This window comes from Mustela erminea, chromosome 14 (assembly GCF_009829155.1).
Source record: "Mustela erminea isolate mMusErm1 chromosome 14, mMusErm1.Pri, whole genome shotgun sequence".
In the NCBI taxonomy this organism is placed as follows: domain Eukaryota; kingdom Metazoa; phylum Chordata; class Mammalia; order Carnivora; family Mustelidae; genus Mustela; species Mustela erminea.
The window spans coordinates 13,533,236-13,668,092 of NC_045627.1; the positions used below are offsets into that span (position 1 = coordinate 13,533,236).

The 134,857-nt window shown below is 40.9% G+C and overlaps 2 protein-coding genes and 1 long non-coding RNA gene across 10 annotated transcripts; 1 reads left to right on the forward strand and 2 right to left on the reverse strand.

Annotated features, from left to right (window-relative positions):
• Positions 1 to 9,391: 9,391 nt before the first annotated feature.
• Positions 9,392 to 59,755, forward strand: HEATR1 (HEAT repeat containing 1). Of its 2 annotated transcripts, XM_032313612.1 has the most exons (46): positions 9,392 to 9,504; positions 9,899 to 10,027; positions 10,312 to 10,485; positions 11,029 to 11,245; positions 13,560 to 13,701; positions 14,740 to 14,841; positions 15,260 to 15,400; positions 16,188 to 16,399; positions 16,552 to 16,685; positions 17,899 to 18,001; positions 18,907 to 19,017; positions 19,435 to 19,552; positions 20,571 to 20,675; positions 23,301 to 23,396; positions 23,832 to 23,920; positions 24,789 to 25,000; positions 26,081 to 26,202; positions 26,667 to 26,858; positions 29,098 to 29,281; positions 29,426 to 29,562; positions 30,258 to 30,450; positions 34,674 to 34,843; positions 35,215 to 35,373; positions 36,650 to 36,892; positions 37,162 to 37,293; positions 38,099 to 38,202; positions 38,366 to 38,509; positions 39,145 to 39,263; positions 39,368 to 39,489; positions 41,053 to 41,181; positions 42,754 to 42,984; positions 44,364 to 44,490; positions 46,254 to 46,414; positions 49,468 to 49,514; positions 49,611 to 49,734; positions 50,344 to 50,484; positions 50,998 to 51,287; positions 51,952 to 52,102; positions 53,219 to 53,377; positions 53,536 to 53,670; positions 53,825 to 53,929; positions 54,019 to 54,187; positions 54,667 to 54,821; positions 55,368 to 55,526; positions 57,377 to 57,485; positions 58,449 to 59,755. In XM_032313612.1, exons 3-46 carry the CDS (start codon positions 10,344 to 10,346, stop codon positions 58,535 to 58,537), a joined length of 6,426 nt encoding a protein of 2,141 aa, XP_032169503.1. In that variant the 5' UTR covers positions 9,392 to 9,504; positions 9,899 to 10,027; positions 10,312 to 10,343; the 3' UTR covers positions 58,538 to 59,755. The 2 variants fall into 2 exon arrangements, with proteins under 2 accessions (XP_032169503.1, XP_032169504.1); XM_032313613.1 differs by lacking the exons at positions 9,392 to 9,504; positions 9,899 to 10,027 and adding an exon at positions 10,060 to 10,189.
• LOC116573459 lies at positions 40,801 to 47,658 on the reverse strand. The gene is made up of 2 exons (XR_004278798.1): positions 46,579 to 47,658; positions 40,801 to 42,971 (listed from the first exon to the last, which is right to left on the reverse strand). It is a non-coding gene; the product is annotated as an uncharacterized LOC116573459 (long non-coding RNA).
• LGALS8 (galectin 8) lies at positions 59,685 to 107,354 on the reverse strand. Of its 7 annotated transcripts, none has more exons than XM_032313617.1 (11): positions 107,331 to 107,354; positions 79,090 to 79,239; positions 70,102 to 70,190; positions 68,954 to 69,164; positions 67,140 to 67,259; positions 66,408 to 66,464; positions 65,641 to 65,667; positions 65,392 to 65,514; positions 64,824 to 64,912; positions 63,907 to 64,072; positions 60,475 to 61,364 (listed from the first exon to the last, which is right to left on the reverse strand). In XM_032313617.1, the coding sequence occupies exons 2-11, from the start codon at positions 79,129 to 79,131 to the stop codon at positions 61,215 to 61,217; spliced, it is 1,074 nt and encodes a 357-aa protein (XP_032169508.1). In that variant the 5' UTR covers positions 79,132 to 79,239; positions 107,331 to 107,354; the 3' UTR covers positions 60,475 to 61,214. The 7 variants fall into 7 exon arrangements, with proteins under 7 accessions (XP_032169511.1, XP_032169512.1, XP_032169508.1 ...); XM_032313615.1 differs by lacking the exon at positions 107,331 to 107,354 and adding an exon at positions 104,206 to 104,287; XM_032313616.1 differs by lacking the exon at positions 107,331 to 107,354 and adding an exon at positions 104,089 to 104,206.
• Positions 107,355 to 134,857: the final 27,503 nt, after the last annotated feature.

Sequence of the window (134,857 nt, forward strand, 5' to 3'; positions counted from 1 at the left end):
GATCTCAGAGTCCTGGGATGGAGCCCTTCGATGTCTGGCTCTCTGCTCAGCAGGGAGCCTCCTGCTTCCCCTTTTCTCTCTCTCTGCCTGCCTCTTGGCCTACTTGTGATTTCTCGCTCTGTCAAATATATAAAAGCTTAAAAAAAAAACCTACGGACATCACTTGCATGTAGTGTATGTCTGTGTGCTTATACTCATGCCTATTTAGTTTCCTATATTCCATACTATATCCATGTATCTCTAGAACTGAGTCCTTGGCTTCTGTATGTATTTAATCATATTACTGGGAAATAATGGTATTTTCACTTCTTTATTTGCAATACTTAAATAACCCACATTAAACTAAACTGGTTTATGGAGTCTTGAAACTAGATACAGCATAGTTATACTACAAAAAAGTAATAGTCCAGCTCCCATATAGAACTGAAAATAAGCTTAAATCTTCAGAGAAGTCTTTTTAGAATACCAAAGGGAGGAGGGGCGCCTGGGTGGCTCAGTGGGTTAAAGCCTCTGCCTTCGGCTCAGGTCATGATCTTGGGGTCCTGGGATCGAGCCCTGCATCAGGTTCTCTGCTCAGCAGGGAGCCTGCTTCCTCTTCTCTCTCTGCCTGCCTCTCTACTTGTGATCTCTTTCTCTCTCTGTCCAATAAATAAATAAAGTCTTAAAAAAAAAAAAAGAATACCAAAGGGAGGCTCTCTGCCCCTCTCCATTGAACAAATAAGGGCATCTTCTGGTGCAGTGCCAGCCACCTCCCCGAGACACGATGGTGAGGGTTGGAGTAAACGGATTTGGCTGTGTTGAACACCATGTCGTCAGGGCTGCTTTTTATTCAGGCAAAAGTGGATATTGTCACCACCAATGACCCCTTCATCGACCTCAACATATTCCAGTATGATTCCACCCATGGCAAGTTCAATGGCACAGTCAAGGCTGCGAACGGGGAAACTTGTCCTCAACAGAAACTCCAACTCCAACTTCTAGGAGTGAGATCTTGCCGACATCAAATGGAGTGATGCTGGTGCTCAGAGTTTTGTGGAGTCCACTGTGGTCTTCACCACCATGGAGAAGGCTGGGCCTCACTTGAAGGGTGGGGCCAACAGGGTCATCATCTCTGCCCCTTCTGCTGATGCCCGCATGTTTGTGATGGGTGTGAACCATGAGAAGTATGACAACTCCCTCAAGGTTTTGTTAGCAATGTCTCCTACACCACCAACTCCTTGGCCCCTCTGGCCAAGGTCATCCATGACAATTTTGGCATCATGGAAGGACTCATAACCATAGTCCATGCCATCACTGACACTCAGATGACACTCAGATGAACTTCCCTCTGGGAAGTTCAAGGGGCTGTCCAGAGCATCGTCCCTGCTTCTGCTGACACCAAGTAGGTAGATGAGGTCATCTGTAAGCTGAATGGGAAGCTCACTGGCATGGTCCTTGTATCCCCACCCCTGACCTGTCAGTGGTGGATCTGACCTGCCTCCTGGATAAAGCTGCCATGTACGATGACATCAAGAAGGTGGTGAAGCAGGCATCAGAGAGTACCCTTGAGGGCATGCTGAGCTCCACTGAGGACCAGGCTTGTCTCCTGTGACTTCAAGAGGGGCCCCCTAGTCTTCCACCTTCAGTGCTGGGGCTGGCATTGCTCTCAGTGACCACTGTGTCAAGCTTGTTTCCTGGTATGACAATTACTTTGGCTACAGCAACAGGGTGGTAGACCTTCTGTTTCACGTGGCCTCCAAGGAGTAATAGCCTCCTGGACCACCAGCCCCAGTGAGAGCAAGAGGAAGAGAGGGGCCCTCAGCTGCTGGAGAGTTCTCACCCCAACTCATCCCCAACATGCTGAGAATCTCCTGACCTCTACTACAGTTTTCTTCCCAGACCCCTGAAGAAGGTGGGGGGAGGTCTCAGAGAGTCCTGCCTTGTCATGTACCATCAATAAAGTATACTTTACCCAGCCAAAAAAAAAAAAAAGAATAATACCAAAAGGAGAATACAAATGTAACACAAAGAAAACGTCTAAAAATTTTTTTCTCTGGTTACTTCCTATCCAATACCATCTCACACATGGAGCTACTCTGTTCTTCAATTTATCGCCCAACCTCTTCTCTACCCCCTAATTCTCCAAAGCCAACTCACAGAGAGCTGAATCCTTCCCCTTCATACCAATCTTCTAAACTTTCCTGGATTTTCCCGTAACTCTTTGTCATTATGTTTCTATTAATTTCTCCTTGCTGGTTTTCCTAGGTCTCTACTTCACCGCCCAGTTCTCTACTTCTCTGGGACCCTATTCAACACAAAAATCTCCCCCTAACAAACATTCAGTGGAAATTAACTTAGAATGTGGTAAGGTGGGAGAAAGGGATTCAAGACACCCATACTTACAGTTTCGTGTGTTTGTTAAACAGATGACTGCATAATTCTCATGTACTACGAAAATCTAAATGTTTTCAAATCCTGTGGGTCTCTATATGTTTAAAGGCCTTCCTTTTATTGCCTTTAATAATATATCAAAAATTACATGAACCAATGTTTATATAATTTTATACAATTTTCAAATTTAAAAAGTTCGAAAGCTGCTGCTTCACGGTTCCTAGGGATACTGTTTAATGCCTTCTGGGGTCAGGAAAATGCTTCAGTGCCATCTGCTGGTTCCTAGAGCTATATCAGGTAGTTATTCTAATTGCTTGCCAAATCCTTTTTTTTTTTTTCCCCTTTAACTTCCCGGTTCTCCTTGACTGCATTTCAAAATAACCAGAAAAATAATTGCCATTTCCAGTGACAGGACCATGAGTATTCAAATTAATAATAATGTAATAACCTTGTTTGGGACAAAATATGAAGAACAAATATTTAACTTCTCGGTTTATTGAACTAATCATGTATTTGTTGCCACTAGACTAAAGTGTAAATTTCACATGCTGAATTGACATTGCTCATTACATGCATCTTATTTCATTTGTCACCAATGGATATATTTTCAGGTAGATAGTGTCCCATGTGTTGTGATATATGATGCAAATAATGTACAAACAAAAAAAAATTGAAAGCTTCTGAATAACCTTTTATTACTTTTAGAATATTTTTAAGTCATTCCTATAACAATACTACTTTCATTTACTTACATTTGATATACATTTCTTGAACAGGAAGGAGATACAAACAGAGACAGTTTACACATATTTGTTCAGCCAGTAAATATTTACTGTCAACCACGCCCCAGGCATGTTACTTCACAGGAGTGATTTAGAAGTAAGCATGAGAAAGCCCTGATTTCAAGACCACCCTTGGGCCAGGGTAAGATCTGCACCCTACATATCACAAACACATTTTTAAAATTTGCTTAAAAATGTGGGAGGTGGGGCGCCTGGTGGCTCAGGGGGTTAAACCTCTGCCTTCTGCTCAGGTCATGATCTTAGGGTCCTGGGATCAAGCCCCTCAGTGGGCTCTCTGCTCAGCAGGGAGCCTGCTTCCCCCTCTCTCTCTGTCTGCCTTTCTGCCTACTTGTGATCTCTCTTCCTCTGTGTCAAATAAATAAATAAATTTTTTTTTTAAATGTGGGAGGCTGGGATGCCTGGGTGGCTCAGTCATTAAACGGCTGCCTTCCGATCAGGTCATGATCCTAGGGTCCTAGAATTGAGGCCTGCATTGGGCTCCCTGCTCAGTGGGCAGACTGTTTGCCCCTCTCCCACTCCCCCTGCTTGTATTCCCTTTCTCATTGTCTCTCTCTCTCTGTCAAATAAGTAAATACAAATCTTTTTTAAAAAAATGTGGGAGGCTGTCTCTCAAAATCTGCTTTTTAGCCCTGCTGTGGCATAACCTGTGAGCCTAAAAATCCAATCTCTGATTTGTGTGTTTAAGTGTCAGGGAAACAGGTCTTTTGTCCTATGTCCCCAACTAAAAGAAAACCCTGTTTGAATGCAGGGAAGACTTATGAGTTGTACTGCTTCTGGACCCTGTGTCAGAGTGTAAGGAAGATTTGTATGTAAAAGGGCTTAGGCAAGAAAGAAAAGACAAAGTAATTAACTTGTCACGTTCTTCCTCTCAGACTGCATGAACATAACAGACTTTGCATAATGAAGTGTTATTTCTAAGTAGTTCCAAAGGTACCTTGTTGTTTCCTTTTGTTTTCTACTTCATAGGTCTGGATGTACTCATGAACCAGCAAAATGTTCTCAACAATTGGATATGATAGCTCAAGACTGTTTACAGTATTAAATAATTCATATGACACATAAATTTGAAAAAAGGTAGAAATAAATGTAACATGAATGAAGGGTAATACAGATTCTATACATTGGCAACTAGAGGGACATTGAATGACAAGCTTCTGAATATTCAACTCACAATTTTTTGTGCAAAAAGTTTTTCTATTTAATTATTTATTTATTTGACAGAGAGAGAGAGAGAAAGAGAGAAGATGAGCAGGGGAGGGGGAAGAGGGAGAGAGAGGCACAAGTAGACTGCCCACTGAGCAGGGAGCACAAGAGGGGGCTCCATCCTAGGACCCTGAGATCAGGACCTGAGCTGAAGTCAGGCACTTAATTTACTGACTGAGCTACCCAGGTGTCCCTTGGGAAAATCTTTAATAAGGTAATAATATTTACAAAAAATTTAAAACTTCAACTTTATTTAATCTTATTTAAAAATTTGTCGTTAATTATAATATATTTTGCCTTCTTAAAAGAAAGATAACTGTTGAGGTGCCTGGGTGGCTCAGTTGGTTAAGCATCTGCCTTTGGCTTGGGTCATGTCCTGGGACTGAGCCCCACATGGGGCTCCCTGGTTAGCCAGGAGCCTGCTTCTCCCTCTCCCTCTGCCACTCCCTTTGCTTGTGCTCTCTCTCACATGTGCTCTCTCTCTCTCTCTCAAATAAATAAATAAAATCTTAAAAAATAAAGAAAAAAATAACTGTTGAAAACAAATGAAAAATAAAATGCATTGGCTTTTTACTTAATTAATATTTTTATGAAAATATATTCAATTTTTGTATACTTGGAATAGAATAAAATTTTATTTTTTAATCTTTTTGATCATTTTTGTCAATAGAACACAATTTATGAAAATTTGGGTGAAATAACGAGATTGGTAATTTTGCTGAAATGAAGGCAAAATTTTATGGAAAAAATATATATGGAATGCATTAACTCTACAAGTCTTTTTTTCTTCTTTTTAGCTCTATACGTCCTTATTACTCATTCACAATCATCAGCCAATCAACATTATACCCAGATAGATACAATAATTAAGTACTGTCATCTTTTATATTTTGTCACCTTTCATTTATATACAAACATTTTTATTTTGTCATTATAAATGTTTACTTGTCAAAAATAGTGGTTGTAACAGTTAACAGTGGAGGAGGAGTTAACAGTGTATTAGGCTGACTTATAACTTTTTAAAAAAGATTTTACTTATTTATTTATTTGACAGACAGAGATCACAAGTAGGCAGAGAGGCCGGCAGAGAGAGAGGAGGAAGCAGGCTCCCTGCTGAGCAGAGACCTGATGCGGGACTCAATACCAGGACCCTGGGATCATGACCTGAGCCGAAGGCAGGGGCTTTAATCCACTGAGCCACCCAGGTGCCCTTAACTTTTAAATAATTAGGGGCACCTGGATGGCTCAGTCAGCTGAGAGTCTCCCTTTGACTCGGGTCATGATCCCAGGGTCCTGGATCAAGCCCCACATGGGGCTTCTTGTTCATCAGGGTAGTCTGCTTCACCCTCTTTGTCTGCCTGCCACTCCCCCTGCTGGTGTGCTCTCTCTCTCTCTCTGTCAAATAAATAAATAAATAAAATCTTTTAAAAAATAAATATTTAGACTAATGGTAGGTGGGTCTCTATTTGCACACTTGTCCAGCTTCCACCATCTGAGGAGCAGATTTCATGTCAGCCTGTATGAAGACAGTATTCAAGAGAGGGGACACAAGAAATAAATAGGCAAGCAAATCAGATTGTTCTAGGTAGTCATAAATGCCATGGAGAAAATACAAGCTTGGTCTGTTTGATGGATAGAAAGATGATCTGTTGTGACCAGAGTGGAGTGAAGGTCAAGATCAGTCCTATCTGAGGTGATCTCCATTTTGTCAAGACTTCTCATTCAGGTCTCTGCTTAAATGTCGCCTCCTCAGAGGGTCCTTCTCTAACCACTCAAACTAATGATGCCTTTTCTCGGTCCCCCCTAACATTCGGCTTTGTAGTAGTGTCATTACAGTACTTACCACAATATTGATGCTTTTCCGGTTTATCAATTTGCTTACTGCTTGTCTCTTCCTGGTGGAATGTAAGTTCCATGTTCACCCCTATATGCCTAGCCTGGCATAAAGTACACATGGAATGAATCAAAGTATTAATACTGGGGATTAAAAGGGGTGGGGTGGAGGAGGGAGGATAGCCTTTAAAAAATAACTTACCCAGGGCGCCTGGGTGCCTCAGTGGGTTAAGCCTTTGCCTTCGCTTGGGTCATAATCTCAGGGTCCTGGGATAGAGCCCGAATAGGGCTCTGTGCTCAGGGGGGATCCTGCTTCCCCTTCTCTCTCTGCCTGCCTCTCTGCCTACCTGTGATCTCTCTCTCTGTCAAATAAATAAATAAAATCTTTAAAAAAACTAAACAAGCAAAAAAAAACAACTTATTCATTCAAATCACTCTTAGAAACTGTGGGGTGGAATAGAGTCCTTGCCTCAAACAGTGATTGAATTGAGGAACAGAATTCATCACTCTACTGTAATGACATCCCTCATCAGATGAAAGAGCATATGGTGAAAATACCGACTCTGAAAACCATGTTTATCCTTGCATCAAGAAATATTTATCAGCTACAGCTGAAGTAGAGGATTTAATGAATGTAAAGTAGCAAAAGCCATGAAAAGGATTCGTAGACAACTGATATTTTAAATTCGAATAACAACTGAGAAAGTAAGTTTGCTCTGCTCTTCAACTGAATAATCAAACCAGGAGATAGGCATATAATCACAAAAACCAAGGAGGAGATAATCAAAACACAATCAGGAATATATCTAAAAATTCTTCTAAAATGGAGGAAAAGATGTAATTCAAGATCATGGTATTTGAAAAAATAAACCCATATTTTATATATATTTTATATTATATATATTTAAATAAACCCATATTTTATATATATTACATATATAAAATACCTATACAAACACATAAATGTATGTATATATAAAATGAGTCTCTGACTTGTTTTCTTTCCTAGTTTACTTTCAAAATAAAATTCAACATGGCACAATTGGGGGCACCTGGGTGGCTCAGTGGGTTAAGCCGCTGCCTTCGGCTGGGGTCATGATCTCGGGGTCCTGGGATCGAGCCCCGCATCGGGCTCTCTGCTCGGCGGGGAGCCTGCTTCCTCCTCTCTCTCTCTCTGCCTGCCTCTCTGCCTACTTGTGATCTCTGTCAAATAAATAAATAAAATCTTTAAAAAAAAAAAAACATGGCACAATTGGAGCTGACATAGAAAGGCATACAATATTTCAAAATGGAGCAAGCAGGACTAGCTAAGCCTAGTTCTTCTTCTTTTTTTTTTTTTTTTAAGATTTTATTTATTTATTTGACAGACAGAGACCACAAGTAGGCAGAGAGGCAGGCAGAGAGAGAAGAAGGGAAGCAGGCTCCCCGCTGAACAGAGAGCCCGAAGAGGAGCTCGATCCAGGACCCTGGGATCATGACCTGAGCTGAAGGCAGAGGCCTAACCCACTGAGCCACCCAGGTTCCCTAAGCCTAGTTCTTTTAAACAGGGTGGAAAGACCATGAAGGAAGTGACGTTTATGCGGCGGGGGCGGGGGGTGGGGGGGGAGCAGGCTCCCTGCTGAGCAGAGATCTCGATGCGGGACTCGATCCCAGGAACCTGAGATCATGACCTGAGCCAAAGGCAGAGGCTTAACCCACTGAGCCACCCAGGTGCCCAGGAACCACAAACTTTTTGCCAGCTGCAAGCTCTCAGCCTGGACTTAATTCCCTCATCATCAAGACACCTGAATCTTTCAGATTCTTCACTTTGAAAGGAGGCAACTTGATTTGACAAATTTCAACCCTTCATTTATCTATTACTCCAATCAAGCCCAATTAACATACTTTCAATTCCTATTTTGCATAGAGGACCTACAGGATAACAGCACTCATGACCTTTCAACTTTACAGCTCTCTCCCCTCCTTGTCTTCCTCAGAGCATGTTCAAGTTCCTGCCTGAATTTGTCTCCCAAATTGCAATTCTCATTGCCCAAATAAATGCCTGTTTGCTCGAATTCTCAGTGAATTATTTCTTGGTTGACAAAGAGTTGAACCAAACCCCTGTAGCACTTTTCTTTTTATTTTCGTTTTTATAAAGCTTTAAAATATATATTCAGGGGGCGCCTGGGTGGCTCAGTGGGTTAAAGCCTCTGCCTTTGGCTCAGGTCATGATCCCAGGGTCCTGGGATCAAGCCCTGCATTAGGCTCTCTGCTCAGCAGGGAGCCTGCTTCCCTTCTCTCTCTGCCTGCTTCTCTGCCTACTTGCAATCTCCGTCTGTCAAATAAATAAATAAAATCCTTATATATATATATTTTTTTTCAGGATTTTTAAGTGAAAAAGCAGATTTATCTTGCTGATAAAATGGTACTGATTTTTCATTTCTTACTACTCTTTAATTTCTCTCTAAGCTGATTGTTCTTATAGAGGTAAAATTCCCTTAACACATAAGGACAAAACAATCTGAGAGATGTGTTTGTGTGGGTAAAGTAGATACCGGCAGAATTTTTAAAAATCCTGTTATCCTCTTAAGGCAATTAACACCACATGAAAAAGGAGATTATTAACTATCTGTGGGAATGACTGAAGAGATTTTTAGGTTTTTCCGAATGTTGCTGAAGTAAAACAAGAACAAAAGACTGTGTTAAAAGCAGAGAATATGCATTGAGTATAGAAGCAGAGAGCCCCCAAATCTGAAACTGTTTCCAACAAGCTGCAGGGAAGAGGGTTATTGAAAGACTAACACCCTGGCACCTAAAAGTCCATTTTCTGAGAGAAATGAATGCATCCGGAACAGGTATAGGATATGCAACCCTCCTGCGCCCTGGGTAGCTTCTTGGAGAGAAGCCCCCATCTGTAGCACTTACCACACTGCTTTGGAAATAGACGGTGGTATACCCATATGGGACACTCTTCAGCAACATTAATCTTTAATGATGCCAAGACCCAGCGGTTGCATGGGGCTTGGAGTGAGAATGGGCATCACAGCAAAGGGGCAAGAGGGAACTTTCAGGGGCCATGGAAACTCTCTTCTTGACTGGGGAGATAGTTACATCTTCATTTGTTAAAACTCGTATAACTGTTGAACTGAGGTGGTTAGTTCGATTGGTAAATTTTATCTCAACAGGGTCAACTTTAAAAGAAAGAAAAAAACAATTCAGTATGCGCTCTCCAGGAACGCAAAGTGGTGACAAGCAGGCGCGCACTGCGCGAGCTCATCTCCTGAAATCCTCCGCCTTTCCCCAGTTTATTAAGAAGGTAACAAACTCAGAAAGATGAAGTAATTCGGTGGAGCGCACACAGCACCGGGACGCCAGCGCCGGGACTTGAGCCCAGCCAACGTGACTTCGCAGCTCACATTTTTAACCCCGGGCGAATCTGGTGGTGCACAGTAAAGGCTGGATAAATGTATGTCTAATAAATGCTACCAGTTACAGATCCTTAATGCTTACAAAAGGTTCGCCCTGAGACTGAACCCTTCAAGCGCAAACCGCTCAGTGCGGACGAGTAACCCACAGCTGGCGAGCTCAACGCGCATCAAAACCGCCGACTGAGCCTGAGCCTGTACGGCGAAGGGGTGGGGCTTCGACGCAGGGAGGTGGAGTCATCTTATCGCCTTTCTCGTAAGCTTGTACTTCTTCTCTTGCCGTAGTGCCTGAAACCGGAAGCTCTCCTTAAGCGTGCTCTGGATTTCCGGGCGAGAGCCGGCCGCTTGGGTACCATGTGCGGGCTGATGTGAAGACAGGTTACTCTGTACGCGCCTCCCGCAGTGAAGTTCCCGGTGAACAGGAGCTGTAGGGCAGTAGACGATATACCAGCGGAGGGGGAGGTGACCGCGGGTTTTCGAGTGTCGCGGAATCAGGGCTGAAAAAGCCGTAGCGCGGCCCCAAGAGCTTTAACTGTGGTGTCTGCACCTTGGAGTCCGAGAGTCACGGGGCAGGCGGTGAGTGTCCGGGACAGCGCTGAGTGCGAGGGAAGTTGCTTGTATGTGAGCCATTAGGGGCTTGTAGTTAAGCCATTCTGTAGTTTTTCCTGGAGACTTCTCACGGTGGCTTTGTTTCCTAGCCTGTGTTTTTAGGAATCCGCCGGCGTGAGAGATGACGTCCCTAGCTCAGCAACTCCAGCGACTCGCCCTCCCTCAGAGTGACCGCAGTCTGTTATCGAGAGATGAAGTTGCTTCTTTGTTGTTTGACCCCAAGGAAGCGGCCACCGTCGACAGGGACACCGCCTTCGCGATCGGTGAGTTACCCGTTTACTAAGAAAAGCTTTGAAGCATTTGTTTTGTAGATGTTGGTGTATCGTTTTTTCTTCGGACTCTCCCTCTTTCTTAGCAGTTTCTGACTTGTTGTTTAGGGGTAGAGAATAACAAATAGCTATGTGCTAGGTGCTTGAAATGTATGTAGGTAGCAGCTACCTGAATTTCACAGGTTGAAGAAACAAGGAGGTTGACTAATGGGTAAAGCGAAGAACCGCTGAAAAAAGTCTGGAGGCAGTGACTAGGTTCCAGGAGGAATCTCCTAAACCCTAGGAGGACTGGCCTAGTTACTGAGAAGTGTATGCTTGTTTTTAAAGGAGTGGCTTCTGCCCTGCAGAACTTTCCTGTTTTTAGGGAGGGAGATAGGATTTATTTTTTATGTTGAAAATTAGAAATCTATGTTTGGGACTGTATTACAATTATACCTGCTAAAAGGATACAGAGATTTTGGGGGTAAGTTAAATTGTAGAGGGAGCTAAGATGAGTTTGCTTGCAAATAATTGTTAAATCAGCTGGCCTTTTCCTAGGATGCACTGGTCTGGAAGAGCTGCTGGGGATCGACCCTTCCTTTGAGCAGTTTGAGGCACCGTTGTTCAGCCAGCTAGCAAAAACATTGGAGCGCAGCGTTCAGACCAAAGCAGTGAACAAGCAGCTGGATGAAAACATTTCATTATTCCTTATTCACTTGTCTCCTTACTTCCTACTGAAGCCAGCACAGAAGTGCCTGGAGTGGTTGATTCACAGGTAACAAATAAAATTACAGAAATAATTATGAGCAAACAGCTTGATCTTTTAAAAAAAAAAAGTATTGAGAGCACTTAAACAATTTAAAGCTGAGAAATTAGATATATTAAGAGATTATGTCTGTTGGGTAAGATAAGCATGTCGCCGTTAAACTCACTTCTTTTGATAGAACTAGAACTCCTAGAGATCTTGAGTTAATAGGCCAACTTCAGGGGCACCTGCATGGCTCAGTTGTTGATTGTCTGCCTTCAGCTGGGGTCATGATCCCCGGATCCTGAGATTGAACCCCACATTAGGCTCCCTGCTCCACAGGGAGCCTGCTTCTCCCTCTCCCTTTGCTTGCTGCTCAGTCTGTTTGTGCTCTTTCTCACTAATAAAAAAAAAAGAAAATAGGCCAACTTCATTTGTTCTGAGGAGCTCATGTTACTTTGCTGTTACAAATTATTACTGCATATTTGGAGCAAAGGTGTTCTTGACTACTTTGTTGCTAAAATAACAAAACCAATGCTTGGAGAAGAGGAAACTAGTATCCTCTAAAATACTAGTATCCTCTAAAATAATAGAAAAACAATAATAGATAGTGTGTATTGAACATTTTTGTACTAGGTGCTGTGGTAAGCACTTTGTATGCATTCAGTGCTTAGAGCATTCCTATGAAAGATAGTTGTACTGTCCCCATTTTACCATATACAGAATGTCACGTAACTAGTACGCTGAGACACAAAATTGTTTCCAGGGTTTAATCTTTTATACTCTCTGGAAATTGTCTTGGTAAGTATACTCAGTTTATATTCCCACTTAATTTCCATCACATCACAGCTTAGACAGTTTTGTTTATTCTGCCATGTGTTATATGTTTTATTTGTGTGTTTGTTTATTGAATTCTGTTTATTTGACAGAGAGACAGCAAGAGAGGGAACACAAGTAGGGGGAAGCAGGCTTCCTGTTGAGCAGGGAGTCAGGGCATGATCCCAGAAACCTGGGATCACAACCTGAGCCAAAGGCAGATGCTTAACAACTGAGCCACCCAGGTGCCCCGTGTAGTATGTTTTAAAAGTAGAAAGACCTGGGCGCCTGGGTGGCTCAGTGGGTTAAGCCGCTGCCTTCGGCTCAGGTCATGATCTCAGGGTCCTGGGATCGAAGCCCGCATCGGGCTCTCTGCTCAGCAGGGAGCCTGCTTCTCTCTCTCTCTCTCTGTCTGCCTCTCCATCTACTTGTGATTTCTCTGTCAAATAAATAAATAAAATCTTTAAAAAAAAAAATAAAAATAAAAGTAGAAAGACCTGCTATGTCATTAATTGGAGACATGGGGATAAAGTTATTTCCCTTCTGGAAGCAGTTGAGTCATTGGGAAAACATAAATTTAACTTGGGTCTTCTGATTATCAGAACATTAGAGTCATCAGGCGAAAAACGAGTCTGTAATATTTCCCTTTTTCTTCTAGTATTTAATCTCCCCTCTCCAATAGATCATTAGTGTAAAGAATACTTGTATTTGTGTAACTTATTTACTAAGCAAACATTAAGTTTGAAACAAGATGAGTAGGCCGCTTTGGTTATTGTTTTAAAATAAAGGTGTATGCAAAGATTGGGGCATGTTGTGCTACCTGAGGTAGAGAGAAGCTTCATGGAGAAAGTAGCTTCTTGGCTAGTAAGTTTAGAGTTTAGTTAGACATGAGGGATCACTTCACTGGGAGAATTAGGAAAAGCATTCTGAAAAAGGAGATATTTGAGCTAGGTCTTCAAGGCTAGAAAGGTTTTAATGTATCTGATGTAATTAATGAATCACTTACTATAGTAGAGGAGTCAGTACAAAGTTCTGTGAAGTTCAGGGACAAATTATGTATGGTTGTGCTTTAACAAGGTTTTTTTTTTTTAATTCAAGGAAATTAATGTGATTTTCATCAGTCTTCTGGTTTTAGAATTCTGATAATTAGGGAAGCTGAGGAAGCTGCGGAAGGTGAACTTATTAGAGCATGGAAAGGAGCCAAGCTTTACTGTCTAGTTGACCAGTTGCTTTTCTGTTGGTTTGACTACAGTGATCACACGGTTTTATTAATTTAATAATAGGTTTAAAAAAAAGTGAATGGCATGTAAATTTTGGTATTGAATCTTAAAAATACTACTGCATAAGAGTTGACCAAATCCTGCAAAATAGTTATCATTTAATGCCCTTTATCTTATAGTTATGTGTTTGTTTTCACTGATATTTATTCTTAGTAGTTTTAATTCATTGATAAACAATTTGGACATGTAAGGAAATACATGCTTGTAGGTTTTGTATCAGTGTGACTTGTTTGTTTTTCTCCCCCCAGGTTCCATATCCATCTTTATAATCAGGATAGCCTCATTGCTTGTGTTCTACCATACCATGAGACAAGAATATTTGTACGGGTTATACAGCTCCTAAAAATTAATAATCCAAAACACAAGTGGTTTTGGTTGTCACCAGTTAAGGTATGATTATTGAATGACACATGTTTTACTGAATATTGAGTGTGGCAGTTCAGGCTAGGAGGAGGACAAATGGGGACAAAAGTAGACTAACTGTAGGACCATGGAAAAAGTTAACCTTAGGCATAATGTGAGGTCAGTGATCAGAAATACAGTTTAAGAGTTTGAATGTAAAGCACTTGAACTAAAGGGTATTTAAGAAGAGAAAGCCAAGCATGATAAAGCTTTTATCACATTACTTCCTCTAATAACATGAAGACCATTTTTGCCCCTACTCTACACACAGAAAGTGAGGCTCTCTAAACACAGTTGTTTCAGGTATGCAAACCCCACTCACTATTAAAGTTCATTTTAGATTCTCCTTTCTTTGATTTATTCAATATTTATTAAGCACCCAGTACATGCCATGCATGATGCTAATAAGCAGTGGGAATAACAGTATAAGTTTTCTGTGTTCGTCGTCTTTTTCTGTTACTAGTGTTATTGTAAAGCGGAGAGAGCCTGTCAACATTGGCTGAAAAAAACGAATCTAACTAGGGGAGGTATTAAGAATCTGGAGAGTACAGGGGCGCCAGGGTGGCTCAGTGGGTAAAGCCTCTGCCTTTGGCTCAGGTCGTGATCCCAGAGTCCTGGGATCGAGCCCTGCATTGGGCTCTCTGCTCAGCGGAGAGCCTGCTTCTACCTCTCTCTCTGCCTGCCTCTCTGTCTACTTGTGATCTGTCTGTCAAATAAATAAAATCTTAAAAAAAAAAAAAAGAATCTGGAGAATACAGACTTAGGTAAGTACATAATCAAAATGCAAAACATAAGTAGGTAGTATTCGCTGAGGGTCTGCACCCTTGCTGCTCACCTCCTGGATTTCTAAACTTTGTGTAGTTTTATATGTTAATCTCCTATCTACCACATGCTGTATGGAGAGACTGTATATTTTGTATTTATGAACTGAACCAGTAGGAAGTTGTTACTATGGTAGGTACTTTAAAAAATAATAATTGTTGATAGATGTCCTTAACGATAGTTGGTTCTTTCTGTCTATAACAGCAACATGGAGTGCCCTTAGCTAGGGGAACTTTGATTACCCACTGCTACAAAGATCTTGGATTCATGGATTTCATTTGTAGTCTGGTGACAAAATCTGTGAAGGTGAGTAGTATCTTGTTTCATGACTGTATAGTTCCATTAAAAGATTGCTTACTTGGAATGGGGAAAGCCTGCTAAGGCATTTCCTAATTACTGTACTTTGAAGAAGTTCCTTTGAAGTGAAAAAGCATGAGCAGTTTGATCAGTCTTGCATCACTAAAGGTGTTTTCCTACAAAAATTATTCTGTTTCCTGCCAAATTCTCTTTATAATGACCGTTTAAATAAAAAGATGGTCTAAAAATCTCAGGATTGTTCATTCTTGTCATATTTAATTAAACTATTGCATTTGTGTATTTAATATTGTATGTGGTAAAAAGAAACATGTCAGCCTGAAGTAGTTGAGGAGAGTTGTAAATATTCTTACACTTTTATCTAATTGGGCTTCCACTTTTATATGTACTCTGTGTTTTTTTGTTCTAGGTGTTTGCTGAGTATCCTGGGAGTTCAGCTCAGTTGAGGGTGCTCTTAACTTTTTATGCTTCTACCATAGTGTCTGCATTAGTGACTGCTGAGGACAAATTGGATAATATAGTTGCCAAGCTGTTTCCATACATCCAAAAGGTTGGCCTTGCTCATAAGTAAAGTAGATTATTTTGTACTTGAAGGAATTTCCTGGCTTTTAAAAATTTCACTCGATGATAAATATTTTAAAATTGGTCATTGGTAAGATTTAATTTTTTGGTAAAAAAAAAAAAAAAAAAAAAAAAAAATGACTTGTCTTAAAAACGTGACCAAAGTGGGATCTTAATAAGGGTTCCTTAAGAATTAATGTTGGCTATTTGGCCCTGCCGCTGTCTTCCAGATCTGGTTTTTTTTTAGCAGTCATGTTAATTCACTGGAAAAGGAATGGATTTAAAAATCTCATCAAGGCATAGACTCTTTTATTCTTTTTGAAGTGACTGACTTGACTTATACTTTGCAGTGTTTCTTCATCTCAAGTGCCTTGTTGCCTATCACCCTTCTAGATCCCTCATGAATTTACTGCTTTCACTTCCTACTGGTGTCCCAAAATTATTATCTTTAATCAGACACTGTTTTGTTTCTGAAGTCTCCTTTACAGTGATGGGTGTTTGCCTTTAGAAGAGGCTATTGGCTGGCCCCTGTTATCATAAATAGCGGATGTTTGAGTTGGGAGACCTTCTGAGATCCCTCCTTTCATCCAGGAGACTTATCTCTATGTGCTCAGGAAATGAGGTTGACTTCTGAAGTGTGGTTGACTCTCACTTTGTGTTAGATATTATTAATCTCTAATTTATGGCATTTTCAATTTGTCAAGGTAAAGTGACATTTTAAGTAGAATTCAGTGCTATAGTTTATAATTTTTCCTTATATCTTAACAAATATTTAGGGATTGAAATCATCTTTACCAGATTACAGAGCTGCCACGTATATGATAATATGTCAGATTTCTGTGAAAGTGACAATGGAAGACACCTTCGTTAATTCATTGGCCTCACAGATCATCAAAACACTGACCAAAATTCCCTCTTTGATCAAGGATGGATTAGGTTGCTTGATAGTGCTCATGCAGAGACAGAAGCCAGAGAGCCTTGGAAAGAAGTATGTACAATTGAATTGAAAAATGATAGTAATTAAAGGAGAAAGAAGTTATTTTGAATAATTCTTTCAAAGATAAATTTTATACTGGGTTGTTTTTCTTTAAATTGCCGTGTATTTGACTTCTGAAGTTAACATGTACTTATTTCTCAAAGGCCATTTCCTCACTTGTGCAATGTTCCTGATCTCATTACAATACTTCATGGGATTTCTGAAATATATGACATCAGTCCTCTTCTGCGTTACATGCTTCCCCATCTGGTTGTCTCCATTGTTAATCATGTTACAGGTATGTGGTTTTACATTTTGTGTTGAGAAACTAAGATCTGATTCTAAGATTTGTGTCTAAGATCTGATTCTCTTAAAATAGGAATCACATTCATGTTATTATCTTTAAGCTATTTAAAGGTTCTAATTAATTGTTCGGTGTCATTTATTCTGTGTAATTTATTCTTATGTGAAAAACATTTGAGGTGGGGAGTAGGTTTGTTGAAGGGAGATCCTTCCTTATTCATTGAAGGATATACTCAGAATTCTGTTTTGTTTTGTTTTTTAATGTGTGTTTTGTTTTTTACCTATCTGTATATGAAGACGACTATGGAATTATTTTAAAATGATTAATGTATGTTGCCAAGTAAAACTTCCCTTTCTCATTTAGATATTTAATGAACTTCAGTGACTCATTTATACTCAGTTGCCAAAAAAGTTTTTCTCCTTTGAGTCTTTGACCATAGACCAAGAAAATCTCATACATAAAAATCCAAATTTTAAAAAAGTCTTTAAAGTAATTAAAAGTGATTATTTCCATTATTTGCTTTTTATCCTTCAATAAATACAGAAAGACAAGAAGAAATGCTTGGTCCTATTACCACTTAGGCTAAGAAAGACATACTAAGGAAGACATCTCTAAATTATGTCATCTGTTGAAAATTAAGTTTGCTTACCCAGATCTTGGTTTACATATGTTTTTCAGAAACATGACTAACATTGTATAAAAGCACATTTTTCCTATTTTGGTGGTGATAAGTAATGTCCCAATCTTTGAAGGCAGGGCCAGCATCTGACTCAAAATGCATCTATGGTCAGTCTGGAATATTAGATGACAGCTCTTGGTTCAGTAAGGTGTATCGAGATGATGATTGAGCTTGTTTTCAGAGCTAGTTTATTAAGACCTAGGCTTGGGTCCCTACTTCAGCCCCTTCTAATATGACCTGGAATGACTGTTTTTTAGACTTTTGTTTTAATAAGATAGGCATGAAAAACTTGTTAAAAATAAAGAGAATTTCGGGTAAAGCATAAGTGAGGGTAAAGTATACAAAAATATAAAAATATATAAATGGCTAAATAGGTAAAATACACTTGTATAAACAGGTAAAAAGCTGGTTTCAGATGAATACGGTTTAAAGTTATTCCTATAGGAGGGTTTTCTGCTGTAAATAAATTTAATAATGTAAGTGCAAAAAACTTTCCCAATCAATTTTAATTTATGTTGTATACTAAAGGAGAAGAAACTGAAGGGATGGATGGTCAAATCTACAGGAGACATTTAGAAGCTATACTTACAAATATATCACTGGAGAACAACTTAGACCATTTGTTGGCTAGGTAAGAAGGTATTATTTCTGACATGCTTTTGATTTGTATTTTTGTGGTTTTGTATACTTTTTAGAATTGGCTAGCCATTTTCCAGTATGTCTTTATGATGTGCTTCTAGATTTGTCAGTATCATTTCACTAATTAGAAGTACTTAGTGCAATAATTGTGGCACTAGAAGGAAAAAATAATTTCTCTCTAGTGCTCATGTGTGATCATGGAAAGTTAATAGTTAAGCTAAATTTGGGTTATAGCTACATGTAACTAGTGGCTGTTCAGAGTTTCCTATTAATAAATGATCAAAGTGCCTGAAGCAATACCTCACAGTTGGCATTTAGTAAATATCAATTAGAAACTTGATACTGAGGGTTGGTGTGAAGTGAGGGTTATTTCTTATTTTTTTGTAAAGATAGTTGCTTCCCATTTTCTTTTTTTACTTAAAGGGCAACTTGATATAAATGCAAAGAATGTAGGCATTGCATTCAGACATGGGCTTGAATCCTGCCTCCCTCATTTCCAGGAGAGTAGAGTAGTAAGTTCTGAAGGTCAGACTGCCTGGATCTGGTTTTGCTGTTGTGTAACATTGGCCTGTCTGCTGGTGTGTGTCCTTCGTGCTACTTGCTGACAGAGTTGTCTTGTGAATTTCATGATAGTATATATGGGAAGTACTGTGGAGAGTGTGGGCCCCTGGATCAAACTGGAGTTGAAAACACACAGTAGGACTCACTAAGTGTTGGCCATGGTGCTTCTTCTCCTTTGATCTCAGGAAAATTACAAGAATTCTAAGCCCTGGTTTTTGTCTAAAGTAAGAATGACTTCTGCCTTGTGGAAGTGTGGCAGATAATATTTCTAAGGCATCTAGAACATAATGAGTACTCAGTAAATAGCTCTCATGTCTGCTGGTACTTGTTTTGCAGCCTTCTTTTTGAAGAGTATATTTCATATAGTTCACAGGAAGAAATGGATCCTGATAAAGTATCTTTGCTTAACAAACAGTTTCTTCCACTTATCAGACTGCTAGAAAGCAAGTAAGTTGTGTGTTTGTGCCGTTCTCTAATGTGTGCCTCTTGATTTATAAAAAGATTCACAGGTCACATTGAAATAAAGTAAATGAATTCTAAAGAGGCTGTCCTTTTTGTTCCCCCTTGAGGAAAACAGGTGAGGGATTTAGGTATATTTGAAATTTGACTTTCATATAGGGAATAGGGGCTATGTGGAGACTATAGAGAGTCTAATTTTTTTTTACAGAGAGACTTTGTTGCAGTAGTCATAGTTACAGACTTGATTAACATCACCAGGTTTTACGTATACCGTTTTACGTATACATTTGTTAAAATTTTAAGTCTCAGTAATTTTTGAAGTTTTATTTATGTTTTTTTATATGTATAAGGTGCATGTGGTCAGTGACTTTACCAAGAATAATTAACTCATTAATTTCTTCCCAGATATCCCAGAACATTAGATGTTGTACTAGAGGAACGCCTAAAAGAAATTACAGATCTAAAAAAACAAGAACTTTTTCATCAGTTTATCTCTCTTTCCACAAGTGGAGGAAAGTATCAGGTAAGTTTTTCTTCAGAGAAATTACTACAAATATGGATATATTTGTGTGGTTCTTTGAAGAGCTCTGGAAGGAAGTTTGCTCCTTCATACCTTTCTTTGGAAAACTTTATGGACAGGTGAGATTTAATACAGTTTACCTAGTTCCCTGAAGTAAGGCCGTGAGGCAGGGGTTGAATCATTGGAAAAGGCACAGTAATTTAAATAACTGAAGGGATATGTGTTTCAGGGAGAGTATTGTTTGAAAATGTTACAGATGATCATCAGCAATCACTAAAAGGTGGCTTCACGTAGTTTCCAGCATTTTCTTATTTTTGTTCCATACCTGTACTTTCCAGTGCAGTACCCACTAGCTGTATATGGCTATTTAAGTCATTTATTCAGAAAAAGGGAGGTAGATTTTAATTTCATGAGCATGTTAGAAATTTCCTGGTGAGTAACCCTGAATCTTTCTACTAGAAGTTAGGCAGTTCTTAAAATTAGCCTTGAAAATAAATATGAAGAAAAACTTGATTGTTTTGGTTTTTCTTTTCTAATAATTAGACTTTCATTTTTAATGGCATTTCATTCCCAAGTCTTAGTGAAGTAAGTTGTCATAAATCTGTCACTGTTGTATCATTTAGATAAATTGCTTTCTGTCTTCAGTGACCAATTTTTTAAATTTTTATTTTCATTTAGGTGCTACTACAATGATTTATTTTAGGTACTTCTCAGTCTGGAGTCAGATCTACATAAAGTATGCAAAGTTACTTCATAGAATTGCTTCACTAAATAAACCTACCCATAGACATGAGGGTACTCAAAGTCACAACATTAACAGTATACATTTTGTTCATCTGTTGTAACTCATACCCTGTTCTAGAGACAAAGATTTTACTTTATTTCGTGGTGTCTGAAGTTAGATGGTTGTTATCAAATGTGTTGGGCATTTTGGGATGGTTTTTTCTAGTTTTTATTCTTGATTAGATGCTGTTCAGATTTAATGGCGAAAATAATTTGGTGATTGTGATGAATCCTATAGTTTCTAGCAGATTCTGATACTTCCCTGATGCTCAGTCTGAATCATCCGCTTGCTCCTGTGAGACTTCTGGCCATTAATCATCTGAAAAGTATGAAAACATCAGAGGTTTGTATCAGACAGCTTCATTTGTGGTATTTTTATCCTTATGGTGAACAGTGTCATTCTAGAATAAGAAATTGAAGTTACCAACTATAATTAATATTGTGTAATTACAGATATAAGATTAATAAAGCAGAGGAGAGTGTACAGGACAAAGATTTAGGACCATACATACCAGCAGGCAGCACTTTTAACTTGTGTATGCTCTAGTAACAATTGTCTTCACATGTTTCCACATTGCAGATTATTATTTAGCTTAGTGTTTTTCAGACTAGAATTTCTAGATTATTTACAGAGGCTCACAAATTATCTGAGAATGTTTTAGTTTTGAAATTTGACTTTGATAGTCTCAAGTTCAACATGAGTATATTTGGGGACATGGGAATGAGACTTTTGGGATACCGTTCATGATCTCAGTACCTGCAGTTGTATTTGTGTTTCACATTTTGGTGGCTGCGAGAAGTAAGTACAAAGGCTGACTTAATTTGTAAATAATGTCTTTATACCAAAATGGTATTTTAGAAGACTTTGTAATGATTCAAATGAAGCAGTATTTTTCATTCTTAAGCCATTCAAACAGTACCTTCACGATTTTTGGTTTGTTTGCTTACTGTTAATACTATGTTTTTAAAATTTTTCTCCCACTTTTAAATGGACTCATTTTTACATAGCCATCAAATCATGGGTTTGAAGAGCTAATTGGTATAGATATTTTGCTGTAGTTACTATAATTGAAATGGGAGTGTTCATTGCTGTGATATCTGAAATCCTCTTGTATATGTACTACTATTAGCATATTTGGAAAATTTCTGGAATAAAAAAAGTGGTTCTAGAGTTGTTTCCCCATGGCATGTAGTACTACAAACATGCTGAACTCAAACTTGTGTCATGGTTGGTAGATCCAGATTCATGTCACAAGTAGAATTTAATTTCAGCTAATCATAATTACCCTAATAAATACATTTCAGTTTGAGTTTTATTGGCTTTATAGGGTTTTTAAATATTGGACTTCAAATTTTTTGTTTTATATTTTTGATATATTTATATTTTTGAGTTATTTAATTTTAAAATGATCTGTAAATAATAAAGTGTTAGGATCTGTCAGAATGTTTCTTTAAAAATGTTTGATGTAGTATTCAGATTTATAATCTATTGATTTTGATTCATTTCTGATCTGGCATAAGATTATGTTTCACAAACTGCTGATAAGTATGTGCTATTGATTTTTTGTTTTTTTTAATTAAACTACTGAATTCTGGTCTTTTTTTTTTTTTTCTGGTCTTTGTTTTGATGAGAAGATTCCAGTGTCTAGAATGAAAAAGGGATTCCTGGAAGCTCCTAATACTCCTACAGCTGTTCTCAGCCTTCTTTTACTCTTAATCCCTACCTCCCCTGTCCTTTTCTGGATCTGGTTAGATTTTCAGTAAAAGGCACTGTATACATCTGCCTTTTAGGTTCAATATTGTCATTACAGTTACTGTCTTTCTCTGCATACTTTGATTTCACTTTTCCTTCTCCATCAGTGACAGAACATAGATCCTATTATAGAATTTCAGATTGGGATATTTGGCTACTTATTAGCTCTAGAGAAAATTTTGGTGACATTTGGTACATGAGATTTGAGCTTCAGTTTTGTGAGTTCTAGGGATTTGGGTTTTATCTCCCAACAGAGAGCCCTGTTACTTTTTTATAGCATTATAAAAAATGCCACCTACAGGTAGGGATATATTTAGGTTGGCTTGTAGTCTTAGTTTCCCATTACTTTGAATGATTATATGCTTTATTTTCTTTTGTTAAGAAAAATAAAATCTCTTTTGACAGACTGGCAACTGGCTTTTCAGCAGATGTCCTTATCCTTGTAAAAATCTTGATAATAATAGCTAACTTTTAACAGTACTTACATTGTGTAAGGCCTTGTTCTATGCACTGACAGGTATTATTTCATTTTGTGGCAGTTCTTTGAGATAGGTGCTATTATTAGCTGTCTTTGATAGACAAGAACAGTGAGACCTCAAAAGGTTAAGTAACTTGCTACAGGTCACACAATTGGTAAGTGGTCGAGCTAAGATTTAAACCAGATGTTCTGGTTCTTTAGTCTATGTACTCTCAATATCCGGGCTCTTGTGTAGCAAGATGAACTTCTTTTTTTTTTTTTTTTTTTAAAGATTTTATTTATTTGACAGATAGAGATCACAAGTAGGCAGACAGGCAGGCAGAGAGAGACGAGGAAGCAGGGTCCCGCTGAGCAGAGAGCCCGATGTGGGGCTCGATCCCAGAACCCTGAGATCACGACCCGAGCCGAAGGCAGAGGCCCAAACCACTGAGCCACCCATGTGCCCCATAGCAAGATGAACTTCTTAATGCAAAACTTATGTTTGGATTATACATATTCTATGGTATTTTCAGTAGAAACTGGGAAAAGTTTGTACCAAATAATTACTCATCTAAAAAGACCCTTTAGAGATTATCGAGTTCAGTGCAAGTATGCTGAGTGTTTGAGTTTGTCTAGGGTAGAGCCTGTATTTCTTGACTGATAATGAGTGCTTTTCATAAAACTAAGCTTTCTTTTTAGTGTAAACTCTTAGGAGGTTTTAGCAATAACCAAATTTAAATATTTTTTCTCTTGCTTAGGAGAGTGTTGATGAGTCTTTCATAAAAGAAGCTGTTTTAACCCGATTAGGTGATGATAGCATAGATGTTGTTTTGTCAGCTATAAATGCATTTAAGGTGAGTGAATTTGTTTGTTGAAATACACAGTTTGTAAATATTTTTTCGTTCCCAGGTGATTCTCTGCTCTAGGCAGGAACGTATTTGGAAATTATTCCTTCATTGGGAATTTGTTCTCCTGAGAACACAGACTTAAGCCTGATTAACGAAAGCTCATGGGAAAAACTAGACTGCAGAGTTTTATGTATATGGAAGTTCTTCAAGAAGGAAATGTGCTTTGTGAATTTTTATCAGTAGTAAATACCTTGGGATCATGGAAGATTCTCTCATAAATGCCACTTTTGAGAAACTGTTCTCATAAAGCTTTGAAATTATATGACGACTGTTGGGAGATAAATTCTTTATAATTCATTATTTTTTTAAAGTTCATTTAACAAGTACCATGTGTATCTGAAGCAAGTGAAAATTTACTTATGTATGTTTCTTCCCCTTTAGATTTTCAAACAATATTTTAGTTCAGAAGTGACAGTTTCAAATCTTCTCAGCCTCTTTCGAAGAGCAGAACTTTCAAAAAATAGGGAATGGTATGTATTCATTTCTTCTCATACTGTTTTGAAGTGACAGAATTCTGTGTCCATTTCAGTTCTGTTTTCTTTCTTTACATTTTTGCATCTGATAATTTAGTTACATGGCCCTTTGGTCATGGTAGTGGAATGGATAATAATGTAACTTGTGCATCATAAAAAGAAAGAGGGTTTGTGGGGGTTGTCTATGTTTGAAATTTTCCTTAATAAATTTTCTTAATAAAAATTTTCCTAATAAAATGGAAAGATTACATAATGAATGACATAAATGGTGAAATCTGAGAAGTAGGGTAGGAAGTAGTTTAATTTTCTGCTTTATATAATTCTATTTGATTGTTTTTATAAGGATAGTATATTACTTTATAATTAAAAGTAAACATATTAAAATAAGCTCAGAGGCACATGGTCACCTGTAGTGTTTGATGTACTCTAGTTACTTCATTTTTCGCATCTAAGCTTTTTGCATCGAAAAAAATGACCTAAGCTCCTGGGGGGAGGAGAGCATGTCTTACAGATTTTTGTATCTTTCATATTTAGTTCTTAACACATAGTATGTGTTTTTATTTTTTTTTAACTTAGGAGTGAATCCTTCATGTCTAGTGGAGTTGAGATATGTTGTGAGATACATGTTTTATGTTATAGTCAACCTAGTGATTTCTCAAAAAAAAAAAAAACAAAAAAACAGTTAACAATTACTGTCCCAAATAGCTCCCTGTTAGCATGGATTTTGAGTGATTGTCTGGGGTCTCTCCGAATAACGTATTTGGTGAGATCAGGATAGTGTCAGTTGAGCAGAACAATATAATAACTTTTTTTGCTGAATTTAAGTTTCTAATGGGTCCCTTAGCCAAATGTGTTTGTGTTTCAGGTACAAAGTACTTGAGGTAGCAGCAGACATACTAATTAAGGAAGAGATACTGAGTGAAAACGATCAGTTGTCAAATCAAGTGATGGTGCATCTGCTGCCATTTATGATTATTGTCAATGATGATATGGAATCTGCTGATACGAAGATTGCCATATATTTATCGAAATCCGGAATTTGCTCTCTGCACCCTGTATTAAGAGGCTGGAAAGAAGGTAAAAAATTTGGTTGCCTTTGGGTGTGGGGGCGGAACCAACAACACTTTAAATACTTTAAAAAGAGGGGCGTCTGAGTGGATCAGTGGGTTAAGCCTCTGCCTTCAGTTCAGGTCATGATCTCAGGGTACTGGGATCGAATTCCACATCGGGTTTTCTGCTCAGCAGGGAGCCAACTTTCCTTCTCTCTCTATCTGCTGCTCTGCCTCCTTGTGATCGCTGTCTCTGTCAAATAAATAAAATCTTTAAAAAAATAAATACTTTAAAAAGAAAAATACAATTAAAAGTTGGCTCTAATCATTATTTGAAATCATGTTTGCTATGGTCTGTGTCAGCAAGATTTTTAAAAATTTTTGCCAAGGTCAGAAACCTACAGTTGACTCTTGAACAGCATAGGGTTGAACGGCATGTGGATTCACTTAAATGCAGGTATTTTTTGATAAATACAATACTCTAGGGGCACCAGGGTGGCTCAGTGGGTTAAAGCCTCTGCCTTTAGCTCAGGTCATGGTCCCAGGATCCTCGGATCGAGCCCCACGTCAGGCTCTCTGCTCGGCAGGGAGCCTGCTTCCTCCTCTCTCTCTGCCTGCCTCTCTGCCTACTTGTGATCTCTGTCTGTCAAATGAATAAATAAAATCTTTATAAAAAAAAAATACAATACTCTAAATACATTTTCTTTTCTTTATGATTATTTAAACACTACTTTTTTTTCTCTAGATTACAATATTGTAAGAATACAGTATAGCACACTTACAACATTAAAGGTGTGTTAACTGTTATTTGAAGGCTTCTAGTCTGTAGTAGGCTATTAGTAGTTAAGTTTTTGAGGCTATATGCAGATTTTCTCTTGTGTTAGGGAGGGGCATTGGCAACCCCATTCCCCATGTTTTTCAGTAGTCAACAACAATAAAAATGAAGCTGACCCAGAGATAGATTTAGAATTGGATAAAAGGAAAAATACAGAGCAAACCTTCATAGGAAAATTGAAACTTTTGCCTAAATTTCTTACTCTACAGAATTCATGAGGTGAGTATTGGTGATAACAAGTGTCCTCTGTGTTCATTTTTTTTTTTTTAACAGCTCTTGAAAATGTGATTAAAAGCACAGAGTCAGGAAAACTAATTGGTGTAACAAATCAGAAGATGATTGCATTATTGGCTGACAATATAAGTTCAGGGGATCCTTCTTCAATGTTAAAGATGGTACGTATGCTGTCAAAAACCACCCCTGGACTTCCTAAAATTTTATTAGATTCTCAGTGTTTGGTTTACTAGATTTTTTAAAATAAGTTTTACATTTTTGACTACTTTGTTATGCTTTAAACATGTATAGTTTTACATAGTATGTTCTGCAGAGTGTTTGAAATCTTCTACATTTTATATAATTTTTTTGTGGTTTTACATTGGACTATAAGAATAGTGCGTCTTTTTTGCTTTCTTGTTTCCTGTCATTTAAAATATAAAGTCATATATTTTTTAAAAGGATTTTTTTTCTCTTTTGCTTTAGTAAATAAACCTATGTCAAGGTTTTAGGAGTATAATTTTAAAGCATTTATCCAGTTGCCAGATGCAATTATGTTCATTATAATTCTGAGATTATTTAATTTTATTATTACTTTAGAAATCAGTGAAGAGCTATGAGTAATGGAGTATGTTTATTTTTCAAGGTGGAAGATTTAATAAGCATTGGAGAAAAGGAGTACTTTAGCCTGAAGCAAAAAGTGACTTTTCACGTGATCATGGCTGTGCTTGTTTCTTGCTGTTCATCTTTAAAAGAAACTCACTTCCCCTTTGCGATCAGAGTCTTCAGTTTATTGCAGAAAAAAATAAAGAAGCTTGAGAGTGTGATTACTGCGGTGGTAAGGAGTGCACAGTTTTTGGAACATTGAGTAAAGTGGCAGCCTGGCTTACTAAATCACAGCAGCACTGAAAATTGGGGGCTGAAATGCTAAATCTTTGGATACGAGGGGTGAATGTGAAGCAGCCTTGGGCAGCAATAGGTAGAAAGTTAGAGAATTTAATTGAATTATAGAATTTCAGGGTTGTGATGTTCTGTACCTGATAGTTGTTTCTTCCCTGTATTATCTTTATTAATTACCGGAGTTATACTTAAATACACTTTGTGATGAAGAATTCACTAGGCATGTTATTGCTTGAACAAAATATTTACTTTTTTCTGTTATTTACTAAGAATTGATTTTTTTTTTTAAAAGATTTTATTTATTTATATGACAGACACAGATCACAAGTAGGCAGAGAGAGAGGGAGAAGCAGGCTCCCCGCTGAGCAGAGAACCTGATGCGGGGCTCGATCCCAGGACCCCGGGATCATGACCTGAGCCGAAGGCAGAGGCTTTAACCCACTGAGCCACCCAGGCGCCCCAAGAATTGATTTTTTTTTTTTAAGATTTTATTTATTTATTTGATGGACAGAGATCACAAGTAGGCACACAGGCAGGCAGAGAGAGAGAGGGAGAAGCAGGCTCCCTGCTGAGCAAAGAGCCCGACGCGGGGCTCGATCCCAGGACCCTGAGATCATGACCTGAGCTGAAGGCTGAGGCTTAACCCACTGAGCCACCCAGGCGCCCCACGAATTCAAATTATTAAAACAATTTGAGAGATACACTTGAGAGGGGTGTGAAGGGAGAGGGAGAGGGAAAGAATCTCAAGCAGACTCCCCAGAGAGCACAGAGCCCTACATACCATGGTCATACAATCCTGAAGTCATGACCTGAGCCGAAACCAAGAGTCAGATGTTTAACTGAGCCACCCAGGTGCCCCAGGAGTTGATCTTTTGTATTATTTTAATATTACATCAGATTTGGATCTCACCAGCTTACTATTATCTTTGACAGTATTGGCTAAAGAGCATGTTTCAGTTGTTTGTATATTTACCTAGTATCACATCTTGAGGTAGTAAGATGATTTCTTTTAATATTTTTAATAGTATTTTGTTTTTATTTGTCTTCCAACAATCAGAGGGCTTTTCATATTAGGGTTCGCTGAAACGAATCACATCTTTCTTACATTTACACATACCCTGAGGGTTTTACAAGTTCTAGTCATAGTCATTGTTACCTAAAATTATGTAAACTTGAAAAGCACGAATTTTTCAGAGTTCCTGGGTGGCTCATTCAGTCAAGCATCTTGCTCTTGGTTTTGTCTCAGGTCACGATCTCAGGTCATGGGATTGAGCCCCACCTCAGCTTCTATTCTCAGTGTGGAGTCTGCTTAGATTCTGTCAGCCTCCCTCTTGTTCACGTGTGCTCTCTTTCTCTCTCACTCTCAAATACATAAATAAAAATCGTAGAAAAAAATATAGAAGAGTGGTGGATTTTTATATTATAAAAAGTAGCCCAGATAAGCCCTTCTTAATTTCTTTCTTTTGTAGAATGTAATAACCTGAATGGTATTTGCCCTTGGTATTAAAAGTATGGACAAATGGATTGTTTTTTTATATGTGCAGATAACATGCTGTTTTATATTTAGTACTCTTTATAGGAGTCCTGAGTCTTTCTGGCTGCAACATCACACTGAGCCAATGAAATCCTTCATTAGAGACATTTTCTCAAAAGTCTGGCTTTGGGTTATTTTCCTTCTAAGTTACTACTTTGCAGTCTTCTGTACAGGGCCTTGTTTATCATTTTTCTTCATGTTTTCTCATGCTGCTTTTTAGTATCTGCTGTATAATTTTTAAGCACCCTCACATTTTGCTACTTGTGTAGATCTCTTTGCACCCCATTAGAAGTATGTGACATGAGAAAGCTCCCTTTAAGGGTCTCCTGGAAATCCAACTCCTTTCTCTATAGAAATGTGCCATTTAATAAACACAATTTCTATGGATAAAATTTATTTTTAGATATGTGTTTCAAGGAAATATAGATAAAATGAAACTGTGGATAACTTAATCTTTTTGTTGTGAATAGTGGTAGTTAAACCTCCTTACAAATTTGGATAAAGCTGTTAATCCTGTCCTCAAATGCTCATAGAGACGAAATTTTGCATATTACTCAATCATATATCATTGCAGTTCCCCTGTGTATAACCCATGTTCAAAACTCCTTCATATTTATGCTCTTTGTTTCCTTTACTATTTCAGGAAATCCCTTCCGAATGGCATTTTGAGCTGATGATGGACAGAGAGATACCAGTGGAACTGTGGGCCCATTACATAAAGCAGCTCAATTTGGCCCAGCGTGTTGCCCTGGAGGACTCTGTTTTACTCATATTTGCACTGAAAAATTTTATTCATGCACTGAAGGGTCCTAAATCTTTTCCTAAAGGTAGGACAAAGTGTGACTTTTGAATGTGATACTCAAGAAAACAATTATTTTCTCCACAACTATTCTTTGTTTTGAGTGAAAAGTTCCCAGCACGTGTTCACATAAGTTTATTCATCGTTTCTCTCTCTCTTCATGTCCATGTAGATGATATATGGTGGAATCCCGAGCAGCTGAAAGAAGATAGCAGAGCCTATCTGCGCTTGCTTATTGGGCTCTTTGAGATGATACTCAGTGGTACTGATGCCACTCATTTTAGGGTTCTGATGAAACTTTTCATAAAGGTACTAGGCTCATCTTTTTCAGGCATACTCTTCCCTTTCAGAAGATATAGCAGAGCATTTATGACAGTTTTTTAGTGAAAATGAAAGTAGATTTTTGAACAGTGCAGAGTATGGGGTAATATACACGGGCCCTGTGAGGTAGTGGTATCATTATGACACCAGTCCATAGGCCAGAGACTAACATGGCTGCATGCCTAGTAGTGTGTTAGGCCTGTCATGTACTTACTAATCACAATTCTTTACCAGTGAGAAACTGCTGTTCAGTGGGGTAAGTTAGCTTGTGCAACTCAGTTAAGAAATTTCATGGACCTCCATGTTGCTAGGTTGAGCAGTTAAGTCTCTGTTCTTGTCTTACCCCTTTCAGCAGCATTTGGCACCACTGGTGACACTTACTCCATCTTGGAATTCTTTCTTAACAAGGCTTCCCCCTCATCACGAGTCTTGGTTTTCTGCTTATTTTCACATGTTGTTACTATTGTCCAGTGTGTTCAGAGGCAAAGTTATAGCAAGTCCTTTGGATTCATTTCCATACTTCTCGTTGGTTAAAATAAGTATGGAAATTTTTAAGTCATGGGACAGGGCTTTGTTGTCATTACAACAAAGTGTTTTCTGTAATTGTACACTAGTGTAAAGAGGATTTGGAACCAACTAAATGTGAGTAAAAATTAAACTTCACTGTCGTTTATTTAATTTAGGTGCATCTAGAAGATATTTTTCAGTTATTCAAGTTCTTCTCTGTTTTATGGACATACGGGTCTAGCCTTTCAAATCCACTTAATTGCAGCGTGAAAGCAGCATTGCAGACTCAAGCTCTTTATATAGGTTGTGAGATGCTCTCTGCTCAGAAGGCACAGGATAAACATCAGCTGGCATCTGTATCTTCTCCAGGTATCATGAGTAGCGTGTTGTGTTCTGTCATGATCAACTTTAATGCTTTATGTGGGTTATAGTTGGGAGAATTTCTTTTTAACTTTTTTTTCTGAAGAGTACTCACAGTGTGTGCACTCTCTCTGCTCTTTACGTGTATGTATAAGTTAGGTGTATACATATAAATTCTTGTGTATAAACTGTATATACATATATATAAATTATTATTTTTTTTTAGATTTTACTTATTTGAGAAAGAGGGCATGCACACCAGCAGGTGGGGAGGAGCAGAGGAAAGGGAGCCCGACATGGGGATCGATCCCTGAGATCATGACCTGAGCTGAAGGCAGACACTTAACTGGGGCACCTAGGAGCCCATATATAAACTACTTTTAATCACCAAAATGGGTTGTTAATATCCAGCTATTCATGTTCTGCGTTTCATCAGTGAAGGGTTACATGGAGAAGCCATGCCATTTAATACAGTTCTGTATTCATCTGACTACTTAGAAAATGGGTCTCCAATCAGACAACCTTTCTGAATTTGTCTCTTTTATCATGTGTAACTCATTTTCAGGTTGGGCACTCACTAATAAAACACCCCCAAGTTTAAGTTTATTAAGTTTATTTTTTGATAAAGTGAAATTTGCAAATTTCATGAAGTTGATGAACGTGATACTGGAAAATAGGTACTTTAAAGCTACTGACCAAAAAAATTTTTTAAAGAGCTACTGACAAATGAGAGGATCTGGCAGAATTAGACCCTGTAGCGATTAAAGATGAGAGAATTGGTAAGGATGATGCATATGATTGATACTTCAGACTGGAATGATTTTAATGTCAAAGGAATAATAAGAGTGGCCTTTGGGAAATTTGAGGGTATTCTAGATTTTTTTTTTGTTAATTCTAAAATTGCTTTTTTTTTTTTTTAAAGATCTATTTATTTGACAGAGAAAGAGACAGTGAGAGAGGGAACACAAGCTGGGGGAGTGGGAGAGGGAGAAGCAGACTTCCCACAGAACAGGGAGCCCAATGTTGGGCTTGATCCCAGAACCCCAGGGTCACAACCCAAGCAGAAGGCAGATGCTTAACGACTAAGCCACCCAGGCACCCCCTAAAAGTGCTTTTTATAAATGTTTTGTGAAAGTAAAGTGAATGATCATATGTTTTTCCCAAAATCATTTCTGTTTATCTTTCGTTAGCTCTGTGAAAGAGCACATAATTACAATTGTAACCAAGATTTTGTTAAATACAAGGTAATTTACATACATAGATTTTGAGTTTTACTTATAAAATAAAATCCCATGAATATAATTTCTTTACCATTCACTGTAAAATTGCCTTCCCTTTTTTAAGGTAGACTTACTTTAAGGTTTTTTTTTCCAGTTTTTTTTTTCTGCCTTAGATGAGAAGACCCTCCTGTACATTTTTTAAACTCTTTATTAAATTTATTTTAAACTTTTTATTAAATTCTTTAATAAAGTATTAAGTATTATATTACAAGTATTCTATAGTAGTACTTTATATAAGAATTTATTTTAAAATGTCTGCAAGTTATTCCATTGTATGGAAGTAGCATGATTTATTAAAATGGATATTTTTGTTAAATTTGGGAGTTTTCATAAAGGTATGTGTATTTTATTTAGAGGTCATAACTACTTGGATTTCCTAATTATGAAATGTCTGTTATCTTTTGGTATCAAAGGCAGTAGTTTCTGAGGAATGGATATCTCCAGGACCCAAAGACTTAACTTGTCCCCAGTTTTGCTGCAAGATGGGCTCCCTGTCTACCCCTGACTTGTCATCTGTCATTTTCCTTCTTCCTAAAGTACTTTTGCATTTATGCTGCTAGAAATGTCACAGTACTCCACTGAAAACAGGAGAGATGCACCTTGTTCTACTGGGAAGCTCAAGGACTGCATATTATAGAGTCCCAGGGGGCCTAAAGTGGAAGGTCATTTAGCCATTGCACCTGTCCTCCGTGCTCTCCTCTTTGAGTACACAGTGAGCTTCTATGCGTACCTTGTCTGTGAGGAGTCCAGGAAGTGTTGGCTGATACTTCTTTTAATCTGTTTACAAAAAACTTTGTCTTTCAAAAGAAAAAGTTATTGGCATAATATAGTATGCTGTTATTTGAATTAAGTCTTTGTCAGTGGCTTGGGAATCTAACCACCATTTATTGCTTTCTGTCCAGATACTCAGTTCAAAATTTGCTTACATACAGCAAATTTTGTTAGAGGAATAAATATTTAATCTCATTTGTAATAAGATGTAGACTGCCTTTGTTTTTTTAATACCTGATCGATGTAGTACATTCATTTATATATTTAAAACCAAAGCTCAGTATTTTTTTTCAACTTCTGTGTAAAATAACTATTTTAAATCTAAGTAAAATGATTTGGGAGAATGAAGTCACAGAGATTTTAAATGGAAGAACATTCCTAAAACCTGATTGTTTAAGGTACTTTTTGCCTACCTTGAGTTCCAGTAAATGTTACTGGAACATGGTAACTGTAGTATTTTCTTCTTTGAATTCGTTTTTGAATGATACAGGGAATTTTAGCAAATAGTATCTTGACCTGATGCTGCCCCTTGCATGAATTCAGCTTTTGAGCTGTTTGTTTCTGACTTTATGAGTTAACATTACAGAGACCAGGAAAGATTTCCAGCTTTCAGTTTACCTTCTCAGGTTCAAAAGTTTGTTGAGCTGTTTCTTAGCATTCCAGAAATGGAATATATGGAATGGATCGTTACTACCAAAATAAAAGTTGGCACAACTCGCCTCAGTAGATAGCACAGAATAAAGCTTAAATAACTAATTACCATAAAAGGATTTTAGGTATCCTTTTCTCCCAAAGACATTTTTTCAAAAAAACCTCAATCCACTTGAGCTTACAGATACTCTACCAGATTTTTGAAGCAGGTTTTCCAGTGCTGTTGAACTGAGCAGGGCATAGAATGAAGAAAAGCTTCCAGATGCTTTGTCTAAAACAAGTGTAACATTGAAAATTGACAGTTTTTCCAAACAAAAAGAAAACAATAGGCATGTTTCTTTGAATAATAATGCAGATTTCTAAAGTATTTGCAAATTGAGTCCAGTATATTTTTAAAAAGCACGTATTTACCCAAATAGAGTTAATTCCAATAATACGAAATTGGTTCAAAATTATGAACTCTTAATATAATTAGCCATATCAATTTGAAAGGAGAAAACCCATATCATTTTCCAAAAAAACTGAAAAGGCATTAGATAAAAATCAGTAATTCTAATTAAGTGGCAGCAAAATAAGAGTGAGTAATAAATATACTTCTCAAATCAAAAGCTAGCATTCTTAACTGCAGAGTTAAAAGCATTCCTTCTAAATACATTACTGGGCTTGGTTCTAGAAGTAGTAGTTGGCAGCAGTAGCTCTTTCAGATACTGACGGAATGTATGAATAATAAAGCTCTAGAATTTTTAGGTGGATTATTAAATGGGACATCTGGCTAGCCATTTGGAGACATTAAAAGTTTGACTCCAATCTTATTCCTTAGACAGAAATTTCATGTGAACTAAAGATTTCACATTAAAAAAACAACACACAACTTAGCTCTAGTGGTAGAAGAGAACATGTGGTACATGTGGCCTCTCTCAGAATATGAAGATAGACACTTGAACAACTGACTCAGTGTGGGGAGGGCCTCTCTAAGCAATGTATAAAACTAGAAGAAAAATTAGACTAATTTCTGCTTTAGAAACTCATATGTCCACTAAGGACAAAATATTTGCAAAGCCTGATACACAATGGGTAGTTTATCTGCGTACTTGCAAGGATGTATGTAAAGAGATATTTGTGTTAGCAGTTACAGTGCTGAGAGATAAGGAACAGCTGAGTCACCAGCAAGGTACTGGTTTAAAAAATATAGAAAATACAATGGAGAACCATACAGTTTTAAAGAATGATTTAATTTAGATACACACACTTAGGTAGAAAGCACTTCAAAATAAATTGAGATGTAATCATTCTGTGTGTGTGTGTGTGTGTGTGTGTGTGTACACATCGTTTGCTCTGCTCTCATTTGTATGTTTTCAAAAGGATGTAGTAGCATATAGCTAATAACATTTTGCTAGAATAGTAAACAGTGAATGGTCTTGAGAGAGAATTTCAGTGAGGAGGAAAACTTCGACATACCCTCTGGTACTACTTAAGTTTTATACTGTTTAAATTTTTTAAGTTGCTAAATATTTTCCCCTTTGGTTTTAGTGGTGATATCTCTACTCATTAATCTGGGAAGCCCCATAAAAGAAGTACGAAGGGCCTCCATTCTTTGTCTCCAAGCCCTCAGTGGAGTGGTGTCTCAGTTCCACCTGGTAATAGATCATTTGGTTCCTAAAGTAGAGGAGATCACCTCAGATGCCACCTATGTTGCTCAGGTAAACTCATTATCAAAGAAGATTGATCGTGTGCGCATGCCTGTGTATACCTGTGAACAGTTTTGTCCTCTTTTGACATTTTGCTTTGTAGGGATTTTGATCGAGTCAAGTCACTGAAATTACGAAATTGATGTCAATATCTGCACAACTTTCTCTTACCGTTTTTAAAAAAGATAGCATACGGTGTTTCAGTATGTGACTCTTGATAGTACTAACTTAGAGGTATTGTACCATTTCCTGTTAAGGTTTCAACAGGAAATGAAAAATGATTCACTATCACGTGATTTGGAAAAGACTCTTCTATGATTAGTACATTTAGCTTTTATAGTTTCTCAGCCTTTTTTTATCTGATTTTCTTTTTGGTGTGCTAGGATTTAGCTACTTTGTTTGAGGAACTACAGAGAGAAAAGAAACCGAAATCTCATCAGAAGTTATCTGAAACTTTGAAAAACTTACTCAATTGTGTATATAGTTGCCCATCTTACATTGCAAAAGATTTGGTGAAAGTACTTCAGAAAGTCAACAATGAGGTATGTGCAATTCAGGTGGCTTACACATTCCATGTAATGTTACTAAACACTATTGTATCGGCTAATGAGTGAGGAAAACATTTGCAGGAGTTATACTCACTCAGAAGTGAAAATTTTCTTTATAATTTGGGAGAGGGAAGTGAGATGTAGAAACAGATAGAGGACACAAAAAGCAAGTACTGGTAGATTTTTTTTTTTTCTATTTTAAAATTGTATGTTATTCCTACATAATGATTTACTTGAAGTGAATTTAAAAAAGTAAAAACATGGGGAAAAACACTGAAAATGCACTGCTGAGAAAACTGTTGGTTTGTGTCTTCTGGTGGAAATCCTACACAAGATAATATATTTGGACATAAGCATGAATATTCCAGAATCCTTTGTTCATTCATAAAATGTGTGTGTTTGAACATTATTTCTGGGGGAAATCCATAGCTTTCATTATGTCGTCAGGGAGGCCTTGGCACAAAGGAGGTTGTGAATCACTGGTTTTTGTGATGGCACATGTGATCAGACTGTTCCAAGGTGCATGGATGCTTCACCAGTCTCAGACTGACTGCAACGTGGAGAACTCAGGCAGGTGTCAGTGGAGTGAAAACCACATGATCAGATTTTCCTGGTGGCAGCCAACAGATGGCATTGAGCGGCTTTGTGTCATCCCTTGTAGTTTAAACTAGGAATTGACTGTCTGTTCTGTGAAAGACCAAATAGTAAACATTTGTTCTGTGGGCTCCGACAGTCTTTTCTTCTTGCAGGTGCTTGGCTCTGCCATTGTATTGTGAAAGCTGGAGCCAGTTATGTAAACATGAGCTTGGCTGTATTTCAGTAAATAAAATTGACCAAAACAGGTGGACCTCTGGATTTGGCCCACGAATCATAATGTGCTGGCATTTGGTTTAGTTGTTAAAGACCTCACATACATAATTTGGAAGTTCTGTTTGAGGAAATATACAGTGTTTGCTAAAATTTATTTTTGTGGTCGAAAACTTTAGTTTGTGTTTCTTGTTATCAGAAAATCTTGGGATACCTACAAATTACTCCTCATTTCTGAAGGGTTTAGAGCTTTTGACTGTTATAAACTGAGCCATCAGAGAAAGCCTGAGTGCTTAATTGGATTAAATAGCCTTGCTCCTGTCCAAGGGATCATTTTAATTGGGTTTTTTTCCAGGCTAAGCTCCCAGGCTTGTAACATCATATCTTGGGATGTCTTTGTAAAGCAAGCAAAAATAGGTGTCAGTAGAGATAACTGTTTGCTAATAAATTTCTCCAACTTTAGATGGTGCTTTCTCAGCTGTTGCCTATGGCTGAACAACTGTTAGAAAAAATCCAGAAGGAGCCGACAGCTGTCCTAAAAGATGAGGCCTTTATTTTACATCTCACTCTGGGAAAATATAATGAATATTCAGCTTCCCTTTTACATAAGGACCCAAAGAGTCTAGATATATTTATAAAAGCTGTACATACAACAGAGGAACTTTGCACAAGAATGCCAACCATTCAGATAACAGCTCTTGAAAAGGTCAGTGACTTTTTTAAAGACTAAAGTATGTTCAAGCTCTTAAAATTTTGTAGTGTTTTACTTGGAGAAGCTAAAGTAGACTGGACATGTTTTAAAATGGATATGATCTGTTTGGCCTGCTTTTGCAAAATTGAGTGATACGTAGGTGTGATAAAGCTGCATTTTAGCTGACAAAATGGGAATAATATTACATAAAAAAGAACTGTTTAAAGGTCATTTTTGGGATTCACATTTGTTGAGCTCAATTGCCTTTTTTCTACCTCCTCTAGATTACAAAGCCATTTTTTGCAGCTATATCAGATGAAAAAGTTCAGCAGAAGCTTTTGCGCATGTTGTTTGATTTATTGGTGAACTGTAAAAATTCACATTGTGCTCAGACTGTTAGCAGTGTTTTTAAAGGGGTAAGTTATGCAGTTTCTATAATTTGTTTATTATTGTTCTCTTCCAAGTAATACCATGTTTAATCAACCTCTGATAATCCAGTGCCTTTAGAGTGTCAGATGTTAGCATTAATAAGAATCATGGACAGGTAGCTCATAGAGAAGTGCAGAATCAAAATTATAAGTCTTCACCACGATTTTTATTTTGTGAAATATTTATATTTTAACCAGGTTGGGTATAGTGTTAGTTTGGCTCTTATATTAGATGGGATCTATTTGTTTTATGCAAGGATTTTCAATGGAGTACTCCTGAACGGAATACTCAACGGGTTCTACTTAAATAGTTGTTTGATGACATGTATATCATGGAATTGAGCATGTGCTCATTGGTTTATCTGTATATTAAAACATAGCTGTACATCAGAACAACCACTTAGTTACTTTGTTTTGTTGTTAAAAAGAAAATACAGAAAACAAGTTCACAAAAATAGGTACTAGTATGGGGAAGTCCTAGTATGCAGATTCACCAGTTCTCAGTATTTAACATATTTTCTTAGATTTCTGAGATGCAGATTTCTAAGTGAAACAAATTAAGCTACAGAACAGTGTGTATACTACACTCCTGTTTGTGTGGTGTTTTCGTCTTTATACAGCTGTTAGGACATGGAAAAGAATATGGTGGCATTTGCCTTTGGGGTTTGGGATTGGTTTGGGCTCTAAAGTCCTAGGAAAATGTGAAAGTGGACATGGACATTTAAGTCAACATCTCTTTCTCTAAGTTTATCCCATGAAGTGTATCATCAGTCATTCTTCATTCATATTTCAGATTTCTGTTAATGCTGAACAAATCAGAATAGAACTGGAGCCACCAGACAAAACAAAGTCCTTGGGCACAATTCAACAAACGAGAAGACAAAAAATGCAGCAGAAGTAAGAGCTAGGAGTGCAATGAAAGCATGCTATTTATTCCCCGGTCCTTGAATGTTATGAAACCATTATAATTTTTTGATGCCCATTAATTTGGCATACATAGTATGATAATTTTTACTTTGCATTGATAGTGTTTGCTTTTCAAATATTTTCTGTTTCCCAGAAAATCACAAGATCTAGAATCTGTTCAGGAAGTTGGAGGTTCTTACTGGCAAAGAGTAACCCTCATCCTAGAATTACTGCAGCACAAAAAGAAACTCAAAAATCCTCAGATACTGATACCAACTCTTTTTAACCTGCTGTCAAGGTACTGACACTTGCCTTTGCATTTGATCTATGAGAGAATAGGATTCTAATTCATGCACATCTTACTTAACATTCTTTTTTTTAAATATAGTCTTTTCTTAACTAGTCTATAAAATAAAGCAAGTTAAGTACTGTAGTTGAAAGGTTAAAAGAAAGTTGTTAGGTACCCATTGTTAATGCCCAAATTGATCATCCTCTTGTGTTGTATACTGAATGGCCATTCCCCTTATAGCCTGCTTCTTAACTTTCAGAATCGAGTTCTTGGGGCATGCTTACTTTAAAGATAAAGGGAGAAACCCGCTATGGTTTTTAAGTATAAATTACCAGATAGCTGTAGTGTTTGCCATTGTATTGTAGATAAAACTTGTTTTTGTCTGAAGAGAATGTAATTCTCAAGGTTTTCTAAGATTTCAAATAGGTTGATGGAGAGTACAACAGAGAAGAGAGATAAAATTTGACATTAAGCACCTGCCCATATGAGAAAAAAAATCAGAATCTTGTTTTTTATAGGCTGTGTTTAATGTAAATATTTTAGTTATTCCTAAGTAAATGTGCATTCTGGAGAGTGGTCATTAATGCATACGTGAAATTGTGTAACTTCATTTCTCATTATGTCTTTGCCGGGGGGTCCTGAAGGAGCTTAGAACCTCTGCCACCGGAGCAGGGAAATATGGAATACACCAAACAATTAATTCTTAGTTGTTTGCTCAACATCTGCCAAAAACTATCTCCAGATGGTAGCAAAATACCAAAGGGTATGTACTTTGTTGGAAGGAAACGGTGGAAGGATTACTTGCTTTGCGTGCATATGTACCTACCACTTAGAGGTTTTTTTTTTTTTTTTTCCTCCTCACTCTAGATGTTCTGGATGAAGAAAAGTTCAATGTGGAATTGATTGTTCAGTGCATCCGTGTTTCAGAGATGCCACAGACCCATCACCATGCCCTTTTACTTTTGGGTACTGTTGCAGGAATATTTCCTGTAAGTACTAATGATTTTGAGACTTCAGCAGATATTTTGATATTTTTTTTCTTCAGAGGAAATGTGTAAGTGCTCACTGGTCTGAATTCATTCGACTTTGGGTCTTATTAGAAGGACTCTTAGCCCTGTCTCTTAACAGTTGTGGCACTGTAGCTGGTTGATCTTGCTAAGCTTCAGGTCCTCTTCTTGTAAAATGGCAATAATAGTAACCTTCTTTGTAGGATTATTGTGAGGCTGTGACTGGGTAGTTTATGGTTTGCACTTAGCACAGAGCCTGACACCATGTAACTTATAAGCAGTAGTGTTGGTGTTCCTTGACAAAAATTACCATCCCACTGTCCTCAGACAGCTTTTGTCCAGTGAGTTGAGAAAAAGTACTTTGATTATAAACTACCTCGGTGAGAGAAATCCGGTTCCTTATAGAAGTACATCTTTTGAAGGTAATTGAGATTTTTTTTTCCTGTTGGGGATTGAGGTCACAGGTTCTTAACCTGGGGTTCTCTGGGAGCTTTAGTGGTCTTTCAGTATACTAAACATCACATAGATTTTATGCATATAGAACTTTTTTCCTTGGAAGAGAATCAGTAGCCCTCAGAGGAGTTGATAACTAGAAACAATTAAGAATCATTCATATTTTTTCTTTGCTTTAATTGAAATATAGTTCATATACAATAAAATTAATCCATTTAAATGGGTTCTACTATTCACTGGTTTCAGTATGTTGACAGAGTTGTATAAATATCACCATTCTCTACTTCCAAAACATTTTCATCACCTCCAGAGAAACCCCATACTCATTAGCCATCACTCTTTATTCCCTGTATCACTATAATTTCTGCCCCTGGCAAACACTAATCTACTTTCTCTCTCTTGGTTTACCTGTTCTGGACATTTCATGTAAATGGAATCCTATTATATGTGTGCTTTTTAATGCTTTACTACTTTCACTTAGCACAATGTTGTCCAGGTTCATGAATGTTGAAGCTTGAGTCAGTATTTCTTTTTTATGGCCAAATAATATTCCAATGTATGTATGTGCCAGATTTTGCTTATTTGTTGGTCAGTTGACAGACATTTATTTCTATGTTTGGGGTATTGTGAATTATGCGCTGTGAACATTTGTATATGAGGTTTTGTATAAATATGTTTTGTGTTCTCTGGTATATACTGAGGAGTGGAATCTGTGAGTCAGAAGTTAACTTTAATTTTCTTAGAAACAGCCAAGCTGTTTTCCAAAGCATCTATATAATTTTGTACCCACCGGCAGTTACGAGAATTCTAATTTCTCTAAACCCTCTCTGCTAGCTGATCTTTTTTTTTTTAAGTCATTCTTGGGTGTGTGAAGTTTCTTAGGATTTGGATTTTGCATTTCCTTAAATGCCTAATGTTGAGCATCTTTTCATGTGCTCATTGACCATTTCTTTATCTTTGGAAAAATGTCTTTGGGAATCCTTTGCCCATTTTTAAATGGAGTTGTGTCTTCTTTTATTGCTAGACTATAATGAATCATTGATATTTGGTGTGCTTAAAATGGAAAATGTTGAAAGATGTATTTTCTTTCAGGATAAAGTTCTACACAACATCATGTCTATTTTTACATTTATGGGAGCCAATGTCATGCGTCTAGATGATACTTACAGTTTTCAGGTTATTAACAAGACTGTGAAGATGGTTATTCCAGCACTTATTCAGGTAAGCTGTCTTTATACCATCAGTAGTTTTTTATTGTTTAAGTGTGCTGCATACCCAACATGAAGCCCACCACAAGGCTTGAACTCATGATGCTGAGGTCAAGACCTAAGCTAATAAAATCAAAAGAGTCAGACGCTTAACTGACTGAGCCACTCAGGTGCCCCAGGTTTTTTTGTTTGTTTTTGGTCTTTAAATTTTTACATAGTTTGAAAGTAGAAGTAAATAAGTGACATTAAAAGCCTTTCTGAAAAGCTCAGGTATTTGTGCTTCTTACATTTTAGAATGCTGAAGCTAATAATTAGTTTTAGTAACAATGTCCGTTCCAAAAATACAAGGAAACATGCATAACTGGTTTGCTGTGCTAAAGGGGTAGAACTATACCTGGGGCTTAATGTTATACTGACAGAGTGAATTTAAATTTGCCATATATTGCACTTGGATAATACTGTTATGCAGGTTAGTGAAGGTAGGACATTTTAGAGTTACAGTGGCAAATTTGTTAATTCAACAAACATTTTTCAAGTGTTCTCTAAGAGCCGTGTACTCAGAGATGATTGAGTCTCTACCAGGAAGGATGAACCATTTGAAACTAAAAATCATCCTTAAAAATAAAAGAGCTTGATCATCTACATGAATTTTCTGTTTATCCCCACCTGTTGTTAGTATCTTCTTCACATTATTGGCCATTCCAGGGATGACCGTATTCAGCACTCATCTTCTTTTAATCTTGGTATTAGGTTGATACTCTCTGTGTCCAACAAGTTGGCAAGTACAGGACACAGATATTAAAAGAAAAATAACTGTATGCATCAACATCATATATGCCAGTTGAATAGGTCTGTGCTGAAAGAGTTCAGAATAAAAGATAGCACCCATGAGCCAGGACGACCACAAAGTTTCATAAGAAATACAATTTGAACTGATAGGAATGAAGGACAGGATTTGCTTGATGAAATGACAAGGTCCAGGAATGTGTACAGTGTGTGTGTGAAGAATGTAAGTTAGAGTGATGTGTGGAGTTCAGAGTGTTGAGACAGGGAGAAGTAGAGGGCATTGGTTCATTCATTCTTGCATTCAACAACCGTATTTGGAGTATCAGTTCCAGAGTTCAGTGGTTTGAACATTATTCTGTAAGCAACAGGGAGTTTTTGGCCTTTTCTGTGTTCTGCTTATGTAGATTATACCCATTCTTCTCCGGGCAGAACACAAATCCTTCTTGTTGCGTGTAGGTTCCCAGTTGGCCTAAGAGCAGTCTTGTTCTGAGTGCCACATACTTGGGATCTGTCATTTAGTACCTCCAGTTGGTATCTTTCCCCATGTGAGTCTTGTTCATACAGATGATAAATCTTTGTGGTGGGGCTCACATCCTACACGTTGTATTCCCCTCAGGGCCATGCAGTCCCTGGTATGTAATCTGTACTCACTGAATATTTACTAATAGGTCCTTGATTATTCATGTTCTTTTGATCATTTTGTGGGGGGCACATCTGAAGGCCTTCCCAGGTCTACCTGAAAGCTTCCTTGTGAAGGGTTATTTGCTCCTACTCATTGTTTCTACTTGCTGTTCTGCAGTCTGATGGTGGAGACTCTGTAGAAGTCACGAGAAATGTGGAAGGAATCGTGGTGAAAATCATTAACGTGTTTGTGGACGCGCTGCCACACGTTCCAGAGCATAGGCGCCTGCCCATCCTTGTTCAGCTTGTCGATACATTAGGTGCAGAAAGATTCCTCTGGGTTCTCCTCCTCCTGCTCTTTGAACAGTATGTCACTAAAACAGCGCTGGTGGCTGCCTATGGAGAAAAGGTCAGAGTACAGGGCGGGGTGACTAGAAGGAAATGCTGATGTTTCACACACACTTCGTGATACTTTCCAGTTAATGTGTAGGGCCAGTGATGCTTATGTCTGTTATTTACTTATTCGTTTGTTTGTTTATTTTTTTAAAGATTTTATTTATTTGATAGAGATTACAAGTAGGCAGAGAGGCAGGCAGAGAGAGAGGGGGGAAGCAGGCTCCCTGCTGAGCAGAGAGCCCTACAAGGGGCTTGATTCCAGGACCCTAAGATCATGACCTGAGCAGAAGGTAGAGGCTTAACCCACTGAGCCACCCAGGTGCCCCTATTTACTTATTAAAGATTTTATTTATCCATTTGACAGCACAAGCAGGCAGAATGGCAGGCAGAGGGAGCGAGAGAAGCAGGCTCCCCGCTGAGCAAGGAGCCTGATGTGGGACTTGATCCCAGGACTCTGGGATCATGACCTGAGCCACAGGCAGATGCTTAACTGACTGAACCACCCAGGCGTCCCACTTATGTCCATTATTTAACAGTACTTGCTCAGAACTGTTTTAAAAGATATTTTTTACTTTTTTTTAAAGATTTTATTTATTTGACAGACAGAGATCACAAGTAGGCAGAGAGGCAGGCGGAGGGTGCTTTGTGGGGGCGGGGGGGGGGGAAGCAGGCTCCCTGCTGAGCAAAGAGCCCAGTGTGGGGCTCGATCCTAGGACCATGACCTGAGCTGAAGGCAGAGGCTTTAAACCACTGAGCCACCTGGTGCCCTGTTTTTTGACATTCTTTACAGTTGCTTTCAGAGCCTGTGGCACTCCGAATACCCTCAGTAGCAATGGATTATTTGCTGTGGGTGATTGGACTTTCCTGAGAACTGGTCTGTAGTGCCATGCTAGGTGGTTCTGTTTTAAGCCTAACACAGTACGGCTATAAAGTAATTAAACTGTGTCTCTTGAAAATGGTTTTGAAGGCATTTCATGGGGAAGGGGAGGAGTGTCAGGATCATCAAAATTGTCACAACACTGGTGATTGTTTTTAAGAGCCCTGTTTGCATAGATGAGGGTAGAACTTCTAGGCCAAGGTTAGGCTTTTAAATGACTTTTTAGACAGAGGATTTGGGATAGGTCTAGATGTACCCTACGTAAAGGAACATATTCTGTTCTGCTAGAAATCACAACGCAGATTTTCCTGGAATTAGGCCCACACAGTTCTCATAAATTGGCTTTTTTATGTAGGACACTTCGTAACTCATTCATTTGGGATACACATGACCATAAGGAACAATACGTAATGCCTTTGCATGCTAAGAAATATTTTTAAAACATTTCCCTAACGTGTACTTACTAACAAATTGGATAGGTATAGTTTTATTACCTATTTCTCTTCTTTGTACAGGATGCTATTTTAGAGGCAGACACTGAATTTTGGATTGCAGTCTCTTGTGAATTTAGTGTCCAACATCAGATACAAAGCTTGATGAATATTCTTCAGTATTTACTAAAGTTGCCAGAAGAAAAAGAAGGTAAGCGTTAAGTGTTAATTACTGTTTCATCTAAAAGATTAAAAGAAGCAGAAGACTGTGCCTGTTATCCTTAGAGCACATAGTACGTTTTTAGAAGAGTTTTTTGCAAGTAACTTAATAATTTTTAAATTATGTATGTGTGTCTTCTCAAGTCCTTGTGGAAAATAGAAAGTAGGACTTCAGCTCACCTCTCCTCACACACTGGCTTTTTTACTGCTTGGCTTCTGTGGATGTGTTGGCTATGGAGTGTTACCAGGGGCACCAGGATGCGTTATGGTAAAATGACAGCAGGTTAGCAGGGACTTAATAGCTGTCTCTTGACTTCCCATTAAAATATTTGTGAAGAGGGGCGCCTGGGTGGCTCAGTGGGTTAAGCCGCTGTCTTCGACTCAGGTCATGATCTCAGGGTCCTGGGATCGAGTCCCGCATTGGGCTCTCTGCTCAGCAGGGAGCCTGCTTCCCTTCCTCTTTCTCTGCCTGCTTCTCTGCCTACTTGTGATCTCTCTCTATCAAATAAATAAATAAAATCTTTAAAAAAATATATTTGTGAAGAGACAGGAAGAAGAAAAACAGCACAACTTTGGTAACTAGGGGTGCCTCAGTGGCCGTTGGTTAAGCATCTGGCTTTGGCTCAGGTCGTGATCCCAGGGTCCTGGGATCAAGCCCCATGTCGGGCTCTTGGCTCACTGGGGAGCCTGCTTTTCCTTGTTCCTCTGCCTGCCATGCCTCCTGCTTGGGTTGCTCTCTCTTACTCTCTGTCAAGTAAATAAATAAGGTCTTTTTTTTTTTTTTTTTAAAGATTTTATTTATTTATTTGACAGAGATCACAAGTAGGCAGAGAGAGAGGAGGAAGCAGGCTCCCCCGCTGAGCAGAGAGCCCGATGTGGGGCTCGATTCCAGGACTCCGGGATCATGACCTGAGCCGAAGGCAGAGGCTTTAACCCACTGAGCCACCCAGGCGCCCCAATAAATAAGATCTTTAAAAAATAAATAAATAAATATTAAAATTTTGCTGTGTATGTGAGTCTAGAAAATAATTCCACCAGTGAAACTGGTTTAAGAAAGGGTTTGATGTGTTCTTCATTCTCTGCCTTTTGAAGCAGAGCAGCAAGGAGTCCACAGGGACTATTTTCTGTACAGCTAGCTGATTTGGCCCTGCAGCGGCTTGTCTGATCCTCCATTCTGCTTAGGTCTGGCAGGGACAGACCAGCCTGGAGAGCTGTATATAGTAACCTGTTTATGGAAGAAGTCTTCAATTAGAGTCACTCGCTAGGACAGTGTTTTCTAAGTGGCCCACTGTGGACTCCTAATTACTGTATCTTCAAACCCTTCTATATTAGATAAATGTGGATATGGGATTCTACAAAGTTTTAGGAGACACATCTGTGAACTTTTAGAATTAAACGTTGAAGCTAGAGAAGACCCTTCCTTTATTCTGCCCCGGGCCACTAAGTAAATGCCTCTGTGGCTTCAGGATTGGGAATAGATGCAATACTAAAAGACACATTTTGTAGTGCTTTTATCTTTCATTTGCTTGTCTTAGTTGCCTTGGGTATTTTTTGTTTGTTGTACTCCCAGGACTCTTGGATATGTTAATAAATATACATCTTTCACTAATTCAGAAGATGAAAAATTGGGTGTGATAGATTCACAAATTCCAATCAGAAAATTATATCCCATGTACCGTGCTCCTTATATCCATATCTTCCTAAAGATTTCACATGAAGTTGAGTGAGGTCACTTGTCATCTTGTTCTTTTTCAGAAGCTGTTCCCAAAGCTGTATCAACTAAAAGTGAATCACAAGAAGAAGTGCTACAGATTTTTAACGTAGACACTCACACTAGCAAGCAACTGCGGCATTTTAAGTTCTTGTCAGTGTCCTTCATGTCTCAGCTCCTGGCTTCCAGCCATTTTATCAGAAAGGTGATATGTTTTTTAACTGTATTTATGAAAAATTATTTTTTTGAAGGAACTATTTTGAAAAATATTTTTTTGAAGGAACTATTGTTTAAATTAGTAAAAAGAGATTGGCAAATATAAAAACATGAGGCAGCCCTTAAAGATAAGAAAAATACAGGAGACTTTACCATAAACAATTTGGCGTGATCTGTTATGGCTGTACACATGTAAACCCTGCCACTCCGTAGTTCCACTCTCCAGCGGTACACAGGCATACCTCGTTTTACTGTGCTTCACAGGTGCTGTGTGTATTTTGTTTTTTTACAAATTTTAGGCTTGTGGCCTCATGCACCAGTTTTCCAACAGCAATTGATCACCTCAAACTTTTTCATTTTATTTGGTACGGTGAGCTGTGATAAATGATGATGACTTGCTGAGAGATCAGGGGATGGTTAGCATTTTTAGCAATAGGGTATTTCTAAGTTATGTACATTGTTTTTTTTAGATACAACACTATTGCACATGTGATAGACTATAGTTAGCATGAATATAACTTATATGCCCAGGGAAACTTACATGCCCAGAAAGTTCATTCGACTCACTTTACTGTGATGACTTTATTGTGCTGGTCAGGACCTGAATCTACAGAATCTTCGAGGTATGCCTTTGCACCCAGCAGAAACATACACACAAGCCAACGTTTAGCAGACGTGCTACAACACATTGAGGAGAACCCCCGTGAGAGCAGTAGTTGTGGTAGCCCAGAACTGGCAGCAAGCCAGGTGTGTGTGAACAAGAGATGCAGTGTCCATCGACATAAATGGACACGAGTGAATCTCAAAAAGGCAATAGTAAAAGAAAACAGGCAGACACACAAGAATACGCCCTAATTCCAGTTATGTAAAGTTGAGAAACAAGCACAACAAATCTGTGGTGTTAGAAGTAAGGACAGTGTTTTACCTTTGGGAAGGAGGGAAAGAGTGGTAATGAGATCAGGTAGAGGAAGGATTCTGAAGTGCTTCTAATTGTAGGCTCTTTATCTGCATACAGCAAGCTCTGTACCTGTGATTTAGATGTCTTCCTGTTTGTGTGTTAAACTTTACACACAGGAAGAAGGAAATACAGAAACAAAATGAAAAGGAAGGATTGGGAACATCAGAGTGGTTGAACATTAGAAAGTGTGTTCTGTTTCTACTGCATGAGCAGGTCAACAGGGAAAACCGTATGACAATTGAAGAATTTATAGAGAAATCATTAGATAAATTCAGTACTTATCATGGTTTAAGAAAAATCCTCCTAGCCTCCAACATGGATGGGAACTTCCTTGGCCTAATATAAACCAGAAACTGGTTTATATCCCACTTCTTAATGAGACAGACATTGTAAGTCTGAAACAAGGAGGATGTCCTGTCCTGTCCTGTCCTGTCCCATTGCCGTTTCTATTCTGCAAAAGAATGGAACCTAAGAATCAGAAAACATGGTCACCAAGCTCCTAGAGCGAATAATTCATTTTGCAGGCTTGCTTGATAGGGGTTAGTGTGGACACTCCTGAGGATCCGCCTGCCGAGGACAGTGGTGGTGCACGAGCAGTCGGGAGGGGTCACACCCGTCCAAAAGCAAGGGAGGTGATGATGTGGCGGGAGTTTTGCGAAGTAGGTGGGGAAAGAGAACTGTCCTATAACTAGAACCACCAGGGTTTGTTTTCCATTTGGGGAAGGAAGACTGATCTCACACTGTATACAAAAGATAATTTTAAGTAGATCGTGAAAAGGAACACTTAGAAGAAAATTGAGAACAGTGTGACCAGAGGATGGAGGATTAATTTAAAAGTTCAGTTCAACAAAAGGCCACCATAAACAAAATGAAAAGAAAGCCACAGTTACAAAGTTCATAAATTCATTTCCCCTAAGAACATCTGGCAGAGAATATGAATTCACTAAAAAGGGAACAGAAATGGCCAATTAATATGCAACGAACTACATTCCTAGTAGGAAGGAAATTGCAGATTAAATGGTAATGCCACTCTGATGTCCCTCAGATTAGCAAAAATTTAAAAGCTCTTACTACCAAGAAGTGGCAAGGCTGTGGGGACACAGTTATTTGTGTCCACAGTGATGGGTAAGGTCTCTGAATAGGGACTTCAGAAAGCACACGGCAGTCTCCAGGTTGGAGATGCGCATCTCCTCTTATCTAGCCATTCCCTTTCTTGGGTATGTGCCCTACAGAAAGGGGCCCGCTTGTTCAGGGAGATAAACAAAAATGTTCTTTTCTAACGTTCTTACCAGCAGAAGACATGGACATAAACCAAAATGTCCATGGTAAACAGAGGTAGACGAGCAGATACGGCATGGTATGTCCTGTGGTGTATGCAGAGAGCACTGTGTGCCTTTAAATAAGCACTAGGACGACATGAGTTCCCATAGACAGATCCCAGAACTCCCATATTCCCAGAAAAGCACATTGCCAACTGCTGTGTACTCTGACTGCATTTAACGGCAGGTTCAAGTTGGTGGGGCTGGGGGTATTGGGAGAAGGGAAGAGGGAGCCGTACACGGGACTACACCTGTATCTGTAGTGTTCAGGGTCTTAAAATCAGCTAAGAGCTAAGGAAAGCATTTCATAAAATTAGTATAAAATATAATACAATGTGCATAGAATAGCTAAATTAAGGGGAACCAGAGTTCTTGAAGTATGATGGGGATAATCTGAACCTGATTAAATTGTAAGGTCAGAGGGACACCTGGGTGGCTCAGTTGGTTGGGCAGCTGCCTTCGGCTCAGGTCATGATCCCAGCGTCCTGGGATCTAGTCCCATATCAGGCTCCTTGCTCGGCAGGGAGCCTGCTTCTCCCTCTGCCTCTGCCTGCCATTCTGTCTGCCTGTGCTCGCTTTCTCCCTCTCTCTCTCTGATAAATAAATAAAAATCTTAAAAAAAAAAGTTGTAAGGTCAGAAAACAGCCCCTGGGAAGTTTGAACTGAATAGTCTTAGATAGTTGAGTTTTACTGCACTTACCTCAAATGATGTTATTAATAATGTCCATACTGTTCTGATGATATGATGTTTTCTTTAAAAATTAGGTAGTTGAAAGTGGTGGTCCTCAGGTTTTAAAAGGCCTTGAACAGAGGTATGTTACTTTTTTTTAACTTGGAAATAATTTCCAACCTTATATCAAAAAGCCAAGAGTTGTGCACAAAATTCTCATGAGTCTCCTTTGTTTTAGGTTGCTGGAAACAGTTCTTGGCTATATTAATGCTGTAGCACAATCCATGGAGAAAAATGCAGACAAACTAACTGTGAAATTTTGGCGGGCACTGCTGAGCAAAGCCTATGACATGTTAGATAAGGTAGGTTTTCATTTCTCCCCATCTGCTATGTTTTGTTGACTGTTTATGTCATCGTGAAATGATCTGACATACAAAGTTTTACTTAAAAAATATACTTAGCAATAAGCTTTTCTTAATATACTGCAGCTCACATGTTTCTTAGAAAAGAATCCCTTGATAGCTAGAAAGAAATTCATCTGTAAAAGGACTGTTTCCCTACCAATTATGAGAACATGTGTCTCTGTCTCAGACCATGTGTCTCATATGCTTTGAATATTCAGTCATCTAATACTGTATTATGTTCCACTTTATTCAAGTGAAATAGAAAAACACCTCTTTAGGTGGAGTGTTGGGGGATACTAGAAATATCACTGGCCTTGACATTAGGATCACTGTTCAAAATCTAACTACAAGTCTTGGAACAGTTCACTTACTCTTAGGATCAGCCTTTTTTCCTTTTTTAAATAAACATGGTTAGTAATGCGTCCCTGAAAGGTTAGTCTAAGAAATAAGAAAAAGGATCTCTAAGTGCCTGGAACCTAGAAGCTCTGCAGTGAATAGAAGTCTTTCTTATTCTGAATGGATCTTCCTTTTTAAAAAATTTTTTTGTTCATTGTGACTGCCGTCTAGGTCAATGCCTTGCTGCCCACAGAGACATTCATTGCTGTGATCAGGGGGCTGCTGGAGAACCCATTGCCATCTGTCCGCCGGAAAGCACTGGATCTTTTGAACAATAAGCTACAGCAGAATATATCCTGGAAAAAGAAAATTGTAAGTGGAGACCATACGCTGGACCCATTTACCATTCTTGGCTTTATCAGAGCACTGCATTTAACTCCCTAAGTTCATCCAGTGGTACAGTTTGAATAAGCGTATCATTATTTGAACATAATGCCGTTGAGGTGCGTTTCTAACATGTGATGTTAATTCTTATAGGAATTGTGATAAGAGTTCTTAGAATAGAATCTCAGCCTAGTGGAATTCTTGCTAATAAGGACCAGATGTTGTGGTTTAGCATACTGCTTTAGCATAATTCTAATCCTTTTTTGCTCCAGACGGGTAGGGTGCTTTAGATAAATATGTCTGAAATTGGTCACAAGCACATTCACTGGCTCAGTGGTAAATAAAGCAGGTGGGGAAACAGTTGGTTGTGTAGAATTGTTTGGCATAGGACGTCCTGGTCTGATTTCCATTTAGACGGTCTCAAACAGTAAAAGTGAGAAAATGTACTAGTGTTTTATTTTGCAGCTTTAATTATATGAAAATCTTGGCTGACCTCTTCAGGTTTATCGTTTCCTCAAACTGGTTCCAGTCCTTTTGGCCATTGTGCAGCATAAAAAAAAGACAGTAGAAGAACAAGCAATAAACAGACAGACAGCATTGTATACCCTGAAGCTTTTATGCAAGAATTTTGGTGCAGAAAATCCAGAACATTTTGTCCCAGTGCTGAACACTGCAGTAAAACTGATTGCACCGGAAATGAAAGAAGAGAAGAATGTCTTGGGGAGTGCTCTGCTGTGTGTGGCCGAGGTGGCCTCCACCCTGCAAGCACTGGCCATCCCCCAGCTTCCCAGGTGGGCTGACTGGGACCTGGGATGGGAACCGTCACTTTGGGTTTCTGGTACATGTTGAAAAATACGTCAGTGGCTTTTTTGCCTCTAAGTAAAAGTTACGTAACATTAGTTATAGATGTGATCTTTGCTTCAAGCTGAAACCTACAACATTATCATATCCCTTTATGATGGTTATTGTCCCCTGATTTTTCATGCCCCTTTGGCCTACTGTAACTAGGAAGTGTAGGGGGTAAAGTCCCTCTAGAGGGCCCCATCTCTTTGGGCAAAAGCTGCATCCTGCTGCCCACATTCTGAAGTTAGGTGCTCCTGCTTTGTCCTTGGCTTTGGTATTTACTAGTTGCGCAGCCCTGGGCAGTTTACTTAGTCTATTAGAGCTTTGCCATCTCTAAAACCAAGATTGTACCTCCCACATGGGATTCTGGTGGGACCATGAGTGTAAGGGTTTTCACACAGTGCCTGACACATAGCAAATGTTAAATTGAGAGACCCCGTTATTTTTAAAAATGACTGCGTAACCATGGGTACTTGGAGATCTTGCTCTTGGGCTCATAACATGTGCAGACGCCGTTTTGTGGACTGGGCGGCGAAGTGATGTATCAGGCACAGTTTGGATTTTTTCATGACTTCTTAAAGTTACGCTGCAACTCTTGTTTTCTCATTTTAGCCTGATGCCATCATTGTTGACAACAATGAAAAACACCAGCGAGCTGGTCACTGGTGAGGTCTATCTGCTCAGTGCTTTGGCGGCCCTGCAGAAGGTTGTGGAGACCCTCCCACACTTCATCAGCCCTTACCTAGAAGGGGTCCTGTCCCAGGTGAGCCACAGTGACCTCAACATCTTGTCTGAGATGGCAGGGGCGGGAGAAGAGGGCAAATTACAAAGCTAACAATTTTGTTTATTCTTTAAGTTTTTAGTTTCTGTTTCACAGAAGGCTCTTATTTCTGAAAGCTGTCTTGCTTTTTTAGTAAAAGTTCCCTTTTTCTCTCCCATTGTCCCACTTGCTTGATTGTGACAGTGATACGGTTATTGCTGTCTTGCAAGGCTCATCTCTCTCGATTTTGCAGAATGTGTTTTATTGCCTTTCTTCTGACTCCCCGCCATGAGATTTTTGGCATTAGGCTGGTAGAGTTGCTTTTTATTACTTCTTACAGGAACTAGTGTGCCCTGTTTCTAACATGGATTTTTTAATCGTAAGGTATCTTTCAGAGCAGGATTCCTGTCGTAGTTCACCGCATACTTGGCAGACAGGCAGCGGGCCAAGTGACATTTCTAACTGAAAATGCCCCCAAATGATCCTTGTTCTGTTCTGTCATTTGCCATCTATGAGGTTAGGAGCCTTAACTGCCATGGTGAAAATTACGTAGCTGATTCACACACTCTATAGCCAAGATTTAAATTACAACACTGCCTCTGAGGAGCTTTCTAGAAAGAACTGGACTTTCTCATGGTCTCTGCATTCCTGTCCTCTAAAAAAACAAAAACAGAAACAAAAAACAGTGGGAATGGGGCACCTGGGTGGCTCAGTGGGTTAAAGCCTCTGTCTTTGGCTCAGGTCATGAAATCAGGGTCCTGGGATCAAGCCCTGCAACGGGCTCCCTGCTCAGCGGGGAGCCTGCTTCCCCCTTTCTCTCTGCCTGCCTCTCTGCCAAATAAATAAATAAAATCTTTAAAACAAAAAAACAAAAAAACAGTGGGCGTGCTCTGTGTCCTTCTGCCTTCCACCACGTACCTACATCCCTGACTCCCACCTGGGAAAGAGGCATCTATCCATTTTTCTCTACAGATATTCAGGGCTGGCTTTAAAAGGGATTCTGTCTGAAGCGCACTGAGCTTTCGGCAACCACTATCATCTGAACTGAGTTCTGTAATGTGCAGACATTGTCAGTGAGTTCTAATACTGGCTTTGATCACTCTTTTTATATTCCTATAGGTGGTTCATTTGGAGAAAATCACTAGTGAAATGGGTTCTGCCTCACAAGCTAATGTCCGTGTCATATCCCTTAAGAAGACACTGGCTACCACACTCTCACCCCGAGTCTTACTGCCAGCAGTCAACAGAACGTACAAGCAAATTGAGAAGAACTGGAAGGTTAGATCATACTGGGTATTAGACTTTGGAGAAGGGAGATAAAAGTACTAAAATTCTTAAGTTTTCCCTTAAAGGAGAGGATTAATTCCTTAATGAATGCATTAGTGAACTCTGAGAATATTAAAAATTGGCACATCTCTTTACTCTGTCACTGGTAGAACCACATGGGTCCATTTCTGAGCATCCTGCAGGAGCACATTGGGGTCATGAAGAAGGAGGAGCTCACCTCCCATCAGTCTCAGCTGACCACGTTTTTCTTGGAAGCCCTGGACTTCCGAGCACAGCACCCTGAAGTAAGCTTATTTCCTCTTCCCCAAATCCTAAAGTTATCTGCCTGTTTAAGAGCCAGAGAAAAATCTCGCAGTGTAACCTGTTTTATTTGTGAAAGTTATGGAAAGCCAGATGTTAGTAATCTGGCTAATAGATCAGATGCTCTTTTGTTTTCAGAATGATCTGGAGGAAGTGGGAAAAACAGAAAATTATATCATTGACTGTCTAGTAGCCATGGTTGTAAAACTTTCCGAAGTCACGTTCAGGCCGCTGTTCTTCAAGGTAGGCTTTCTTCTCCCACATCTCCTTTGTATCCAGATAGAAACGGTACAAGAGAAATAGAATAAAGTAATCCTACTTTATCTTTTTAGCTGTTTGATTGGGCTAAAACAGAGGATGCCCCAAAGGACAGACTGTTGACATTTTACAACTTGGCGGATTGCATTGCTGAAAAGCTGAAAGGGCTTTTTACTCTGTTTGCTGGCCACTTGGTAAAGCCTTTCGCTGACACCTTGAACCAGGTGAACATCTCCAAAACAGGTTGGTAGCAGACTGTAGTTCAGTGGACACCTTTACTCTTGCTACCTTACATACAGTACAGTAAGTGTAAGGAAGGTGAAGTTTTTACTTCATGGTCAGTTGACAAGCATTGAAGTGTTTGTTTCAGGGTAATGAAAGCGTGTTATGGTCAACTGATGCACTTGGGAGAGAGAATAAAGCACATGGGCGCGAACTATAAGTTCCTGAAAGGAACTGTAAGACGTTCAGACTGGCGCAGTGTGCACTGCCCAGTGACCCACTTGACAGCTGCTAATTGAACTTGCCAAACTAAGTGATCTGAGAATCTTCTCCTAAAGAAGTTATGTAACCAGAGCCATTCATATTGTGCCTTCATCCTGATTGATTTATCATTTTAGAAATACCGTTCTGTTTGTGGTGGTAATAATGATTTGAATTTAAACATTGATGATTAAATTGTGAAAATTTTTTTTTTTACTTTTATTCTCTCCTATCTACAGATGAAGCGTTTTTTGATTCTGACAAGGACCCTGAAAAGTGTTGCTTGCTCTTACAGTTTATTTTGAACTGTTTGTATAAAATCTTCCTTTTTGATACTCAGCATTTTATCAGTAAAGAGAGAGCAGAGGCCTTGATGATGCCCCTGGTGGACCAGGTAACCAAATAGAACCATCTCTTTTTGACAAACAATGAGGAAGCCGCCAACCCTGTTAAAGTGTTACTAGATCTTAACATCTACTAAAAATTACAGCTGCTGGGTTTTAATCTCCAGACTTCTTAATGAAATTTTTATTTCAAAATTGAATGGAAGGAACTTCTCTTCACAGTGGTGTGTACCAAGTCTTACTTTAGAATTTTTCAAATGAAAGGCATGATATAAGGCACTGTGGTTAGATTTTTAATTTTCTAAACTTGAATTTATTGAGAATGTTTTAGGACTTGCTGCTCTCTGGAAGAACTCCTGTCAGCTGTTCTGCTAGAGGGAAAAGAGTGATGCTAAGGGCTAGGAGAGTCTGAGCTCCAAAACGTGGTAAATTTGTTCTAGAGAGAGTACTAGAATTACACCTCAAAAAAAAAAAAAATTACACCTTTTGAGCCTGCTGCCATCATGAAAGAGAGTGAAAAATTACTTACACGTTGGGTATTTTTTCAAACAGAAGGAGACCTGTTGCTCAAAGTCCTCGTCTCTCCCTCTTCATAGCTAGAAAACAAGCTGGGAGGGGATGCACGCTTCCAGGAGCGGGTGACGAAGCACCTGATCCCCTGCATTGCGCAGTTCTCTGTGGCCATGGCAGATGACTCCCTTTGGAAGCCGCTGAACTACCAGATTCTGCTCAAGACCAGAGACTCCTCACCCAAGGTAGGAACCGTGGTTGACAAGCATTGAAGCTGTGTGTGTTCACCATACAGTCTGAACAACCTTAAAGCAGTCAAGGATATTAGGACCCTGGTAAGTCTGCAGGGACACAGCTTGTCGCGTAGAACTAGAGGATGCTTATGAGGCAGAAGTTTGAGCCTGACAAATTTTTGGTTTTTACTTAAACGCTATTTATAAATAACAGAAGTCCTCTCCCCACCGCAGTATGTTAGACCCAAGTACTAACATTTTGTAAATACTTCAGAATTTTGAGAAAACCTGAATTCCACTGTTTAAGTGTCTTTGTGTTCCCAGAGACAGTCTTTCAGTTTGCCACGGAATATTCCTTTGAGTTAGAGCACTGTATTATCTTCACTGTAACTTATCAGGCTTAGGATTTTGTGGAATCGTGAAAGGTAAGCAGCTCACTGGCCTGCGCGAGGATGAGTGGAAATTAAAATCCCATGTCTGAGTGTCAGTGTTTTCAAACTGGTTAGCAGAGAATCACCATTTCTCTAATTATCATACAGGAGCCTCAGTGAATAAAACAGACCAAAGCAAATTTTATTGAAAGGTTTTGTACTTGAAATTCATAATATTTATTTATGAGAACAATGAAGCTGTTTTCATGAGCCCCCAGATTTTATTTTATTTTTTTTAAAGATTTTATTTATTCATTTGATAGGCAGAGATCTCAAGTAGAGAGGAGGAAGCAGGCTCCCCACTGAGCAGAGAGCCCAATGTGGGGCTCAATCCCAAGACTTTGAGATCATGACCTGAGCCGAAGGCAGAGGCTTTAACCCACTAAGCCACCCAGGCACCCCGAGCCCCCAGATTTTAAATTGCAGCTTCTTACAAAGTTGCAGCATGAAATTTATTTTAATGTTTTGACTGTATAGTACCAAGAAAGTCTGGTTTGAACGTAGGTGGTTACAGATGCTTAAGTCATTTTGCTGTATCTGAATATTTTTTTAAATGATCCAAAAACTAGAAAGAAGACTGGTACAGCTTTGATTTTAAGCTGAATCACTGGGGGACCTGGTTGGTTTAGTCCATTAAACATGCTTTTGGCCCCTGCATTGGGCTCCCAGCTCAGCAGGGAACCAGCTTTTCCTTCTCCCTCCTCCTAGGCAACCCCCCCAGGGTGTGGGGGGCTGGTGCTTTTGCTCATGCAATAATTAATTAATTAACAAACCTATTGATCTAATCTTTTGTTTTTCAAAGGTAAATCATTGAGTGCCTGACAACCACTTGCATTACTTCTCATAGACCAGTCATGTGAGACACCCAAACTTTAATTCTGTGCTGAGCAGGAGACCAGAGCCAGTGCCCAGCCCTTCCCACAACTATAGTGGTGACACAGGGTTCTGAGGGAGGGGCCCTGCCTGAGGGGACCAGCAATGCTCTTCAGCCAGGCCAGCATCATCTCCAACAGCCAGGCGAGCCATTGAGTTCCAGCATACATAAATTTGGGATGACGCTCTTAAGTTTGTGTGTAGCATTTTATTTATTTTTAAAGGAAAACGTGGGGGTGCCTAGGTGGTGCAGTCAGTTAAGCTTCTGACTTGGGTTTCAGGTCAGGTCCTGATCTGAAGGTCATGAGACAAGCCCCACATCCGGCATCACGCTCAGCATGGAGTCTGCTTAAGATTCTCCTTCTCTGTCTCTACCCCAGCCTCCCACCACCTGCACTCACACGCATGGCGCCCTCTCTCCAGTAGGAGGGGGCGGGGAGAAAATGTTATAAAAACAAATTGCATTGGGCCCCGCAGCACTGGAAGACACTTATAAAACACTGGTTTGTAGAAGGTTGCTCATATTAAATCATCATTCTTTACCTCTGTCCTTTTCAGGTTCGATTTGCTGCTCTGATTACCGTGTTAGCGCTGGCTGAGAAACTAAAGGAGAATTATATTGTCTTGCTACCAGAGTCCATTCCTTTCTTAGCTGAATTGATGGAAGGTAATTCCTAAATTACTAAGAAATAGAGTAAAATTCTGTGAAAATGTACCGAGTGATAATGGGCATGTGGATAGAATGGGGTGAGCCCTCGGCTCCCATCTTCCTCGTACACCGCATCTCCCGCCGCAGACGTGGGAGGCGGAGTTCCTGTTTTGAGTAGGGTGAGGGAGCGCGTTAGGGGACCACCAGGTGTTCATAAGAAACTTCGTTTACACTGTATTCACTACCTGTACTTTGGTGTTATGATGGTAAGATCATCCTATATGGTTTTTCATCAACCTTAGATATTTATATCCTTGAGTATCCTGGTCCCCAGACATAGGGCTACTGTAGCAGAGTGTCTAGTGCCATTAAGATGGCAGTAGATGAGCTGCCTGTTAGTAATGACCATTTACTCCATGCTCTGCATGCAGGATCTCATTTAATCCTCACGATGGGCTATATGCCATTATCCCTGTTCTCATAAAGGAAGAAACTATATAGAGGCTTTATAAGAAACTAATAAAGTGGGACAGGTAGAAGTAGGGTTGGAATCCAGCTGTGTGCACTTGTGGACATATGGCACTCGTGCCACCATGCAGCCCGAGGGAGAAGCGTTCAGGTGTTACTCAGCAAGGCTGAGTAGCCAAGTAGACAGATACTTTTTCATGTTAGTGGTTCGCTACTTTTCTAAAAGTACATTCACCTCTGTTTCTTATGTCCTGGATGAGGGGCATCACTAGGAATTTGGGATTTTCGTTAGTGTACCACTACGTTGAGGGAGCCACGTTACTCAGCTTCCAGGTCCAAAACCAAGAAGGGAACAAAGGCAAGAAGGGGACATGCGGAGGAGGGGTTCCACGATGCTCTCTGCTGCATTTCCCTCTGGTGACCAAACAGTGGCCACAGAATGCAACACCTGAAGTATTAGACGAGTGGTTATTGAAGCAGAAGATTGGTTCAGTTTTTATTTTTGTTTTTTAGATGAATGTGAAGAAGTAGAACATCAGTGCCAAAAGACTATTCAGCAACTGGAAACCATACTGGGAGAGCCGCTCCAGAGCTACTTCTAAACCTTGGGCTTTTGGTGTTTCTTTTTCTTCCTCTGTTCAGAGGTCAGATTTTTTATATTTTTATTTTTGGGTGTTTGGTACCATATTACTTTTGGTACCCTGACCCCTATACGGACTTCTTTATAAAACTCCTGCCTGGTCTGTGCTCCCAAAGAGCCTTTCCCACCCCCTGTACAGAATGGCCGTGAGAGTAAATGGTACCCGGTGTTTGTTTGCAGTCTGTGTTTGTTTAAACATTTGTTGGAGTCTTTTCTGATTGAAGTTATTGATACTATGGCTGTGTGTAAGTTGGGCACTAAGAGGTGAAAATACCTCATTTAGACAGTAAAACCTTAACTCTTTCTAGAAAGGGAGTCCTGTGTACATGTGTGCATGTTGTGATCTCACTTACGGTAGCTCTTCAAGACAAGGACCCGCACTCAGCCGCGCTTTGGACTGGAAGCTATTTGGAATACTTTTCATTTTGGGTACATGACCCTTCAGCCCTAATTTTTGTGTGTGTGGCCACAAAGGGAATTAGTTTTGGAGTACATTTCCCACTTAGAACTAGGATTGTCGTCTTTACCCTTCAGTCTTTGGGGTGCCACAGCAGTGGGCTGTGGAGGCAGGGCCCAGAAACACTAGGTGCCATGGCTCTTCCGGGATTAGAAGTGATCGCATTTCCACCGGTGGTGATCCAAGAATTACTTGTATGAGAAAGTATCATTTGTTTCAAAGCTTTGAAGTTTTCTAATCTCTGATTGCCATGTGAAGCAAAGGCTTAAAAAAATAAAACCTGCCTTTATTCAAGGCATTTTATTTACTTATGCCTTTTTAAAAAATTTAAAGCATCTAAGAACTTCCCATAGAATGTTTAGTTTGAAAGCCTCTGTTATAGAAATTTAGTGAGGAACTGAGACAGAGAAGTAAAAGGCTAAACTGCAGCTTCAGAGATGCGGCTTGGGAGAACTGGGCACTCCCAGCTAAGAAATGTCTTGGTAATAAGATTAATTCGTAAGTGCTAACAGCTTCTTTTTAAAATACTGATTTTTTTTTTTTTCCTGTCACAGAACTTGTCTTATGGCTTAATAATACCTTCATGTGTAACAAAAGAGCAAGCATAAGTATGGTTAGGTATTAGTGAAAACAATATATGTGGGCTTTTTTCCTCTAAATGGCCTACAGTCTGCATGTCTTTCTTAGTCATGCCCTCTGATGTTCTTTTTAAAGGGGGAAAAACAAAACCCTGGGGGATTCCTTCTACAACTTTCGCAGTGAAAGTTTGACAAGAGGCAACATAATTAACATGAATAGAAAAGAATTAAGTGTCAGAAACTTCTACCCTGAGTACCTCTAAAAAAAAATCAGATTGCTAGTTTTAGTCTTTTTGGTATATGGGTACAAATAATTTCTAACCAAAACCTGTAACGAAAATATTTCTAAATGCTGGCAGCATATTCAGCCCAGGAACTTAACATGATAAAATGATCAAACTGATTCAACTTTTTTACCTCCTTACTCCCAAGCCTTTGAAATTTCCTGTAACAAGATCTGACCTGTAAGAACTGTACAAAGAACTTCTGCCAACTCACTTCAAAGAATAGAAAAAATTACAGAAATGCAATAATTTAACCTGCTGATACAAGTCTGATTTTAATCACTTATAGTGGAACAGTGTTTTGATCTCTGTCGCTAATGATGAGGGACTAAGCTTTAGAGCAGAAAAAAGGCAGGATTCGTTTGCTTAGGGACAAGCAAGATTGTTACACCCCCTCTCTGCCCCAATGGTCTCTGTGTATTTTACCTTCTGATAGTGCCTATTTTATCAACAGTCATGATATCTAATCTTGACTTTGTTTTGCTAAAGTCCTGTCCCTTAAATTTTCTGTTGGGGTATGTGCAGACCTTGGACTCATCCTGAATTCAGGTACACTAAGCATTTACTGACAGAGACATCATTGGCCTTGAGACTGACATCAAGTTAATTTTCATATGATTGGTTTTGTTTTGCTGCATTTTTTGCCTTAATCTTTGTGCCGTGTCCAGATTTTGTAGTGTTAAATTATTTGGCAATGCTTACAGCTAGTAAAGCTAGGTATTTGTCATGCCAAAGGAAACTGTGAGATGGAAGGCAACATCAGTCCTTTCCATTATGGGATGTGATTGAACTTTAGGTATGAAAGTGATCGCTGGAGAAGTAGAGTTTCAGAAGTTAGTTTATGTAGGTGACTTCATAGCTGAGTAATTATCTCTGGTTACTTTATGTGACTAATGCCTGTGGGAAAAGCAATGGCATGATGTCAGAGCACAGAAGATTCTGAGCCTGAAAACAGGGAATATTGCGCTCCACTGTATACTTCTGGCCCCACACAGTGCTGACAGAAAATAAGTACTCCCTATATGTCAGCTTCTGTACCAACAGATACTTATTGAATGTGAAGATTTAAAAAAGAAGAGGCCAGGGTGGGAGAGAGAATAGAAAGACCTGAATAATGACTACATTGCTGTTGCCTCAAATTTCCTTATTCTGTGCTAGACAAAGCCACAATGTGTGGCAAGGACTGAGAACGCCTAGTAGGACTTCACGTTATACAAGCTCATCTTAATATATATATATACAAATATAACAGATGCATTTTAACAAGGCCAGTGTTACATAAGTCATTTTGTATTTCAGTTTTTGTAGCAAGCATATCAGCTACCAGCTCCTTACTTCCAGTAAGTGAATATCTCCATCAATTTCCAGTGTGTCGATATCGCTAAGCTCTTTAAATCTGTGTTTGTACTCCAGGCTGTGTACACCATTTACCGCAACCTTGAATTCTCTAGCATCACAATAAATTATCATCTGGAAGGAAAGTACACACAACATTAGTGGCTCCCCTTGGGTTTGCTTTATACCGATGTTCTCCCAGCCTGCTGCTGTTAAACTTCAGTGTCTTAGAAGTTCTTTGGTAGTCGCACCTTCTGCTTTGTCCCACTCAGGGAACTGAGTATGCTTGGAGCTTCACACTGTGCCTATGGCCTGAGGCCTTCCTTCCCTCAGCACATTACCTCTGCTGTCCCCTTTCCTGCCTGTTGTCCCCCCTCTCCTGCCAGTGTTCAGGTACTGTAATGACGCAGGAAACTGCCGCCATATTGGCACTCACAGAGAAGCGGATTCCAGCTTACGGTTGAAAACCAGGGGACCTGGATTGGGACTTTTCTGCCTTAAACTCTAGGGTCTTAGACAAATCTTACAGAGTGCAAAAACTTGGTTTTTGATTATAGGATTGCACAGCTGCCTCGTGGCCCTGACTTCCCTCCCAGTTCAGCACCTCTTGGTCTCCATTTGTTTCCCAAAAGCTCAGGCTTCTGTGAATCCATGGAGGAATTCGCATTCTGACAAAGATTCAATTCTGATTCGTGACTAGTGTGAGTCTTTCAGATGTCTTTGCCTAAAACTCAAAACAGTGAAAATCGAAAGAAACTCCAATCCCTTTAATTCACCTTTACACCTAAAATTCCTATTTCTGATAAGACATTCCTGCTGCCAATCAGCCCCAATTCTGCCATTTGTTCTCCACTCCCGCTAAAAGGACCCGTGTGGTGAACCTGCACTATGTTCTCCCAACTGCGTCTTCCCTCTGTCAAGGCTTCAGCAGAGCTGAAAGGAGCAGCCCTGCTGCTAACCCGGCTCCATCCCCAGGGGCCAGGCTGAGGCAAAACCTAAATCTGCAAAGAAGCAAAGAGTGTATTTATTCTTTTGTTCTGACTAGTACAAAGGTACCTTTGACAAAATCTCAACACAAAACACAGTCTCGTGCCTGGAAGAGGCAGTGGGAAGAGTCTATCAGTCACCACATGGTACCAGAGCAGGTGGCACACCGCTGCCTTACCGACCGTCGGGACAAGTCTGTGGCCCAGGGAACACACTGCCGCTACACAAGTACGCAACACACAAAAGAGACCCAGAACCTCCAAGACAACATGGAACAACAAAATCCCTCACAACCATTGGATGTTCTAGAACAGCTCATACCAACGTGATTTGATGATTTAAAAAAAAAAAAAAATTACAGAACTGAAATTTTTTTTAAAGACTGTAGTAGTTAGAGTGAATTTTAAACAATGAGGAACAGAAGATACTGGTTAAAATCAAACTAATGGTATAATGGAATAATCGAGAATCTTAAAAAAGGCAGGCATTTGAAGCAGAGAAAAACCGATCACTATAGATAATTAACAACAGTGGTCTAAGAGGAGGGTATTTACTGTTCTTGAGATACAGAACAAAAGGAAAAAATGATTATTTAAAAGAATTCTTATCCTTTTCCATTTTATTACAGAACCAAACTTGGGGTCAGTTCAAAGAACAAGTAATGTCACTGGTTTCCTGTCACCAACCCCAGGGGTCCACTTCCTTCTGGAGCAGTCACCTCTGTGTCCTTCCAGTGAGCCCCCTGTTACCTTTTATACCTGGACTTCTGCCAAGAAAACCCCTGTACTACACACCCCCCCATCTTGTTCAAATCATCCCCTCAATCTGGAAAAGCCACCTTTCACTTCACCCTCCTATATCGTTCTGAATTCCAAACCAATATCCACACCTTCCAGGGAACCTCCTACAACTACTTCACATTGGCACAGCATGTACCAGGAACTTATGAATACATATGAATGTCTGATTGCCATCTTCTATGCAGCCTTGATGTTCCTTCTGTTAACTACTACTTTTGATGAGTCCTTAAGAACTCCGTGTAATGTTCCAGAGCATGTGACTGTTTGTAGGATGTAGAAGCATGACCTAAATCAGTGACCTTGAATGACTATGTAAGGCAGTGCTTCACCTAAGCTGGTGAGCGGACCTATCCAGCCACCCAGCATCCACGTCTCATCTGCTCAGCATCCAGAAGCATTTTGGGAAAGGCTGTTTGACCATAATATTCACACACTTGGGGGACTCAGGACCGTATGTCTTCAAGTTCTAAGGGTCTAAACCTCTTTTTCCTCGAATATATACGAACAGGACTAACCTGGAAGAAAGGACTGCCACCTAAAGCTACATATAACCAAGATGGCAGGTGACAGAGCAGACAATTTCATGGTTCCTGTGTCCTCAGGTTCACTTAGCATTAGCCTAAATCTGTCTTGAGGCACAAGGTTCCTGTTAAAATTCCTACAAACTAATACGGCACCACATAGTAATAATTCCAATGCAAACAATGTGCTATTCTACTTGCTATGCCATTTATGCCAATCAAAATACTGACTATATTTTGAATGCCTTTTATATGCACAGTCTCCAAATAAAAGCTAAATGCAATCTCCACATGGACTTGATTTTAAAAGACCATTTATCCTATCCCTCCTCCCAGGATTCTTTGCCCTGGCCCATAACGTAATCTTACCTCAAAGTACATCCCAGGACTAAATGGGAAACAGGTAATATTTCTCTCTTCTTCTCCCCAGGCCTCGTGAAGAAAAGAGTTTCTTACAAATGCTTTAATATTGAGGCGTGGGTTCAAGTGAAGAGCAATATCCTTTGATTTTCCCGATACGAGGTTAACATTAAAGCTTTTGAGAGAATAAAGAAAATTAACCGGTAGTCAGCAGTGCTCTTCCTACAATTTTAACAATCAGACCTGAGCTCTCTTCACAACTACACAAAACGTGTGCACACACAGACTCAGGAATGCGGATGAAGGTAGAGTTTTAAATTCGGAGTTAGCATTCCACTGATGTAAATATGCTCTTTGCAAAATAAAAACCTAAAAAACTTGAACATTAGAGTTGAGGCCACAGATCTGGGTGGGAGGCAACTGAAGGGTTAGAGCAAGTAACCGAAATGCTTGCTTCAGGCTGCAGCCCTCTCAAGTACTGTTCTCGGTCAACGTTTACAGTTGTTCTGTTCTTCAGTCTATTGCTTTCTAGGAAATAGGGGATTTCAAGCTTTTGAATGTCTCTAGAAAAGGTTCTTCAGAAATTCTACCAAGTCACATGACGTAAGGGGCCCGAACAAGTCAGCGGACCTCCCGGCTGCCCTCAAGTCTTCAAGGCATGGGTGGGCTTCCCGGACAAAAATGCCACCCTCCTGTGTGGCCACAAAAAGCCTAGCTCAAAACACTAGCCTTCAGTCCCTGATTCTGCCACCAGCTCATTAGCAGTCTTGCTGGCAGCCTGACCTCCCGCTGCTTCGACAGCCTCACCTTTGTGGTGAGGATCAGGACACTAGGCCCACGCCCGTCTCCCAAGACTGTTAGGGGAAGAAGGCAGGAAGAGACGTGTGTGGAAAGTGTTCGCACTCGTCCTGGTAACTGGTACTGACCCTTTGGCAGTTTTATTCACTTCTCCTTTAATGAAGACGGTTCGTCCAGGGCCCATTGAGGAGTTCAGCCTCGCAGTGAACGGCAGAGTCTGAAGAAAAACCACAGTGAGCACTAGAAGGCCTGCAGAAAGCGACCTCATGGGAGAAAACTGTCTGAAGACACGGGGCCATGGTTAAAGGCCTTGCCCCTGTAAGCCCCAGCGGTCAGCACCGCCTGGCTCACAGCCAACTCTCAAGGAAAGCGTCTCAGAGGAGGCAATGAATAAATGTGACGTGGGGCCTGAAATCCCTCGTGTGAGTCAAACACACTCTGAGAAAGTCGCCTACGCTCGGGGCCTGCAGCCGCGCTCCACGTTCTGCCTGAGGGAAGCGGCCCAGGTGGGAGCATTACAGAAACACACACTCAGCCCAGAGATACGATGCCCAGCGGACTCTCCTCTGTCCAGGGTCCGCGCAGAAAGGCAGAGTGGCTGCTCGGGGCTTCTGCTGAGGGCAGAAGTTACACATTACCAGCTAATTCAAACTTAATCGGTTATACAAAATTAAGAAAATTTTTGGTTCTTCAAACCTTTGACAAACAGCTGGTAGGTAGTATTTTGGCGCAAGTCAAAGTGTGATGGGCAGTCGAACCTTTGCTCTTGGTGTAGACAGTTCTGGGTACGATTTTAGAAATGTCTCCTCTATTACTAGGCTGTTGGGGAAAGAGTTCTGCAGTAAGGTGGGGAAGGAATGAAGCTGTCTTCTAAGGTTCAAACTATTCATGTCCTGGGCGATTTTAGAAAATGTCCCCTGTTATAACCTGGGCAGAAATACTTACATAATGTGGCGTGTCGGACTTCAGTACCTATTGGAAGAGAAAGTCAAAGTGAAGACATTTGGAAGGGAAAAATGCATTTACTAACGTGAGCAGTCAGCGCCGATTGCTTACAATGGCCAGAGCCGGTGCTTCCTGACGGTGTGGTGTGGAGCTGTGAGCAACTGGCTGCTCAGGCTGGGGGTACAGCCTCATGGCCCTGGCCATCTGAAGCCTGTATCCTCTGGCATAGATTACTTTTTTGTAGAACTACACGTGAACTTCAGACATATTTTACTTGTTCTTTCCAAGGTGCTCCCAAGATGCTGAGCTACTGTATTCCATCTATTAGGTCACAGGTTCCGAGACCATTAAGGTATCACTTTGTCCATTAATAACAAAGACTGTACTTGTTCCTACCAGCGAGAAGATACATGTGGGAGTTCATGTGCCAAAGCACTGTGTTCAGTACTTATAAATACTGTGACAGTTCTCTTCCACAGTTAAGAGTGAGAGGGGTTTTATTGTTTTGTTTTGTTTTGTGTTGTTTTTCGTAAGAATGGCAGCTAGTGGGCAGATGCACTGAGAGCTCAAGCATCTGCACAACTAACAGGGCCTGGGACAGAAGGAAAAGCCTTAATTTTCAAATGCTTACTTCAAGCCTATTAATATTAAAAATCATTTTTCGCATTAAAAACATAATTTTTAAAAACTCAGCCTACCACCTGATTTACATGATAACTAAAAGAACATTTTCAAACTGGTAGTTCATTAAAAGATGTAATATTTACATTTTCTTTACTTATCTCTGTCAGTTCCAGAGTAGATGCTTGGGTACTTCTGAAATCCTGAAGATAAGATTAATTTTTAACATCCATCAGAATTCTAAATACAACCCTCCCTGACATATCAAAAACAATTATAAATAGTACTAAACATGAAAATATGCTTGAAAATTACAATCCAAAAATGTACTTAACGTAAGGGTCCTCCCCCCACCCCCCCAGTCAGACTGGCAAGCATTACAGAGACTAAGAATGAGCATCGAGAAGAATGTGGGCGAGCGGGCACGGCTGCCCAGACTGTAACATTCCTGGAAAGCTTTCTGGAGGGTGAGCTCGCCAGCCCTCCAGCTGCTATCAGTTGTAACTTAAAATGCAAATACCTTTGACTCAGACTTTCTACTTCTAGGAACTGATCTTTGACAAATCCTCCATTATATTCCTGTGTCAAGGAATTTGCCCCTGTTAAAAAGGGTTTTTGTTTTGTTTTGTAGTCACTGTTTTGGGTTTTGGGTTTTGTTGTTGTCAGAGCCATACAAGATTTGAGATCCTACAGACACTGAAGCCCTGGCCCGGACATAGCAAACTACCAGTCTGAAAGATTCACTTCCAAGAAATTAATACAGTAATGACGGAAACATTTACAGAATTTTTACCTTAACAGAAGACACTAAAGATATTTCCTACCGTTTCATCAGAAGACATCAGCGAAGAAGAGCCCAGCGGTGGAAGGGTACTCACCGAGCTGAAGCTATAACCAACTGAGTGGATATTCACTTTGCCATAAATGCCCAGAGTGTCTACTTTCCCTGGGCTAATCCTGTGGGCATAGAGCAGTATGTGTTTCCCATTTACAGCCACCTACATGGACAGAGAAGACAGCCCAGCACCCCCAGAAAAAAAAACAGAACAAAAAAACCAATTAATACATTTATTAATGCATCCAAATTTAAATCATGTTTACTTGGGTTTAGTGTCTTCTCTCACAGGTCTGTACATTCCATGTCTGACCAAACTGACTGAAAGCATCCATAATATTAGCAATGTTTCTTAACTTCCTCTGAGGAACAACCATGGACCCTCCCCGTCCACCGACAAATTACGCATTCATGAATACAGATGTGCATACTCATGTGTGTCCCCGTGCATATACATGAGACACTGGGCTTCAAAGTCTCCCGATCCCCTCGTCCTGCAAGCCTGCCACCCTGCCCGCTGTCCTAGAGGACCACACTCTAAGGAAGACACCCTGCACACCACAGGCGCTCAGTAAATCTTGTGTCTGCTGAATGAACACACATGGGCCAGCTACTCAGTTCAGCTTCAATATCTACTGTAAGTGGGAAAAGGCTCACCCTCAAGGCAAGGGCTGCTGCTGGGAGGAGACCAGAAAGTCACTCCCGAGCATCCTGCAGCACCAGGCCTGCCAGCAGGGACCCACACCACTCGGCTCCCGGGCCCTCCCTCCCAGACAGGGAATGTCAGGAGAACACAGGCCACATGCAGACCATTCCCCGACCTCCAGGAGCTTAAAATCCCACTGGTTGGGTAAAAGAAAACCAGAAGAAGGCACCGCAGTACAGGAAGGAGTGTGTTTTGTTTTGTTTTGTTTTTTTAAAGATTTTGTCAGAGAGAGAGAGGGAGAGTGAGCGAGCACAGGCAGACAGAATGGCAGGCAGAGACAGAGGGAGAAGCAGGCTCCCTGCCGAGCAAGGAGCCCGATGTGGGACTCGATCCCAGGATGCTGGGATCATGACCTGAGCCGAAGACAGCTGCTTAACCAACTGAGCCACCCAGGCGTCCCAGGAAGGAGTGTTTTAAAGAAAGTTGTAGACACTAGTGCTCAGAAAGCCAGGCAAAGGAGGGATAAATGGCAACTGGGCGATTCAGGGGCGTTGTCTTGGGAGCATATCCCGAAGGACAGAAAGGACCAGCACCAGAGATGGGGAATCTTCCCTCGAAGGCGAGCGGATCTCAGGTCTGGGAGTTCGAGGCTCCATGGGGCTTGCGGGCCAGTGCGCCCTATCCAAAGCCTCCAGGGCCACCTTCTGCCTCACCCCTACATGCTAGTACGGGCAGGGTCTTTACCACTTGGAGCCAGCGCTGGTATTTACTATGCGCAGGACTTCTACGAACTCCTCTGCATCTAAAATCTCATGATCCTAAAGAACTTGTGGTGAGACTTAACTCTGATTCCCTATTCATCTGTGAGTTCCGGATGCCCCACATCTGGGTCACGGTGATCACGGTTTACTATCCCAGTTAGAGGATGCTGTGCTGATTTGAATCTAAGCTCAGTCATGCTAGCAGAAATAGGATCGAATAAAAAGGCCTGGCTGCCCTGGACACATATTCCGATGAAACACCAAAGGCAGACACAGGTGTGCCCCAGCTCACATTCAGGTACTCCCCTGGCCCGTGCTTTCGAGCCAAAGGCTGGAGCTGCTTTTTTTCTCGGAGTTAAAATAACAAAGGATGAGTTCATGGACATGCAGAGCTGCCCTGGGCGCTTATGGTCATTAATGAGGATTCCACCTTCTTTCTCCAAAACCTACCTGGAATTTATCTTTCAACACCATAATCACAATTTCAAAAGATTTTTCTTTTTTGAAAGGCACATCGTAGGTGATCTCTTCCCATCCCCATTTTTCATTTTTCAGAGTATTGCACACGATGCAGTCAGACCACTTGAAGCGTGGATTGAAATGAAAGGCCACGTCGGCACGCGGCTTCACGCTGCTCCCGCACTGCAGATCGACCTGGAACCTGCGAGAGCAAGGAGCAAAGGGCCGTGTGGGAGCCCAGAAGGAGGCTGCAGGGGAAAGCCCAGCAAGCACAAAACTCCAGCCTCAGAGACCTAGGACTGATCCTCTGTTCACTCACCCAGGTGGCCTAAATACCTTCTTACAGAATCTTCCTTTCCTTCCTCAGTGCAGAGCCCTGGGCTGGGGCTGGGGCCCTGTCTACGCAGAGCAAGAGCCCACGTTTTTCCAGCCTCCCTGGAAGGCAGGTGGCCTCCGGTACCAGAGGTTCTACTGAGGTGCAGATGCTCAGGGAAGACTCCTGAGAATGGCCCCAGTCAGCCGGCATCTGTCTTTTGTCCACTCCCCTCCCCTGCCCACTCCCCTCAAACCCCACAGGCACCCACCCAGCTACCCAAAACGTGGTGTGAGGGCTAGGTTTCTAGCTGCCACTAACCATGAGAAAAAGGACCCAACCCAAGGGACAGCAGAACCGTGAGCTGGGAGAGGCCTGCTTCTCTAGATTCTACAGAACTCCCTAGAAACATGTGGGCTATCTTCTTCAGACCTTTCACTTCTTACTTAAACCGCTGTCATCCGTGCCTCAGAGCTGGCCCAGCTCGAACTCAAGACAGCCTCATCCAGTTTGTATCAGAGCAAACAACTCTGACAAAACATCAGACAACTCGCCCAGAAGGAATCATAAGCAATGCTGTGGGAATGTTACACTGCAACTTGACCTTGTCCCTGGGGTCTGACCACAATTCCCATTGCTAACTAGATCTCTAGTACTTTACAGCAATAAAATAAAACATCCAAGTGAACTTTATCTCAGCCGCTCATTCCCATCTCCTCAGCACCTGGGCTGTTGATGAAAGCAAAACCAGGCCTCAAAGTACCAAAACAGTCTCCCCACAAAAAGTTCAATCTTGTTCCTTTTTCATCTAACATGATGGCTTTACCTGTCCGAATCACAGGGAACATGCCCACGTATTACAATCAAAGTTCCAGGCTCCAACTGCCCAGGAATGGTTCCAACATAGGGGATTACCTAGGAAAAAATAATTTTAACAAGTGGATGTTTACAGAAAACAAAGACTACATTTTTGAAAGTATGCATGTAAATCTCAGAATCTAGCATTTTCCAAGTCACTATTCAAACAGGATAGTGACAGGATCTGAAACATCTTGGGAGTTCTTTAGAGAAAGACACAGCTGGAAGTTCATAGAACTTTTTATTTGGCTGGGGGTTTTGTGAAATAAAATGTCTACTTAATAGGATAATTCTGCTAACATAAGAAACAACTTGCTGGAAGTTCTCTCCCCCTCCCCCTCCCTTTCCCCTAAAGTTCCACTAATGATCTGAACGTGAAACTGAGACCATGCAAGGCCCCAAGCCCATGTTGATGGAGGCAGCAACATTCATTTACTGCCTGGGGAGGGGGCTCCAAACATAGTCCCTTCTCCACACCTGGGATCTGAGTGTCTAATCTTCCCTGCCAGGCTTCCAGACTCTTGCTGGCAATCAGAACCATGTGATCTTAGGATGCCTACGGTCTCTCAAGGCCTAGAACCCGCCTGGCCTGGCCTGGTCCAGTCTGCAGACTTAGGTTGTAACACAGTATCCAGGTCTCTGCCTGCCCCCTTACCACCTGGAATTCAGCCTTTCTGTCTGGGTTGGGACACACTATCAGATCTTGTCACTCCCTTTCCCCAGAGCGGACCCACCATCCTCCCCACCCACTGGCTGTGTTTCCTGCATCACGACCATTGCCCCTTCTACTCAGGGACATCTGAGCAAGACAAGCAGGCCAGACGCCATCATGCCCTACACCAAGCTCACTCCAGTTATGATAAAAATGCTCAAGTCTATCCACGGTAGCCCTAATCATCAAGAAATAAGACCTAAAATGAGAGGGCACATAAAAGTAGTTGTAGAGGGGCACCTGGGTGGCTCAGTGGGTTGGGCCTCTGCCTTCGGCTCAGGTCGTGGTCCCAGGGTCTTGGGATCGAGCCCCCACATTGGGCTCTCTGCTCGGCGGGGAGCCTGCCTCCCCCTCATTCTCTGCCTGCCTCTCTGCCTACTTGTGACCTCTCTCTGTGTCAAATAAATAAATAAATAAAATCTTAAAAAAAAAAAAAAGGTAGTTGTAGATTGGTTGCTCCTAAACGGAAAATCTCAGCTCAAGGGCCATCTCCTCCATGAAGCTTTTTTCAGACTCCATGGGCCAACAGACTTAACCCCTCTCCAATGATCCCTCACAGCACATGAGACGCTGCCTCAATTTTAAGCTGCGCAGGGCAGGCCTCAGTCGGCACCTTTAGGCGCCCACAACTGGGGTCAGGAGATGATCAGTGGTTACATGGTGAGGAGTGAGTGCTCGTCAGCCCAGAAACTGGATTCCGGCAAGCCACACATTTGCCGTGGAGCGGCAGCTGCTCAACGAGCGTGCTGCTGCCTTGACCAGTGAGCCGAGTGATGGCCGAGCACAGCAGGAAATGACTGAAGCCAGCTGTCACCTAGTGTCGTGACAACTGCTGAGAGCAAGGTGGGTGGGAGGAACAAAGCCCATCACACCAGAAAACACAAGACACGCACAGGAGGCTACTGCCACACACCAGAGTTGCTGGGTTTTGCGTGGAGAGGATACGGAAGGAATTACACTTCCACACTGATCTGGGCCACGGCCATTTCCAGGAATAGCCAGCAGCACCCTTCGCAGGGTGAACCTCTTAATCAACTGAACAGTCTTCATGACTTCGAATTTTATATACATTTCAACTGTATTTATGCAGAAGGATGCAAAAAGGTTAGGGATATAAATATTAGTGAGAAAAAAGCCTGTAGAACTAGACACAGTATGATCTTAATTAAGTAATGATAAACATAAAAATAAAAAACCACTGTAATGAAAGAATGTTAACAATAGTTTTCTTAAGGAATGGGATCTTAATTTTCTTCATGTATTTTTATATTTTGCAGATCTCTATGATAAGCATTTATATATATATATTTTTTAAAGATTTTATTAACTTGTTTGACAGAGAGAGATCACAAATAGGGAGAGAGGCAGGCAGAGAGAAGGAAGCAGGCTCTCCACCGAGAAGAGATCCCAATGTAGGGCTCGATCCCAGGACCCTGAGATCATGACCTGAGCTGAAGGCAGAGGCTTAACCCACTGAGCCACCCAGGTGCCCCCATTTATACTTTTATAACAAGTTTTTATTCTATATTTAACTTAAGGTTTGGAAACTTTTTGAGACCAGTAATCTATTCCCGTCACTGCTAATCAGTTCTCCCCAGTTGTTAATAAATTGTTCCAGTCTTGAGAAAAAACAGTGCTGAACACCTTCGCCATCTGCTGTTTCAGCTGTCCGCATGAACACTTTCTACATAGGAAAGCGCCCTCCACGGTGTCAGTCATACTCAGGTGACTGGGGCGGTGTGAGTGACACAAAAGGCTCTGCAGCCCACTCCTTGAACTCAGCACTCTGCAGAAAGGGAGAAGGGTATTGTTTTGCAGGCAAATGTCAGGCTCCGGATGTTTCATGAATAATTTATGTAAAAAAATTAAAAGCCAGTTCTGATCACACTGGAGACAATACTGTAAGCCGAAGCCATACTTGGGTTTAGTGTTACCTGCCGGAACGTCCTAGCTGTCTCATCCTGCTCTACCTGTTGTAGGATTACTTCCGTGATGTCTGCTACCCACAAAGGCCTAGGCGGCGGCTGCAGCTAAAAGAAGTACATGAGTCCTGTCCGGGAGGAGCTTATAACGCAGCTGGGGAAAAGTCGGAGCCCCGTGGAAATGGGATACTCTGGCTGTTCAGAATCACAGTCTTCTCCCGTATCTGGAAGATCCTCCCTCAACCTCATCCAGACTGCAGGGAAGGGCAAGGGCATGGGATGAATCCCCGTCACTTGGGACTGCCAGAACCTCCCCAGACGGGAAGTCAGAACCAGGGCAAGAAGCCAGAATCAGAGTGCTGGTTCGGCAGGTGGGCGGCAGCGCTCCCTGGGGTTGGAACATGCTCCACAGCTGGTCCAGGTGGAGCTGCCAGTGCAAGGGGACCATCTTGGGGGAAGAGGGGTAACAGTCGTACAGCACGACTTTGCGAGTTGTCTGTGACTCTGTAGTTGCCAAGTGTGGTTCTTCAGTCCTGCTAGAGATTCTCAGAACTATTGCGTGTCAGTGAATAATGCCTTTTCTGCTCAGACTGGCTCCTGTGCTTGCAGCTGCAAACTCGAAGCTCAACACCTTCAAATATAGGGCAGAAGAGGCCAAATCGGTGCTCTAGGTTGCCCAAATACAGTTTCTAAGGAGGTGTGATATGAGCTGGCATTTAGGAGGGGAAAGCCAGTTCAGGAAGACATGCTCATCTACAAAAGCAAAGAGGCAGGAAAAGATGAAACAGATCTGGCAGACATAGGCAGTAAGGGAGCAGTACAGAATGCCTGGGTGGCTTGGTTGAATGTCTGCCTTTGGCTCAGGTCATGATCCCAAGGTCCTGGGATAGAGTCCCAGGTTCCTTACTCAGCAAAGAGCCTGCTGTTCTCTCTGCCCACTGCTTCGCCTGCTTGTGCTCGCTCTCTACTCTGACAAATAAAATCTTTGAAAAAATTAAATGGGGGTGGGGGAGAGTTCAAGACAGAGGGTCAGACTGCAGAATGAGATCATGAAAGCAGGGCTTGGGGATGCAGTCCAGTTGGGAACAGCACAGTGGAGCATTGGGCATTCACGGGGAGAGTGGCTACTTTAGGGAGCCGGAGATAAGGATAAGCGAGGCTGATGGCAGCAGACATGGGGAGACGGAGGGAGGAAGAGACACACACAAGAACTACTTCCAAGGGAACGATCTATAGAGGGCCACCATCTAACATGGTAAAACTGAGGAGGAAACCAATTTCAGAAGGAAGAGGAGTATCATTTTGAACATGTCTAGTGTGATGGGTTGGGAGAACAGCTAAGAGCACATACACCGAAAGGAATAGCGGATACAAGGACCACACGGGATTTGAGAGGCCAGGACTCATGCTCTGAGTCCAAGAAGAGAGGGTTACTGAAGGTATCAAGGCATGAAACCTAAGAGAATGGAAAAGCTGGGGCAAAGGTTTATAAAATGGTTTGTAAACTGAGGGACTATGCAGAAGGGAGTTCACAGACTGCCAGCGCTGCAAGGCCTCCTGACGAGGTTGGCCCTGGCTGGGGTCTAGGAACTTGGATCTGGGGAGCGCACCCACCACCCACACGGCTAAGGGTGGTGTCCTGTACTTAAACTGCAAGCCATGTGCAAGCTTCTCCGGTGGGAGGCATTTCACATGCACAGCTTTTTGCTGGGGGGTTTCAGTGGGTCCAGGGGAGCCCACTGGGGGAGGGCCTGCGGAACCCCGCACCTGGTTTCCCCTGGACTTCGCCCCAGGTGCCTTTCCCTTAGTGACGTTGCTCTGTATCGTTTCGTGGTAATAAATCACAGCCGTGAGTAGGACTCTGTGCCAGTGAGTCATCACACCTGGGTGTGTGTGTCGGGGACCTCGATGCGGGGGATGGGAAGAGAAAGGAGAGAAAGCCCAGTCAGCTAGACACATCAAGGAGGTCAATTTCCACATGGGAAGGCTGTCAAAATTCTTAACATGGATAAATAAGGAAGATTTTTAAAAAAGATAACAAAGGGGGTATCATGCCCTTTGATCCAGTGATTCCACTTTTACAGACTGACCCTATAAAACTGAGGCATACACCAGGCTGTACCCCATAGCACTGATGGTATTTTCATGGAATCATCACAAAAGCCAACAGTCCTTTAAAGAAAACTGGCTGAATAAGCGACAGTACACCCATACCACGAGCCAGTCGTGCAGCCAGAAAGATACGCGAGGCAGTGCCACATGTACTGAAATCTCCAAAACGCATTCACTGGGGAAGCAGCACACAGAGCAGTGTCTATGCAGGCACACTCGGAGAGACTGTGGCCTCAGCTTCCGGACCACTTCAGTAAAGTGCAGAGGGCAGTAAAGCTCTTTAGATATGCTGTTTTGTTTCCCAGTGGAGGAAGAAGTTGTATTTACATGATACCACAGTCTATTAAGTGTGCAATGGCACTAAAAACAAAAAGTAGTCTTAATTTAAAAATACTGCTACAGGGGCACCTGGGTGGCTCAGTGGCTTAAAGCCTCTGCCTTTGGCTCAGGTCATGATCCCAGGGTCCTGGGATCGAGCCCTGAGTTGGGCTCTCTGCTCAGCGGGGAGCCTGCTTCTCCCTCTCTGCCTACTTGTGATCTCTGTCAAATAAATAAATAAAATCTTTAAAAATAAAACCTTTAAAAAATAAAAGTAAAAAATAAAAATACTGCTAACAAAATGCAAACCATCATCTGAGCTTTCAGCAGGTTGTAATCACTGATCACTGGAATTGAAATGATAATAATGAAAAAGTCTGAAGTGTTCCAAGAATTTCCAACCTGTGACATAGACACGAAGAGAGCAAACACTGTTGGGAAAATGGTGCTGACAGGCCTGACGTGGGCCTACCACAGACCCTCACTTTGCGAGAAGCACCACAAAACGAGGTCTGTAGTGAAGAAACAGGATCAACAAAAGTGATACAACACACACTCTGGGATATTCATGTGTATTCTCAGAAAAGATATACAAAAAACTGGTAAATATGGTTGCCTTTAGGGAGGGGAACCAAGCACCAGGGCAGAAGGAAAATTTATGGCTTAATGTAACCCTTAAATACAGTTTGAATTTTTAAAAATGATTTATGCATACTATCATTAGATTTTAAAAATACTAATAAAAAAGGGAAAAGCCACTGGGTTTGACATAAATGAAATTAAATTTGGAACACAGATTATCCTCAAACTATTCAGGGCTTGGCAGCATGGGGGGAGGCATAATTAAACAGCAGAAAGGCATGGAAAGAAATGGAAACCCGCAAAAGGGAAGCTGATTCGGGGAGGGAGACATGACTTTAGTTATAAACTGCTCAGTCCGGAAAGGCCGGCAGAGCATCTAAGAGCATTAGGTAAAAGGCCAGAACTGCTCACATACTGTGTACATACTCAGAAGGTCTAACAGTGATCAGTAAAGACAAAAAATGGAAAAGACATGACTAGTAAAGACAAAGAGGAAATTAAGAGTTAAAAAAAAAAAAATCAGAGGGCAGAGCTGTGGTGAAGGAATGAAGACTGCAGAACCGATGCTGTCTCAGGACACTAGTCTGCAAGGGGAGAACAAGAAGGACATGGGGCTGGATGAGACCATGGAGGTTAAGATTTTACTCTTTTGGGGCACCTGGGTGGCTCAGTGGGTCAAGCCTCTGCCTTCAGCTCAGGTCATGATTTCAGGGTCCTGGGACTGAGTCCCGCATCGGGCTCTCTGCTTAACAGGGAGCCTGCTTCCCCCACCCCCATGCCTGCCTCTCTGACTACTTGTGATCTCTGTCAAATAAATAAAATCTTGGAAAAAAAAAACTATTAAAAAAAAGATTTTACTCTTTTGTGTTTTAAGATTCAGTGGTAAGGCAGAAAGGGGGCTACTCAGAATACAAAGGAGAGAAGGATAAATGTGGAAGCGAGGTTCCCAAGGAGACTGGAAGCATGTTTTGGCACCAGGTGGAATGAATGTTAACCGCCAGTGTGAGTCACTGCTAAAGAGCGTCTTAACCAGCTCACACTCGGTCACAGATTAAGAACTGCATAAACAGCAATCAGTGAAATGTATTAGGTATAAGAAAGCACACAGAACAGTTACACAGTGCACTCTGCTTTTGCCAAGAAGACAATGTGGACAGAATCTGCTGCCACAGTGGATGGAAACTTTAGAAACATTAAGAAAAATTAAAAGGTAGTAGTTTCTGTGTCTTCCTGATAAGTCAACGAACACACGAGTGTCCGCGCTGCTTAAGCTCTTCTCCCATCTGCAGCTAGCTGCCCTTCCACTGTTCAAAACACAACGGGTAAAAGAAATAGAGGCTGCCGAGTAATTTAGAGATTCTAAGTCAATCTATTAGGATACTGTACAACCTAGACTTAACAAGAACTATTTTCTTGCACTACAGTTATTTTGTTAGTGAGCGTAGCAGTGTGAGCACTTGGTGCTATGAATATTTCTTTAATAAGTTAAAGACGGAGCACAATGTCATTTTTTTTTAAAGATTTACTTATTTTAGAGAGATTGAGAGACAGAAATAGAGAAAAGCATGGGGGAGGTTGGGGAGTAGGGAGAGAAAGAATCCCAAGCAAACTCTGCACCGAGCACAGAGCCCAATGCAGAGCTCGATCTCATGACCCTGAGATCACAACCTGAGCCAAAATCAAGAGTAGGACGTGTCGCCCCAGCAAAATGTCATTTTTGCTATTCAGGTCAATCTTTCTATCTCTACCCTTTTCTGCTTGTGAAAACAGACTACAAAACAGAAAATCTTAAAAAAAAAAAAAAAAAAAAAAAAAGGAAAAGAAAGAAAGGCTATCTGCCAAAAATCTTTACTGTCAAGGAATGTGTCACCATAAACTACCTTCAGAGCAGCAGCGAGGCCACATGGACACCCTGGCTATTTCCCGCCCTGGAGCAGCACTGTCTCTGGGCCCTTCAGCAGGAAATGAACGTCAGTGTACTCTTGTTTCGACCCTTCAGCTGAATGTGCTAAACCCAGAAATTACAGGAATCATTGGTGTGCTTATACCAGGGTGCACAGGGATTTTAGTCTAAAAAATGACTCTAAATTGCACTCCAATGAGGAACCTTCGTGCAGAAAGGGCAGAACTGCAGAGCGTCACCCGACCATCCCTTCCGCCGCCTGGCAGGAGCCAGGACTGTACTCCGGGCACCCTTGTGGACAGCTTTTTTTTTTTTTTTTTTTAATCTTTGCAGAAAGTCCATCTACAACCTTGAGATGTTGTTGCTGTTGTTTTTTAAGTAGGCTCCACGCCCAGCATGGAGCCCAGGGTGGGGCTTGAACTCACCACCCTGAGATCAAGACCTGAGCTGAGATCAAGACACTTAACCAACTGAACTACCTGGGCATCCCCAACCTTGAGATATTTTTAACTTGAAGATACCGAAAATCATTTTAAATGTCTCAATGACTTCAAACTCGGTCTTCCTACTACTAAGGCTATTTCTTCTAAAATGGAACTTGCTTGAGTGCTGGTTGTCCCTGCTCTGCACAATGACATCAAAACCTGGATAAAAGAGAATTACAACTAGAAAGTAAGTAACAAAAAAAGGGGACCACAAACACTAATGAGACTGGCTTACCTGCTTCAAGGACTCACACCCTGTCTCTCTTGCCCACCAGTCTCCTAGGAGGATGGTTACAAAAGAAAAGCAGCAACTCTACTTCAGACCTAAATTCAGGATTCAGCTTCAGATATGTGGAAACCAGACATTTCTAAAGATTGTTGCCACCACATAAAACTAAAACAAGTTCATTACTTCCCAGGATGTTCCTGAAACTTCCAGCAATTGCAGTCACTGGGGTTCTTGGACCACAAGATCCTAATTATTCTCTTTCGCCATCTTCCCCCTAGCTTTTGACCTTTTCCCCATACAAGTACGAAACAGTATTTGAAAGGCAGAGGGAAAAGCTGAGACATTTACTTCTCAGGAACCAGGTCTAATGAAAAAAGAAAATTAAAAATTTGTAGAGCAATGAATCCATTTTCCTTTGAAAATTATGTCCTGTGACTATCTTCCCAAAACCACCAAAGTTGGCTTCCCTGCACTGTACCCCCATGCTCTCCATTCAGAACACGTCCTCACCACCCTGTATTGTCACCGTGACTTCGTCCTCCACTAGACTGAGCTCCACCACAGTCCCTGTCACAGTCCCTTTCCATATGTTTACTGAATTTGATGTTCTCTTCTCCCCAGCAATGGACAATTAGTATCCAATTGGATTTACTCTAAATCCCGCCACAGATAAAAAGTATAGCAATCACTTACCGGGTTATAGATGATATTCTGCAGGTTTGTCAAGGACAACATCACTCTTTTCCACCTTAATGTTGGTTGAGGTCTCTCCTTTGTGTAGGACCTAAGACTTTAAGCAAGTTTCATTTAAAGGCTTCCCAGATTGAAACTGATGCTCTTGCCCTATGTAAAATTAAAAGAAAGAAAAATTAGCATGCACTATTTTTCTTTTTAACCATTTTTAATTTAAATTACAAATTATTTTACTTATATCTACCAGATAATAGGATATTACAATCAAAGCTGTGACCCCAATTCTTTCATTGTATACGTGCACACTAAATAATTTTGTTCGTGAGTGCACATGAAACCTTCTCCAAAACAGACCACATACTGGGTCACAATTCAGGGCTCAACTGATGCCAAAAGACTGAGATTATTCCCTGCATATTCTCAGATCACAATGATTTGAAACTGGAACTGAACCACAAGGAAAAGTTTGGAAGGAACTCAAACACCTGGAAACTAAAGACCACCTTGCTTAAGAATGCTTGGATCAACCAGGAAAACAAAGGACTTAAACAATTCATGGAAACCAATGAGAATGAAGACCATTCGGTCCAAAACCTATGGGACACAGTAAAGGAGGTCCTGAGGGGGAAATACATAGCCATCCAAGCCTCCCTTCAAAAAATTGAAAAATCCAGAATATACCACCTATCTCTACACCTTAAAGAACTGGAGAATCAACAACAAATTAAGCCGACTCCACACACAAGAATGGAAATACTCAAGATTAGAGCAGAGATCAATGAGATAGAAACTAGAGAAATAGAACGCATCAATGAAACTAGAAAGAATCAATAAGATCGATAAACCATTGGCCACACTAATCCAAAAGAAAAGAGAGAAGACTCAAATTAATAAAATTATGAATGAAAAGGGAGAGATCACAACTAACACCAAGGAAACAGAAACATCATCAGAAATTATTATCAACAGTTATATGCCAATAAGTTAAGCAACTAGATGAAATGGATGCACTCCTGGAAAACTATAAACTTCCAAAATTGAACCAGGAAGAAATTGACAATCTGAATAGACCGACATCTAGTAACAAGATTGAAGCAGTGATCAAAAACCTCCCAAAAAACAAGAGCCCAGGACCTGACGGATTCCCTGGGGAATTCTACCAAACTTTCAAAGAAGAAATAACACCTATTCTCCTGAAGCTGTTTCAAAAAATGGAAGCAGAAGGAAAACTTCCAGACTTTGTATGAAGCCAGCATTACCCTGATCCCCAAACCAGGCAAAGACCCCACCAAAAAGGAGAATTTCAGGCCAAAATCCCTGATGAATATCCCTGATGACACTAAGATTCTCAACAAGATCCTAGCAAATAGCAAATAGGACCCAACAGCACATTAAAAAGATCATCCACCACGACCAGGTGAGATTCATCCCTGGGTTGCAAGGACGGTTCAACATTCGCAAATCAGTTAATGTGGTAGAACAAATCAGTAAGAGAAGAGAGAAGAACCACATGGTCCTCTCAATTGATGCAGAAAAAGCATTTGACAAATCTAGCATCCATTCCTGATTAAAACACTTCAAAGTATAGGGATAGAGGGAACATTCCTCAACTTCATAAAAGCTATCTATGAAAACCCACAGCAAATATCATCCTCAATGGGAAAAAGCTCACAGACTTCCCGCTGAGATCAGGAACAGGACAAGGATGTCCAATCTCACCACTCTTGTTCAAGACAGTATTAGAAGTACTAGCAACAGCAATCAGACAACAAAGAAATAAAAGGTATCTAAATTGGCAATGAAGACGTCAAACTCTCTCTTAGTAGATGACATGATACATTATATGGAAAACCCAAAAGACTCCACCCCCAAACTACTAGAACTCATACAGCAATTCACTAAGGTGGCAGGATACAAAGTCAATGTACAGAAATCAGTTGCTTTCTTACACACTAACAACGAAAACACAGAAAGGGAAGTTAGAGAATCGATTCCATTTACTATAGCACCAAGAGCCCTAAGATACCTGGGAATAAACCTAACCAAAGAGGTAAAGGATCTGTACTTGAGGAACTACAGAACACTCATGAAAGAAATCGAAGACACAAAAAGATGGAAGACCATTCCATGCTCTTGGATCGGAAGAATAAACATTGTTGAAATGTCTATACTGCCTAGAGGATTCTATACTTTTAATGCCATTCCGACCAAAATTTCACCAGCATTTTTCAAAGAGCTGGAGCAAATAATCCTAAGATTTGTATGGAATCAGAAGAGACCCAGAATTGCTAAGGAAATGTTGAAAAAGAAAAACAAAACTGGCAGCATCACGTTGCCTGATTTCAAGCTTTACTACAAAGCTGTGATCACCAAGACAGCATGGTACTGGCATAAAAACAGACACTTGGACCAGTGGAACAGAGTAGAGAGCCCATATATGGACTCTCAACTCTATGGTCAAATAATCTTTGACAAAGCAGGAAAAAATATACAGTGGAAAAAAGACAGTCTCTTCAATAAATGGTACTAGGAAAATTGGACAGCTATATGTAGAATGAAACTTGACCATTTTCTTACACCGTACACAAAGATAAACTTGAAATGGATAAAAGACTTCAACGTGAGACAGGAATCCATCAGAATCCTAGAGGAGAACATAGGCAGTAACCTCTTCGATATCAGCCACAGCAACTTCTTTCAAGATATGTCTCCGAAGGCCAAGGAAACAAAAGCAAAAATGAACTTTTGGGACTTCATCAAGATCAAAAGCTTCTGCACAGCAAAGGAAGCAGTCAACAAAACAAAGAGGCAACCCATGGAATGGGAGAAGATATTTGCAAATGACAGTACAGACAAAAGGCTGATATCCGGGTGCCTGGGTGGCTTAGTAGGGTAAGCCTCTGCCTTCGGCTCAGGTCATGATATCAGGGTCCTGGGATCGAGTCCTGCATCAGGCTCTCTGCTCAGCAGGGAACCTGCTTCCTCCTCTCTCTCTCTCTCTCTGCATGACTCTCTGCCTATTTGTGATCTCTCTGTGTCAAATAAATAAATAAAATCTTAAAAAAAAAAAAAGGCTGATATCCAGGATCTAGAAAGAACTTCTCAAACTCAACACACACAAAACAGGTAATCATGGGCAGAAGACATGAACAGACATTTCTCCAATGCAGACATACAGATGGTTATCAGACACATGAAAAAATGTTCATCATCACTAGCCATCAGGGAGATTCACATTAAAACCACATTGAGATAACACCTTACACCAGTTAGAACGGCCAAAATTAGCAAGATAGGAAACAACGTGTGTTGGAGAGGATGTGGAGAAAGGGGAACCCTCTTACACTGTTGGTGGGAATGCAAGTTGGTGCAGCCAATTTGGAGAACAGTGTGGAGATTCCTTAAGAAATTAAAAATAGAGCTTCCCTATGACCCCGCAACTGCACTACTGGGTATTTACCCCAAAGATACAGATATAGTGAAAAGAAGGACCATCTGTACCCCAATGTTTATAGCAGCAATGGCCACGGTCACCAAACTGTGGAAAGAACCAAGATGCCCTTCAATGGATGAATGGATAAGGAAGATGTGGTCCATATATATTATGGAGTATTATGCCTCCATCAGAAAGGACAAATATCCAACTTTTGTAGCAACATGGACAGGACTGGAAGAGATCATGCTGAGTGAAATAAGTCAAGCAGAGAGAGTCAATTATCATATGGTTTCACTTATTTGTGGAGCATAAAAAAATAACACGGAGGACACAGGGAGATGGAGAAAGGAGTTGAGGGAAATTGGAGGGGGAGATGAACCATGAGAGACTATGGACTCTGAAAAACAATCTGAGATCTTTGAAGGGGTGGGGATGGGAGGTTGGGTGAGCCTGGTGGTGGGTATTGTGGAGGGCACGTATTGCATGGAACACTGGGTGTGGTGTATAAACAATGAATTCTAGAACACTGAAAAGTAATTAAAAAATAAATAAATAATTTTGGATCATCAGTGCAGGAAATAGTGATTTAAAATATACATTAGTAGAGAAGATGGTTCAAAATGGCCACATAGGTAGATCCGGAGCTCACCTCTTCCCAAGGACACAACAAACCTACAACTACATATGGCAAACCTCCTTCTAAAGGGGGACTTGGAAACTGGATGAACAGCACTTCCACAAGACACAGCCTGAGACAGGTAGACGAGGCAGAAATCTTGTCTCACTAATGGAAAAACCACACCCAGGCATGGCATTGCACAATCCAGACAGATCTCAAAGGTATGGAAATTTTCTCAGAGGAGTGAGAAATTCAAACTCACATCAGGCTTTATATCCTGCACAGATGAGACGGCCCCTCAAACAACTGGCTTTCAAAACCGACAGGGAATCACCCATACAAACTATAGGAATCTAGGGAGGGAAAACCCATTCTTAAAGGGCCTGTGCAGACTCATTTGACCCAGAAACCAGCACAAAAATACCAGATAAGAAGCACAGAGACTACAGGTAAAGGAGACCCCCTAGTAACTTTGGGCCACCTGTTGGAGAGGCAGGGGACACTGGATCTCTCCCCGGGACTGAGATACCAGTGGCAAGCCATTTTTGCTGTCTCCTTCTGTCATGCTGATCCGTCCTCTAGACTGCTAGTGTCAGGGTGTGCACGCTGCTGAGAGCCCCACATAACCCTGTGCTTCTGTGTGGCCTCACAGCCAAGGGGGCGATAACCCCGCCCACCAGAGGAACCTGGCAGCCAGCTGGCTGGGAGGACAACTTGCAGTCCAAGCACTGCCACAACAGAAGGTCACGTGCAGCCCACACAGGGGAAAGCCCTGGAGCAACGACGGTCTATGGAGGCCTAGGGGATTGTGTTTCTGTGCCCCACAGGACATCTTCATACAGTCACTCCTTCAAGACCGGGAGACATAGCGAACTACCTAATACACAGAACCAGAGACAGGCAAAATGAGGAGACAAGAATATATGTTCCAAACAAAAGAACAACAACAACAAAGAATAAACAAAAAATAAATAAATAAAAATGTAAAAAAACCCAACAAGACAAAACTTCAGAAAAAGAACAAAACAGAAATAAGCAATCTACCCAATAAACAGTTCAAAGTAATGGTCAAAAAGACACTGACCTAGGGAGAAGAAATAAGTGCACATATTGAGAACTTCAACAAACAGAAAATATAAGAAAGTACCAAACACAGTTGAAGAATACAGTAACAGAAATGAAAAATACAATAGAGGGAATAAACAGCAGATTAGATACAGAAAAACGGATCAGAGGTCTGGAAGACAGGGTAGTGGAAATCATCCATAAGGAACAGCAAAAAAAAAGAAAATAATAATAAGTTTAAGTACAAGATAGCTTAAGGGACCTCTATGACAACATCAAGTATACTAACATTCACATTATAGGGATCCCCCCAAAAAAAAGAGAGAGAGAGAGAAGGCAAACAACTTTTTAAAGAAATAATGGCCAAAAAGTTCCCAAACCTGAGGAAGGGAACAGACATTCAGGTCCAAGAAGCACATGGAGTTCCCCCCAAAATTCCCCCCAAAACCCAGATAAATCCATGCGAAGTCATGTTACAATTAAAAGGTTAAAAATAAAGTGTGAATCTTAAAAGCACCAAGAGGAAAAAAAAGGGCAGAACCCCCCACTCCTTGGATTATCAGCTGATTTTTTTCAACAAAAACTTCTCAGGCCAGGAGCGGGAAACACAATATATTCAAAGTGCTAAAAGGAAAAACTAACAAACAAGAATACTCTACCCAGCAAGGTTATCATTCAGAACTGAAGGGGAGGTAAAGAGTTTCCCAGAAAAGCAAAAGCTAAGGAACTTACTGCATCAACACTAACTGGCTCTACAAGAAATATTAAAGGGACTTCTTTAAGGAGAAAACACCATAAGGAGAAGTAAGAAATACATTTTAAAAATCTCTCTGGTGGGACGCCTGGGTGGCTCAGTTGGTTAAGCAGCTGCCTTCGGCTCAGGTCATGATCCCAGCATCCTGGGATCGAGTCCCACATCGGGCTCCTTGCTCAGCAGGGAGCCTGCTTCTCCCTCTGCCTCTGCCTGCCATTCTGTCTGCCTGTGCTCGCTCTCTCCCCCTCTCTCTCTGATAAATAAATAAAATCTTTAAAAAAAAAAAAATCTCTCTGGTAAAGGCAAACATATGGTACAGATAGCAGATCAATAACAGAGAAAGTCAGTATGAAGGTTAAAAGAAAAAGTAGTAAAATCAATTCTATCTACAATAATTACTCAAGGGACATACAAAATAAAAGGATGTAAGACATGACATCACAAAGACATGGAACGAGAGTAAAAACGCAGTGCTTTTACAACATGCGCCAACTTACGCAACCACCAACTTAAAACAGACTGCTGTATACGAGGTTGGTATATATGAACCTCATGGTAACGACAAACTAAAAGCCTATAATAGACAAACACACAGAGAAAGGAATCCAAACATCACATGGAAGAAAGTCATAAAATCACAAGAGAAAAAAGGAAACTACAAAATCAACCAGGAAACAATCAATAAAATGGCAATAAATACATACTTTTCATTAATTACTTTTAATGCAAATGGATTAAATGCTCATTAAAAGACTTAGGATGGGGCCACCTGGGTGGCTCAGTGGATTAAAGCCTCTGCCTTCGGCTCAGGTCATGATCTCAGGGTCCTGGGATGGAGCCCCGCATCGGGCTCTCTGCTCAGCAGGGAGCCTGCTTCCTCCTCTCTCTCTGCCTGCCTCTCTGTCTACTTGTGATCTCTCTCTGTCAAATAAATAAAAATAAAATCTTTAAAAAAAAAAAAAAAAGACTTAGGATGGCTGAGTACATTTCACAAAACTAAACTAAACGAAACGGGGAAAAAAAAAAACCCAAACAATAAGGTGGACTGTAAGGGCCTATTTAGCCAGAGCTGCTCCACCTTGGTTGAACAGCCATTTTGTTGTTTATGCAGTAAAACCTAAACTGACCCTGCCCAGTTGAAGGTGAAGAGTTAACGAGGTATGGTATGGTGTTCATTTAAATGCAATACTAGGGGCACCTGGGTGGCTCAGTGGGTTAAGCCTCTGCCTTCGGCTCAGGTCATGATCTCAGGGTCCTGGAATCGAGTCCCGCATCGGGTTCTCTGCTCACCAGGAAGCCTGCTTCCCCCTCTCTCTCTGCCTGCCTCTCTGTCTACTTGTGATCTCTGTCAAATAAGTAAATAAAATCTTTAAAAAAAAATAAAAAAAGAAAGAGCCCAACAAATAGCCTAGAGAGATACAGAACAGAAACAGCAATTTGAAAAATGCTTGGGGCCCATGGGAGGGAGATTTATTTACTAATCGCAGGTCCTAGAGGGGCAGGGGTCACTGGGGTACTCTGCCAGGAACAAAGAAACTGACAAGCACCATATCCCTCCCCTGCCCTCCCCCCAGCATAAATACAGAGCAATCTGTGGGAACCAGCGCTGTGCTGACTTTCACTACCTAACTTGCTTCCATCCCTTCCCACACCCTGGGCTTCAGGCATATGCCCCTTTCAGCCAGGCGTGCTTCAGTTCACTTCTGGACCTCTCCTGTAGAAAACCAGCAGTGTGCAAACCTTGCTAACACTGCTGCCCACCACACACACACACACACCCGCCCCCCATGCTGCAGATCTACAGCCTCCAATACCCTTCTAGATGGGGCCCATTCAAAGCCGGGCCACAAGCCAGGCAGTGTGCAAGCAGCCCTGGCAGGGGCTGGCCTGACTCCCAGTGACTACTGCCCCGGGGTGAGGGGAATATGACCACACACACCAGTCTGACTGCTGACCCAGCAGAGGAGTGGAGGCAGACATCTGCTCTGACTGCAGGTCCCACCCACCAACTAAAGCTTCACCGGGAACAACACAGAGCACCCAGAAGTTCAGAGCTACCACAGCTCTGGCAAATGCCTGTTCTCACTCAACTCAAGCCCTGGCAGCCCAAGACGGGTCCACTCACACTGCAAGGACCAAACACTGCCCACAACAAAGAGAGCCACTAAGGATGAATGGACTGAAGTCACAAGGGGCTCAGCCACCACAGCAGGGTGCCTGTAACACACACAGGACACACCCCTGAGGCACCAGGTTCCAGAACAGGGACACCACACTAGAGGACACTACAGGAAATCCTCATAAAGCCACAACTTTCAAGACCAGGAGACATAGGTGACTCTCCTAACACACAGAAACAGACACAGAGAGTTAGACAAAATGAGGAGACAGAGAAATAGTTCCCAAATGAAAGAACAAGACCAAACCACAGCAAGAGACCTAAGCAAAATGGAGATAAGTTATATGCCTGACAGAGAATCTAAAGTAATAATCATATCACTGGATTTGAGAAAAAAGTAGAGGATGTCAGTGAGACCCTGAACAGAGATAAAGAAGATCCAAGCAAAGACGAAGGACAAAACAAATGAGATTAAAAATACACTAATGGAATAGACAGCAGGGACCAAAGCAGAAGAATGAATCAGTGACCTGGAAGACAGAGTAATGGAAAGTAATCAGGCTGAGCAGTTAAGAGAAAAAAAAAAACGCAAAATGAGAACAGACTCAGGGAACTCAGTGACTCCATCAAGCATAACATTTGCAGTATAGAAATCTTAGAAGGAGAAGAGAGAAATGGGGGGCAGAAAATTTATTTGAAGTAATAGCTGAAATCTTCCCAAGTCTGGGCAAGGAAACAGATATCCAGATCTATGGGACACAGACACCCCCCAAAAAATCAACCCAAAGTGGCCCACATCACGACACAAAGTAATTAAAATGGCACAAAAGTAGTGATAATGAGAGCATTTAAAAGTAGCAAGAGATGGGGCGCCTGGGTGGATCAGGAGGTCTGCCTTCGGCTCAGGTCATGATCTCACGGTCCTGGGATCAAGCCCCGAATCAGGCTCTCTGCTCAGCGGGGAGCCTGGTTCCTCCCCTCTCTCTCAGCCTCTCTGCCTACTTGTGATCTCTGTCAAATAAATAAATAAAATCTTAAAAAAAAAAAAAAAAAGTAGCAAGAGAAAGAGAACTCCATAAGCCTATCAGCTAATTCTTCAGCAGAAACCAGGCAGGCCAGAATAGAGAAGACTGATATATTTAAAGCACTTAAAGGAAAAAAAATCTGCAGCCAATAATACTCTATCAAGCAAGGCTGTCATTCAGAATAAAAGGAGAGATAAGAGTGCATGACCACTAAACCAACAGTACCAGAAATGTTAAAGAGGACTATTTGAGTGGAAAGGAAAAACTATGAGTAAGAGTAACAAGTAGGAAGCACAAAAGCAGTAAAAATAAGTATATCTGTAAAAATCACTCAGGCCATGTATAAAATAAAACAATGTAAAGTACGATACCATCTACCTAAAATGTGGGGAAAGAGAAGTGAAGAACAGGTTTAAAATGAAGCAATCATCAACTTAATGCAGACTGCTATATATGTAAAATGTCATTTACAAACCCAATTATTAAGCACAAATCAAAAACCAGTAACAGATATGCAAAAATAAAAGAGAAAGAAATCCAAGTAAATCACTGAAGAAAGCAGACTTACCATTAGAGAGGGGAGCAAGGGAAGAATGGAATACAGAAGAACTATAAAAACAACCACAAAGTTAGTAACAAAAGAGCAATAAATACATACCTATCAATAATTATTTGGAATGTAAATGGAATAAATGCTCTAATTAAAAGACAAACGGTGGGGGAGGGGGGTGCCTGGGTGGCTCAGTCCGTTGAGCATCTGACTCCTGGTTTCAGTTCAGGTCAAGATCTCAGGGTCCTGGAACTGAGCCCAGCATCAGGCTTCACTCAGCATAGAGTGCTCATCCATCCCCCTGCCTCTCTGCTCCTCCCTGTGCTGGCACATGCCCACGCTTTCTTTCTCTAATAAATAAATTAATAAAATCTTTAAATATTTTTTTTAAATCTAAGATCTTTAAAGAATAATAAAATAAATTTTTTAAAAAGGACACAGAGTGACAAAGTGAATTTATTAAAAAAAAAAAAAAAAAGACCAGGGGTACCTGGGTGACTCAGTTCAGTTAAGCATATGGATCTGGTCATGACCTTGGGGTTCCGGGATCAAGCCCCACATCAGACTCCCTCTCCCTCTGCTTGTGCTCTCTATCTGAAATAAATAAATTCTTTAAACACACACACACACACACACACACAAAACCCGTCTATATGCTGCCTACAAAAGACTCATCGCAGAACTATAGACACGTGGCAGGCTTAAAATGGGGGAATAGAGAAACATCTGTCATGCAAATGAATGTCAAAAGAAAGCCAGAGTAGGGGTGCCTGGGTGGCTCAGTCAGTTAAATCCTCTGCCTTAGGCTCAGTTCATGATCTCGGGGTCCTGGGATCAAGTCCCGCATCAGGCTCTCTGCTCAGTGGGGAGCCTGCTTCCTCCTCTCTCTCTGCCTGCCTCTCTACCTACTTATGATCTCCGTCTGTCAAGTAAATAAATAAAATCTTAGAAAAAAAAGCCAGAGTAAAAATATTTACACTGGGCAAAACAGACTTTAGAACAAAAACTATAACAAGAGACAAAGAAGGATACTATATAATCATAGAGGGAACACTCCAACAAGAAGACAGAACAATCATAAATATTTATGCACCCAACATGGGGGCACCCAGATCCATGAAACGGTTAGTAACAAACATAAAGGAACTGACTGATAGTAATACAATAATAGCAGGGGACTTTAACACCCCACTTATATCAATGGACAGATCATCCAAACAGAAAAACAAGGGAACAGTGGCTTTGAATGACACACTGGACCAGACGGATTTAACAGATACAATCAGAACACTCCAACCTGAACCAGCAGAATACACATTCTTTTCAAAAGTACACAGAACATTCTCCACAACAGATCATGTAACAAGTATGAATTTAAAAAGATCAAAACCACACAATGCTATGAAACTAGAAATCAACCATAAGAAAAAATGTAGAAAGAGTCAAATATATGGAGGTTAAATAACATGTTACTAGGGTGCCTGGGTGGCTCAGTGGGTTAAGCCTCTGCCTTTGGCTCAGGTCATAATCCCAGGGTCCTGGGATCAAGCCCCCCATTGGGCTCTCTGCTGAGCAGGGAGCCTGCGTCTCACCTCCTAAACCCTCTCTCTCTGTCTGCTGCTCTGCCTACTTGTGATCTCTCTCTCTCTCTCTCTCTGTCAAATAAATAAATAAATAAAAACCTTTAAAAAAAATAACGTTACTAAACAATGAAAACGGTCAACCAAAAAAAATCAAACATGAAATGAAAAAATACATGGAGACAAATGAAAATGAAAACACAACAGTCCAAAATCTTTGGGATCTGGGAAAAGCAGTTCTAAGAGGGGATGTTCATAGCAATATTGGCCTACCTCAAGAAGAAAAATAAAAAACCAAACAATCTAACCTTACACCTCAAGGAACTAGGGGGGAAAAAAAAAGACCGAAACCAGCAGAAGGAAGGAAGCAATAAATATTGGAGCAGAAATAAACAATATAGAAACTAAAAAAATAGAACAGGTCAGAGAAACCAAAAGCTGTTTCTTTGAAAAGATGAACAAAATATATAAACCTTGGAGCGCCTGAGTGGCTCAGTGGGTTAAAACCTCTGCCTTTGGCTCAGGTCATGATCTTGGGGTCCTGGGATCCAGCCCCACATCAGGCTCTCTGCTCAGCGGGGAGGCTGCTTCCCTTCCTCTCTCTATGCCTGCCTCTCTGCTTATTTGTGATCTCTGTGTGTCAGATAAATAAAAATCTTAAAAAAAAAATTGATAAGCCTTTATCCAGACCATCCAATCAATACAAATAACTAAATAAATACTAAAAAAAAAGAAAATCAGAAATGAAAGACAAGATAAAACTGACACCACAGAAATACAAGATTAGTAAGAGAATATTATAAAAAATCATATGCCAACAAATTGGACAACCTAAAAGAAATGGATTAATCCTAGAAACATATAACCTATCAAAATTGAAGCAGGAAGAAACATAATATTTGAATAGACCAATTACTAGCGATGAAATTGAATCAGAAAACAAAAAACACCCAACAAACAAAACTCCAGGACCAGATGGTTTTACAAGCAATTTCTACCAAACATTTAAAGAAGAGTTAATACCTATTCTCAAACTGTTCCAAAAAACAGAAAAGGAAGGGAAACACTTCTAAATTCATTTTATGATGTTTGCATTATCCTGATTCCAACACCAGATAAAGATACCACAGAAAAGGAGGACGGACCAATATCTCAGATGAACACAGATGTAAAAATCCTCAACAGAATATTAGCAAATTGAATCCAAAAATACATTAAAAATATCATTCAAGTGGGACTTGAATGAGTGGGACTATCAAATGGGACTTATTCTTGGATTCAAGGGATTCTTGGATTCCCAAATCAATAAATGTGATACACCACATCAATAAGAGAAAGGATAAGAGGGGCGCCTGGGTGGCTCAGTGGGTTAAGCCTCTTCCTTTCGCTCAGGTCATGATCCCAGGGTCCTGGGGCCAAGCCCCGCATCAGGCTCTCTGCTTAGCAGGGAGCCTGCTTCCTCCTCTCTCTCTGCCTGCTTCTCTGCCTACTTGTGATCTCTGTCAAATAAATAAAATCTTTAAAAAAATTTTTAAAAAGAGAAAGGATAAGAACCATATAATCATCTCAATAGATGCAGAAAAAGTATCTGACAAAGAACAACCACAATTCATGATAAAAATGCTCAACAAAATAGGGTTAGAGGGAACATATCTCAACATAACGAAGGTCATATATGAAAAACCCACAGCTAATATCATCCTAAATGGGAGAACTGAGAACTTTTCCCCTAAGGTCAGGAATAAGATAAGAAGTCCACTCCCACCACTTTTATTGAACATAGTACTAGAAGTACTAGCCACAATAATCAGACAAGAAAAAAGAATAACCAGGATCCAAATTACTTAGGAAGTAGTAAAACTGTCACTATTTGCAGATGACATGCTTCTCTGTACAGAAAACCCTAAGGACCCCACCAAAAACCTACTAGAAATGATAAAGCAATTCAGTAAAGTTGCAAGATACAAAATCAATACATAGAAATCCACTGCATTTCAATATACTGATAATGAAGGAGCAAAAAGAAAAATCAAGAAAACTCCCATTTACAACGGCACCCAAAATAGTAAAATACCTAAGAATAAACTTAACCAAGGTGGTGAAAGACCTGTACTTTAAAAATGATAAAACACTGATGAAAAAAAAAAAAAAAAAACGAAGTTGACAAAAACAAATGGAAAAACATTCCGTGTTCACAGACTACAAGAACAAATATTGTTAAACTGTCCATACCACCCAAAGCAATCTACACACTTAATGCAATCCCTATCAATATACCAACAACATTTTTCACAGAACTGTAACAAATAATCCTAAAATTTGTAAGAAGCCATAAAGTACCCCAAATAGCCAAAGCAATCTTGAAAAAGAAAAATGAAGCTAGAGGTATCACGATTCCAGATTTCAAGTTATAGTACAAAGCTTTTAGTAATTAAAACAGTATGGAACAAAAATAGATGCAAAGATCAATGGAAAAGAATAGAATGCAAATAAATAAACCTACAATGTTATGGCCAATTAATCTTTGACAAATAAGGGAATATGCAATGGGGGAAAAGAATAGGCAATAAGACATCTGTTCCTGATTTAAACAATTCAAAGTATAGGAATAGAGGGAACACTCCTCAACTTGATAAAATCTATGAAAAACCCACTGCAAATATCATCCTTAATGGGGAAAAGCTGACAGCCTTCCCTCTGAGCTCAGGAACACAACAAGGATGCCCACTCTCGCCACTCTTGTTCAACATGGTACCAGAAGTCCTAGCAACAGCAATCAAACAACAAAGAGAAATAAAAGGTATTCAAATTGGCAATGAAGACATCAAACTCTCTCTCTTCACAGGTGACATGATACTTTATATGGAAAACTAAAAGACTCCACCCCCAAACTACTAGAACTCATACAGCAATTCACTAAGGTGGCAGGATCCAAAATCAATGTACAGAAATCAGTTGTTTTCTTATACACTAACAATGAAAATACAGAAAGGGAAATTAGAGAATCGATTCCACTTACTATAGCACCATAAACCATAAGATACCTGGGAATAAATCTAACCAAAGAGGTAAAGGATCTGTACTCGAGGAACTACAGAACATTCATGAAAGAAACTGAAGACACAAAAAGATGGAAAAACATTCCATGCTCATGGATCAGAAAAATAAACATTGTTAAAATGTCTATACTGCCTAGAGCTATCTATACTTTCAATACCATTCCGATCAAAATTCCACCGGCATTTTTCAAAGAGCTGGAACAAACAATCCTAAAATTTGTATGGAACCAGAAGACTCCACATTGCTAAGGAAATGCTGAAAAAAAAAAAAAAAAACAAAAAACAACCTGGGGGCATCACGTGGCCTGATTTTAAGCTTTACTACAAAGCTGTGGTCACCAAGACAGCATGGTACTGGAATATAAACAGACACTTGGACCAGTAGAACAGAGTAGAGAGCCCAGATATGGACCTTTGACTTTATGGTCAAATAATCTTTGACAAAGCAGGAAAAAAATATACATTGGAAAAAAGATAGTCTCTTCAATAAATAGTGCTGGGAAAATTGGACAATTATGTGTAGAAGAATGAAATGCAACCATTCTCTTACAGCATACACAAAGATAAACTCGAAATGGATAAAAGACCTCAAGGTGAGGCAGGAATCTATCAGAATCCTAGAGGAGAACAAAGTCAGTAACCTCTTTGACATCGGCCACAGCAACTCCTTTCAAGGTATGTCTCCAAAGGCAAAGGAAACAAAGTGAAAATGAACTTTTGGGACCTCATCAAGAGCAAAAGCTTCTTTCTGCATGGCAAAAGAAACAGTCAACAAAACAAGGGGTAACCCATGGAATGGGAGAAGATATTTGCAAATGATAGTACAGACAAAGGGCTGATATCCAAAATCAATAAAGAACTCCTCAAACTCAACACACACAAAACAGACAATCACATAAAAAAATGCACAGAACATGAACAGAAACTTTTCCAATGAAGACATACAAAGGGCTAACAGACACATGAAAAAAGGTTCATCATCATTAGCCATAAGGGAGATTCCCATCAAAACCATACTGAGATACCACCTTACAGCAGTTAGAATGGTCAAAATCAACGAGACAGTAAACAACATGTGTTGAAGACGATATGGAGAAAGGAGAAAAGTTAATACCTATTTTAATACTGTTACACTGTTGGTAGGAATGCAAGTTGATGCAGCCACTTTGGAAAGCAGTGTGGAGATTCCTTAAGAAATTAAAAATAGAGCTTCCCTATGATCCTGCAATTGTACTACTGGGTATTTACCCCAAAGATACAGATGGAGTGAAAAGAAGGGCCATCTCTACCCCAATGTTCATAGCAGCAATGGCCATGGTCGCCAAACTGTGGAAAGAACCAAGATGCCCTTCAACGGACAAATGGATAAGGCAGATGTGGTCCATATATAGAATGGAATATTATGCCTCCATCAGAAAGGACAAATACCCAACTTTTGTGTCAACATGGATGGGACTGGAGGAGATTATGCTGAGTGAAATAAGTCAAGCAGAGAGAGTCAATTATCATATGGTTTCACTTACTTGTGGAGCATAAGGAATAATATGGAGGACATTGGGAGATGGAGAGGAAAAGTGAGTTGGGGGAAATCGGAGGGGGAGATGAACCATGAGAGACTGTGGACTCTGAGAAACAAACTGAGGGTTTTGGAGGGGAGGGGGATGGGGGTGAGCCTGGTGGTGGGTATTAAGGAGGGTGTGTATTGTATGTAGCACTGGGTGTGATGCATAAACAATGAATTCTGGAACAATGAAAAGAAATTAAAAAAAAAAAAGAATATGCAATAAGAAAAAGACATTCTCTTCAATAAATGGTGTCTGGAAAACCGGACATGCAAAAGAACTTTCTGACACCATACACACAAATAAACTCTAAATGGATTAAGTCCCTAAATGTGAGACCTGAGACTATAAAAATCCTTAAAGAGCACACAGGCAGTAATTTCTCTGACATAGGCCATAACAATGTCTTTCTAAATATGCTTCCTGAGGCAAGGGAAACAAAAGCAAAGATAAACTGTTGAGACTACATCAAAATAAAAAGCTCTGCACAGCAAAGGAACCAACCAACAAAACTAAAAGATAACCTAATGAATGGGAGAAGATATCTGCAAATGACATCTGATAAAGGGTTAGCATCCAAAACATAATACAGAACTTACACAATTCAACACCAAAACCCCACAAATAATCCTATTTAAAAATAGGCAGAAGACATGAACAGACATTTTTCCAAAGACAACATCCAGAAGGCCAACATCCACATGAAGAGATGCTCAACATCACTCACATCAAGGAAATACGAATCAAAACCACAATGAGATACAGCTAAATAAAAAACACAAGAAACAACAAGTACTGGCAAGGATGTGGAGAAAAAGGAACCCTCGTGGTGGAAATGCAAACTGGTACAGCCACTGTGGGAGACAGTACAGAAGTTTCTCAAAAAATAAAAAATAGAACTATTCTATGATCCAGTATTTGCACTACTGGATGTTTATCCAAAGAATACAAAAGCAATCTGAAAGGATATATGCACCCCTATGTTCACTGCAGCATTATTTACAATAGCCAAATTTTGGAAGCAACCCAAGTATCCATCAACAGATGAACAGATAAAGAAGATGTGGAGTGTGTATATATATATACATACACACAATGGAATATTATTCAGCCATAAAAAAGAATAAAATCCTGCCATCTGCAACAACATAATGGATCTAGAGAGTATAATGCTAAGTGAAATGAGTCAAAGAAAAATACCATATGATTTCACTCATATGTGGAATTTAAGAAACAAACAAAGGAAAAACTAAGAAACAAACCAAAAAACAGACTCTTAACTACAGAGAACAAACAGACGGGTACCAGAGGGGAAGGGCTGGAATATGGGTGAAAGAAGTGAAGGGAATTAGAGTACACTTATCTTCATGAGCACTGAGTACTACAGAGAATTGTACTGTAGACCTGGAATTAATATACCACTGTACATTAACCATACTGGAATTAAAATAAATTTTTTAAATAAATAAACACGCAAGACCTATCCATATACTGCCTACAGGAGACTCACTGCAGATCTAAAGACACACACCAATTCAAAGTGAAAGGATGGAAAAATATATTCCACACAAACAGGAAAGAAAAGAAACATGGCATAGCAATACTTATTTTAGACAAAATAGATTTTAAAACAAAGACTGTAACAAGAGACAAGGGCATTACATAATGTTAAATCAACCCAACAAGAAGATGTAACATTGTAAATACTTATTCACCCAACATAGGTGCTCCTAAATATATAAAGCAAATACTAACAAACACAAATAAATAAATTAACAGCAATACAGTTGGCTGGAGAGACCACCCAACCAGAAAATTAATAAGAAAACACTGGCCTTAGAAGATACATTAGACCAGGTGGACTAAATAGATATATACAAAACATCCAATCCCAACACAGCAGATAGTAATTCTTTTCAAGTACACATGGAAATTCTCTAGGAAAGACCACACATTAAGACCACAAAATAAGTCTCAATGAATTTAAAAAGGCTAAAATCGTATCAAGCAACTTTTCCAAACACAATGGAATGAAACGAGAAATCACTTACAGTAAGGAGAGAAAAACAAAACAAAACAAAACAAAAAAAACCTCCACAAACATGTTAAGACAAAGAACATGCTACTAAATAACCAATGGCTCCATGAAAAAAATCAGAGAAAATTAAAAAATACCTTTAGACAAATGAAAACACAACATTCTAAAACATACGGACACAACATTCTAAAACATACGGGAGGTAGCAAAAGCAGTTCTAAGAGGAAAGTCCATAGCCTACCTCAAGAAAAAGAAAAACAAAAAAAATAAACAATCCAACCTTACACCTCAGGAGAATAGAAAAAAAAAAGTACAAAATTAGTAAAAGGAAGGAAATAATAAATATCAGAGCAGAAATAAATGGAGACAAAAAATGGTAAAGTTCAATGAAATGGGTTCTTTGAAAGAAACAACATTGATAAACCTTTAACCAGATTAATCAAGCAAAAGACAGGGTCTAATAAGTAGAATCAGAAATTAAAGAAATTACAACTGATACCATAGAAATACATGGGTCATAAGAGACTACTACAAATGATTATATGCCAACAAACTGGACAACCTAGAAGAAATAGATAAATTCTTAGAAACATACCATCTTTCAAGATTCAATCAGCAAGGATGCCTAGGTGGCTCAGTGGGTTAAGTCTCTGCCTTCGACTCAGGTCATGATCTCAGGGTCCTGGTATCAAGCCCCACATCGGGCTCTCTGCTCAGCAGGGAGCCTGCTTCCCTCCCTCTCTCTCTCTGCCTGCCTCTCTGCCTACTTGTGATCTCCTGTCTGTCAAATAAATAAATCTAAATCTTAAAAAAAAAATTCAATCAGCAAGAAACTAAAAATCTGAAGAAATCAATCACTTGTGAATGAAATTGAATCAGTAATCAAAAAACTAATAAATTGAGAGGCAATGTGGGGGCTTTGGGAGGTAGGAAAAGAATAAATGAAACGAGGGATCAGGACAAAGACAAACCATATGAGACTCCTAATCTCACAAAACAAACTGAGGGTTGGAGGGGTGGGAGGTTGGGCTATGGACACTGGGGAGAGTATGTGCTATGGTGAGAACTGTGAAGTGTAAACCTGGCGATTCACAGACCTGTACCCCTGGGGCTAATAATACATTATACGTTAATTTAAAAAAAAAAAAACTCCTAATAAAAGTCCAGGACTTAGAAACCTTCACAGGTGAATTCTACAAAACATTTCAAGAACTGTTAATGCTTATTCTTCTCAAACGCCTCCAAAAAACTGTAAATGAAAGAATGTTTCTACTCCAAACTCATTCTACAAGGCCAACATTACCCTGATACCAAACCATACAAAGACACTACCAAAAAATTACAGGCCAATATCCCTGATGACCATAGCTGTAAAAATCCTCAACAAAGTATTAATAAACTGAATTCAGCAATACACGAAAAAGATCATACATGTGCTCAGGTGGGATTTATTCTGGGGATGCAAGGTTCTTTAAATATCCGCAAATCATTTTGTTATGCCCCCAATAATGGGTCCGTGATTAAAGGAGCGAGACTGATATAAAGCGAAGGTCAAGCAAAGCTCTATTACGCGCCAAGTATCAAGAATCTAACCGAACGTTCGGGGACGCACATCTTACAAGACAGGGAGGGCAACCCTTCTCTGTTTCACAGACTAGCTTTTAAGGGCAAAGGCCATGCAGTCGGGCCTGGCCATGCACAGGTGGCCAATGAGATTGTAACACACACAGGAAACACCACAGTGATGCTAGGTGACCAACTGAGTTACAATTTACCCTAGTAGACTTTTGACCCAGTCTATCACCTTGGTTGGGATTGACGCCCCAAAGGCTCCCAAAGGGTGGGGCCCATACTCCTTGTAACTAGGGAGACAGTATGCATTCCCCCCACCACCATTGATCGAATGTCTCCACCTGGCCTGACCCACCCTTGTATTTGAGTTTTGTTACCTGGAGCTGGTTTCTGGGACTTGTTTTTAAGTAGGTCCACTGGGGGAAGGGGAGCAGGGACAGTTTAAGGGTTAAACAACAAAGTTATTGTTTAACCTCAATGGAAGCTTCTAGCTAAAATAAAAATATAAAATAGGTCCTTAAAATTTAACATGCTGTACCACATTAACAAAACAGAATGAAAATCATATGAACATCTCGACAGATGCAGAAAAAGCATTTGCTTAAATTCAATATCCACTTTTTTTTAAGAGTTTATTTATTTATTTGACAGAGATCACAAGTAGGCAGAGAGGCAGGCAGAGAGAGAAGGGGAAGCAGGCTCCCTGCTGAGCAGAGAGCCCAATGTGGGCTTGATCCCAGGACCCTGAGATCATGACCTGAGCCCAAGGCAGAGGCTTAACCCACTCAGCCACCCAGGCGCCCCTCAATATCCACTTTTTTTTTTTTAAGATATTTTTTATTTATTTGACAGAGGGAGAGAGAGAGAGGTCACAAGTAGGCAGAGAGGCAGGCAGAGAGACAGGAAGAAGCAGACTCCCTGCTGAGCAGAGAGCCCGATGCGGGGCTTGATCCCAGGACCCTGGGATCATGACCTGAGCCGAAGGCAGAGGCTTTAACCCATGAGCCACTCAGGTGCCCCCTCAATATCCACTTTTGATAAAAACTCTCAACAAAGTGAGTACAGAGGAAACATACTTCAACATAATAGAGGTCACGTATATGACAAACCCACAGCTAACAACCTACTCAATGGTGAAAAGCTGAAAGCTTCTCCTCTCAAATCAGGAACAAATCTGCCCACTTGCACCATTTGTATTCAACACAGTACTAGTCCTGGTCCTAGTCACAGCCATTAAGCAAGAAAAAGAAATAAAAGGCATCCAAATTTGACAGGAAGAAGTAAAACTGTTGCTATTTGCAGATGACATACTATAAAAAAAAAAAAACCTTAAAAAACTCTAAAGTCTCCACCAAAAAACTATTAGAATAAATGAATTCAGTAAAGTTGCAGGATATAAAAACCAGTATACAGAAATGAGTGCTTTTCTATATGCTAAGAGTGAACTCTCAGAAACAGATATTAACCATTTACCATTACATCAAGAAGAATAAAGTACCTAGAGATCAATTTAATCAAGGCGGTGAAAGACCTAGAATCTCAAAGCTCTAAGACACTGATGAAAGAAACTGAAGAGGACACAAATAAATAGAAAGATAGATGATGTTCACCTACTGGAAGAATTAATAATGTCAAAATGTCAAAAATACCCTAAGCAATCAAAAGATCTGAGGCAGGGCACCTGGGTGGCTCAGCAGGTTAAAGCCTCTGCCTTCGGCTCAGGTCATGATCCCAGGGTCCTGGGATCAAGCCCCACATCGGGCTCTCTGCTCAGCAGGGAGACTGCTTTCTCCTCTCTCTGCCTGCATCTTCCCTCTGCCTACCCATGATCTCTCTGTCAAATAAATAAATAAATAAAATCTTAACAAAAAAAAAAAAGATCTGATGCAATCCCCATCAAAATACCAATGGCATTTTTCACAGAACTAGAAAATATAATCCTAAAATCTGTACAGAACCACAAACAAACAGAAACAAAAAACAAATATCCAAAACAATCCTGACAAGAAGAATAAAGCTGGAGGTATCATTCTCCGAGATTCTGAAGTACACTACAAGGTAGAGTAATAAAAAACAAAGAGATAAACACAACAGAGAGCACAGAAATAAGCCCATGGTTACACGGTCAATTAATTTACGACAAAGGAGGCAACAATGGGGAAAAGACAGTCTCTTTAATAACTGATGTTGAAAACGTGGGCAGCTACATGCAAAAGAGAAACTGGGCCACTTTCTTGTAACAAATACAAAGATAAACTTAAAACAGGTTAAAAAGTTATAAAATATAGGACCTGAAACCATAAAACTCATACAACACAGGCAGTAAGCTCTTTGACATCAGTGTCAACAGCATGTTTTTGGCTCTGTCTCCTCAGGCAAGGACAAAATAGTAACAAATGGGCCAAGAACAAAATAAAAAGCTTTTGCACAGTGAAGGAAACCATCAACAAAACAATAGGGAAACCTACTGAATGGGAGAAGATATTTGCAAATTATACCCCAATCGGGGTTAACAACGAAAATACATAAAATACATACATAAAACATCCAAAATACATAAAATAATACAACTCAGTATCAAGCAAAGAGTATGACTAAAAAATGAGCAGAACACCTGAATAGGCCCTTTTCCAAAGAAGACATACAGATAAGTACCAGGTACAAGAAAAGATGCTCAGCATCACTAACCACCGGGGAAATGCAAACCAAACCCACAATGAGAGATCACCTCACACCTGTCAGAATGGCTAAAATCAAAAAGACAAGAAATTACAAGTGCTGACAAGGATGTGGAGAAAAGGGAACCCTGGTGCACTGATGAGGGGAATGTAAACTGGTACAGCCACTGTGGGAAACAGTATGGAAGTTCCTCAAAAAATTAAAAATAGAACTGTCATATGGTCCAGCAATTCCACTTCTTGATATTTACCCAAGAAAATGAACAATACTAATTAGGAAAGGCATACATAATCTTCTGTTCATAGCAGCATTTACAATAGTTAAGATATGGAAGCAATCTAATGTCCATCATAGTTGAACTGGTAAAGATGTGGTTTATATGTATAATGGAATATGATTCAGACATAAGAAATAATGAAATTTTGACATTTGTAACAAACACGGATGGATCTAGAGGGTGTTAGGCTAAGTGAAGTATGTAACAAAACAGAAAAGAGACTCATGTTGCCAGAAGGAATGGGGTAGGAGGGATGGAGGAAACACGTGAAGGAAATGAAGAGACAATCTTTCAGTTATAAAGTAAATAATAAAAGGGCTATAATGCGGAATATAGTCACTAATATTGTAACAATCTTGTAGGGTGACATCACCAACTAGACCCCCAAGACATGACCTTTACCACCCACCTCCTTCTACCCACCAACCTTGGTATTCTGCATTTTTCCTTAAGCTCTTCTTTACAGCTTATGTCTTAATTCAGGCAAAAGACCCTGTGGGCATAATATCCCATGATGGAAACATCTCAATCAATAATGACCAAAGGAGCACCTGGGTGGCTCAGCTGGTTAAGCGACTGCCTTGGACTCAAGTCATGATCCTGGAGTCCCAGGACTAAGTCCTGCATCTGGCTCCCTGCTCTGCAAGGGGTCTGCTTCTCCTGCTGACCTCTCTCCTCTCATTCTCTCTCTCTCTCAAATAAATAAATAAAAATAATAATAATAATGACCAGAGGAAGAACTCTGGTGGCCCTAAACCCCTGACTCAGGCTTGTACAGAAGGACCAAGGAGCAACCTCCAGAATAACCAACAATTACCTTGACCTCATTATAATACTAATGTAATACCCAGGAGAAGCACAAACTTCACTTACATAACAACCCTTTCACCTCGCCTAGGGGAGTCCCAGCTTTGAAAGTTATTCCCCAGGATCTCCTTACTGGACGCAAATAAAGCTTCCTTTGTGGGACAGCTCACCCAGGTGTAGTTTCTATCTCTGACTCATCAAGGAGCAAACTCCTGTTGGTTCCATTATAGTAACAGATGTTTACTACGTATACATACTGTCAATAATACTGTAACAACTTTGTGGTGGTAGATGTTCATCAGATTTATTGTGATCATTTCATAAATAATGTATATAAACTTTATAAATACAGACTCAATGTTACACTTGAAACTAACACAATATATGTCAATTATTCTTCAATTAAAAAAGAAGACCAAGTTCATCGGATCATGCAGGCAAGTTAGTAACAGCAGGAGGAAAGACGACATTAATTGTGATAAGCAAAATTAGCACTAATTGTCCCTTATTTTTGCCACCCAAATCCTAAAGTTGCTCAAACAAAAATAAAACCAAATAATAAATTTAGGATACATGCATAGAAAATCTCTAATTTGGAATTTATTACTAAAAATAAAATAATAGCAAAGAGTCCTGTACAATTACTAAAGATACTCATTTAACTCTTCTCACCTGTAAAGTGAGAATAATAGCATTCACCTTACAGGTTTGTTCCGATTAAATGAATTAATAAAACAGTGGAATAGTAAGTGCTTTATAAATGCTTGCTCTTATTTTAATAGGAGCCATTGCTCTTCCTCCTCCACATTAAACAAGCCAAAAAGAAAAAAAAATCCAGGGGCGCCTGGGTGACTCGGTCCGTTAAGCTCTGACTCTGGCTGGGGTCCTGATCTGGGCTCCCAGCTCCCCGGAGAGTCGGCTTGTCCCTCTCCCTCCGTCCCTTCCCCGGGCCCACGCTCTCGCTCTCTCTCTCAAATAGATAAATAAATAAAATCTGAAAAAAAGAAAAAACCCAATCCCTTCGATAACAATGATATAGTTTCCCTTGCGGCTTGTAACAACAACTACTACCGGCGGGGAGGGGCGGAGGCTGCTGCGCATTAGCCGCAGCTTTAAAGATTAAAGTACTCATCTGATAGAAGTTCACATTAACTAGCTCCAGGGAAGCCTTGAGGTCGTCGAGCAGAACTAAAAGAGAAACGAAAGTGAAGCTTCCTACATTTACTTCCGCCAATTCTGTCCTTACACCGCACCACAAATACGCAGTAACCGCATCTACGAGTTTCTATGAACAAAATACTGCCTCCCTCTAGGTCTACCACCTAACCGTAACCCCAGCCTGCCATCAATTTAGACATGAGTCAAAACCTCACAACCCTTCCGCTCCGTCAAATTCAGGAAGGGTGAATCCGAGCAAACAGAAAGGACAGAGATGCCACACTGATCACTGACATCCAGCCCAGAGAGTAACCCGGTTTAAACCCCAGGCTTGCGTGAAACCCGTCATTCCCAAAGGGACGGGTCCCGCTGTTTATTCGCTTCACAAAAAGCCACCATCACGTTTCACCGACAGCCAAAGCTACTATGCTCCCAACTTTTTCACACCGCAGTCAAATGACTCGGCATCTAGAACGAACGCGTCTGCGGAGAGTCCGGAGAGCAGAGGAGGTCCGTCCCCAAGCGTCCGGACCCCCCGGGGGCCGGCGGCGCACGGCTGGGGCTGGGGGGCCGCAGGGGAGGGGAGGGTTTGCGGCGCGGCGGGCAGCACCGCCGCCGGGAGGGCCGGACCACAGGTCCCGCGGCGAGTCCCTCCCGGGAGCCTCCCGCCACCCCGCCCCACGCGGCCGCGGAGAGAACCTGTGGAACGGGTGCCCCCCAGACGTCCCAGACACCAAACTCCAACTCGCAGACGGCGACGTCCGGGGCCCCTCCTCGGCCGCCGCGCCCCCAGCGAACCGCCGTCGGCCGACTCACCCCGGGACTGGCGTCGCAGGCGTCCGGCGCGCACCGAGCTGTTCCTCTGCCGCAGCGCGTCCCCGGGACCCCGGGAGGCGTGAGCGACTACGGCAAGCCAGAGGAATCAGTCCGCCTCCGTTTCGCGGTTCGCAGGGCCCGAGGGAGTCTCCGGCAGCCCCGCCTCCGTGTGTCGGGCGCGGCCAGCGCGCGGCGCGCGTGTGGCCGCGGATCGCCGCCAGGCGGACCTTCCGCCCTCGGCTTGCTGCGGGACGGACCGGGAGGGAGGACAGCAGCGTGTGTTTTAAGAATTCCTGAGCGCGCCCGCCTGCCTCTGCCTGGCTCGCCTGCCCCGGTGGTCGGGGTGGGAGGGCGGGGAAATGGGCTGGAAAGGAGAAAACTGGAGCACCCTGGGCCCCGCGTGTTCCGCCCGCGCACCTGTCCCGGCCTCTGCTTCGGGTCAGAGTGCAGATGGTGCTGTGAAAGATAACCCGCCCTGGAGGCGCCCCCTTTTGCCCGTACACAACCTGGGTACCCGTGACATGGGCGGGGAGCGGGTTCGGTACCGCTGCACCGCGCCCAGCCCCGCGCGCCGCGTCGGGCTACTTTAACTTGGACTTGCCGCAGCTGTGGACGACTCGCCAAGTACTTGACGAGTTGGTTTTCTAAGTTACACGCCTCCCCTAGGGAACAGTGCCAGCAGGATGGGGCACAGTTACGAGCAGATTTAGATGTCCAGTAAATAACCGATTTCTCAGTCAGGGACCCACACTGGCCGCTGGTTTGCTGTAAAAACAAATGCAAATCAAATTATGTAAGCTACTTGAACAGCTGGCTGCTTGCCATCTGTTTCCTATTAGGCACCGCAAAGATTTCATGTTCAAGCAATCGGCGTGGAGTCCGCTTGTCTATCGCTCTCCCTTTGCCCCTCCTTCCCACTCTCCCACCCCTCGTTACGCACTACCCTCCCCTCCCCTCTCCTCCCACCCCCATTTCATGCACACTTGTGCGCGCGCTCTCTCTCAAATACACTAATTAAATCTTTAAAAGAAGAAGATACTACAGTGGTGCCTTGTAGACTCAATGAGTAAGCCCCAATAAGAACTACATGTACGTTGTGACTTGTCGCATACATGGTTAAAATTATGAAAAAAAAAACTTTGCAAAACAATACTCTTGATATGCAAAGCACTCTAATTTTTCATTTAAAAAACTCTGCCACTAAAATGTTTGCAAGACCCATTAGCGCGTTATCAACTGAGGTTTGAAAAACATTTTTAGGGATATATTGGAGTTGGATCATACTGGCTTGGGAGACCCAATTTTGCACCTCATTTCCATGCTGGTATCTTGAAATTGGCCACGAGTGGAAGTATTTACACCACACCACTACCACCTAAGGCTTTCCCCCACTCACTCCACCCCCAAAGCTGTATATTAAACATTTACCACCACACTACTGACTCTACTCTTATGAATGATACAGTACAGCGGAGAACGCTAATGATGGAGGAGACAGGGGATAATTACAAGAGTGGTTCTTGAGATGATTTTGTCCCCGAAACACAGCAATAAACATTCAGAATATCAGTTCAAAACAATAACATAGTTGTTACAAATTATTTGCAGACAGTTGCCTTAGAGTTCCAAAGCTGAAGGGATCATTTCTAGTTGCATCAATGTCTTTTCATCACTTTATTGACCTCTTTCCTCACCCAAGAAGACACACTTAAGAGGGGCTGCCAATTTTAATTTGTACGATATAAAAATAGTGTCTTAGAAGCAAAATGTGAACAAATATTAGTGCCCCAATTTTATAAAAAGCAGTAAAAATAATTTTAGTTTTATGAGTTCAAACTGTATGCTCTTCTGGTTCCTTAGTAGGATTAACACCTTTAGAAAGAAACGCCTGCCACAGTTTATTAATGACGTGAATCGTGTTGTTTACAGGTAGGAAGCACTTCTGGTGGTGATTTTGTTTGTTACTGTGTTGCTGTGTTTTTGTATTATAATTAAAATTTTTAATCTCCAAGCATTGATTGGATGGTGGTGCCAGGGCTGGGAAAATAGGCCTCAAAACAATAATTTTGGAATACAAGTCAGGTGTGCTAAAACACTGTAAAGAACTTTAAGTAAAAACTTTGATGGGGCGCCTGGGTGGTTCAGTGGGTTAAAGACTCTCCCTTCGGCTCGGGTCATGATCCCAGTGTCCTGGGATGGAACCCCGCATCAGTCTCCCTGCTCAGCAGGGAGCCTGCTTCCTCCTCTCTCTCTGCCTGCCTCTCTGCCTACTTGTGATCTCTGTCAAATAAATAAATAAAATCTTAAAAAAAAAAACTTTGATAGATCACACTGTGCATTTAGAAGTCAAAACTCTAGAACAAGAATAATGATATATTCTAGCAAGAATAATGATACAGATACATATAAAAGCACTATTTTAAAAAAAATCTGCCATGGGGCGCCTGGGTGGCTCAGTGGGTTGAGCCTCTGCCTTCAGCTCAGGTCATGATCTCAGGGTCCTGGGATTGAGCCCCATGGCGGGGCTCTCTGCTCAGCAGGGAGCCTGCTTGCCCCCCTCTCTCTGCCTGCCTCTTCTGTGTACTTGTGATCTCTCTCTCTCTGTCAAATAAATAAATAAATTCTTTTTAAAAAAGTCTGCCACAATAGCTACAGATTTATAAGCTCTGAGAACATACACCTGCTTTTCATCTAGTCCTGTGAGAAAAATAGTCCTGAATTATGCAGATTTTAAATGATGCTGTCTTTAGGAATGCGTTATTTTGATTATTTTTTTTTTTTAAGTAATCTCTATACCCAGTGTGGGGCTCGAACTCATGACCCCAGGATCAAGAGTTGTATGCCCTATGGACCGGGCCAGCTCTATGGACCTTTTCAGGAGTACATTCTTCATGAAACTACAGCGCTTATATTGCTTAACCATAGATCTACTTCCCAGGAAAATTTCATGGTTGGTGTCATCAACCTCTTCTGAATATCCCCCCTTTCTGTAAATGGACTCATTTCTTCTTTGAATTCTCTTGCTTTGAACTAATCTCTCTCACATCCCACTACTAACACCCATGAGCACTCAGCCTTTTTTCCCAACCTTCAGACCCCGCTGTGGTCAGATTCATCAGGCTTACCTCTTCTGTTCTACAGGATCATGTTCCTTATTCAGTCTTTTCAGGTGTGAGGAACAAGCTTCTAGAACTATGGTTTTGTCATAAAATAAAAGAACCTTGAAGATGTGAAAGATCTGCAGAGGAATATAAATTAAATCAATTCATCCCAATGGCCCAAAGAATGAGATGCTATCCTATTTTTAAACTACTTCTCTTGAAAGACTTGGCAGAAGATGGTATGTTAACGAAAGAATAGGGTATTGTTATTCTACGTAAGAACGTATCTGAAATTATGTAAATCTTTAAAATGGAAACACAATAGAATACTTAAACTATGTATATTACAGTAGGTAACATTTTAGACACTAGGGATACAATGGGTAAAAAATATCTCTTTCCAAATGACAGTACAGACAAAGGCTGATATCCAGGATCTATAAAGAACTTCTCAAACTAACACACAGAAAACAGATAATCATGTCAAAAAATGGGCAGAAGACATGAACAGACACTTCTCCAATGAAGACATACAAATGGCTATCAGACACATGAAAATATGTTCATCATCACTAGCCATCAGGGAGATTCACATTAAAACCACATTGAGATACCACCTTACACCAGTTAGCATGGCCAAAACTAAAAAGACAGGAAACAACATGTGTTGGAGAGGATATGGAGAAAGGGGAACCGTCTTACACTGTTGGTAGGAATGCAAGTTGGTGCAGTCACTTTGGAAAACAGTGTGGAGATTCCTCAAAAAATTAAAAATAGACCTTCCTTGTGACCCCGCAATTGCATTACTGGGTATTTACCCCAAAGATATAGATATAGTGAAAAGAAGGACCATCTGTACCCCAATGTTTATAGCAGCAATGGCCACGGTCACCAAACTGTGGAAAGAACCAAGATGCCTTTCAACGGACGAATGGTTAAAGAAGATGTGGTCCATATATACTATGGAGTATTAGGCCTCCATCAGAAAGGATGAATACCCAACTTTTTTATCAACATGGATGGGACTGGAGAATATTATGCTGAGTGAAATAAGTCAAGCAGAGAGAATCAATTATCATATGGTTTCACTTACTTGTGGAGCATAAGAAATAACACAGAGGACATGGAGAGATGGAGAAGGGAGTTGAGGGAAATTGGAGGGGGAGATGAATCATGAGAGACTATGGACTCTGAAAAACAATCTGAGGTTTTTGAAGGGGTGGGGGGTGGGAGGTTGGGTGGGCTGGTGGTGGGTATTGTGGAAGGCACGTATTGCATGGAGCACTGGGTGTGGTGCATAAACAATGAATTCCAGAACACTGAAAAGAAATTTAAAAAATGAAAAACTAAAAAAAGAATTACTTTCCTGGAGCTTACGTCTAGTGGGAATTTGACAATAAGTAATTATGCATATGTATTTTAAAATGCAGAAGAATGATGTCAGTAACTGTTAATGCCCCTTGTGATCTTTGTTCATGCAAAAGAGCAGGGATTCTTTTTTTTTTTTTAAGATTTTATTGATTTATTTGACAGAGAGAGATAACAAGTAGACAGAGAGGCAGGCAGAGAGAGAGAGAGAGAAGCAGGCTCCCTGCTGAGCAGAGAGCCTGATGAGGGACTCCATCCCAGGACCCTAAGATCATGACCTGGGCCAAAGGCAGCAGCTTAACCCACTAAGCCACCCAGGAGCAGAAATTCTTAATGCTGTTGGAAGGCCTCCCTCAGCTTTGCACTATGGCCAATGAGCTTTATCTGAGGCTCAATTACTGCTAATTGTAAAGGCCTCCCTGAGCAACCCAATCTGAATATTTAACCAATTCTTTTTGTGCATGGCTAATCCTCTTCTAGCTAGTATTTACACAGCTCATTGTAAAATAAAGTAACAAGGGAAACCTCAGAGGAAGAATTTCTGAGACAGGTTAGAGCAAGCAAGAAATTCAAATGTTTTTTTCGACTAGAAAAATGTGATTGAGTCCACATACTAAAACCTCTTTTTATTTTGGAAATGTAAAAACATACACATCGCTTGAGAGATGACAGGATGAATTTCCATGTGCTCATTGTCCAGTTTCAGCAACTATCAAGATGGCCTATCTTGTCTTGTCTGCACTCCCTCCCCACCACTGGCTCATTTGGAAGCCGATCTTCAGACTTCATTTAATCTCTAAAAATTTACAGGTTTCCTAAGATCCAGGTTCACATTTTTGGCCAGAAGACCTCCTAAGTGATATGTACTTTCAATTTGCAAGTATCAGGAGTCACTTAATTTCTGGTTTTTCTTTTTATGCTGTCAAAACTGGCCAGTGATTTCAGATGATGTCAGCCTGACTTATCTGTTAAAAAGTTCTCATCAGTTTTTGATCAAATATTTTTAGCAGCTACCTGTTGATGGTCATTGTCTAGATCCATTATTTTGTTAGGAACTGAAAACTGATGGTAGATCAATTCCATCATTTCTCCTACGTTTATGAGTTGGAATTCTTTTATAAGGAAATACAGTTCAGTGATCCCAAGGTGAAGTTCATACCAGAAAGGTAAGGGTTCGATTCTTCCCCTTTATGTAGAGAATTTCATATTTCACTCAACACCCTAGCCTCCACAAAAGGTAACCAGTGAATCATCTTTTTTTAAAGGTCATTATGAATTGATGAATATTAATATACTTGATGTGTTTCTAATTTTTTAAAATTTATTTGACAGACAGAGATCACAAGTAGGCAGAGAGGCAGACAGAGAGAGAGGAAGGAAAGCCAACTCCCTGCTGAGCAGAGAGCCCAATGCGGGGCTCTGGTAATCTTAGTTTCCTTGCTTTGGGCTATGACAAGATGTCCCAAGCTACCATTGTTATTTCCTGCTAAACCCAGACTTAGCAGTTTCTCCAAGAAAACTTTAAGGGGAAACAGTATATAGAGACCACAAATTTGACTAGGAATGATTATAGCCACTGGGGTGGTTTCTAGACTTCCTCTGTAGGTGAAGCCAGAAAAATGTTTGTTAAAAAAAAAGTAAATATTATATATATTGTAAAAATTTAAATAGTAAATATTATATAAAATATAATATTATATATAAAATATTAAATGTATAAATATATTTTTAAATACATACTTAAATATATAAACACACATTTAAATTTTTATTTAATTAAAAATATATAAAATATAGGGGCATCTGGGTGGCCAAGTCGGTTAAGTGTCTGGCTTCAGCTCAGGTCATGATCCTGGGGTGCTGGGATTGAGTCCCGCATCGAGCCCCACACGGGCTCCCTGCTTGGTGGGAAGCTTCCTTCTCCCTCTCCCGCTCCCCCCTGTTTCCCCCTGCTTGTGTTCCCTCTGTGTCTGTCTCCCCCTCTGGCAAATAAATAAATAAAATCTTTAAAATAAAAAAAACACATATATATAAAATATAAATATATATCTGAGTTTATACTGATTTCATACAATTTAGGATTACCATGTTTTCATTTAGCTTGTTTATTTTATATTTATACTGCATTTTAAAAGCTTGGTAAAAAATAAAATAAAAATCTTAGTTTCTAACAACATTAACATATTTATTTGTTTTATTCTATTTTTTTCTTTATTCTATTTTTTCTTTATATTTATTATATATAAGGGTTTGGGGATAAAAAGTTAAATATTGTAACAATATGATTGCAAAACAAAATGAAGGATTATTTGCAGTTGCTTTCTGTCTTTAAGCTATATCTCACAAGAAATGTATAATATTTCTGTTTTAAAATAATTTCATAATACAAAATGATCTCCTGATCCACCACAATCCCCATCAAAATTCCAACAGGGCTTTAAAAAAAAAAATTCTTTCTTTTTCTTTTAAGATTTTCTTTATTTATTTGTCAGAAAGAGAGAGAGAGGGCACAAGCAGGGGGAGTGGCAGGCAGAAGGAGAAGCAGGCTCCCTGCTGAGCAAGGATTCCAAATGTGGGGCTCATTCCCAAGACCCTGGGATCATGACCTGAGCTGAAGGCAGACACCTAAAAGACTGAGTCACCTAGGCATCCCTCTAACAGTGCTTTTTGTAGAAATAGAAAAAAAAAAATCCTAAAATTCACCAGGAATCTCAAGAGACTCTGAAAAATACGACAAAGCTTGAGGTCTCACATTTCCTAATTTCAAAACATCTTTTTTTTTTAATTTTACTTATTTTATTTGACAGACAGAGATTATAAGTAGGCAGAGAGGCAGGCAGAGAGAGAGAGAGAGAGGAAGCAGGCTCCCTGCTGAGCGATCCCAGGATCCTGGGATTATGACCTGAGCTGAAGGCAGAGGTTTTAATGCACTGAGCCACCCAGGTGCCCCTGATTTCAAAACATCTTACAAAGCTAGTAAGCAAATAGTGTAGGGGTGGCAAAAAGGACAGCCATACAGACCAACGAACAGAATAGAGAGCCCTGAAATAAACCCTTATGCATATGGTCAAATAATCTTCAAGGAGGGTGCCAAGACCACTCAGTGGGGAAAAGACAGCTTCTTCCACAAATGATGTTGGGAAATTTAGTTATTCACATGCAAAATTGGACCTTTACCTTACACCTTATACAAAAATTAACTCAAAATGGATTAAAGATTTAAACATTAAACCTAAAACTATACAATTCCTAGAAGGAAACAGAGGGGGAAAACTTCATGACTTTGGATTTTAGCAATGATTTTTTGGATATGACACCCAAAGCACAGATGACAAATTAAGAAATAGACAAACAGGGCCATATCAAACTTAAAAAATCTGTGCATAAAGGTCACAATCAACAGAGTGAAAAGGCGACCCATGGAAGACGGAAAAATATTTGCAAATAATACATCTGATAAGGGGTGAATATCCAAAACAGATATATAAGAACTCCTACAACTCAACAACAACAAAAACAAATCAAAGAATCTGAACAGACATTTGTCCAAAGCTGATACATAAATGACCAACAAGTTCAACATCACTAATCATTAAAGAACTGCAAATCAAAACCACAGTGAGATACCACCTCACAGTCCTTAAGATGGCTACTGCAAAAGAAAGGCCGGGGGAGAGAAAGAAAGAAAGAAAAACTAATGAGGTTTGCCAAAGATGTGGACAAATTGGAATTTTTTCCCCCAAAGATTTTATTTATTTGACAGAGATCGCAAGTAGGCAAAGAGGATCCCCGCTGAGCAGAGAACCCAATGCGGGGCTGGATCCCAGGACCCTGAGACCATGACCTGAGCTGAAGGCAGAGGCTTAACCCACTGAGCCAACCAGGCCCCCCAACAAATTGGAATCTTTAAGCACTATTGATGGGAATGTAAAATGGGGTAGCCTCTATGAAAAACAGTATGGCAATGCCTAAAAAAATTAGAGCTAAAATTACCATATGATCCAGCAATCTCAACTCTGGTTATACATCCAGAAGAACTGAATGCATGATCTCAGAGATGTTTGTACACCTGCGTCCACAACAGCATTATTCACAATATCCAGGAAAAGGAAGCAACACAAATGTCCTTTGATAAACAAAAGGAGAAACAAAATATGACATCTATAGTGGAATACTATTCAGCCTAAAAAGGAAGGAAATCCTGTTGCATGAGACAACATAGATGAATCTTTTTTTAAAAAAAGATTTTATTTATTTATTTGACAGACAGAGATCACAAGTAGGCAGAGAGAAAGGGAGAAGCAGGCTCCCTGCTGAGCAGAGAGCCTGATGCAGGGCTCGGTCCCAGGACCCTGAGATCATGACCTGAGCTGAAGGCAGACCCACTGAGCCACCCAGGCCCCCAAAATAGATGAATCTTGAGGACATCATGATAAATGAAATAATCCAGTCACAAAAAGACATCTACTTACATGAGACATCTAATGAAGTCAAATTCATAGAAACAGAAAGTGGAATAGTAGTTTCCATGGGCTGTGATGAAAAAATGGGAAGTTGTTTAGTGGGTATAGGATTTCAGTTTTGTAAGATGAAATAGTTCTGGAGATTTGTTGTACAACAATGTGAATGTACTTAACACTACTGAACCGTGCACTTAAAACGGTCAAGATGCTAACTTTGATGTTGCGTTAACGACAGCTTTAAAAAATAATAATTTGAAATAACTTATCTCTGTGTGAATAAAGCACTAGCTGAATACACCACTAGATTCATTGGTTTCATTTTGCTTTCAATTTGGGGGGCTTGCTTTTAGTTTATTTCATTTTGATTTAATTTTGGATTATAATTTTATGAAATATTTACATGGTCCCAACACCAAATTTACAAACAAATCTACAAATAAGACACATTCGTGGAATCCTAGTTTTCAGCCCTGTCCTCTCCATCCTATTCCCGCCCTCTCCCTACACATAATATATGTCGATAGTTTTTATATTCACACTTGGCAGTGTAAAAAAATGATAGCACACTACGCATGGTTTTGCACTTTGCTCTTTTTTCAGAGATATTCTTTGTTGTTTTTTTTTTTTTTCCAGCTGCATATTATACTATTGTGTGGATGTGCCTGTGATATTGTAATTTATAGTAAGGTATATATGTATTTGGGGGGTGCCTGGGTGGCTTAATTGGTTGAGCATACGGCTCTTGATTTCTTCGGTTCAGGTCATGATCTCGATCATGAGATCAAGCCCTACATCTAGCTCTGTGCTGGGCATGGACTCTGCTTCCAATTCTTTTCTTTTTTTTTTTTAATTTATTTATTTGATAGAGAGAGATCACAAGTAGGTGGAGAGGCAGGCAGAGAGAAGGGCAAAGCAGGTTCTGCTGAGCAGAGAGCCCGATGCGGGACTCGATCCCAGGACCCTGATATCATGACCTGAGCCAAAGGCAGAGGCTTAACCCACTGAGCCACCATCTAGGCGCCCCCCCCCCCCCCCCCCCCCCCCGCTTCCAATTCTTCTCTCCCCTGCCCCTTCCCCCACCTCACACGTGTGCATATGCTTGCTCTCTCTCGCTCTCTCTCTCTCTCTAAAACAAATAAAATAAATACAGTTTAAAAGAAATACACATTCGGTCTTTGTCCTCTTTTCTGGCACAGAGCTCCTTGGAATTTCCTAAGGGAGGAGAGCTGTAAAGGTGCCTTTTATTATGTTAATGAGGCGCCTTTCTGACCACACCTCCAGATGGAGGATGGTGGACCTTGGAGCCAACCATGTGACTGGAGAGCTGGAACTTTCTGTCCCACACCCATCAGGTGTGTGGGACAGAAAGGGGAAGGGGAGGAGTTGGAGACTGAGTTCAATCATGTGGCCAAAGAGTAAATCATCCATGCCTTTGTAATAAAGCCTCCATAAAAATCCTAAAGCACGGGGTGGGGGAGCTTCCGGTTTTCTGAACAACTGGAGGTTTTGAAAGAATGACCCACTCAGGGAAGACAAGGGAGCTCGGCACCCTTTCTCCATACCTTGCACCAAGCATCTCTTCCATCTGCTATTCCTGAGTTCCATCTCTGTTTAGAATAAAGTGGTAAGATGGTGAGTAAAATGTTTCTCTGAACTGTGAGCTACTGCAGCAAACTGAATGCAGGGAGGTGTCCTAGGAACCTCTAATCTCTGGTGGGTCCTTCAGAAGCACAAGTGCAACTGGCATTTGAGGTGTGAGGGGGCGGTCTTGTAGGACTGAGCCCTTAAGGCACCTGATGCTATCTCTGGGTAAGTAAGAAAAATTTGGTTGAATTGTAGGACACTCAGCTGGTATGGGAGAATTGCTTCTTGGTGTGGGAAAACGCCCCCATCCCCCAACACACATGCACATTGGAATTGGATGCAGAATCTTTTAGTAGCATGGTTTGTTCAACCTGTGGACATTTTGGATTGCTTCTCATCTTTTGCTATCATAAATAATGCTTCAGTGTATAGCCTGTGCATATCTTTTTGTATTTTTGCACACTGTCTCTCTGGGGTAGATTCCTAGAAGTAGAATTTTTGTGTTGAAAGTTGAATGCTATGTAATTTTGCTAGATATGAGCTAAAGCACTTTTTGAGAATTCATTCAAATCCTTTGTTCCTACTCCACTTTAGGAGAAGGTCCAGGCTACTGTGATGGGAAACAGGTGTTGGATTTGAGGCCTGAGAGACTCTAGTGGAGAACCTGTCCCCGAGAGGCCTGGGGGAGCTAAAACCAAAGGAGTGAGCGGGACTGGGAACCACATGGAAAGCCAAAGTCGAGAAGCCAGGAAAGAAGGCTAGGAGATTCCAAATAGGGGCCAGGAGGAAATATGGAAGCTTTCATCCAGGAACAGAAGTGCAGGAATAATAAATGCAAATGGGTTCGGAACAAAGGGGGAAAGTTCCAAGGTCATTAACCCAGAAGAGTGCTCCTGTTCCACATTCTCTTCTTGGCTGGCTGACCAGGAGTCATTGTATGTGTTTGTACAAGGACAACTAGCTGAATTCAGATGTGGTAGCTGCAATGCAGTCTCTGCCTTACACACCAAAGAGGCATGATGCTGTATCTCCAGGGGTAGAGCAATGAGGGTGGGAGGAAGACCACCTTCTTTAAATCTGCACAAAGGTGCCAGATGGCCTAACCAAACCTTGCTCAGGTTGGCTGGGTTTAAGGGCTATGCGGAATGGACAGCAATCATCCATCCAAAGTGTCCTTCCACCTAAGTGGTTATATTCACTTCTTTCTTTATAATTTAATTATATTTCAGGCTCTAATACTGTACTCTAGAACGATCTCTAGGAGGAAGGTGAGGCTAAGTTTTATGGTCTTTTGCATTTGAGCCATAGTAAGGAGTTGTTTATTTTAACAAAATGGTTTATTTTAATACATAATTTTTTTTAATGAAAATGGCTTTTTGGGAAGACTGTGACTGCCAACTGGTGAAACCTGTGTTATGAGAGGTGAGGCATGTTGATACTTTTGTTAATTTGGAGATGGGAGAATCAGGAAAACAGCAAACCATGCATTACCTGGAGATGATATAGAGCTTTATTTAATGGGCTTTGAGCTTTAGAGCTGAGAAAGACAGGGAACTCAGGGCTGGCTTGACCATATGCTAGTTTAGATAAGTGATCTGCAAACATTTCTGCTCACATAACCTCTAACCAGAATTTTGAAAAACTATGTAAACTTTCCTCTCACATGGTACTGGAAGTCCTTGCTAATGCAATAAAACAAGAAAAAAAGAAAAAAAGAAAAGAAAATGTGTACAGATTGGGTAAGTAGACATAAAACTGTCTTTCTTCACAGACAACATGATCATTTGTGTGGAAAATCTGGAAGAATCAACCAAAACACTCCTGAAACTAATAAGCGATTTTTGCAAGATTGCAGGTTACAAGGTAAATGTACCAAATTCAATTGCTTTCCTATATACCAACAATGAATAAGTGGAGTTTTAAACTAAAAACATAATACCATTTATATGAGAGCACCCCTAAGAATGAAATACTCATGTATAACTCTAACAAAATACATATGAGATAAACTACAAAATGAATGAATGAAATCAAAGAAAAAATAAATAAATGGAGAGATATTCAATGTTCCTGGATAAGAAGACTCAGTATTATCAAGATTTAGATTCAATGTAACCTCAATCAAAATCCTAGCAAGCTATTGTACAGATTGATTCTAAAGTTTGTGTGGGGAAGCAAAAGACCCAGAATCACCAACACAATATTGAAGGAGATGAACAAAGTTGGAGGACTGACACTAATAGGCTTCAAGACTTCCTATAAAGCTATAGTGATCAAGTGTGTTAATGGTAAAATAATAGACAAACAGATCAACAGAAAAGAATAAAGAACCCAGAAGTAGACTCACATAAATACAGCTAACTAGTCTTTGACAAAGGAGCAAAGGCAATAAAATGGAGCAAATATAGTTTTTTTCAACAAATGGTGCTGAAACAAATGAATACTCATACATGAAAAAATAAATTTTGAAACAGGCCTTACGTCTTTCACAAAAATTGATCCAAAATGGATCATAGGCTAAACATAAAACGCAAAACTCTAGAACTCCTCAAAAATAACAGAGAAAACCCAGATGATCTTGGGTATGGTGATGCCTTTTTAGATACAATACCAAAAACACGATACATGAAAGAAATTTTACAAGCCGGACTTCACTAAAAATAAAAACTTCTGGTGGTGAAAGACAATGTCAAGAGAATGAGAGGACAAAGCATAGACTGGGAGAAAATACTTGCAAAGGACACCTCTGATAAAGGACTGTCATGCGAAATATACAAAGAACTCCTTTTTATCCCCCCCCACCAATCTTTTATTTATTTGAGAGAGAGAGCATGAGCTGGGGAGGTGGGGTGGAGGAGGGTGGGGGAGAAGGGCGCACAGGCAGAGAGAGAGGCAGAAGCAGGCTCCCGCAGAGCAGAAAGTTCAAAGCAGGCCTTGATTGCAGGACCGTGGGATCACGACCTGGTCTGAAGGCAGACACTGAACTGACTGAGCCACCCGGGTGCCCTACGAAGAACTCTTAAAACTCAACAATAAAAACACAACCAAATTTAAAAAACAGACCAAAGATCTTAACAGACACCTCACTAAAGAAGAGAGACGGATGGTGAATGAGACTATGAAAAGAGGCTTGATGTCACATGTCATTAGGAAGATGCAAATTAAAACTACAATGAAATAACATGACGTACCTATTAGGATTCCCAACGTCCAGAATGCCAAAATCCCAGTGCAGATGTGGAGCAATGGAAGCTCTCATACACGGCTGGTGGGAACGCAAAGGCACAGCTTCTTTGGAAGACAGTTTGGTGGTTTCTAACAAAGCAAAACACCCTTTTACCAGATGATCCAGCAATCGTGTTCCTAGGTGTTTACTGTAAAACAGCTGAGAGTTTCTGTTCACACAAAAACCTGCATACAGATGTTTATAGCAGCTCTAACATAACTGCCCAAACTTGGAAAGAACCAAGTAGGTGATGTTGAACCAGATAGGTTCTGCTACATCCAGATAACCAGCGCTAATAACAAGTGAGCTAGCCATTATGAAAAGACATGGAGAACCCTTACTAGCACATTTTTAAGTGAAAGAAGACTGAGAAAGCTACATACTGTATGATTCTAACTATGTGACATTCTGGAAAACACAAAACTAGTGATAATAAAATAAGTGGTTGCTAGAGGTCAAGGATAGGTAGGGAGCGGAGGGAGTGGGGAAGAGAGGAACAGGCAGAGCACAGATGTTTAGAGCAGTGAAAATACTCTGCATACTATTCTAATGATGGATCTGTGTCATTACACCCTTGTCCAAACCCACTGAATATACAACACTAAGAATGAACCCTTAGGTAAACTATGGATTCTGGGTGATTATGACATGTTAGTATTCCTTAGCACAAAAAGTACCATTCTGGTGAGTGATGTTGGTAATGGGGGAGTCTATGTGTATGTGTGGGAGCAGGAGGTATGGGAAATTTCTGTAGCTTCCCTTCCATCTTGTTATAAACCTAAAACTGCTTTAAAAAATGAGGTTGTTAAAGAATAGTAAACTCTGTAAGCTTTCACACTTTTTACATGGATGTTTGGGTTTAATTGGTCATAAGGAATATAATTTCTAGCATATTGCAAATATTGACATTTTATTTTTTAAATATTTATTTATTTATTTATTTATTTATTTATTTATTTATTTATTATAGAGCATGGGCAGGAGTGTGGGCAGAGGAAAAGAGAGAATCCCAAGCAGACTCCATGCTGAACATGGAGCTCGATGGAGGGCTCGATCTCACGACCCTGAGATCATGTCCTGAGCTGAAACAAGGAGCCAGATGCTCAACTGAGTGAACTACACAGGTGCCCCTTTATTTACTTTTTTTTAAGTGGGCTCCATGCCCAGAAGTAGCCAAACGTGGGGCTTGAACTCACGACCCAGAGATCAGAACCTGAGCTGAGATCAAGAGTTGGACACTTAACTGACTAAGCCCCCCAAATACTGAGATTTTAAATAAATTTGTTTTATTACTCTTTTAAATGTATTAGGTAGAATACAAATACCAAAGTGATTTGATATCCACCATCATCCAATGAAGAAATCATGACCAAACTTCTATTTTACATTTTTTTCCCCATTATTCTTTTCTCTCATGAAATCATATCCACTCCATTTCTCCTGTAGAATTTCATCTGTGTATAAGACATTTTTAATGCTTGAAAGCCTTTATTTCCTATCCATCCTATGTCTCTTCAGCAAAATGTTTATATAACTTTTCTTCAATCCTATGATCATAAGGTTCAAACTATTAAATTTTCTCCTACATTGCGTTTTCACAAATCTCTTTATTGTTATAGTTTCCTGTACCTGATTGATCAAATGACACCAACAAATTTTATTACTTTGTAAATAAAAAACCATAAAGTTTTATCAAAGATGATTATTTTTATAGGCCAGAAGAAGTTTCAGAGTTTATGAAAGGAGGTTTGCAGGCATTGATTTGAATTGTTCTTTTACTCGACAAGGTGGATTTTTTTTCTTATCCCTCAGGGCAATGAACCATATTAAACTAAATACTGAACGTTTTGGTAAAGTGGGAGAAGAGCAATCCTGGAATGGGGAGCAGGAGAAGAGTCAGCCTGATGTCGCAGAGCAGGTGGTTACTTTCTCAGGCGGGTCAATGTCAAGAAAGGGTACAACTGCAGATAGATGATAGATGATCCCTGGCCGAGGACCCCAGGCCAAGTCTTCATCTACACCCAGAGATGCTCACACCCCGATTGGAAGACTGCTGGCTCATGTGAGGTTAGGTGAGATCCTTTATCCATAAAATGGAGAGTAATAAAACCTGCCTTGGAGTTGTGAGGATGAAACAGGATGGCGTGTGAACTGCTCACACACATCATGCTATGTGAGCACACAGTAGGCAAACACCTTCGGAGTTGGATTTATTCTTTTGCGGCTGTTCCTGGCAGTAAACCTATCACTGATCATTAAGATAAGGGATATATATATATATATATATTTAAGATTTTATTTATTTATTTGACAGGCAGAGATTACAAGTAGGCAGAAAGGCAGGCAGAGAGAAAGGAGGAAGCAGGCTCCCTGCTGAGCAGAGAGCCTGATGCGGGGCTCGATCCCAGGACCCTGGGATCATGACCTGAGCCGAAGGCAGAGGCTTTAACCCACTGAGCCACCCAGGTGCCCCAGGGATAGATATTTGTTGCAAGTTTGCAACATACCTTTATCCCACTGAGATGTAGTGGCCTGTTCTCTTGTCTGTCTTCATTCCTGGACTTGCTGGCCCCTTGAGGTTGGGGGACTGCCCATTGTCAACCATAGATAGCAGAGGATCTGACCACAGTAAGTGATCAGGAAATGTTTGTTAACTGAATTAATGTGATTTCTCCTAATAGTGCCTATGCAACATTAAAACTAGAAACAGAAGTCATCTAAAAGACGTGAAAACAATTAGTTCAAATCTGGCACTTCAGAAAAATAGCTCTTACTCAAGCTGGTTCGTTTTAGAGAAAGACACTTGGAGGGAGAAGCAAAGAAAAAATGGGCCAAACCGTTGTTTTTATTGGCACCGTTGCCCACGTGGGGCCATCACAAAGCTCTGGTTGAGTGTTTCCTTGGTTCTAAGGTCCACCATTTCCTCAAGGAGCTCAATGAAGACAAATTATTGTCTTGACCAAAAGAAAGAAAAACTTAGCGAGCAAAGGAAGAATTCTTTATAAAAATTGTTTGAGAGTTAATATGCTCATGAATGTCCAATTAAGTGTATTTTATTGAATTGAAAGCTGTTATAGTTTCTACAATTATAAAATCAGTCTCCTGATGAATTCCAGAAACGCTTCTGGTTCTAAAATTATGTGTATGCATAATTTCATGCATTAGAATTACCATATGTGTACCGTTAGTGGCCAATTTTCACTAGACTACCACATTTTTCACCAGCATTTTCTTTTTAATTTTTTTAAAAGATTTTTAAATTTTATTTATTTGACAGAGAGAGAGAGAGAGAGAGAGAAGATCACAAGTAGGCAGAGAGGCAGGGAGAAAGGGGGAAGCAGGCTCCCTGCTGAACAGAAAGCCTGATGCCGGGACTCAATCCCAGGACTCTGAGATCATGACCTGAGCCCAAGGCAGAGGCTTAACCCACTGAGCCACCCACGCACCCTCACCAGGGTTTTTTTTTAAAGTAGGCTTCACCCACAGGATGGGGCTTGAACTCATAACCCTGAGATCAAGAGTCACATGCTCTATCAACCAAGCCAGCCAGGCACCCCACCAGCTTCTTTTTTTATTCAAATATTATTTTTCACAGCAGTGTAATGAAAGCAGAAATATATTTTCAAGTGGTTGAAATATTTACTTCATCACAAACTTATTTCTCTTTGGCTCAGTCTAATTTGTTTTAGATCTTTTTTTTTTTTTTTTTCCGTGTGTGTGTCTAATTTTTCCCCTAGTTATAAATCCAAAATCTGCACAAGAAAATAAGCTCTGATTCACTGGAGTTTTGACGAATTTGGCAGATCGTACAGAACGTGTAGGGGACAGTAAAAAGCTGCAGTTGTTGACGTCTGTGTTTTGCAAGCACTTCTGGGAGCGGACTGCGGACTTCTCAATCTGCATGATTAGGCAAGAAGTCATGTGGGTTTGACAACCACGAACCCTCAGAAACCCCGTGCTCCTCATGTTACCTGCAGATCATCACCCTTTTAATCTGTGCAAGAAATTCCTTGAAAAACTATTCATATTGTTGTGGAAAACCATCCGTGGCCCAGGCTGGATACTGACATAGAGTTTGGTAAAATGTGTCTGAGACCCCTTCAGGGTGTGTCTTTTAGAAGGAATCAGGAAAATAATAACCCAGGTAATCTGGCCCAGGAGCTGGAATTTGAGGCTACCAGCTCTCTTGCTGCTTATCATTCTTCCTTATCTATCATTTAATAGCCAACCAATGTTACGTAGGTGCTGAGGGCAGAGAACTATACTAAGAGCTATAAGCCCCACTCAGAGTCAGAGCTATTCAAAGTGTGAATATTGTCAAAAATCGGCGTGCCGTGAGATGGGGTCCTGAGAGCCATACCTCGTAGCACAGAGACTAGACCCTAACATAGCATCTTTGAGGAGAAGAGGCTCTGGCCATAAGTGATCAGGAAGCTGGTCTGTTTCTAGGAACAGAGCCCTTTGCTTGTATAGGCCCCCATGTGAGCCGTAAAGACAGTCCAACCTTTAGCACTTCGGGTGGTTAGTGTGATGGTTAAACTACAGTAGTTAAACTTAAGGGTCAAATCATTCTAGATTATGCATATGAAAGAGCGGGTCTTCAGAGAACCAGCCCAATACTCCTGGAGGGTTTTTCATGAATGAAACCCCAAGATTTGGGAAACAGGACTGTGCAGGAACCAGTCCAGGCATTTGCATCGGGCTCCCTGTTCGGCAAGAAGCCTGCTTCTCCCTCTCACACTCCCCCTGCTTGTGTTCCCTCTCTCACTGTGTCTCTCTCTGTCAAATAAAGTCTTTTAAAAAAATAAAGCTGGATTCATTTAGAAACTATTTTGAAAGAGGTGAAGACCACTGAATTACTAATCTAATATAATCCCTAATGCCCAGATACCTTTTTTCTAGAACTTAATCCCATCTCTCAGTGACAAGCTATAGGAAGAAGAGAAATAGAGCAATTTTAGCACAAAACCTGATGGTGGGGCCAGCTGCAGGCCAAGACTGACTTCTGCCAGCAGGATAAAGGGGTGCGGTGAAGAAGACTGAGAACACCAAAGTCCCTTACTGGACATTTTTTTAAAGTGGGTGCTTAGCCAGTTCTCGGGACCTGGGATCAGGCAACAGTGTCCTGTGTTGTTTTAACTCAGTGAGCAACCGATTTACTGCTTGGAAGTTTTCCTCTGCTAACACCTGTTTAAAAAAAAAAAAGAATCCCACTTCCCCTGCCACCTCTGCAGGCCTCACCCCACACACTTGCACCCTTCCTTCTAGAAGGCTACCCCACGGAGGAGTCATATGTTGCTTTAACAGACAGATGAAACCCAGCTCATACTTCCTATCTATGTGCCATCTCAACTTCCTTTGGGCATGTGTATCTTGAAAGGTAAGACACATCTGTCTGAATCTTAGCTCTTTGGAAATGATCTGTATCTGGAGGTATTTAGGTGAAAATGGGAGTTTCAGATTTTTTAAGATTCTTTTGTTTTTTCATGTTGAAGAAGTGGTTTTATTTTCTTGCTTTTTATTTTTTTTAATTCAAATTAACAAGCCGTCTCTCTGCTAGAATTACAAAGCCACCTGGCTCATCACATTCATCAAAGAGGGGCGCCTGGGTGGCTCAGTGCGTTATGCCTCTGCCTTCGGCTCAGGTCATGATCTCAGGGTCCTGGGATGGAGCCTTGCTTTGGGCTCTCTGCTCAGCAGGGAGTCTGCTTCCTCCTCTCTCTCTGCCTGCCTCTCTGCCTACTTGTGATCTTTCTCTGTCAAATAAATAAATAAAATCTTTAAAAAAATTTATCAAGGAATTCTTCCTGCGTAGGTGAACCAACCCCCCCACCCCAACTAGTTTGGTATGTGCTCCTAATAACCACACACTTATTATTCCTTTTTTGTCCATCTGAACACACTGGCAAGATTACACAATGGATGTGTGTGCAGAGGAAAATAATTATTTGCCCTAACATAGAGTATTATGGCAAGGAGGTCGTAACAACCAAGGAGGGGTTTATTTACGTCTCTATCCCAGCAGACACATATTCAAACCAATCTGTTGGGGGATTATCATGTCCAACTAGTGAAGATAAATTCTGGATGAGTGATTTTGAATTCCGATATCGGAGCAGCCCGATAAGCCGTGCCGTGAGCCTAGCACAGTCCCGTCCCACGTGCTAGCGAACGTGAAGCTCCAAGATATTCCCCAAAAGGCACCCGATTCCTCCCCCATCTTTGTTCGTCTCTGCCAGCCTTGCAATGCAACACTTTTTTTTCCATCAAAGAAAAATCCAGTGCCTGACCTGAATATCTTGATTTTTCACACCCATTCGTGTCTTGATCTCTGTGGGGCTTGTGGCTGCTCCTTCCTTGAACAGAGTTGTGGCCCTGCTGCTCACTGATGTCATCCACTTGAGTGGACAAAAACTTGAGTGATGTCCACTCAAGTCTTTGAGACTTGGGTTGGGGGCCACAGATGCCGAGACTTGCAATCTCGATTGTACATCTACTTGGGTTTACAGTTCTTGTTGTGCCCACGAGAACTGAGTGAGCCTTTAGACATTTATAATCTGGGATAAGTTTTGTTGTTTCATTCAAGTCGAAAGTCCAAGGGTTACTTTCTCTTGTAAGGGAGTTTTTCTGTAGTTATTGCTTTGTTTTTAAATGAAATCATTTTTACTGTGCATTTTTAGTACAAAGTTAGCAGGCTCTTACCGAAACAGCGTATAAACAAGAATACTAACGCATCACATACCCAAGGCAAACACAAAGAATGAACATCTTCATACGTCAATAAAGATGCTGTGCTTTTTCTATAGCATCATCTTTTTTTTTAAAGATTTTATTTATTTTTATTTGACAGAGAGAGATCACAAGTAGGCAGAGAGGCAGGCAGAGAGAGAGGGGGAAGCAGGCTCCCTGCGGAGCAGAGAGCCCCATGCGAGGCTTGATCCCAGGACTCTGGCATCATGACCTGAGCCGAAGGCAGAGGCTTTAACCCACTGAGCCACCCAGGTGCCCCTACAACATCATCTTTTTGTGTAAAATTCTATGAATTAATCCAATTTACAGAATTTTTTAAAAAATTCATCTTTTAAAATAATGTAGGTCTGGGGCTCCTGGGTGACTCAGTCGGTTGGGTGTCCAGCTCTTGATTTCAGCTCAGGTCATAGTCTCAAGGTTGCAGGATCGCCCGGCTTTGGGCTCTGAGCTCAGTGTGGAGTCTGCTTGGGATTCATTCTCTCCCTCTCCCTCTGCCCCTTTCACCTCCCCTCCCTGCTCTTGCTCGCATAGGCTCTTTCTTTAAATAAATAGAGTCTTTAAAATAAATAAATAAAATAATCTAGGTCATAAATATTTAATCACCTTTCACATGTGTAATGTAGGACTACTGTGGTTTGCGAAAAACCAGGTAATTATGATAGTACTTAAGTGTCCCTAAGAGGAGTCCCAGATGTCCTCCACAAAAGTACGTCACCCCAAGTTATTAGAGGTGTGTGAAAATCATGTGGTTTGTTTCTTGAAATGTCTATGCTTCTACTGATAATTTATAAATGCATTTTAATGCAGTTCACATAATTTTTTGAAGCAGCCTCTCTCTTCCAAACCTCTGCATGAAATCTAGTAGCTGTTTAAGAACTTTTAAATGTTATTGGCCAGACAACCAAAACTTCCTACCACCCTCTTGGGCCACTATTGCTCCCGAAGGCCCCCTTCACTCCAAATGTCTTCTTCCCTATGTGGCTGTCATGCTTGGCAATTCTGTTGTTCCTGCTCTGGGTATATGCTAAGTGTTATGGGTTGGGGGCTGGCCCTCGAGGAGCTTGCTGCATGAGGGGGAAACCGCAATCAAAGCAAATCATTTCTTTGACCTGAACATTCCATCATGAGGCAGTCGGGCTAATGTGATCTCAGAGCTACGGGATTCATGGGTGCTAATGGACGTGTGTCTGCGAATTCAGTGTGCCTTCTCTCTCGTAAGCCAGGCTCCACTCTTCCTTTTTCTTCTTCAAAGCCCCAAAGGCTGAACCTTTTTTCCTTTGCTTTCCTAAATTTGCTGCCATCTACATGGCCACCAACAATCCTTTCAGACGGTGGAAGGGAATGCAACCGGTCTAGGGCTCCCCCCAGCTTTCCTGTCACCTACCTGTCTTTTCCTCCCTTTCTTCCTCTCGTCTTCCCTCCCTCCCTCCTTCCTTCCCTCCAAGATTTTGCTGGATGGCCTCTAGGGAAACCGACAGAGCTTCTGAAAAATAACAAGAGGAACGAAATTGGAGATACTCCAGGAATCTTGTGACTTCCTCATGGTAGTCATTTTTGCATGTGTGTTTCTTCACTTCCTGTCCTTGGGTTGTTGTGAAAGCAGAGCTGAGCGGTCCAGGGCAGAGCCTCTGGGACCAGACCACGTGTTGGGATCTGGATGCTGCCACCCATATGACCTTAAGCAAGTGACTTAACCATTCTGTGCCTTGGGTTTCTCATCCATAAAATGGAGATAAGAGGAGTACTTACCTCATAGGGCCCTAGGGCTTAAAGAGTTAATTATCTGTAACATATATAAACAAGTTATAAATACCATGTAAGTACATTAGCTGTCATTACTTTTAAAATTCGGGAAATCCCAGGTGCCTTTTGGTTTGGCGATGACTTTTGCCATATTTAAGTGCCACAGTTCTTACATCCCAGAGGTACCCCCAAATTTCTCTCATAGAAACAGAAAATAAGAGTAGGTTATACCTTCACTGAACTTTTATAAGATTTTTGCCTAGGTCTTTTTTGCAAAATAAGATGGGCTAGGAGAGCCACACCAATGGAGGTGGCAGGAAGTGGAAACGTTTTCTGACTCAAATCCTACGACATAGGCAGCCACTATCCCCACCAGTTATGGGGATTTAGGAGGGATGTACAGGCCAGAGCCAAGACTGGGCTCTAGATTCTCCAAGGAAAAGGAGGGTCTTACTCTTTAAATACCCTTGGCATTTGGTCCTTCTTGATGTTCTGAATAACTGTATCTTCATCCTTGTGCTAGTCATTCTGTTTCATCATATGGAGAATGAAAAAAATACAACTTCCCATATGTGGCACTTAGAATTAGCTAACAATTTGATCAATAGGGCACTCTCTTTTTTTTATTTTATTTTTTTGTTTATGGGAGAGAGCACAAGCAGGGGGAGTGGCAGGCAGAGGGAGAAGCAGGCTCCCTGCTGAGCAAGAAGCCCAGTGTGGGACTTGATCCCAGTACCGTGGAACCGTGACCTAAACCAAAGGCAGACGCTTAACTGACAGAGCCACCCAGACACCCCAGTAGGGCACCTCTCAAAAACATAATCAAAACACAGCGATAAAGAGCTGTCATTCAGGTTTCCTGACTTAGCTAGAGCTAAGAAGAGTGTTCCTGCTTTCATTCAAGGTTTTAAAGTCCTTCTTTTCTGACTACAGTGTTTGTCTCACACACAGTTGGAGGTATAGCTTTTAAAATAAATAAATAAATAACTTTGCTACAAACATGTGTGTTCAGGGTCCTGGGTGGCTCAGTGGGTTAAGCCTCTGCCTTCAGCTCAGGTCATGATCTCAGGGTCCTGGGATCGAGCCCCGCATCAGGCTCTCTGCTTAGCAGGGAGCCTGCTTCCCCTGCCCTCTCTCTGCCTGCTTCTCTGCCTAATTGTGATGATCTCTCTCTGTCAAATAAATTAATAAAAATATTTTTTAAAAAATCAGTTAAACATGTGTGTTCAGGCTTCTGTGCAGATCTTTGTATAAGTACCAAGGAGTGTGATTGTCGGATCATACGATAAAGGCATGTTTAGTTTTGTAAGAAACTTCCATACTGTCTTCCAAAATGTTTGAACTGTTTTGTATTCCCTCCAGCAATGAAGACGCATTCCTCTGGCTCCACATCCTCGCCAGCATTTGGTGGAGTCAGTGTTCTGGATTTTGGCCATTCTAAGACGTGTCTCTTGTTGTTTCCATTGGCAATTCCCTGATGACATATGACGTGGAACATCTTTTTATGTGCTTATTCGCCATCTGTGTTTCTTCCTTCCTTTTTATTGAGGTATAATTGACGTTAACGTTGTATAAGTTTCCGGGGTGCAACATAATGATTCCATATATGTAGACATTGTGAAATGATCATAGTAGTCAAGTGAATATCCATCACCACACATAGATAAAAAAAAAATCTTTTTTTTTCATATTGAGAACTTTTAAGATTAACTCTTGGCCACTTTCAGATATACAATATGGTATTGGTAACTGTAGTCACCTTGTGGTATGTGACATCCCCATGACTTATTTATCTGATGATTATTACTTTGTACCTTTTGAGTCCCTTCACCCATTTTGCACCCCCTCCCGTCCCCCTCCCTGGTCTCTGTCAACCACGTATCTGTTTTTCTGAATGAGCTTGTTTTTAGACTCCACATATAAGAAAGAGCACATTTCTCCATCTGACTTATTTTACTTAGCACCATGTCCTCAAGGTCCACCATGTGGACCTATCTTCAAGGATTTCCCTAAGCCCTCAATCATTTTAAAAAGTAAACCAATTTCTAAGTGTATTAGAGGTAGGTATTTCCTAAAAGTATTCTAGGTTCAGTCAAATATATTGACGTGCTATGATGAGTTAACCTTCTGTGTCAACCTGACTGGGCCACAGGGTGCCCAGACATTTGTCAAACATTATTCTAAGCGTATCTGTAATAGGGTTTTTGGGTGAGTTCAACATTTGACTTGGCAAACCCAGTATGCAGATTGCCCTCCCCAGGGTGGGTGGGTCTAATTCAGTCAAGGGAAGACCTAAATAAAACAAGGGCCTGAGCCGCCCACAAGTAAAAGGGAGCTATGGGCTTGAGTGGGGACTCATCTTCTCCTGCCTGTACATTTCAACTGAAACATTACTCTTTTTGGGTCTTGAGCCCATCAGCTTCCAGACTGGAACTTAACATGACCAGCTTTCCCAGGTCTCACGCTTGCCAACTCATACTGTGGATCTCGGGATGTGTCAGCCTTCATAGTCCCATGAACCAATCCCTTAGAATAAGTCTCCTTTTGTATTAATATACACACCCTAGTGGTTCTGCTTCTCTTAAGAACCCTACTACACATGCATTTGGAAATTGCCTCTTTGTTAGCTATGATGGGGGGGAACCTGGCCAGGTAGACCAGAAGCTGCTAGATCTGGCACTTAGTGGGGGAGGGACATGGCTGAGATGGGGCAGTGATGCTGGGGTGGGCTGCCCCATCCATGGGCACGTGGTCAGAAGGGCAGAATCACATCTACCCAGTTCCTCAGGGTCTGGCATGGTGCTTACACCACAGCATTATTTGTGAAAGGAATGAAGCTTTCAGCAACCTTCCAGGGAACACCCTCCTCCATCTGAAAGTTTTCTGACGAAATATTTAAATGTTAAGTTGAAGCACCTTCACTGATGGGGACAGGTATTTGATTTGGCTGGGGGTGGGTGATAGTAGAATGCAGGGGAAGCAAACAAAGGAATTTAAGCAGAATAGTAATCTGACTTGGGGTGGTGAGGCATAAAGGGAAACTGGCTGGGGGTTTGGGAGACCAGTTATGATGGCAGCAATAGGGCTGGACAAGAGTAGATGAGCCCCTGAGCTGGTCTGGGTGGTAGGGACTGAGGCAGGACCAATGGGACTAGTGACCACTAGCATGTGGTCACAAAGGAAGGCAATGCCAAGCCTCACTGGAGTTCCTCACTGGAGTAAATGGTCACTCTTCTCCGAGGTAATTTAGGGGGAAGAACAGATATTGGGCAGGATATGATGTCTGTCATTTTGGATGTATTCTATTTGAGGCAACTGGGACTTGTTCAGTGGACAGTTGCATTCTGTATAGGGGGCACAGGAGGTGGTCAGGTCTAAGCAATGGGATCGTGGGTTACTAGCAGAGAGGTTGTAATCGAAGTCGGAGAGATTGAATAGAACATGAGAAGGGCAGGGAAGGAAAAATGCAACACTGAGAGCCACAACCATTTAGTGAGTCACTGAGGCAGAGGAGGTCACAAAGGGGATGAAAAGGAAAAAAATCAGAGAAGTAGAAAAGAACTGGGAGAAAATGGAGTCTCAGATGCCAAGGGAAAGACAGGAGAATGAAAGAAAAATTTCCCCAGCTTCTCACTTCTCCCTGCAGATAGGAGGCCCTCGGCACCTGCTGAGTTCTCTCCAGGCAGAAATGCTTCCCTGGGAGTCACTGGTGACATCACCTCTGGCTTTCTCTCCCATGGGATTCCCAGCCTTCTCTGGATAAAGCATTTCTCCCCGGGCATGGAGGGCCCTTCTCCAGCCACATGGCTGTGGCTCTGGGGGTCAAAGGCCCTGCTGGTCCCCACTCAGCTATTCACGATTCTGTTCTGCCATAGCCAGCCTGGGCAGTCAGGGTGGCAAAGCTCCAGGGGAATTTGTGACAGAGTGAGGGGGGCACCGTTCCCTCCCCTTTGAGCCACAGTTTGTCAGAGGTGTGGTATTTGTTGATGGGATCTCCAGGTTTGGGGCATCCACTGGTGGAATATTCTAGAAGCACTCACTATAGTATGCTGAAAACTCCTACTTCCTTCCAATGACTATGTGTTGGTAGCTTAGGAGTTTGTTGTATACTTTTCTCAGTTCCTTTTCTCAGATTGTGCTCTCTCCTGGGAGGCCCCTGCAGACATGACTTTGGTGGGAAGGCCTGTCCCATTCCCCCCACATGTCCAGATCCAGCCAGCAGTAGCCAGGGCTGGAGTCTCAGCTCCGCAGCTCCTCAGATCCCATGCAACCATTCTCTGTTGGGTCTGTGCTGCCACTTCAGCAACAGATGTGAGCCTCGCCAGTGGACACTAGAGGCCACGCACGGAGCAGGATGAGCTCCCGTCTACATAAGGATAAGTCCTGGTGTGGATGAGTGGACGCCTCAGTAGTTAGAAGTTCATTCTTCACCTCTGCCAGATACTTTCACTGGAGTCAGACTCCAGTCAGCAAGTCAGTGAATCCAATGGGAAACTAAGAGTTCTAGACCAAAAGAACAGACAAATTCTTTCAAGAGGCTAGGCTGTAAAGGAGAGAAGAAAGATGTAGATGGTAGGCAGCTATAGGCAACCATGAAGTTAAACTCGTTTTGTTTGTTTGTTGTTGTTGTTGTTGTTTTTACAGTGCGAGAAGTTTGAATGGAAAACAAATACCATAATTTATTTGTCTTCAGTTTATACTCCCTTCTGTTTTGGTGGTCCAGTTGGTTCTCTTACATTATTTACTGAGTCTATACCAAACATACGATGATTTTCTGTAACTTGTACAAATCCAACAGCAACAGCCATGATCACTTGGGCCTCTTTGGTGTTTTGTCCTGTTCTGACCTGGGAAAGGGAGCGGCCAAGGTGCCATCAGGATACGGTCTTTGGATGCATGGTCCCTCGCTACACAGACCCTCTGAGGAACCGGATCTTCAGCTCTGAGGCACGTGGAGAGAAGAGGAAGGCAGGCCTCCAGGGTGCTTCTTGTCACCCTGCTGTCATGAAGGAGATGGACCACAAATGGCCTGGTTTGGCAGGGGGGGGGTCACAGAGCAGTCTTAACTGGCTAAGACCAGCTCCCTGTTTTGCTCGTTTTCTGGTTTTATATTTATATTTCATTTTATTATTAAGATTTTATTTATTTGACAGACAGAGATCACAAGTAGGCAGAGAGGAGGCAGAGAGAGAGAGATGGGGAAGCAGGCTCCCCGCTGAGCAGAGAGCCTGATGCAGGGCTCCATCCCAGGACCCTGGGATCCTGACCCAAGCAGAAGGCAGAGGCTTTAACCCACCTAGCCCCACAGGTGCCCCTCATTTTATTATTTTAAAAAGAAAATTTTGAGTGTAGTTGACACAGCATGTTAACATTCGTTTTCGGTCTGCAACCAGCTTCTTGCTGGCCTCCCCACTTCCTGCCTTCTCCCTGGCCCTCTCTCTCCGCCCAGCTGCAGGCTCCTGTCTCTCAGCTGGTCTTTCCGCCTCACTTTCTCCTGTGGGGGCAGCGGTGATGATTTTTTAAGCTCTTTTCCTTCCCCACTTGGAGTACAATTTACCGGACATGAGATTCACCATATTAACCATTTTCAAGTGCCCAATTCAGTGCCTTCTAGAATATTCACAAAGTTGTGGGTCCATCACCACTTTGTAAATTCCACATTTTTGCTTTGACCTTTTAAGCCCATGGGAAGGAGGGAACGGGTGAACCTCGAGAGGAACAAGAGTTCTAGTGTCCAGAGGCATTCACGGCTTGGAGAGGGAAGCCCCTTGTTTTGTACTTTCTATTTAAAACTTTTTCCTCCTCGCAGGCTGTGTAAAGAAAGATGGCTTTATTTAGCATATTTATTTATGTATTTATGTACTAATTCCACTTCATTCTTTCGGCATATTTAGAATCTCTTCGAGGCTAGTTAGCACTGATGACCCAGAGGTGAGTAGAGTAAGTGGTCACTTTTGCAGTTCGGGCTGTGGAGTAGATGGCAGGAAGACAACCATTCTGGGAGTCAGGGGCATTTTCTCTGAGCTATTGGTGTTGAGGGTGAAGCCTGGAGCTGAGTAGGGTCAGCTGGGAAGGGTGCTGTATCCAGGTATTAGTTCAGCTATGTGTGGACAGGCCAGGGGAAGCTGCATGGGGTGAAGACATGGGCAGGAAAAGGAATGACAACCGTGACGACCTAGGATCCAGCGAGGCTGATGCACCAGGAGCTGTGGGAGAATGGAGCAAGATGGCAGCGGGTGGGGGGCTGTCTCACAGTAACTTACCTCACAAAGGAGAATCCATAGAAGACGTTAACATGGTGATGACAGGATCCATCCACTAGGTAGAAACTGACTGGGAGGCCCTTACAGGGTGAGGAAGGGAGACTGTTTGAGTTAGGATAGCAGTCATGAAGATGGGGAGGAGGGAAGAGATTTCAGCGACATTAGGGAGGTAGACTTGGCAGGAAACGAGATCTTTATGCTCACTTAAGCAACAGGGTGAGTGGTGAGATAGGGAACTCTGGTGAGAAACAAGTTTGGAAGGAAGGGTCACAAGTTCACTTTAGGATAGGTTGACTTTGAGGATGCATCCATGTGGAAAGGTCAAGGTCATTAGTTCTGATATATGGCAGCTTGGAGGGCAAGCCATGGCCAGAGACAGAAAGGTAGAAGAAGCAGAAAGTAACCATAAAATCATCCTTCATGTACGGATATCAGAGTGTCTATTTACCTGTCTTTCTTCCTATCTCAGTGATTCTCAATTTTGTTTGCCCATTCCAGACCGCATGTACACTGCTCTTCCCAGGAATGTCTCTCATGGTGTACAGGGATTCACCCTCTCTACAGCCTCCTTGAGGGTGGGATGGTGTTGCTTATCTTTGCATCCCCGGTGTCCAGAACACATTTTAAGAAACTCACTAGTTTTCTGACTGATGACTGACAACAGATTACATGAATCAATGATCGTGTTGGAATCCATATAAAAGCACCAGTCCAAGATAAGGGTTGACATCAGTTTCTAATGTTGCAGTACCCATTGTTAGAGTTATTATAATCTTTAGTTGTTTATAAGAAAAATACAAAATCATATAGGACATCAAAATGAGAGCAGCTTAAAAAGTATACCATTAAGATATATAAATGGAGTATCACAGAAATTCAGTTGTTTAAAAGCATCGCCTTTATCAGCTAAAGAAATGTCCTCCAGGAAGCTTCTGAGGGCATGCCTCAAAGGAACAGGGGTCACTGGCTGTCACATAACATGGAAGAGTGTGGCTCAGCTTGGGAAGTCAAGAGAAGCTCTCCACCCCCCCTATTTTTTTTTAACATTTCCAAAAGCATTTTTTGGAAATCATTTCATCTCAAGTTGCACTGTTGACTGATGACTTCAGGTCAGCTGTGGAGCTGGTTTCTACAAGGCATCCTCAGCCAAGCACAGCTCCGGGAGGGAGCTCTTGCCTGTTGTGGGCTTCGAGGTGGGGAGCACCCCACTGGGGTCCCATGCATCCCAAGGCTTCAGCAGGCCCAGCACAAGGGTTAGGATCACAGCCATGAGCTTCTCTACACACCAGGGAAGCAAGACTTGCCCTCATCCATTTATACCCAAATGTACAAGCTTCAGTCTGAATTCCCAAGCAGGAAATCGTGCAGCAAATCGGGGTGACCATTTCTCTTCCCTTCTTTGGGCGAACGTAGTTATGTGTGTTTCAGTTACAAGGGTAGGAAATGGTTTGAACATTATTAGGCCCGAAGTGTCATTAAATATGAAAAATGACCCAAAGCATCGTTTCTGCTTGTGTAAGTGAACAGAGGAAGCTGATGTTCCAGGAAGTCCATACCTGGGAGGGAGAGGGCCGTGGGCGCAGCAAAGAAATCTGACTCAGAAACAAGTGAATGGCTCTAAGATAAGAACCTGAAGCAGAAACATGGGCTCCAGGAAAGGGAAAGTATAGAACAGGAAGGGCAGAAGCGGAGAAGGTTATAAGGAGGATGTGGTCTTGGTTCAAAACAAAATATCTATTGCTTTAAAAAACAAAAAACAAAACAGGAAATCTGCTAGACCTTAGTTATGAATGTTGTTTTTAAAAGAATATGTTTTTATTTAAAAGAATATATTTTAAAAGAATATATTTTTGTACTTAAATTATACAGGAAGAAGAAAGCTAGTGCTCATGGTTGACGGCTGCTGTAACTGAGAGCGATGCCTTTGCCTTTTTACAGGAAAGTCACTGTTGCTCACAGCCACTTCCCTGAATACGGAAGAACGCTGCTTAGTCGGAAGGGAGAAAGCGCAAACATCCACAAACAGCGAGCTCTAGAACTACATGGAGGAAAAGTCTCATTGACAGAATTCCCAGAGCCTGGACCTATTCGGAGAGCAGGCCGATCACACAACTGACAAGAGGACGAAGGGTCTACAGGACCGTCATCTCAGCT

Bases quoted from the DNA above. Each gene is read 5' to 3' on its own strand.
- HEATR1 (XM_032313612.1), top strand. From the start codon at position 10,344: ATGACGTCCCTAGCTCAGCAACTCCAGCGACTCGCCCTCCCTCAGAGT. The intron at 23,397-23,831 runs GTGAGTGAATTT...CTTCCCCTTTAG, and splicing joins CAGCTATAAATGCATTTAAG to ATTTTCAAACAATATTTTAG. The intron at 25,001-26,080 runs GTAAAAAATTTG...TTTTTTTAACAG, and splicing joins ATTAAGAGGCTGGAAAGAAG to CTCTTGAAAATGTGATTAAA.
- LGALS8 (XM_032313617.1), bottom strand. From the start codon at position 79,131: ATGTTGTCCTTGACAAACCTGCAGAATATCATCTATAACCCG. The intron at 70,191-79,089 runs GTAAGTGATTGC...ATTTTTTCCTAG, and splicing joins AGAATATCATCTATAACCCG to GTAATCCCCTATGTTGGAAC. The intron at 65,515-65,640 runs GTAAGTATTTCT...TTTCCCCAACAG, and splicing joins AGTCCGACACGCCACATTAT to CCTAGTAATAGAGGAGACAT.